Source organism: Melozone crissalis, unplaced genomic scaffold (genome assembly GCF_028551555.1).
Source record: "Melozone crissalis strain CALT ecotype California unplaced genomic scaffold, PUWL_Pcris_2 ptg000005l_1, whole genome shotgun sequence".
Taxonomy (NCBI): domain Eukaryota; kingdom Metazoa; phylum Chordata; class Aves; order Passeriformes; family Passerellidae; genus Melozone; species Melozone crissalis.
Window position 1 is genome coordinate 17,819,198 of NW_026535783.1, and position 144,179 is coordinate 17,963,376.

Below are 144,179 nucleotides of genomic sequence, written 5' to 3' on the forward strand. Positions count from 1 at the left end.
AAGTCAGTATCATTCTACCCTGATGGTTTTAAAAAAGGTAAAAAGGAAGCAGTTTACAATTTTCACAAAACTTTTTCCCCAGGTCATCATGAAACTTTCAGCTCCTTTGAGGAATCAAATATAATACATTGCACCTGAAGAGAGCCCCCAAAAATGAGATCATGGCATAAGGTAGAAACCCAGGGAAATGTTAAACATCACAAGTAAATAAAAATGGGAGGGTTTGCCATTCATTCTTCCTTCCCTTTCTGTATCTGTCTTATCTCTGAGTAGTGGGGCTGCTCCATCAGGAGTTGGTTTTATTTTATGATCAGGTACATAATACTTGCTTCTTAGATACAAATAGAATAAGTTTGAACTAAACATAACAACTCTTCACTCTTTTATTCATGTAGAGAACATGAAATCTCAGGAAATTATAATTACTGAAACAAACTGTTCTGCAGTGGTGGCTGTAATCAGGATCATACTTTGTGGGTACCATGTAGGGATTACAGTGGCTTCCTCTAGAATGCCTCTGTGCACCATCCTGTTGGCATTAATGCTGGGCTGTGGAATCAGAGACAAAATGAATTCTAGCAATGAGTGATAAATCAATTCCTTACTGCCTTTCCTTTCATTCTATGTATGATTAAAAAAAATGTTGTCTTTTTAGAGAAAGCTCTTTCTGTATCCTTTTAATCATTTTCATACAATACACTTGATTGCAAAGGACAAATATTCTGGAGAGTCCTCATTTTAAACTCTTGATTTCTGATGTTGCAAACAAATTATTTTCCTGGAAAATCATACTAAAACTTAAAAAATCACACCTTTTGAGGGTGGTTTTCCTAGATACAAAGGAAGCAATTAAATCTCACCGCATTTCTCTTACTTTCTCTTTGAGGCCTGCCAATTCCAACCACATGCAAGACCTAACTATGCCTTAGTAAACGTGGTGGAGCTACCAGATGTTCTTGCAAGTCGCTGGGCGTGATGGGGAAAGGTTTTTCTCAGCTTGCCCGTGGCAGGGAAGGAGGATGCAGGGGAGACCCAGAAAAACTCAGCTGCTCCCAGTAACGCGTCCCCTGAGTTGCTCAGCCTAATTTTATTTTTGCAGAGGACAAGCACGCTGCCTCGGACGGCAGAAACGTTCCAGCGCAGCCTTTAACTCGGGGACAGTGCTTGGAAATCCTGTTTGCATCCTGCGCTGTGCCCGGTGCCCAAGGAGGGCGGCGGGCCGGGAGTCCCGTGGCTCTGGAGGGTCGGGAGAGCCCCGAGCCGCCCGCATGGCCTGTCCGCGGGCCGAGGGCCCCCTCTGCTGCCTTCCTGAGGGAAGCAGTGAGCTTCCCCCTCTGCTGCCTTCCTGCGGGAAACAGCGAGCTTCCCCCTCTGCCGCCTTCCTGAGGGAAACAGCGAGCTTCCCCCTCTGCGGCCTTCCTGAGGGAAGCAGTGAGCTTCCCGAGAAAGGAGCGCTCCCGCACACGGCCGGCGGCGCTGCCTCAGGACAGCGGCTGGGGACTCGCCTCTCGCCTGCTGGGGATGCCCGAAGGAAGGTTTGGCCTCTCTCCCGCGCGGCTGAGTGGGAATAAATAGGTGATATGGGCACCTCACAGGATATTTCCACCTCCTGTGCCCGCAGCTGGCCGTGCCTCAGTCTGATGCTCTGTCATATGAGGTGGCTGGGTATTTTTCCTCCCCCTTTGTAGCTGCTGCTACAAAGGCCTGAATGTGAAAACACATATGGCACTCTTCATGTGTAGGCAATCCCTTTTCTCACCTATGAAAAAGCAGGCAGTTTTGCAGTCCTTATTTATGGTGTTAGCAGTAAGTCAATATACCATACAATCAATACACAATCAATTTTCATAACTGGAGGCAGACAGAAGGGCAGCACTCAGCAGTCATCCTCCCAGTGCTGAAGTGACGAATGACTGTGTGGCAGTTCTGCTCATAAAACACTCCTGGTGGATCACATAAAAGATCAAGTCATCTACTTAATGCATGAGAAGGGACACTGATCTTACCACACTAAACCAGTTCTGGGCCAGTCTACCTTCAGTGTTCTGATGGCAGCTGTATTTACTCAAGGAGTCACACAGCTTCTCATTGAACCTCCTTGCTTTGTTACTGTCCTTTTGATAAGTTTATCTGCTTTCAGTCTCTGCATGGGCATCTCATTGCTCATGACTGCAGTTAGGAAACCCACAGAAAGCGTTCAGATAAGGTCTTACCAAATATATCTGGAAATGCACCCACTTCTCACTTTTACTCTTTGATTGGCAGCTGCAGACAGTCATTGCTGTAGGAATCTCAGAGACAGACAGGAATTAAAAGTTCATCATACCACACAGCAAAAGAGCAAAAGCAGAGAGGATCCAAACTCAGGTAAAGGAAAACCATCACATTTCAGAATACCCTCACCTCTCTGTCTCCTAGGGGCCACTCCAGATATTCTCTGGGTTTTGCCAAGTGTGCTTTTTAAGCCTGATGCATTCATAAAAGTGCAGCAAGCATAACTGGAGAGACAGCCCCATCTGACTAAAAGTATGACAAACAAGCTTGTGAAGTCTTGTGGTCATTGCATAAGCAGAAACAGAGCTGAGAATATGTTGTGAGAGAAATTGTTACTATTCTCATGTCTTTTTTAGGTACCAATGAAAGAGAAAAGATGTTTTAGATTGGGTCAGCTGTAATAAATACATGGGTTGTCAGGTACGGGTGCAAAAAAACAGCCTTAAAAAAATTGTGGTCCTCCAAACTGATTCCCCTATAACTAGTGGACATGCACCAATTCTTCTGGCTAGGAGAAGAAATCAAACCTCAAGGAGAACACTGCCTTTTCCTCTATGGCTAAAAAGGCTGTTTTCCTGCCTGAGAAAGAGGAGGGTTTTTTTCCAAAACAGGTTTCCTTTTCAGTCATAGACAATAAAAACATTCTCCTTCTACTGAGATCCTTTGTGGTTTTCATTTTGTAATAGGTTTGGTTCCATGCTTAAAAATGCTCTGATAAAGGTGATTAATTTGGGTGTCACTTGTCTCTGAATTGGACTGAAAGCAGAAAAGCAAGTTCATCTCCAGCAGAGGCCAGTGCACATTTCAAAATAAAGCATCTTGCCAAAGTGTGTTTCAGAGACCTGTACAGGCATGTTTCTTGAAGTGCTCTCAGCCCTCGCTTGCACCAAGCACAGTACTAACATGTGGCACTACCCCTCAGTGCCCTGTTCATCATTTCATAGTTCTCTCTGCCAACTCCTCTCTTTTTCTGCAGTTCTGCTTCACAGTTTCTTTTCTGACACCAAGTTTTGTATTTGTCAGTGCATAAATAGCACCAGGATTGTAAAAATATTCTGCTTGGCAGCGAGGCTTGGCAGTTCCAATCAATTAGGGCTGGAAGTCATGATGGGATGGAGAAGGCAGCCCAGGCCCAGCATGTATAAATGTTCTCATGGCCCAAAAATTCTCTTGGCAACCCCAGCCCCAAGCGATTCAGTCCGCTTAAATTACTGTGTTTTCCAGTGTGCCTGTGCTGGTCGACTTTGTTTGCCTCATGTTTCTCGGGTTAGTGATACCTCAAGGATTGTTTCTGTGGTGCTGACAAAGCATCTACTTACCTTGGGGCCTGAGGGTAAGAGAGGTGGTTGGCAGATCTCGTGGTGAGCATTCCCTGTGGCTCTGTAAGGGCGTCCTGAGGCATAAGATAGCAGTGGAGCTGCAGAAGTGCACGGCTTTCTGCACTGCTTTCTGTGGCTATGGTCAGTCTTCACAAAAATGGAGAAGGTGGCACTTCCAGCTCAGCTCCACTTGCAATCTGTTCAGCTTCTGCAGTGCAGCCCAGACAAGCCATGGAGAAAAGCCCCATAGGATTTACAATAGAAGAAAGTAACAGTGGTAGTGGTCCAGCCAGCAACTTACTCTTACACAATTGCTAGCACGTATTTTAGTGGCATGTAGTGCAGCACACGGTAAACTACAATAGTCATTCCTCAGATCTGTGCTGGTATCTATCTATCTATCTATCTATCTATCAATCAAGATAACTGAACTATATCTTTACTTACATGCCTTCTACAGATTCAGCCACAGGGATAAACAGTGTTTCCAGCAGCTATGTGTCTGTCCACAGCTGAGTGCATGCAACACAGGGCTCTGATAGCTCATCTCAGCTGTCAGGCAGAGCAACAGGGAGAAGCCAGGACCAAAACCAACTATGTTACCACTGCAGCTATGGATTCCTTTGATTCACTTGGCAGCTGATGCACCTTGCCAAATATAGGTTCAGTTTCTCCCATGGGTACTGCCTTATCTGATACCAGCTCTTGCTGGTGAAGCAGAGTTTAGTAGTGATTAAGTCAAGAACAGAAGAACTCAAATTCATCAGTTGGCTCAACAAAGAGTTAGGTTTGAATTTAACATGGTCTATGACCAATAAGAAAATGAAAGCATTGGCTGTCAAATTTCTGCCTGTGCTGCAGCCAGTGGGTACCTGTGTGCAGCACTGACTGTATGCTGTATACACAGATCTGTGTGTGTTCCACACTCACTATAATAGCTGCTTCTTTCTATTACATCCTAAAATGTAAGTTTTGGAAGACCATTCTGCTGGAAAAGGTGCTCTGGTTTCAGCAGCAATCTTTGCTGAAATGGTGGTTCAGACACTGCTCTTGTGGGCAGACTAGTCTCAAGTGATGGGATCGGCCAGATGTGACTGCATCCTGATCTTCAGCTCCCTTTCTCAATCTGGTAATTTCAGGCAGGCCTTCTCTGCTCTCAGTACAGTTCCTAGAGTTTCCCCCTCCAACAAGACCAAAATTATAACCATGGTATCCAGGCAACAGATTCAGATAATCTCTCAGATTAACTGCAATGGGAGTTCATCGTCTTGGCTGCTGGCTGCTAACTGCAGGCTACCTTGTGGCCATCTCTTGTGAAAATTCATATCAGACTTGTTCAGTGAAGTATTTTCCCAGTTTAGCTTCTTGCCCTCAGAAAACATGCTTGAAATTATCTCTTTTTTTTTCTTTTTTTTTTTTTAAACTCTGGTACTCTTTGTGTTAAACCTTTTGGCCTACTCTTAACTTCTTTTCTCCTGTAAAGGAAGTCTACTTTGTGTCCTTGTACTGTGAGTGTTCAAGTTCTCTCTTAGGCCCTGTTTAAGCTTTGTTAAACCCTGTATTGCTTACTTACCCAACAAATACACAGGCTTCATTTACCTTTTACAGTAACCAAAACTGAAATTATTGATTACCTGTTTCCTTCAGGACACGGTGTTAAACTGCTTCAGTTCCAAACTAGAGAAACTGCACACAGCAGAAAATCCCCCAGAAAATGTAAAAAGGTCAGTGGTGCATTTGATGACATGAGTTCTTATGAAGCCACATAATTCATCATTTGTTACTGCAGAAACTTGTTCCTAGGGGGATTAACATTTGCCAATAAATATACCATATGCTGGATTCTGCATGGAGATTTTTTAAGCTACTTTACCAAGTCATTATGGATCTCCCATGACAACTATGACTAAAATGGGCCAAACCCACCAGGGTTCCCTAGACCAATGAAGCATGTAGGTTAAAGGATGAAGTCATGTCTCATTCGTGTACCAATTCTTCAGTGAGACGTTTACAATTAAATAGTTTGGTTGTGACTTGTCTTTTGGGCAGAACTATTACTCCTCTGTGAGGTTGTGGACTTAACCCTTCCTTCTCCCCAGAAGAAGAACGGAGAAAGAACACAGACAAAAGTAAAGTACAGTTTGAATAGCTATTAGTGTCTGGTGAGGTTTAGATTCCAACAAGAATTGTGGATATGGAAGAGAGGCTGTAAGTAATCTCCTATTACAATTAAATTGTAATTTATTTTCTAAGTCAAAGGACCAAATGAAAGAAATACAACTAGTGTTTAGAAGTTGGTCTCTCATAGGAAGCTCTTATATGTTCCACTTTCATGCTGTCATGGTCCTTCCTTTGCAAAGTTGCCTGAAACTGCAGAGAGAGAAAATGGGCTTTCCAGCAACTGCGGCAGGAAGCTCTGCGAGACAGACACAGGCATGAGCTCACTCACGCTCTGTGGCTGCTTGTACCAACCAGCTGAGAAAAATCCTTTTGCAGATGGTGAAAAAGCATCATATTGCTTCTTTGGATCTCAGCTATCTTCCTGACTCCTGTGCCAGAATAGTTAATATTTCCGCTGCCTCCCGTCAGCCTCTCCCGTGTTACGCTGTGCCAGTAAATGAAACAATGGCCCTTTAAAACACACAACCTGCCTTTGTGAGTGTGCAGACTCAAGTGCTCACACCAAATGTGTTTGCTTTTGATGTAAAAACACTGTATATACACACCCAACACTGCATGTGCTGAACTAAAACCTAAATCACGTCACCGGAGACAAATTCTTTGAAGAATTAAGTATGACTGGGGGCAGGTCCACAGCATGTGAGAAACTCTGAAGACCTCTGGAGATGAAAGACATTACTTAATTTTAAACACTGGGAAAAATTCCCAGTATAGCTGGAAATTAATGACAATATTCCCAAGGAACTTCATTAGAAGGAATATTTGGCTCATGTGACATAGTACAGATGGTTAAATTTTATCATGATGGATACTGTGTAAATGACTAAATAAAGGAGGAAAACACATGATGAAATAAAAACAATAGCAGTATATATTTTCTAAAGTGTCCTTAAAATGGGTGCTCAAAATAGATGTAATTCTAGACTTTGATTTTGTAAAAAAGTCTTTCCCCCATTTTAAGTTTCTGTTTGCAAGAACAGAGAGATTTCCTAAAGCAAACCATGCACTAGCAGAGTAAATTCCAGTCAGGTAATATTCATGTGAATGCATGTCCTACCTGTAGAAGTATATATGGCTTCTTTTCTCTGGCCACTGTACCAGTGCAAGCTTGACATATCTGAGAGGAAGCAGAACGAGAGAACAGTATGTGTCTGTCTATCTATTTCAGCTTATTTTTAAATGTAAAAAACTTTCAGTAAAGCCAAATGCCAGAAATTAACAACCAGGTAATCCCGTTGGCCTGTCTGATCAAGAAATGGCATTATTTCAGTGCTACAAAGGAAATGGTTCATAGAACTGGCAAGTGGGACACTTTTTCCACAGTAAATTTAAGACAGTTGCAATAGCCAAAATTAGCCAAGGCCACAGCCATACATGAAGGCACTATTTTGAACAGAAAAAAATGAGCTATCTGATTTTAAAAAAATTATTTTTGCTTCGCTGTGTTTTGGAAGCTTCAGTGTCTTTCCTTCTTCTCCCCTATTCTTCAAATAACTTTTCATACCACTGTGTTTGAACAGATAAAAGCTGTTTGTACTTGGTAACATAAAATGAGCGCTGTGTAAGCAATCCATTCCTGCAGCAATCATGGGTGGTGCACAGAAGAAATGATAGATTTTCTATGTGTGTTTTGAAAGACAGAATACTTGAGAGCCCACATTATCCTGACCGTTTCAGAATGGTTTTGCTCCAACACATGTCAGGGAAATGACACTGAATGGGCTTTCAGGGAAAAACTGTCTGACAGCCCAACTCCTTGCAAATCATTAAGTTGCCAGTTTTTTCTTTCCTATCAATAAAGTAAGATAGAAAGCAGAACGAAGTAATTTAGCCACATAGGCAGTTAGCAAATGCAAGTTCTTGAGAGCAGAGGATGTTGATTAGCTATGGGACCTGTGAGAAGCCATCTCATCCAGGTAATTATGAGGCCTCTGAGACCTGCTGGTCTATTGCCTGGAGCAGTACTATGATTTTTGGCTGCTAGATTTTTTCCAACACTCATTGCTACAGCCACTGTAGACTTCTAAATCATTATTTTGGCTGATGAAACAGTAAAGGCTTGAGTTCATCATCCACAGGATGATATCACTGTTCTGCAGGTGTCAAGCAGAGATCATCTCTGCTGTCTTCTCAGCCTTGTTGTAACACAGGTTAATTACAAGAAATGTGGCCATAAAAGAGAATGTACTTCTAAGTATTCTCGCCACCAAAACTTACAACACATTAAGAAGTTTGAAATAATTAAATATCATTGTAGACATGTCCTTTTTAACAACCACAGGTTCCCTCTGGGGTGAAAATGGGGTCTCAAACACTCCTTTTGTTCTCTTTCAACAAGGTAGCACCCCAAAATGCACATATGCACATGCTTCTGTGCTGATTTCGTTAAACCATTTGTGTTTACATATGTATTTCATTAATTTAGAATAAAACAAAATGATTACTAGTAAGTCTGCCTATATTCAGAAATATTTTGTCCTGAGGTATTACAAAGTTACTCATCTGTCACATGCATGTCTGTCCAAAAGAACACAGAGCACAGAATGACGTCTCATTGTTATTCCTATCTGTCACTGTTTTGGAAACTTGCATAATCTCATGCTACCTTTACCTTGAGCACTGCCTGCCACTTTCAGCACTATCTGGAAATGTTACACGCTCTGTCTCCCTCTGGTGATCAGCGAGGCCACAGGGCAGCCAGCATCCCCGTGATGTGTTTCTGTGGTCTGCACACAGAACACTGTCCATTTGCCACCCAAAATCCTAACTATTGCATGCAGATAATATCTGCATTCTTACTCACATACCTTCTATTTTAACAGCTTTGTTCCTGCATTTTGCCGACAGTTTGCTGAAAAGTGTTCCTGTAGTGCTTTAGTGCCTGAAGCTAGAGAAAATGTTAGATTTATGCTTTAAAGCCTGGAGCGTGCTGCACTCAGTGTTGCATAAAAAAAGCATCTGGAATACAGAAAACAATACTCTGAGGATAGTTACTAATTGGATAATCATACTAATGACACATGATTTTGCAGTTACTGAGTTTCAAATAGAATTCCAATGCAAATGGTTTGAACTTGTCTCCTGAAAAGTTTGTATCTAAAATCTTTCCAAGCCATGTTGAATCAAGTTCTAAATATATCATTAGGAGAACTGTGGCTCCTAAAGAGACTTTTATGTGAAATATTTCTTAAGGATCTCCCTTTGCCTGGCAAAACATACTTTCAGTTCTTCGAAGTTACTGTTGTTCTTAATAGGCAATGTTTGACTGACATATGTTCTGCTCCATAAATCTAGATGAAGATCATAAAATACCAGAGAAAACCTGTTAGTTTAACAGTAGCTGCCAAGTTATATTTTATGTTATACCTGTGTGACATCTTAAATTCTTCTGATGTGTATCTATATATTTACATATAAATAATATACATGTAAAAGAGTGTATATCTATTCACATACTTGGACGACAAGGGCAGAAATGAAAAATCAATCTCTGTAGAAATGGATTTCTCCTGTTTCTGGAATTCTGTACTGTCCTTACTGGCAGAACAGATTCATTCTTTTCCCCTACCTGACTTTATAGTGCTAAAGATGTTGGCTTCCATCTGCTTCAAAAGGTGAAGTTACAGAAGTGTGAGGGGCCTCTTGACTGCCAAGCACTTACCTGAGAGACAGCAACGTAAATCTCCATGTGGCTCAGCTACTTTGGTTTTAGTCAAGTCCAAACTCTCTTTTCCTTAGTCTCTGCTGGATATGGTCCAGTCTTTGTCTTAAAGGCTGTTCAGGCCAGATAACAGACATGTTAAGCACACAGAATCTGGTCTAAAATGTTCACATGGAAGTGCAAGTCTCTCTTGTCTTTCAGGAGAAAGGCTGAAATAGGCATTGAAATAGCTCCCTGTAGATGCCTACTGTTTGTAATGTGGCAAATTTCTGTGCCCAACAAAACCAGAAATTCCAAAAGAGCGAGTTCACTATTTTTCCAGTAGAGGATTTTCACAAACACAACCTCAAATTAAATTGAAACATTCATATTCATTTCATGTCCAGGTGAATATTTTGTCTTTTTTTTATGCGGCCTAATGAAATACATGCCTATTGTTAGTTTTAAAAGTGTAACAAAAAGCAAACTAGGAGACAGTCTGGGGCTTTTAATTGCTATGGCATAGAAAGCATTTTCTCCCTGTTTCAGCATATGCTTACCTTGCTTATATGAAGGCAGAAAAGGCTTTCAAGGTAAATATTTGCAATGGATTTGTAGTAATCTTTGTTGTTAACTTCTTTTAATGCTTTGAAGTACTCCTTTTAATGCTTTAAAGCACTTACCTTCAGTATCAAAAGATTTGTGAAGACATATTGCTATTCTACTCAAAACTGGCAAAAATTATCCTCAATGCTGACACTGGATGTCACTGGATGGCAGTTTTCTACAAGAGTTGGAGTTGCTCAGAATATGTTTTCTACTCTGTACTGTAGAGGAAAAACAGCTTCAGAAAGGCCACTTAGGAGAGTATGCCCAGGAACATATCAGACAAACACATTCAAGACACCGAGGTATCCAAGTGACTTTTAGGTGAGACCAGTCAGCACTTTTGCCACAGTGCTGTTTGTACTATTTTAAAAGCAATGCATGTAAATTTATTTATTGCAAATGCATTCCCAGTGCAGAAACCAGAAATTATAGGCTATAGATTTTGAGGATGTCTCTTTCTTCTGTTAAGATTTTAGGAAATCCAAGGACAATTGTGATCTGTAACATCATCTGTAAGGGGTACACAAAGGATTTTCTCATCATTGAGTGTCTCAGAGAGTAGTTCACACAATGCAGCTGCCTCAGACATGGTTTTGGGATTTAAATCTTCATGGTAAGAGGAAGTTTATTGTCTCCTCTAAGTCTACTGTCAGATGTCATGCTCCAGGAAATAAAAGAATTGGCTGATTTATTTACTTTTTTACTTGGTAAATAAAGGACCTGGAACAACATAGATCTAATCAGCATCCTACTGTGTATTGCCAAGTGAGGTCTTCTTGAGCAACATTAGTGAATTATCCCCTGACACCAGCAGGAAACAGTGAGCACTGCTGCATGAGGTACCCAAGAGAGCTAGTAGCACCTGTGGCAAGTTCAACAAGTGACATACTGCAAATAATTCCCTCTGAAAAACAGGAAAAAAACCTGTGAACAGCCTGTTTTACACATGCACTTTTATGATGCAGCTTTCTTCTGCATAGGCCTTGCTCCCATTGCTAGGGAAGCAGGCAGTTCATGTACAGTGTAACATGTCGACAATGAGACTCCTGTAAAAAACCCTTTGCTTGTAGCTCCTGGTGCCTGGTGAAAAGTGGGCATTGCACTGAACTAAAGGATTTCATCTTAAAAGACCAGAAGAATATTTAAGAAGCTGTTACATTTGGGTAGACATTTTCAAGAAAGCTTAAAGTTAAGTGTTAAGTCACTTATTTAAATCCTTAGCAAACCTGTAGGTGAATCTTACCTGACCAGTGCTCTCAGTAAATAAATGCCATATCATGGAACACAGGCAGAATTATTGGTTATTTTGACAGTGCTATAAAAGTCACAAGGTTTGGAGACCTCACAGTTTTCCCTTTAAGTTGATTCTTAAAGTGGAAAATTGCAGTAGGATGACAGACCCATTAAAGGAGGCCTGCCTAAAAGGGCTCTCAGGAGGTCATCCAGGTCCAGCTGCCTGCCTCATGGCATTTCTGATGGTTGTTGCTGGCATGTATTTCAGACAGTTGCTTCTCCCACCTGTTCTTAAAATTCTCTGATTACGACTCTCTCCCATCTTCCCCCTGGCTATTGTTTCCAGTGCTATCATTACTAGTGGAAAATTTTACTAACACATGACATCCATATCATTTGCTACAGTTCTATATTTACTGCTGCTTGTTCTGCCCCTAGTAGACAATGTGCAGACCAACAAGGAGGAGCATTATTTCCATCCTCCTTTTTAGCTGTGTACTGGAAGACAGTGGTCTTAACATTTTCATGCATATGCAAACACATAGGTATATGGCCAGTCCACAGCTTTTTGAACTGCAAAGCCCCTGAAATTTGTCCCTAAGCTTCAGTTTTTCCATACCCTATCTAAATGTAAGGCTATGCTCATATTTGCAGAGGAAAGAGGGCAAACTCCTTTTGGGCCTTTTCCCTTCACTTCCAGACCCACATGATTTTATTTTCTTGGAGCAGTATTGCCTTCTGAAAACAGAGATAAAAAGCTAGCTCTGTGTTCTAACAGCATCAGGATTTCTTATCAGTTTCCCAAATATACCCTGAATAATTATTTTCCTTCTTCCTGTACACTGCTTGCCAGTAAGCACACTGGCAAAACACCTAACTGTTAGAGTGGGAAAGGAAGTGACTCTGCAGCTGTCAAAAAATGTTCTCCAGGAAACAGATGGCTAGAGCTATTATTTACAGCTGACCATATATGTTAGACAACAGCCATCCACACTACAAAATCTGGAGTATCTGGAAAAGTGGTGATGCATTACTAAATGAGGTGCAAAGAGGATGGGTGGTTGGTGCTGTGTATGCAGCACCACCCTTCTTTATTGGAAGATGTTGTGTGGCATATTAAGGACCTACCTGCTTTCTCCTGTCTAAAGTCTCTGATACTTGGATCAAAGTTACATATTGAATAGCCATTATAATAAAGAAAAGATGGGTACAAAGAGCGAACAGTATGTCTGGTGTATGCAAGGTGATAGGGCAGTGATATTCTACAGAGGCAGAGGATGGACTGAGGGTAATCCCCTGCATGGGCTTTTACACTTGAGCATGGAGTGCTTACCATAATTCTATGTCTGAAAGATATTTTGGTTGCAGAGCATGTGCTGTACTTTTCCTGCACAACTGTTTGCTTAATTGCAACCTCAAAATGCAGAGAAAAAAAATGTTATACAAAAGCTAACTACATAACAGCTCATACTTGGGAACAGCTGTACAGTGGGAAAGACATTTCAGAACTTAGAATAGGAAATGAAATATATTTTGAGAAATTATTCCTACTATGTCATTGAAAAACCGTTTCACGACAGACAATTAAGCCTTTTAGTTTGATGCTACAAATGCAGGGACTACTTTTAAAACAAATCTTTCTGTTGATTTTTTATTAAGTAGGTTTTTAAAAGGCTAAGAAATATTTCAAGCCTATGAGGAGGTGAATTTTAGTTTACATGCAAAGTTGTCTCACCTTTGAGATCCCTTCACTAATCCATTAATTCATACCTGGCATATGATGTGCTGACATTTTTACTTTAGTTTTGATTGTGTTGCATGATCATATTCTGATGTTTTTTGTGATGGTAGATGATGAAACATGCAAAAAATCAGCTCTCAGCATATTTCTGAGACAGTTACCATCTTGTTATAATAAGTGGATGTTGGAGTGGTTTTTTACTGTTACGCTGTCAGTCATATTTTGTCATGCCATTGATCTTATGCCAGCTTGATGTTACAAAAAGGTTTCTGAGTGACAGTTACAGTGAAGCGAACATTAAATCCGACCTGTCTAACTAGTCTCTTCCATCCATTTCATACAACTATCCTGACTATAGTTTATTTATTAATACCTTATTAAACCAATGTATTTGACCTCTCACTTGGACACTGAAAGGCAGACAAATGGAGTACTACGAAAATGCTCCTTTACTAATGCAGAACAAAGCACAGCCTACCATTCTGCTGATGAAATTAAAGCACCATTCTTGCAGTTTTGATGCTGCATGTGCATCCATATGCTGCTTGTCTCAAAGAACAAAAGAAATCAGTCCAAACCAGAACCAAGGAAATCAGTCAACCATGAAAAAATCACAAGGCTCTTAGCAAATTATTTTCATTTTTCAAAAAAGGAGTCAGAGATTACCTGAAATTGGGAATTCACTACAGCTCTCTGGCACTCTGTTTATCACCTTTGGTACAGAACTGCAGGATAAACACCAGGAGGCTTATGTTGACATCTTCTGGGTGAAAAGTTATACTTTGTGGTGTCCACAGGTACAGTTTTACTAGGACACACACTGGTTTATTAGCAGATCACTGACTTCTTGGATCAAAAACTTCTGAGTGGGTGGAGGAGGATCTTTTATGTAAGAGTTGTAATCATAAGGGGTTTATGTTCCTGCTAAAAGCTTTGGATAGGTGATATTTTCTGAAGATGTTTGATGGAAATTCCCTGATCATCTCTTCTGCCTCTAGGAAATGCTTATGCTTTGCTGACAGAAGCCTGACTTAGACTCATGCCAGAAGGGATATGCTTCGAGGATTATAAACTAAACAGGAGAAGTAACAGCACCTGGATTTTATAGCTACTAAGGATACAAATACACAAAGCACACAGGCATCAGCCAGCTGAAGATCACAGAATCAGCATTTCTCTATAAGGCATGACATCAGATGTACCATGTGCAGGCTTTGGGGCCCTGGGTAGGAAAGAGACTACAAATAAGGAACAATAAAATCAGCAGTTTATACAACACAAGTTCACCTTAAGCCTTCCAGACACTACTTTTCATGCTTACATCAAGCTGGTCTCTCTTCTGCACCAGCTTCCCCCAAAATATCTTTCTGTTGCAATGTGCTCAGGAGCCATGGATATCTTTAACCACACATCCCAAACAGCTCCTGGCATCATATTATCTCTTCTAGTAATCTGCATCGCCCTAGCATACTTGCATTATACAGCAGATTCTCCACATGCTGTATAAGAAAACACTTTGTAAATTGCTACATTGCAGAGAGCAGATAACTTTTAAATCCTCAAGACTCTAGAGTAAGCAGTTTCTTATTTCCAGGATTTGACAATATTTACATCTTGATCTGCTTCAAATCCTTTCACTGAAATTCAGTTTTATCCCCTGCTTCAGCTAGGAACAACAGACTGTGGCAGACTTTACACATCCCCAGTCAGTCAAGATCATTCAGCAGGACTGCTGTTTCTGCCATTCACATGAACACGGTCAACTCTCTTCACATTCTCAAAAATTCAGATTGCCAGTTTGTTTTAAGCCCCTCTACCAGACACAGAATTTCTCTTTTTTAACTCTCTTTCACCACTCTGGCAATTGCAGCACATATGTCTCTTCTCATTCTGCTTTCAGATTTTTCATATGCACACAGATGACAGGAGGCCCAGTTAGAGGTATTGCTGTTCCTGACTCACAGATATTTTTGGAAGTTTGGTTGTTTCTTTAAACAGGTCAGCTAGCGTGCGAGGTTTATCACTTTAGCTAAAAAATCAGAGTGCTGCCAAGTGGCAGATAAGAACTGTGGAAAGAATTTCTGAGTTTCATTTCTGCAAGTACAGGCTTTTAGGCTTTTATTTTTTAATATTGTGTGGGTTTTGGGGTGGGTTTTTTGTGTGTATGTGTGTAGTGTGGTTTTTTTGTTTGTTTTGGTTATTTTGGGGGGGTTGTTTGTTTGTTTGGGGTTTGTTTGTTTGTTTCCCCGATGTCTCAGCTGGCCCTGTATTTTTCCAGTAGTATTCTGTGCTTACCCAGGGTGCCTGGGGCATTCAAGCATCCTGGCCCTTGCAAGCTGTGTGGCATCGCCCTGAAGACTGACACAAAAAAAGACATTTATCACACCTAATTACAGGCATCCAAATAGTAAGTAACTATTCCTATAGCTTTACTATCTCAGCTCCCCTGTAGTAAGTAGGAAGGGATTACCTAATTCTCCGGGCAAATACAACATATCTAATAGGCAGAATGAATCATAATCAGGAAGTTTTTCTCTCCTCACTGACCATAAATGAAGCCTAAAGAAAAGGCAAGAGAAACTGCACAGAAATCAACTGCATTTTACTTAATCAAAATCCTCATGTGCCCACATTTTTTTTAGTTACTAGTTCTGCATTTGCAGGAATTTAATTATCATAATTTTTTTAAAGATCATAATTTTTATGTCCCTGCCCACTACTGGGAGATTGGAGCTCAATGATCTATAGAAGTCCTGTCCAGCCCAAACCACTTCATGATTCTATGACTGTCTTTGTGACAAAGAAGAGGTTTCCTTGGCAAACTTTCTTTGACTTCCCTGTGTTATATTAGAACAGTCAGCAAAACAAATCCTCATGACTTTGAATCTTTCTCAGAAAACTGTAGCAGTCTTCAAATGGAAATAAATCAACATATCAAAACAAAATAAAGCAAATGTATGCACACATATTTGCTATAAATAAATGTGACAAGATTGCCTAGTAGTCTGCTTTTGGATGTTGTGCTGTAGGATGCATTTGAAGAATGTACTCACAGTTTACCAGAAACAAAGTGAATTAATTCATTTTCTCTGAAAAGTTAAAAGAACATTCAATAAAGGGATCATGACAGCTTTAAGAGAATGTGGATTAGAGTTTCAGCAGATTATGCAGTAACAGCTCAGCAAAGCTGAGCACACTGCCAGTGCTTGGCAAGTAGCAGTAATTGGTAACTTAAAACTGCATTTACACCGTTTTTTAAAAAATTTCTACATGTTTTAAAGCTGATAAAGGACTACTAAATATTAAAGCAACTTTTGACACAACTAATTGACTGAAATCCAGAAACTGGATGTTGTCTAATTATCAAATGAACATCAAAAAAAACAAAAAAACCTTACAGCTCAAAAGAGGAAATGAATTACAGGAATATCTGCACTCAGAGTATCCTATTAACACCGTCTTTATTTCCTTTTTACAAAAAATAGAAATAACAACAGACAAAACATACTAAAAAAACAATCAATGCTTTTGCCTTGATCTCACTGAGGAGCTGCTCAGGCAGAGTCCTGGATGAAACTTTGACAGTATATGCTGTTGACAAAGGGAAATAAAGATATATGAACAATATATCCATGCAAGACACAAAGTACAAAACGTGTTCCGTGGCCTAACAAACATTTTGGAGGTTGCAAGTGTCATAACAATTTTCAAATTGTTACTTCTGCTCACCCATGCCTTTACACAGCACAGCTTACAAACAAGTTACATATACACATTTATCATAAAAAAGATTTGTATATGGTATAACTGATACAAATTAAGGCATCCTAACAGCTGCTGTTTTGCTGGTGAGGGCTATGTCTCATATAAGTGTTTCAAAAGGCTATATTTCAGGTATTTCAAACAAAGTGAGACATCATGGCATGTTTTAGAGGAAGAATTCCTGCAGCTCTGGGTCTTCAATACTCTTTTGACTGTCAGATTTCTGGATTTTCCAGTTGATGTCATCATGCCTGGAGAAAAAAACAGAGAAAATTACTCAGTGGTAACATTAAAAATATAAAGGGGTTGGCAATGTGTTTATTTACCCTGTTTTGTTTCACTTGTATGTATTCAAACCTGAATTAATCTTTCTCTCTGGGCTCATTTTCTAGACACATGCTAAACAAAATACTTCTTAATATTGTGGATTTTTTCTGAGTTATAACTTCATTCTGAAATCAAACCTGAAAACCAATGGGATGATGAGAAGCTTTTTAAGTCACAGCACTAATTAGTGTGCTGTTGTCATGTTCTGGTAATAATGCAAAGAATATAAAAAAAAATTCCTTGTACTTTAGAGGAAAGTATCACAGTGATGGAAAGATCTACTACAATCAACATTAGACATATCCTATTGGTTTGTGACTCTGCCTGTAATAGAATTATCACTGTTAATAATCATCAGAGAGAAATGAACCTCTCTATCTATTGTGTATGAGATTTGAATGAAGCTTGCCAATTAGAGTAGAAAAGCACAACATATCTGTAGCACTCATTTTCTTCACTTCCTTTCATATGCTCTTGCTCTGAATTCCCACCATGTTCACCTTCTCTTCAATTAACCCTTCTAACTGATTGTTCACTAAGCATCTAACCCACAGCAATTTTCAAACCTGCTAAGAGCCTCACTTTTAGTTATTAGTACTGAAGAGCAAAACTCCTACAATACAACCATAACTAGCTGGTTTGCTGCTGCAAAGGACAGACACTAGAGTGAGACCAAGAGTGTGCATGAAGGAGTTTGCCCTTTAACTCATAAGCCTGACTCTTGTAAGCTAGAATAGCTTTATTTCAATCTACAACCATCACAAAGAATCAAATATTCCCAATAAACTTACACTTAGGATGGTTAGTTAACCTGGTGGTTACTTCAGGGTTTAAGAAGCTGACCTCATGGTTTTGGGTCTCAATGAGAAATGCATGAGGGATCATTCTATTTTAAATCCCTCTTTATTCATCTAAATTACAGCTGTCACATACCCAAGGCAAGATCAAAAGGCACAGAATTGAGCCAGACCAGCCAGATTTTGCAGAACTGAGTCTGAGGAGATAAAAGAGGAGCTTAACTCTTTGCCATACCTACATGTTGGCATTTCAGGTGCATTGCTGTTATCATAGCATTACCTGTGTATTTTTACTGAAGGATGCTTTATAAGGCTGAGACCAACCTGCTGCACTGGCCCAGGCTTGCAGGGTTGAAAGCCCTGTGGGTGAGTTCCCCATGCAGAGGCTCACTAGGCCCACCAAAGAGCCCTTTGGCAACTCCACAGTTGCAGTGTGATCTCAAAGAAAATTTCTGGCCAATGCAGATGCCTCTAGGCAACAATACTGAACAGATATGCTTTTTACAACTGGAAAAAATATATCACTAATATTGCTAGCTAGTAACCAAATTTCTAATTAAATTTCTAACAGATTCTAGTGCCCACATCGCCACTAATACATCCCCTCATGCAACAAGCAGTGACACGTGATCACAACAGTTCACCAGAGAACAAATGTAAATCTTCTGTGACAAAGTTACTTTCACATTCATGTTACACTCTACTAGTATAGTTACTAGCTACTGGTTAGTAATTAGGTAATGGTTACTATTTTGTGGGACATAGAGATAAGCATTCTTTTTCTGGAGAATATATTTGAAGTTGTAATTTATCCATATTAGGCCTAGGAGTGGGATATGTGTTAGCTTAGACCCACTTGCTGTTTTAGAAGCATGCCCATTTTACTATTGGACAGACATGATGATGGATTCTGCTGAGTGCTCCCAAGTAGGAAGCGATTTTTGCTGTTCATAGCTGTACCTATGTACAGGTTTTATGTTGATACGGTGAATTACTGCTTATTTTAATGTAATGCAGATCTCAGATGACTCAAAGTGTGGGAAGGAACTGTTCATTCGCATACAGGTAAGATGGAAAAAGACTACAAATATTTGCTTGGAGTTGTAATATGCAAAAATAATCCTTCCAAAAGAGGAAAAAATATCCCAAACCATCTTGCACATCCAAAATTTTCTTCAAGGCTTTAAAAAAAATAGAGTGTATCATATTTAAATAGGCCACTAAAAAATTTAGCAGAGTCTTCTACTATTAAGCTGTGACCAACTTGAAAAAGTAAACTACAAACCCTTAATGTACTTATGTACTTTGAGGTATTTTGAATGAAAACAAAAATTAAAAAAAAGCAAATGAAAAGAACAGAAGCTGAAGAAAAAGTGCTGGAAACTAGCTGGCAGGAATGCAATCTCACTGAAAGCAGATTTTGTATAATGACGTCAGATTTCAGAAAATGCTAATGAGATTCCCTATTATAACGATGTAGTGTCACAATGGGCTTGGGACAGTGCTTAGAAATACAACTTCCCAATGTAAAAATCTGTAAAGTTTTTAACCACCAAAGACTGTCCTGTTTTCCAAAAAAGTTCTTTAATTTTTTCAAAATAGTTCTGAAATGCTAATTATGTAGTGTCCCCAGACTATGCAGGGAAAATTCAAACAGTGTCGAGGAGGTTGTAATGCATACAACAGTGATGTTCTTTTAAGATTTATATGTCACAACTACTGGGCATCATGTAGCTGACAAATGACAGGCACCCATTTTGCTATTCAAAAATCACAACACATGCTCCAGGTCATTACAAAGGCTAACTTAGAAGTTCTGAGAACCTTCGGTCTGTGTCCTGATTTCTGAAAAGCAAAATACAACTCCCATTATTTTGTGATGTTTGGCAATCTCATGCACAGACTTGGGCACACAGTTTGCCCACCTCCTGATTTGTGGGCACTGTAACACCTCCTCAAGCTGTGCCAGTCGTGCACTCTGCTCCTTGCTTCCCACTCTCTGGTTCGCCAAGTGTCTGTGGTAATGGGGGCTTTAGGACATGGTGCCTGCACCAGCAGTGCCTGGAGGGATGGCCAAGAGCTCGTGCCCAGCCATCGCCCTCCCAGCAAGGGACTCCACAGCCCTGCAGTGGCAGCCAGACATTCCCTGTCCCTCATTTCTGGGAAAATGCCACACTGCCATTCTCACAAGAGCAGCACGCAAGGCAAGGGACAAATGACAACTGCCTACACCTAGGAGATGGCTCTAACATAAGAATGAGATTAATCATTTTGTATTCCTCTACAGGCAGTTGGATGTTTTGACTGGAAGCTTCCCATTGATGCTCCCTCAGACTGCTGCTATCCAGTTTTCTGCACAAAAGTTTCCTTCTTTGTTTTCAGGAGAGAATGAAACCTCTTGGAAATCTTACAGTTTCTGGTTTCACATATGCTGTGCCAATGGCTTCTGAACAAGACTCACATTTCATTACAGAAACGGAGTTTTTAAGAATGGGAAGGTCCTGGCAATAGAAAACTAGTGAATGCACTCCCCTTCCTTCATATATTAGATATTTAGAAAACACTAACTTGAAAGTTAGGAAACTTAGGGTCTTGAACAGCAGAATAACTAATTTCAAACTAACTTACATCTCAGTTTAACAGAAAAAGAAAAAAGGAATTTGTGAGTGTTAAGAGTTAAATGCAAATGGCAGGTCATTTTTAGAGAGCATTTGCTTATAAAATAAACATTTTATCAACTGTTGTTTTTTCCAACATATCTTTATGTAATTGAGGGACTGGTTTCCATCTGCCTGAATAATCTTGAGGGAACAGGACTAAATTAAGGAGTTTGAATACAGTCAGACTTAATCTGATAATAAAAAGAGTTAAAAAACAGATATAACTTCAAGGTCGAAGGGAAAGTAAGGAAAATGTGTGAAAACAGAAGAGCACTTATTGTTACAGTAAAGCATTCTGCTTCATGTTCTCTGTATTCTCTTTAGAGATGAACTGTGGTCTTTTTGCTCTTCTCATGAGAGGAAATTTAATTTCCATTCTCATCTGGTACTTGACTTTTATTCAACAGAGGCAGAACGCTCAGCCAAAGTCTGCTATATACCCTAGTGGATTTATGACCATGAATACTTTCTGTACTTGCTTGGAACTGAAATCCTGTAGCCAGTTCAATGGTGACATCAGCAGAAATCCATCATAAATTTTTGCTTTTCTAGGAATTTAGATGTTCATCTACTTCCCCTCTTGTGAATCAATCAGTTTGAGTGCTTCAGTTACAATGTTAAAAAACACATATAATTTGAGAAAAGAAGGCAACAGAGCAAAAGCACATACCAAGCATAGTTACACAGCTCTTCATTCAACGTGCTAGAAGAAAGACTGGTGTAGCTGAAGTAAGGATCCTAAAGAAGTACAACATCATAACAATTAAGAGCATGCACAGAGCTTCCCACATGCATAACATGGAAATCAACTAAAACATGCAGTCAGAGAGCCACAGTAACATTTAAACAGATTTCTTTTTGCACCTGAATTTGTTACCTCTTTGAGATTTGTGCTGTGGTTCTTTGGATTGTATGAAAATTTATTCTTTCCACAGTTCTGATGCTGGCAGCGGTAAAATGCAAACATGGTCTCTTCACAGAACAAGCATTTTATACTGCAAGCATCAATACTGTTACAATTACCTCATACAATCCTTCAAATTTCTTAGGGAACTACAAAAAATGCTCATGGACCTCCAACCTATCAGAACATCTTTGAAAACAGATAGTCTTTTCTCCTGTCACTATGAAATCTGAATCATCCATTAAAAAAAAAGGCATTATGTTGTAAAACTACTTTGTTAAACTGGCTGTTCAACGAGATGGTGCATGTCTTTAAAGACTCAAATCAGTAGTTCATATTGTGATTCTAAGTAGACTAAGAAATGCAGTCCCACTTTTATTTAGCCCTTTAGGTCTCCTTTGAATTTTTCATTGTTTCATTTAATTTTATTTCAGTTTGCAACAGCAATAGCTATTAATGGTCTAATAGCACCCACCAATATGGACTATTCACTATTTCCCAGTTCTCTCTTTCCATTCTTTCTTTTGCCTCCTCTTTGCCTAAGATTTTCCTGTATTTTTCTCCCATTAACTTGTCATACTTTTTACAGTATATAATTCACTACTGCTGCCCCTCCTCCTATTAGCCTGCTTCATGTTTTTTTTATTTTGAAATTATTGTTTCGCCTCATGTCTTTCCATCTACTGCTTCCCTCCCTGCCTGTCTTTCACAGCAGATTAAGTCATCTACAATTTCCTCTCACTCATCTCTATTGTATGTCCAGATGCCCGCACTTCACTCCACAAACATACTGCATCCACAGTATTTCCTACATCTGTCTCTTCCATTCAGTACAAAATCACAGAATCACAGAAGTAACTAGGTTGGAAAAGACCTTTGAGATCATCGAGTTTAACCTATGACCTAAAACCTGGAAAGATGCATTTGCTCCAAGTATTTTCTCCTATCTTTTAAACAAGAGGACCAGTCTTTAAAGTGCACACATCCCTCTTTCCCTTAGGTTCCCAGAAAAGGCACTCTGTTCACTGTAGAGAGGGAAAGATCTGAACACAGCATGTTTTCTGACAGGCCAACCATAAGCTCTGACACAAGAAGACTGTGTATGAGAAGAAGGTGGCCAAGGAAGACTTGCTGCCGAGAGCTTCAACACTTAGGGTTGGCTGTAGCTCCCACAGAAGCATGAAGGACCATTTCTGCAATATTTCCTGTTCTTTTTCTTATTTGGTTGGCCTCACCAGTCTTTACTGGACAGGACTAGTCCTTCAGTTATTTACTCCTAAGAAAATGCTTGGTTTCAAGATTGGCTCATTGGTTCAAGACTATTCTCATTCTATGTTTTGTCACTCACTGCAGCACCAAACATCATTTCCACGTGAATCACATCTCTGTGGAAAACTTTCAACACAGAATATGGGAATCATGTGCCCTAAGAGCACAGACTCTATACATAAGCAATATCTGCCACTCCTTGGAAAATTCTTCCAAAACTGAAGTGGATGGGCTTTCTGTAAGTCAAATACAATAAAATATTTGTGTATGTTGTTTTGCAATACAAAGGCAGAAGGAAGAAGCTGTCACACTTACGCATTACTTAATGAGACAAGAAAAAAAAGGCCCCTCCTTCTTTCAGTGTACTCACTGGCTTGTTTCTTCCTTTTGAGACAACTGCTGGATTTCCCTTGCTTTCTGTTGTCTTCCTTCCTAGTGAGGTAAAAGGCAGCGTTGAGGAGGTTTTGATGAGGTTTGCTGTTTGACAGTTGTTGTTGTTATTTTGGTTGCCACTCAGTGTCTCCATTATGGACCGAAAGGCTCCAAAAGGCCTTTTCAGCTGGTCCCCTGCATGCTCCCCAGAGCTGGCTGGCGCCCGCACGATTCCTTTGCTCCGGTCTTTATCCTTTTCCTCATTCAGTTCTGATTCTGCTAGCTCCACTTGCACCACAGGCTCCTCAAAAGTTACTCGAAGTTTCAAATTTTGAGAGGTCCTGCGCTTTGAGGATGGGGACTTGAGAGCACTCTTTGGGCTGGTGGCAACCTTCTGGGCAGTAGCACTGTCAGTGCTGGATGGAGAGCTGTCTGCACAGAACTGGTTCTGAGGGATGGTACCAGACTGATATGGGGCTTCATTATCCACATCGCTGCTCTCTGAAGTAGGGGAAGGACTGTGGCCATCCACAGACTTAGAGACCCTGATGCCAAAAGGGAAGCGCCGTCCTGCTGTGGAAGTGTGCTTCTTCAGCATCATGTTCAAACTCTCTGCGCTCTCAACACTCTCCACTATAGGCTGAGGCCTTGGTTTGTCAGTTCTTTTCACAGGGGTGTTCTTGTGGTCCTCAGAATTAGCTGAATCTGTATCAGACTCGCTGAGAGACCGCTGCATCAGCTGCCTCAGTCGGGCTAACTTCAACTCCCTTTTCTCTGGCAAAATCTTCTTTACGTTCTTGGAGGATGCATGAGCATCCTGAAATTCCAAAGTCAGCTTTTCCTGCATACAGACATTTTCAGAGATTTCCTTCCCCAGCAACTGGCGCAAGATTTTATCGGAGTCCTCATCTTTTATCTTAGCTCGAGCACGAGTAGATGTGCTCGTTCCCAAGCTGCCAAGAATCTGAATCCCATCTTGGGTGTTCAATTTATTTTTTGGGGGAGACAATTCATCTGCTTCAGATGGTTTCCACTGGGGTTTGCCAGAAGCAGGAGATGACGGCAAGCTTAAAGAAAAAAAGAGGAAATGTCACAGCAAAATTAAGGCATATCTAAAATGTGAAAGTGGCATTTCCAATATATGTGTCTGTCTCAGTTTATTGTTACTTATCCTTTTCATTGCTACTCATATGGAATTCATTACTGTGATGCCACAGCAAAGATTCCATAGAGAAGGATGTAATACTATTTTTACTCCTATGTAGAGTTTGAGTACCTTCATTTTCTCTCACGAAAAAACCCCAAAACCCAAACCTCCTTAAAATCAAAACTTAGAATGGCTATTCAAACATCAAATATGACTTTATGAGGAAAACTCTAGAGAAATGACTCCTATTTGTGAGAGTTGACATGCAAAAAAATCTCCACAAGGCCAAATGTCTACTATTCAAGTCACATCATAATACAAAACTAGCTTATTTTAGGTCCTGTTCAAGTACCACCTCTCTGCATAGCATTGATTTCATAAATCTAAACTGCATCTGGTATTAATAATAAAAACCATACAAGACCTCGTAAAAAATCAGTGCAATTTGCACTGAAAACCTTTTCAGATATTAAATATTGGAAAGCGAGAGAAAGGTGACATGAATGTATTTCATACTAATAGAATAATAAATTAAATTTAGAACTCCAACTCTTTTACAGAAAGAAACAGCAATTTCAACAATGCCTGATTTGTGAAGAATGTAAATTGCAGAGACCTTTTCTTTTCCCGTGACATATGCTAGAGTTCATAACACTTCACATTCCTACTTTAAACCACTTTTCCTCTAAGCAAGGACAAGGTGACAAAATTTAGGTTCTTGTGAGGTTGGTAAGCACCTCCTGCTCTGATGAGTCCGTAGTTCTCACAGTGTAAAAAACTCACATGCCTATACTAAACACCAAATTTTCAATTAATTTTATGCCTTTTTTTTTCTTGAGGCAAACCTAAACACTCTGAAGAACATGCATTTATCTACAGTGCACATTCCTAATAAAAGGGATATATTCTATTAGATCTGCTACTGCCTCCTTGGATGATGAGTTCCAACTAGAAGGAAAAGTAGTAACCAAGTATGAAATAAAATAAATAGAGTGTAATTTTCAGACTCGGTGACTTAACCAAAAGGAAGTAGAAGCCTATCCTTTTACAGGAATAATGAATGATGAGGGGTTTGCTTTCACCTGATCTTATCTGGTACTGAAAGTGAAACAGTCCTGGTGCACAGCAGAACTCATATGAGAGACCACTTGGAAAGATCAGGCAGCAAAAATCACAGAAACCAAATGAGCTGGAAAACAGCTTTGGGTCCCATTGTCCCTGTTGAGCTGGCACACAGGGAAGACAAAGATTCCTAAAAAAAGGCAACCCCCCCTTGTTCCAGTGTAGTTTTCTACTTCAGCAGGAGTTCAGAGCTTACAGCCCTTTCCTAGCTGAAGTTTCTTTACACAAATGCGTCTCCAACCCTAAAGTCTTCGTTATCTACAACTGCAATTGTTTGCACTTTGCCTGAAATAGTGACACATGAAATTCAGGGCCATGGAGCACTTGTACAGGAAAATGCTCAGAATTCTGTGAGAATTGAAAAAAAGCAGTCACTGACTCTACAAGTTCATACTTGATGACCACAGCTCTGATTGTCAATGGCTGCAGAAGTTTTTATGCCAGCTTTACATTTTCACATACATGCAGCCCCCTAACAACTCTGAAATAGGGAAAGCACTGTATATGGCTTTCAGAGAGGAAAATAGATTAAAAAATAAGGATAAACCAAGTTCTATTTGCATGTGAGTTACTTTATTTCTTTCAAAATCATCTTCAGATTGCTGTGAGAGTGAGGTCATGCTTGCTTCATCTGCTTCCATGCAGATCTCTCACTGTCAGAGAGACCCAGTCCTTGGTCTCCCTCTTCAATGTCTGAAACTTGTGTTTCTTTCTGTGACTTCTGACAGGATACGTAAACAATAGCTTCCAGAGATTTGACTTTTTATACAATCTAGAGCAGGTCAAATATCTAATGAGTATAAGGAACCATATTAATAAGAAAGCAGGGTTTTTTGGTAACTTTTTATAAGTTACTGCTAAAAGTAATGTATGAACAAAACATCAACCCTTACATCTTTCCTAGAGCTTCTAGGATCTTCTGCTGTTCATCTAATTCAAAACATACTACATTCCACTGTAAAATTAGCTTTCTCTCTATTGAAAAGCAAGGACTATTTAGTTTATACTCAGGAATTTCCAATATTTATCAGCATTACTTACTGTCAAACTCTAGCTCAGCTTCAAGTCCACGAGGTAGCCCCACATTTTCTTTACAGAACACATCTACTATTTAGCCAGATCACAGCTTCTCCTGATAACTGGTATATTATGAAAATGTGCAAATCCAGGCTGCAGTACAGTTCTAGTCACCTTACCTTGGGGATGTGGGCAGTGACTTGCCCTCTGACCGCTGGGCTTCTAAAAGCTGCTGGAGCTGGTTCTGTAATGTCACACGTTCCACAGTCTGCCTGCGAGAAAATGTAAGACTGTTTACCTCAAATTGTAAAACTGACTAACTTACATAAGTAAAATACAGGAAAAATTATATTACCCTTTGAATTAAAGAAAGAAGTCCCCTTCACCTGTACTTTATATAATAAATAGAGAAGTTGTAAATAAGAACATAGAGAGTTTGTGCTTCTGTCTGAATTTCTGCTGACATTTTGTGATCACTGTAAAAGAATAACTGAGAAAAACTTATTTGTCAGATCCAATTATTATACTCCATATAAGGACAAGTGTATGATTACAAGCACCAGTGAATTTAAACTGACTCACAGAGACAAAAATATGGTAAACTTAGGGCATTTGTTTCTTACTTGTTCATGGAAAAGAACAGAAAGCACACAGATTAAGCAGTCACTTTGTACGTTCAGTGGATGGCCTTCATCATCTGAGCAACAGCTCAGGAAACTGCTCTCTCCCTTTCTATTTGCAAATGAGCTCAGAGAAAAGTTTCTGCCCACTGGAAAGGATTGGTCCAAACTACAGCTGCAGGATGGAGTTGGCTGTTTGATGTTCGTACCACATCTGCTTGTTGTGCAACCTTTTAAAGGTCCTGCCTGGGCCCTGCATCCACCTTATCCCTGCACTATACCTACCCAAGTGTATCACTTTCAGTGTGGTGTTCTGATCTCCACTGTTTTTCAGATAACTTTAGAGACAGCACTTAAAAAACTGCAATAGTACCTAAAAATTGTTAATGAGAGTGATATCCACACAAACTCCATTTTCCATTTGTCACCTGTAATCACATCTGTTTGTCCTGCAACATACCTATTTTCCTTGGGTGGTCTCAGTTGAGCATTATAACCTACAAACCCTCAAGTGCAAGAATGGCAGATTAATTTGCACAAAAAGATCATCTTTTTCCTGCTTCCATACAATTCAGACATTCCATTCTTACATCAGAATACTCCTTTTTGTTGACCACCACAGGTAACATCTGTTTAGTGATCTGTAATTTACAATGCATCTAAACACTGCACAGAGAGAATTATTTGAAAACTTATAGAAAATTAGAGACTGGGAGGTTTTTATTCCCTGGTCCTGACCAAATAACCATGGGAAAATTACTTTTTATCATGTTCCCCCAGGCTCTGCTTCTGTTGCTATGTTTTTAGTACTTTCATTCTTGTTGGATTTGCAGAATTAAGGCAGTTCTCTACCAATCAGCTGGAGACTTTCCTAGCTCACATGCCATCAGCAAAAGATTTAGCTGCGTTCCAAATGCAGTCCTTATAACTGGCCATGTCAAGGCCAGAAAGAATCCAGATCACTTTTTAGAGGTTGTACTTACAGGGCTGGCAGAAAAAAAATTTGTTTTACTTTTAATATATCAAAGTGAATTTGAAAAGTGAAATAGAAATAAAGGTGTGATCTTGACATACTGCCTTGTATTTTACAACACAGCCATGCTTTATGTAGATCCTTTGTTCCTTTAATTTTCCATCTTTCTTCCTCTGGCCTACACACTTCCTTAGACTATTTTAAAATTACTTCTACCATCTGTCAACATTAGCTTATATTGCAGATCACCAGATACTCTCCTATAAGAGCCAGTGAAATTCTTTTTAGGTTGTGATGCAATTCATCTGTTTTCTTTTCCTTTTATCATTCCTTCAATTTCTTTCTCTAAATAATGCAGCTAACAGTTATTTATGTTTTTAGTTTCAGTGGAGATCACCTCTTGAGGTAACGCTCATTTCCCTTTAACACATTATTGTGCTAAAAGAGTTGAAGTTTACTCCATTTTCACAGTCTAACTAGTTAAAACATAAGTCACAGACAACCACACTTCTGGCCAGCACTATCCCTAAAGATAAATAACATGCACATATATATTCCAAGATAACAATGGAAACAAGATCACAACTTTTTGGAATAGCAATAGTGCAGAGCCAGACTGATTTAGGAGACAAGATCACTGTAGCTTCAGAGGTAAGAGGATATACTCATTTTATTATAAGTGATGGCCACATTCTGGGGATCTTAGCTTAGCCAATGCTCCCAGTGAGTACTATGTAAGGACTCTTCAGTGTCAAATTAGACATCTCGGGACCCCAGATAGGTCCTTATGGAATCAGAGAGCTCAGTAACTGCAGAAGGAATAGGCTGAGGCACTGGGCTCTGCAAGAGTATTTCTCATAGCATGTTTTTCATTTCTTTTTATTTCTCAGTTTTTAGTTTTGTTTTTTTTTTTCAAATAACACAAGAATGACTATGCTACAAAGAGAACACAAAATGGCTTAACTAAGTGAAAAAGAGATGAACATTTCGAAGTTTATATTGGGTTTCTTACTGTATGTCTATATACGATGATCTGCCCCAGAAAAAAACCCACGCAATGAAAAACCACACCAACCCGCACACACTTTACCATACTACTATGGAAATTTTTTATTCAGTTATTTTTACAGCTGCTCCTAAGATGTTCCAGAAATAATGGATTTTTTTATACAACACAGAAAAGTGCCTACAATAGAGAATATTAAATTATCTTCTCAACTTCATCTTTTGACTCATGATTTGTTTTGATCTTTGGCTTGACAGCATATTAGAAGAATCTGTGGGTGTCTCACTCATTAATTGACTTGCCCATCCAGGTCCATAAATGTAGGACAGTACCATCTGGAAATGCAGGTCCATTTTCAGGCAGCATTGCAAAAGAAGTCCATAGAAGCACTTACTTTATGTCATTAATTCTGACATGGTCTTCAGACCAGGAAAGCCCAAATAATATAAGATATACTGCAAGTAGGAATTTTCTACATTGCAACTGTGGATTTTTTTTGGCAGGTGAAATCAGTGAGAGAATAACTAATATTTTAAGACCTGTGAAGACATCAGAAAGTAAAATGAAAGCAAATTACTTTGTAGAGCCTCTATAGAAAACTTTTGTGACTGTCCTAAGTATTGTGTTTAGCTCAGAAAGTCATACTGGATTGAAAAAAAATCTGTAATTAGCAAGAGATTTAAAGAAAAGCTTGCATTTTGAAGCCAGCAACACCAGGTCTTTGTGGGCCACTTTCCTTTCTACCTATGGAAAGAATTGCCTGGTTATTTCCCTTTTAGGGGAAACACTCAGCTAATCCTCTTGTGAAGATTTGATGGAACATTTGTAATTTCCACTTATTTCCTTCTTCCAAAAATATAAAGGCTTTTGCCCCTGAATGGAGAATTAGACTCAGCTCAGAATATTTTTCTATATTCCTCTGAATTTGTCATCTGAGCTGCTTTGGTTCAAAAAGCTGAAAGATGTGAAAACTGGAAAAAAATGACGTTACTATTTTGATTTTATGTCTTCTGTTAATAAATGGCTCCAAACAGTATGATGGTTGGGAATAACTTCTCCCTAGAACTCCTCTTTGTTGTCTGATGATTGTAAGAACTCATAACAAGAGAATGGAAACTGATACATCTTTCTTTGGGTTAAAACCTTTGAAGATTTAGGTCTTGATAAGTACTTGTCTAAGAGAGTTTCTGCACTGTTTTTCTTGTAGCAGAATATCAAGAAGATATATCAAAAAGGATATCAAGAACCTTTCATAGGTTGGGGAAATAGTATTACCAGATGAGGCTCCTTTATTTCATCAATAAAGCACTCAAAACCAAGAAGTTTGCATGATCAGCTCATGCTTATGGAAGCAGAGGGAAGGCTGGGAAACAGATAAGAGCCCTCAGTGTTTTGACCCTTCAGGTAATCCATAATGATACAGTCATACCTCTGCTGTCTCTAGAGCAGTGTTTTCATTAACCCTGGGAGAAGTGCTGGTGAAAATCCAGGAAAGCCAGCCCACCTGCCCAGGTTGCAGTTATTCCTACGTAACAGCACATTTCATAGAATGAGATAGCAAACTTGACTCCCATCTGTTGACATCTAATGTCTCCAGGATATTCTTAACTTCTTTCAGGATCTTCAGAGGTGTTGCAGACAGTGAATTATCCTGCTATGAGTAAGACCCCCTTGACAAGGTGCTCCATGGATGCACTTTGTCCTATCCTTGAATTTTTCAGAAGGATGACAACGGCAAAACAGCGCAAGTGTCTTCCATCATCCCTTCTGGCTCCTGAGCATGAGCCACTGAACATGGTCCACTGCATTAATCAAAACCTCCTGTGGCCTAAGGCTGCAGCCCAAATAGTCATGCAGAAGCTGCTCCTTCAAGCAGAAAATAGATTATTTCACTGCCTCAGTAAACTGCAACAGGGTTCCACAAGAGACATATCTCTGTAGAAGAGGGAGAAAAGGCTGCTGCTGCACTTTCTGAAACTAATCTGCAGCCTGAAAAATAGGCTGCTTAAGGGAAGGAGATTTAACTCCAGCTGAAACAAGCAAAGAAACTCCTCAGGACCCAGATAAGAATAATTTCAATTACTTCCTAGGGATGCAGTCTGTAAGACAACAGGGATACTTGGTAAAGTATTAATGTTTTTGTCATGAAAGTCACAACTAGAGTATTTCTGCAGGAGTAAGCAGCCTGTTGACTCACATAACAACTCCTTTCTTTCCAAACGAGAGGCAAAACTTTTATCCAGTACTGGGTGAGAACAGACATGGGTATTCTGTGGCTGCCACCTCTACTTCCTGGTATGTGTGTGTTTGTGTGGTTTTTTTTTCCTACTGAATTATGGAGAAAATATATTTCACCATATTACTCATGACAGGAGTCAGCTGCTAATTCTGTCTTCTAGAGAAATGCCTTATGTTTATTTTTTGCCTTTATGTCAGATGATAGTATTTTTCAGCAAATGGACCAAGTGCAACCAGGTACACTGACATATCCTGGGGACATTGTCAGGCTACAAAATGATGGAAATGGTAAATATTATAATGATCCTCAGTTCAGTGTTTGCATTTTTGAAGTATAAATGTAATAGCATGAAAATATTGCAAAGGGAAAATGTAAACATAAAGACAAAGTTCACTTCCCTGTTACTGTCATGGACAAAAGAGATTCAACATGGGGGATTTAACTTAATTCATGGTTTATTAGCATAAATATTTCACTACTGGTTCAGGTATTGGGAAACAAAGAAGAAAGACATTTAAAACATCTATCCTCCCCTTTTCCAAGCTCAACTTCTCTCCTAGATTCACCTGCACACCTAGCTCCTCTTCACCAATCCCAGGCTTCACTCCAGACTCTTGTCACTCTTGCCCTCTTGCTGCAGGTTACCCCCCGTCCTTTCAGTAATCCAACATGCAGCACAGGTCAGGGTTCATGTGCAGCACTTTCTCTCTGTTACTCCTTTCCTCCCATCCTTTCCTGTTGTATAGTGTAGGTCTCTGACAGGTTGCATTCCAATCAGGATATCGCTGGCTCTGGGCTCATCCGTGGGCTGCAGCCCTTTCAATGTACCTTTCTTTCAAGAACAGGTACATCCTTTCAGGGGATGGACCTGTTCTAGCACAGGTACTCCAGGGACCACCTGGGGGTATGCCTTCTCCACTTTGGTGCACATCCAGCTCTTCTGGCCTTGCCGTTCCCTCTGATTGTCACTCTTTTGTTTCCTTCATCTCTCTGGCATTTTCTGCTCCTTTTTAGGTATGTTTATGACCAGTGGGGCTTAGCTGTGTCCTGCAGTGTTTCAGACACTTCTCTCTACCAAAGGGAAAACTCTCACTCATTCTCACCGAGGCCACTCTGCAGCTCCCCTGCTAGCAGAGTATTGTAATTCATACCCAATGCAATTAGCTACACATTTATCACCACAGAATTATATGATCTCCTTGAAACATGGGGTTATTAGAAGTCATTTTCATGGACTGTGACAGCTGACATCTTGATCACATATCTGTGCTGGAACAATGTCACATCAGTGCTGATGGTTTCTAAGAGTCTTATGAGGGTACTGACATGTTAAGCCACAGTAACTGTATCCACAATTAAATCAAGCAACTAAAATTGTTTGTGTTTCAAAATAATAGGCTCTTTACAGAATATTTAATAAAAACCATACCAAAATATTAAAACCAGTTCATATGAAGAAATACAGAACAGAACATATTTCCTGAGTAGCTATTGTAAGTTTTGGTGACTTTCCAAGACCAAAAAAAATTCCTTGCATTTATTGTCTCTACTATTCCTCCCAACATCAACACCCAGCACTGTAACCTGTAGATAAAAGCATTCTGTATGAGCAGAAACAATGATCTGTAATGATGTGATTGCCAGATATGCAAAGGGAAAAGGGACTGGATTTCTTCATACATACCCTTTTTAGCTTCCACTCTTTTCATGTATGTCCACAGCAAACTCCCACAAAAAGAACAACTGAAAAACTAAGGTGCTAAAGGTGAAGGGACAAATACTCGAGAGCAGGAAAGAGTGGAGAAATAAGGTAGAAATCCACCTTTAAAATGTCACATATAAGAAGAAGAAAATAGACACTGCTAATAAACTGAAGGCGAATTAGAGTATTGTTTTGAGATAAGCCCCCTTGCTAACAATGAAACACTTACTCCTTCAGCTGCTTAGTCAGCTTGACAACCTGAGAGGCCAGTGACATACACGTCTCCACAACAACTAAGTAGCGGGAACACATGGTGTGCCCATGCCGCTCAGCACTTTGAGAGGGTTTCTCTCCCACATGGTTTTGCATGGTGACATTTGCTCCATATTCAACCAATGTCTGTAAAAACATAAAAGGGAACAATGACATCTGTAAGTGTAAATCTCTGCTGTGACTTCTGATCAGCACAAGAATGGCTGGACAAAAAGCACTCCTGAATAAAATGTTGGAAAAACATTAGTCTAAGCCAGTAATTTTTAAAATTCAGTCACTGACAAATCTGTTTGCAGCTTGAATTCAAACCACATACCAATAAAATCTACCACTCAGGTGCAACAGTAACATAGAAGAGTGAGAGCTGCAGTTCCAAAGAGCTATAAAGAGACTATATTTTATATGTTCTTCCTTCCTCTCCCCTTGAAGTTCTACCAAATGAATTTTTTTTTCTGTTCATTCATTTTCATGTGCATTCATTTCATCATTAATGTACTTGTAGCATTCATACAGGTGAGTACCAGGGACTACCAAGTAAAAACAGAGGACTTTTGTTTGGCCACCTATTGATTCTCTCCTGCATCACAGTAACAAACTTTTGCAGATGCACCTATCTATGCATTACAGAACATTGTGATAACTTTACACATGGCAGACCTAGAAAAGAAGACACAGGACACCTGTTCTAGATGGCACCTGGGTCCAGTGCAGCAGCAGAATGAACACATTGCTAGCCAGTTTAGATTGGGTAGTGATGAACTGTAATAGCTTACATAGCTTACCAGGTCTTTTCTTAGGATCTCCACACTGCAAGGTATTGTAACACACCCTGAAAATCTCATTTTAGTAATGTCTTTGCTACAGTATTTGCTGACTCCTTTTGTTGTTTAATTGTCCATTTTCTACCACAGCAGAATCCCTATGTTTAAAACACTCCTTAGGGAAGTCTCAGTGTCCTGACTCCTTAACTTAGTAAGTAATGCTTAGATATGAAAGACAGGGCAGATACTTTAGGTCAGATAGGCACAAATTTCTTATTGCACATAAAGAACTGTACAATGACTATATCAATCCAGTTGGAATTTTTTTTGGGGGGGGGTTAGGTCACTGTGGCTTTTTAATGCTGAGAGAATCTCATTGCTTTGTACTTGCTTGGTTAGTCACTATTTTCTTTTGAAGACGTACTGAAATATGAGTCAGCTTTTAATCTGAAAAGAAAAATAAGGTCTTACACTCTGATGAACAGTAACTCTACTGTTACTCATGGCAACAGTAGAGAACCTTAGCTTACTGCTGGAGAACTATCCAGGTTGTAAGCATGACATTTGAGTTATTCTGAGACTAGAATAAAGAGCATTCTATGTGCAAAAAAGGTCTGTCTGGCTGACTTCAAGACATTCAGTAACTGAAGCAAGATTTGAGACCAAGTCTTCCCTCTTTATGATCTGTTTGTGATAATCAGAATTAGGAACTATTTGCATTGATGGAGTAGGTAAAATAGGACCTAAATATTCTCAGCAATGCTTTGATACGCATTGATACCACCCTCTAGAAAACCTGTGATCCCGTATAGCCAGAAACTACAACATCATTAACTTTATGCATACACATGCAGAAGAGGAATTGCATGGCTGAGCTCTTGGTTCACTTATCCAAGCAGAGCTGGTAAACCACTGAGGGCTGGAGTGACTTGGCTGACCACAAACAGCAGACACAGAGACCTTGGCATCTGCTGGGAGAGAAGTGGAATGGGTGGTCTGCCTGATCTGCTAAAACCATACAGAAAGAAAAGTCACAAACTCTTGCACTGCATCTCATACCAATAGGCTGGGCTTAATTTGTCAAGAAAGAAAACAAAGGAGAGTTATGACCTTGCAGAAAGTAATCATATAGTTTGAAACATAATAGGAGCATCATATGCTCATAAACACAGTGAGTAAGCGGGCCAGAGAATCACTGACAGCCTGCGATTCTTCATTTTTTATGCTGCTGCCTATAATTTCTCTGCTTTCTTTATCACTTCTTTCTTCTTACCAGATTACTCACAGTACATTATTTTAAATTAGAATGCAAGCTTACTGGGCACAGAGCTTATTTTGTTTCACAGCCCAAAATATCAACTACACTTAAGACTGTGAGGTGTTAGTGAAGTGATATTACTGACATTGCGTATTTTTATCACCACTAGATATTTTCATAACTTATTTCTCATGGCCTCACTTCAACAAAAAGCACTTGTTGAATTGCATATTTACCTAAAATAAAATAATCTTCAAAATTCTAAGCCATTTATTAAGGTTTGTTCTTAACAGGGAAAGCACGGCTAGTCTCTTCTTTGTTTAGTTTTATCCATGAAAACAGCCTGCAGATGTCACCACTCTGTTCAAAGTAATCCATACCCATTTCTCCTTCAAATGTACTGCACATCTTGATGAGGCACTGTTGAGATAGCTACCTTAAACACACACTCCATAGGAACCCTAACACACCCTCAACCACAACAGTGCCCCTCACCAACAAATCATAAACATTTCTTCTATCCATTTTTTCCAACTGATCATAGCAATTGGCTACAATACAATAGTAAACCCACCAGATTCAGCATGCATGTGATGGTTTGTTTATTTTATTCTCATATGAGGTTTTACAGGATTCCTCAAGTCTTTAAGAAAAGACATGTTCCCTCAGCAAGAAAATGCAGAGATGGTCATGTCCTCCAAATCTATTTGACTGTCTTCTTTTCAAGTCTATTCACTCAGCTCAACCTGTTTTTCTTTTTTTATTATGTGATACTCTCAAACTGGCTTTTACAGAAGTATGTCTTCTGGGTGACCAAATATATAAATAGACTCTACTACTACTACTACTACTGCTACTACTACCACTACTACTACTACTACTAATAATAATAATAATAATAACAACAACAACAACAACAACAATAATAATAATAGCAGCAGCAGCTCTGCAGCTGTAGATCCAACATAACAGTGTGCACAAATATACTTAGCTCTCTGGAGAGGTTAGCTAATGAAAATTAACTCTCCTATTTCTTTTAGAGTTGGAGTAATACAAATGTTCTGTATTTGCAGTGGCCTGAAGAGTGGATTGGTTCATGTGTGGTTGCAGGAATAACATGTTTACTGATACATATCTGAGTCCTTGGAGAATTACTGCTCCTTCTTAGACATGTTTTCCTCCCTAACTTGACTTAATAACTTTAATTTTTATTTCTTGTCTTTTTGCCAAGAGATAATTTATTTTTTTATCTGTTCTTCTGCAATGACTTGTTTATTTATCAAATATCTCTCTGCAATTTCCTGGAATAATTTTATTATTATTTCTTCTCCAAAAAGCTTTTGCTTAAAGTGCCGACAACACAAACACTGAAATGTACCCCTGTGACTAATGGTTCTAGCAAATTTGATGGACAGAGGATACATCTGCAATTAACACAACGTTAGTTGCTTCACCTTCAATAATTTACCAGAAGTGCTGATCAACCCGGGAGGTCGCAGTGACTGGAAGCTGCCAAACTTGGCACCCATGTATAAAAAGGGCTTGAAGAAGGAAGGATTCGTGGAAGAACAGGCCTGTCAGCCTGATCTCAGTGCCAGGCAGGTTCATAGAGCAGATCATCTTGACCATCCTCATGCAACTAGTACAGGACAACCAGGGGATCTCACCTACAGCATGGGTTTACGAAAGGCAGGTTCTGCTTGACCAACCTGACCTCATTCTATGACAAAGTGATCTGCCTAACGGATGAGGAAAAGGTTGTGGATGTGTTTACCTGGATTTTAACAAAGCCTTTGATATGGTTTCCCACAGTATTCTCCTGGAGACTGTGGCTGCCTATGGTGTTCACTGAGAGAAAAACTGGCTGGATAGCAGAGCTCTGAGAGCAGTGGTGAGTGTATTTACCTCCACATTGCGGCTGGTCAGTGGTGGTGTTCCCCAGGGCTCAGGGTTGGGGCCAGTCCTGTTTAATGTAATCAACAACATGGACAAGGGGATCAAGTGCATCATCAGTAAATTCACAGACATATCAAGCTGGGCAGGAGTGTTGATCTGCTGGAGGGCAGGAAAGCTCTGCAGAGGGATCTGCACAGACTGGATCGAAGGGCTGAGGCCAACTGGATGAGATTCAACTGCACTTGAAGGCGCAGGGCATCCTGGTGTGTCCATAGTGTGGCCAACAGGACCAGGGCAGAGACCATACCCCTGTACTGGCACTGGTGAAGCCACACCTCAAGCCCTGTGACAAGTTCTGGGCCCCTCACAACAAAAAGGACATTGAGGTGCTGGAGCAAATCCAGGGAAGGGCAGCAGAGCTGGGAAAGGGTGTGGGACAAAAGCCCTGTGAGGCTGAGTGAGCTGGGGTTGTTTAGCCTGGAGAAAAGGACACTGAGGAGGGACACTGCTCTCTACAATCACCTGATGAGAGATTGTAGACATGTAGGAATTGGCCTCTTCTCGCAGGTAAAAGTTAACAGGATGAGAGGAAGTAGCAACAAGTTGTGCCAGGAGAAGTTTGGAACAGTTACTAGGAAAAAAAATTTCACAGAAAGGGCTGTTAAGCACTGGAACAGACTGACTATTGAAGAGGTGGAGTCATTGTCCCTGGAAGTGGACAAAAAAAATGGTGTGGATGTGGCATTTGAAGACATGCTCTAATGGTGAACATGATGGTGGTGCTAGTTTGGTCAGACTTGATGATCTTTGCAGTCTTTTCCAGCCTTAGTGGTCCAATGGTTCAATGACTCTGTGACCAGCCATCCAGTTCAACTCCATGACTTTTTTGGTATATCTGCACCGAACACAGGTATTGGATGGAGGTATCCAAACTGGTTTATTCTGGCTCCTGTAAGTACTGTAGATGTGTAAGCCTTCTCAGCTGGACAAATTACCATTTTTAGCACCTCTATAAACAGAACTATATTGTTTTCAGTGGCCAACATGATTTACTGAAACTTAGTTAGAAGTCAGCATCACTCTTCATTATATAGCACAGATTCATTCCAGGATGATAAGTCTGAGAAGGATGGTTTATTCAAATGTAAATTGTTCAACAAACCTATATTTCATACTTCCCCTGAGCTGGATAGCTACAAAGATCCTTTTTCAATGGAAAAAGAAACAGAAGGAAAATATCAGAGTAATGAGAAAAGTATGCATATCTGCACTTGCTGCCCTGTTTTGTAACACAAAAACATACACACTAGCCGCTTATATGTAAACAATATAATCATGCTTTCATCTTGCAATACAAGTTAGTTTAGGCTTACAACAGCATACTCGAGAATTGAATCAAAACCCAGATATTTTCAGTATTTCTCCTACTTTTTCTTACATATTTCTTCTTCATATTACTTTTCCCTAATATTTCTCATACTTCAGTATGACTCCTACTGGTTTAAAGTTCTTCCTCTGGATATATTTTAATGTATCAATAATTTTTCCCACTGAGATTTCTAATTTTTTTTTGTCATTCAAGCTTAAAGTTTAGAGGTTTCTGCTATAGTTATCACTCTACCTGTATGCATCCCAGATAGCCATGTTGAGCAGCTATGTGAACAGCAGTATTTCCATCCTGGTCAACTTCATCCAGCGAAATCCCTTGCTCTTGCATAAACTGAAGAAGCCACAGAAGGATTTTCTCCTAAGGGCAAAGAAATGTCACAAAAGATAAGCAATAATGAAAAGGAATACTGGTGCTGTCACCTATTACTAACACTATCCAATAATTCCTTGTTTTCAGTCTTAACTTTGTAGGCTTAGTGCATCATGGAACTCTGGTTTGTCTTTTTAGGGGTTTTGGGTTTCTTTTTTCCCCTCCAAGGAAAAAAGCTGAAATACTTTATTTTATAAAAAGAAATAATAGGAAAAATACGAGTACTGTAACACATTCTGAGAAATTGTACATGAAGATTGTGTGAGCCTCTGGGTTGGTGATGAAACCTGAAGAAGAATAACCCATATATAAAGCTAAAAATCAGGTTGAGAAATTTGGTCAAAAGCCTCTCTGGAAAATCAAAATAGGATTATGCTCAGATGACAGAGCTCAGCAGTTAGATTCTTCAAATCTACAATCATTCCCCATCTCTGTGTGGTTGTGCTAAAGACAAAGCAACACAACTAAAAGCAGAAAATAGAGCTACCCTAAGAACTCAATACATTGACTCATGGGCCATTTGTATGCCCTGCATGTTGGGAAGGAGGGGGAGACTTGGACTGCAAAAACTTGTCACTGAAGGTCTGGAAGCCAAAACTGAAGCAGAAACTTTTTTTTCAACATCAACTTTTTTTGTGTGTGTATGTAGGTGCAGTGTACACTTATTTGGGTATTCTTTTCTAACAATGGAGAGTTACATATGTGCACTAAGCTTTTTGACTTCTTATTTTCCCCAGGGAGTTTATTTGAAAAAAAAATTCTTCTCTCTAGGAACTTCCAATTCCAACTTCCAACTTCCACTCCAGATTAAATTTCATTTTGTCATAATGAATATGATACATATTGAAAATCTAGAATAAATCTATAGATTGTATAGAAAAGTGGGGTCCACGAAAGCTAACTACAGCTACTTTCTCAGTTTTTCTGTCTGAAAAGGTGAAAAGACTAAATTACTTCGTAGCATAAAACTTTTTTATTTAAATGTGTATTTTTTAATACCTTGTGTTGATACCTATCATGTTATACCAGCTCAGAGCTTCAGTTCAAGGGGGCTTTGTGGATTCTAGTGTTGCTGAGGCAAAAGCTGATCCACAGACTTTACCTGCAGCACCTCAGTAGCTTCAGTGACACATAAATACATAATCACTCAAAATTAGAAATATGGAAAACTCAAGTAGACCTAAATAAAAAAGTACTGAAAGCACATATAGGACTGTGACCAGTAATTAGTAGAAAAGAGAAAGAATAAAAACTAAGAAAGAAAAGTCTAAAAAGGTTGAATATAAACCTGTATTTTTTGTGTAAAAGTACTACAGAAATTTTAATCTCAATGAAAAGAAGAGGACCCTTCTAGAGCTACTCCAGGATGATTCTGCCCATTCAACGTGCCTGGGTCTCTGCTTACTGCTTCAGAGGGCTACTCTGTATGATGCTTATCTTCTTCATATCTTCAATTTAGCAGCAGTTTTGTTCTTACTACAGGGTGAAGGCATAGGTATTTTGACTTCTCCTTGGCTGAATGCCCAACACAGCTGACAGCCAGCATGGAGAGATGACTACAGATCACATATCCCTTTAAAAATACTTTTGAGCATTTCTCAATATGCCAGTGGTGTTGGCCAGCAAGTAAGAAGGATTATAGTACTCCTATGAATTGCTCCTATGTTTTGATAATTAAAAGAAAAATATTTTAGCAAAACTTATCTGCAGAATTGGAAGACAACTATAGCTTTGAAATCGTATATTTCTTTGGAACATATTAGGGACCAGAATGTTAAGCATGTTCTGTAATTTTATGATCACAATCAGCATGGAGCAAATGATGCTTTCTAGTCATTTATCTTATCAATGAGGAAATCAAGTGGCTGGGTGGCCCTATTCAATCATCTGTACTTAGGACTACCTGTGCACTAAGTGATCACAGGCACAACATCATAGTTCTGCTCAAACAGTTTGTGTTTCAACAAATTTATCCTTGATCAAAAAAACCAAGAAAACAAGTATTTTTTTCACTTAAAACTAAGGAAAACAAAACCATCATATATCAAAATAAGCCACATTTCAGTTTATTAACACTCATAATACATATTTAAAGGAAAAATGTTTTCAGGAATGGATTTATAGTCTTCAATTTATTCAGAACCAAGGGAAAGATAGAAAGAAAATTCATCAGATGAAGGCAATGAAAAATAATCACATTTTTTGTGAAGTAATAGGAACTGATAAATACTGATAAATTATTCAGTATATCTGTTACTTTTAAGACCTACAATGCTTATGCTCTAGCAGTTATTAACACCTCCCTGGCATATTCTAGACCTATAATAATTCAAATCTCTCTACAAGGAGATTTCAGGAAAACTTGGGACAGGTTGCTGACTTTGGTTCCATCAGATGCACAACTAACATGGACCACTTAAATGATTACATGGCCTACAAAGGGAAGGGTTAGCATGCTGAAGAGTACTGACTCTACAGCTAATCCTAGACCCATTACTTGATATTAATTAAATAAGCTGGTCTTCCCAGTATCCCTTCACAGCAGAGGAGGAGGAGTGTGTGAAAACAACACATTGCCTTTGTAATAATGACATTAGACAGGAAGGCAAATATCCTGAGGTGTAAAACACAGGTGTTTTGTTAGCTATCTGCATATCTGAATGTCACACACTCCTTCCCACTGTCCTCTCCAGAACTGTATCACCATCAAGCCATGCACAGGATCCCCTCTAGATCACCGGTATGCTTCAGGCTGGTTGCCCAAAGTCTCCCTAGATTCTCCAGAGTTCAGAAACCACAAATCCTTGACATTCCCCACCCTCTGCACACACCTGTGCAGTCCATATTACCACAACATCCCTGACGGAACGACATGCCAGCCCCATGAAGCTCTAAGTCAGGACCAGGACGATGTGCGTCCAGGACTGCACCACCGCCTTCCTGTGACTGCTGAACCGGGTCAGACATAGCTAGCAGCCCTGTACTCATGACTCATGCCCAGTGTGAAAAGGCTCGGCCAGCCATCATGGTTTCTCATGCTTAAAGAAACCCTTGCTAGGAGCTATGCTCACCAGGCTACAGGTTGACTTTGAGCTTTTGTTCTCTTCAATCAGATTAACTTATGCGGTCCCCTCTCCCACTGGAAAAATAAAATGTTGTTGACATGTCCTTGGAGGCAGGCCATGACTGTAGTTTGATGACCTTTAACATAGGAACTTTGCTATGAACTCCCTTCTGCTGCCCATTCTAAATTATAATTCTTGAAGAAAAACATGGCGTGCATGTCTAATGCCTGGAGAAACAATGGATGGACTGACTCTCTTAGTAAGGATTCAATAACAGGTCTTCCTTGTAAAAATATTACTCTTGTAATTCTGCCAAGACCAGTGTTTACACAGATTATCTCTCGTGTAAGTAATGGTAAAATAAATTAAAGCTTCCAGGACAGCGCCAAGTAAGCATTTAAATTTCTCAAAGGTTTTTTTTTTCTTAACACAGTTGGGTAAGATAGTCTGGCACCCCTTCAGCCTCAATATTCCCTCACGTTTGAAGGTTGTTTATGGATTATAAAAAAAAAGATAAGCACCATTACATATGAACTTTGCTTGGCATTCAGTTAACTAAGAAAATTTGGCAGCAATTTATATATCACCTTTTCAAATTTCATGGGTGGCTGACTGTGGCTGGTGTTTCTTAAGTGCTAGAGCTTCCGTTCTGCTTTGAAAAGAATCTAGATAAAGTGTGCCAGATCTGTTTCTGGCAGTAGATAGCATAGTTCACTGAAAAAACTCCAAAACTTCATTGGCTTTAGTTTATATAAATATCTTTAGAGATGAGGACAAAATCAGATTAATCAAGTGAAGATATGAATTTAAGTTCACATGCAACTTTCTCTTCCAAACTTTTTCTTCCTAGTAGAAAGCACTCTTTTCTCTATTCCAGTTCTGATCTGGCTCACATATTCTCTAGCCTCAGTGTTGAGTTTACAGCAAGCTTGCTAGCACCAGCAATCCATATATCCAGCAGGGTCCTGTCTCACACCAGTAACATCTGTATAGTAGGAAAGTGCGGAAAAAAGGAGATCTTTGCACAGCATGAAAACAAGGGCACTTCTGTGCCTATGGAAACAGCAGGAAAAAAAGTAGACTCCCAGCTCCATAGCTGCCCAAACCTGCCTCCTCTCCTTCCCTACCCTTACAGTAAATTCATGCTTGAACGGAAGCAGTTAGCAGCAGAAATATGCCACAATAATTCTACGGCATTTAATGAGACAACCACACACAGCAAAGGCTGATTTTCTTAGTGGTTATATTTTGTTTGCTGTCTCTTAAGAAGAGTAAAAAGCATTAGCGCAAAATCAGAAAGGTTTGGTGTCTGTGCCAATGTCTGGGGAGTTGGAACTGGACGATCTTTAAGGACCCAACCCAAAGCAGACTGTGATTCTGTGATTCCATGATTTATCTTAAATGTCTGTCAAAGAAACTGTGCGATAAAACGATCCATCTGCCAAAGAAGGTAGAGAAGAATAACGGATCACTATTTCTTTCAAAGTAGATCCTGGAGAAGGTCCCTTGAAGATGGGTTATTGCAAGATCTACTTAGGAGAAAACAGACATAGTGGGAAGAGAATGTAGTGTAAGTAAGTGGCATATATGTTCCTTTGGATATTAGCAAAGCAGTAGAATGCTGTCCTTCTGTGCTGTCTCATTGTAATATTAATAGACAAGTTAGATGTGAAACAGGATTGATTTACAATTAGCTCAGCTGGTTAGAGCATGGTACTAATAACAGCAAGCTTATGGGATCAAGCCCTATATGGGCCATTTATTTAAGAGCTGGACTAGATGACCCTTGTGGGTACCTTCTGAATCAGAATATTCTGTGAATATACAGTGTAGTAATGTGTTTGTTAATTTTATTGTATAGCTCCCCCATTTTGTATTGTTCCCCCCTATGTTTGCAAATGGTTCTGCCCTCCCCAATTTTCCCGCCATTGGTACAAATTGTCAGTTAAGTTATATAATTCCTCCTCCCCCTTTATTCCCTTATTTGTAGACTTTCTCTCCTCCCTGGGCCCAGTCAATCACCCCCCACTCCTCCCAACTTTCCAGAATCTCCTCCTCTCTGGGGGTTGTGGTTGGCTGTGGTCCCGGGGCCCCTCCTTTACTTTGTATTTATTGGTTTCCCCTCTATGTCTGTTATGTTAAGTTCATCCCTCCACCCTTCCTGATTGGTTCAATGTAAACCCCTCCTTTGTACGCCCACCCCCTTTATAACCTCGTTTCACCCCCAGTTCTGGGCCACTCCTTGGGGTTTTTCCTTCGAATCCTTCCCTGGGGCCTCTTGGATGTCATCTTGGATCGTTCATTAAACCAGACTTAACCCCCCCGAGAGTCCAGCTCCTTCTTTCCAGTTGCATTGGCGGTGAGACCGGTCCGTAGTGCGAGCACAGCCCGAGGCCCTCAGACGCCAAGGGGTGCTCGCACTGAATTGCAGCAGGGTGTCTCTGCTAGTCGGACACTGACCATCCCAGGCCAGATACACCCTCGCCGCACTACAGATATTCTGTGAATCTACAAGATCTACTACCTACTTTTGTATGTAGTTTTCAACTAAAGTGGCTAAAGCTAGACAGATGATGTTCAAGTTTCACCATACTTCACTACCAATACAATGAATTCTTAAATTCCAAATTTTGTTGCTCTTCTGATGTATCCTATGAGTCCTCTATACAACAGCTAATTTCTGTAGACATTCTTAGGATTTACTGGTTGACCTAATATGCACCAGCTAGTCTTCTTCTTGCCATTATTCAAACCTTATAAAACAAAACAAAAGAACAAAAAACAAAGCCCAAACAACAATCAAACAAACAAACAAACAAACAACTTTACAGGGGAAAATGCTGAAAAAATTATGCAGGTTAAGTTAGGAAATATTTTGCTATACTTCAACTAATTCAGAACACCTTAATTAAAAGCCACAAAATGACATACATACTTTAATTCAAATTCTTGTACAAGCATCTAAGTAATCTATTTGAAAAGGAAAAAGAAAGTCATACCTGGCCATAGCAACCTGCATAATGAATAAGGCTTGGGTGGTCTTTCGAGCAACTGAGTTCTGCAATAGCTTCTGTTTCGCTCACCATCCACCGAACACACTCCAGCTGACCATTCTAAATAAGCAAAAAAAAAAAAAAGTCTAGATTCCATTCTAAAGTCTAGCTGTTTCCATTCTAAACACATCTACTAGAGAGCAAAAAGTTTATCAGAATTATTAGAACATTCCAGTTTGTTTAAGAATTTAAAGAATAAGCCAATAACACCTTTTGTCTTTTTCTGCAGAAAGGCAGGCTTATTTAACAATTGGTTCCTTTACTTCCAATAATACTTGAACACTCTTTGTCATTCACAGAAAAGAGTATGAATGTGTTGGAGTTCTTCCTGCAAGTGAGGGTGCCCCAGCACAAGTATTTTTAATGATGCCTTACATAACTGGACATGTCCTGGGTCATTGCAAAGTTCTATAAGAGCCTTTAAGTCATCTGGCTTAACTAAACCTTGTGGTTCTTTATACTTACTTCCAGAGTGGTCTTCAAAACTGGTACAATGATATTAATTTTTCTTGCTCTTCCTTTATACCATAATCTGGTATAAAGGAAGAGCAAGAACTCTTTAACTTGAGTTCTTGCTCTTCCTTTATACCAGATTATGGTATAATAATAATTATTATTATTTATAATTATAATTATAAATAATTATATAATTATATAATTATTTATAATTATAATTATAAATAATAATAATCATTTATAATTATTATTATTTATAATTATAAATAATAATAATTATAAATTATTATTTATAATTTATAAATAATAATTTATAATTATTATAAATTATATAATAATAATTTAATTATTATTAAATTATTGTATAATTTAATATACAATTAAATTATGTAACTCCCATAATCTGTAACTCCCATAATCTTTTACTATGTGGGGTGTGCACCTCTTTTCCACAAAAGCAATAAGTACCAGAACTTACTGGCTTGCACACATATTATATACCTACCTTGAATAAACAAGAAAGAAAAATTGCAAAAATTTTCTGAGACTTTAAACTGGCAGACCATAAATATACAGTTTGATACAGGCCAAGATTTCAGAGCATTTCATGAGTACAACTAGGATCAGTTTAATTTTCTAATCATATACTTGGCCCAGAAAAATAAAAAAAAACCAACCCTGACACCTGCACTAAGGCCCTAGGTCATTGAAATGATGCTTTAAATATGCAAAACTACAGGTTGGAATCCACCAGTCTTCTCAGCTTCCAAACTTTTCCCAGGAAGCAAGTAACAATAAACCCCCTCAAAGAAACAGAAACTCTTGTATTATGTTTCACCCCTTCCCTTCTTTGTCCCTAAGGCATTTAGAGGATAAAAGGAATGACATTTAACCATTCACTCTCACTAAAGAACCAGAACCATTATGGTTAAATCATCAACTGCTTTGGACAACTGGGAATTTTCACCTCAAGGTGCTTTTATTCTTTGTAAACTTGCTCTCACACTTGTCTTACAAGATTATACCAGTACTTGTAAAAAAACAAGAAACTGTTATGCTCCCTAAAGAAACAAGTGAATCCAAGTTAAGTGAAAGCTGCTTGAAATATAACAAATAGCCTCTAGATTCAGTAGACTGATTTAAAAATTAATGCACATGCACTGGTAACAATGTAAAAGCTGTCACTATTATACAGTAGATATTACATCTTATGTAGTAATCCATTTTACTTTGCTTATATAGTACCAGCCAACAGGGGTTTTTTCCCCTCACTTATAAAGCCTGAAAAATAACATCCTGCTGCATGCATTTCTTACTGCCATCACAGGAGGAAACTAAACGACCTTTATGTCACTTACAGTAGAGAAAGGGCCTGTTACCTTTATTGCTAGCCCAGCTGGAGTTAGCTGCTCAATGTTTCGTTCGTTCAAACAGTCTTCACCCATCAAAGAAGTGAGATGCTGCAGGCATTCTGCATGTCCCTTTGATGCTGCTACATGCAACAGATTGTTGTCACATTCATCATGGATCTTATCCAGATTATCTGCTGCTAAATGAGGCTGTTAAAAAAAGCCCTATGTTAGTTACAACTAAGGATAAAAAGATACATTTATCCTCACAGCCCCAGACACAAGCCAAACACAAGGAGGTTTCCCAAAAGGCATGTTCTTTTACAAGTAAAAATCCTGAGCTTTTCACTTCACTGTACAGAACCTGGGTACTATTACCATAAGGACAGAAGTGGGATGTTTAGTGGCTTGATTAATTGTGAAGTTTCTCTCCTTTTCATGTAAATGTCATGCAACAGTGCAAGACCTTAACTGCCTTCAATTCTTTGCACTAGTCTAGTCAATAAGGTAACTGCAAAAATACCCATATATTAATAATTTCTGTTTATTTTGAGTTTTCTCTCCTTTTAAAATTTTTTGGCATTATATTGATACACAATTGAAGAGAAAATATTCATGACTTCTGAAAGACATTCCTGATTAATTTTGCTCATCACAAAAGAGACAGCTTATGCTAAGCACCATTTAAAACATAGTTCAAGCACATGACAAAAGACTTTTGTGTGATAGCTTTTTTCCATGAAAAAAACTGTCGAGATATTTACTCAAAGTTCAACACCACTATGATGTAATACACTATTTCTGCCCAATTCTAATTTAAAGACAAAATAATTGGATTGAGAAACTCCAAAAGAAAAACAGATGATTGAAGACAGAGTCAAGAAGTAGCAATAACAAAGTTCCTAGAGTTATGCAGTCTTGCCAGAGTGTTGTTCCATGAGTGTATTCAACCACTTTGGAAAAAATATATTTTTTCTTACCTATAATGTCCTCTTTTTTCCCCCCAGTTTCTATTTTGGGACAAATTTACCTTGCTTTTATATCTTAATGAGTAATCTAATATTCTCTTCTGCCTCTGTCTAGTTTTGAATATTTTCCTTTGTCCTTGTTTCTATGTTAATGGCATGCCTTTGTGCTTGAGTTAGACTGCTAAACAGAGAAGCTAAACAAAAATCTAACAAAAACAGTTTTTATACACACACTGTGCCTTCACCAGCTGTTCCATGTGGAGATCACATGCTCTGCATCATTGTGCTAAGTTGCAGCCAGTTACTTTGGAAACCATCATTGACAGTGCCTGATCACAGTGCTAGAATTTACTAAAAAAACCTTCATATGGGTCAGAGGCCAACAAGGCTTTACAGAAAGCTCCTCCCTGAGAATGCTGCTGCAACAAGACAGCATAAACACTCCTGAATAATAATCAGAATACAACAGAAGCCTCTCTGTTCCCATCATCAACTTCTACATAACAATACTGGCAAACCAGCAGTAATTGAGCAAAGTGACCCACAAATGTGAAAGGCAAAACTCAGTTAGGATTTAAATTTGATATTTAAATGATCCTATTAGTTAAAATATCTGCCTTCTTATATATAATTTCAGTGTACTGCATAAAACAGCAATCTTGGCCATGCATACATAAACCTTGTATCTTGGTTTTGCTACATATTTTATTCAAATATTAATACTTTCAATTTGGAACCCCATAAGCTTAATTTCTAAGGAGTAACGAGTCTGCAAGATAAAAAGGGCAGTGATTCAAAATGTGAACATCAGCTTAGCTAGCCTAATAAACCACATCATAGATCACTTTTATTCTATGTTTGTTACGAAAAAGATGATACTTACCAGTAAAGATATTTGGCCTTCCTTTACAATGTTTAAGATGCTCTTAATTTTTTTCACCTCTTCACTCCTCTCTTCTGGGCCCCCTGCACTGCCCCAGTTCATACTCAGCTCCTCTAGCTGCTTGCTTTCTGCCACTGCTGTCTGCAGGTGGAAAGTCCTCCGGTGGCAGTTCGGCATGGTCTTCTCAGCTTTGTGACCAAGAGGATCAGCAAGTGTCCTGCTGAAGAAGCCCTTGCCTTGGGCTTCAGATTCATGGGCTGAGCCACATTTAACTAAAGGCTGGGAAAGCTCTAATTCTTCTGCTGAATGCTTGTGCTGATCAAGGACAATGGGCTGTGTTTTTCTCAGCTGAGTGCCTTTCACAGGAGACAGCACACAGAACTGCGGCCCGCCAGCAGGCGAGCTCTCTGTGCTCCCTGCAGGACAAGTCTTGACACTTAGACCGTTCACAGTTGAACACACACTTAAAAGTTTTTTCTCAGGAGCTACCTTTGTAAAAGGAACGGGTTGCTGACTCGATTTAATATAAGGCACATCCAAAATTTCATCCATATCCAGGTCATAGTGCTCCAGCTCCCCAAGCAGAACAGGAGGCTCGGTGCCTTTGCTTTTAAGGCTCTCTCCTTCTCCTGGACTCTGGTCATCATTTGGAGGTGCAGACTGAGAATCACTGTCTTTCTGGTATTCTCCCTTCTGGTTCTTCTGGTCATCACTTTCATTGTTCTCAGAGCTTTCTGGCTGGTGCTTTAGTGGAGAAACCCTCTTCACTGGTCTGAATTTATTGCACGCATCTGCAATTCCTGTTGGTTTCTGTGCATTTCCAAGAAGAGGTGAGACCCCACAGTTCCAGCTGCTGCTGGAAACTAGAGAAATAAAGGAATTTGATTTACCAGTGAATACTACCTGATATGTGACATGATAGCATGCTTTTAAAGACACACCTGGCCAAATACTAGAAACAAGAATTATATGATAACATGCCAGATTCACATCTAAACAGATTTAATGGCAACTCTATCAAAACTGAAGAATTTTACATTCCTAAAAAAAACTTTTCTCAAGGATATATAATGTAATAATTACAAATAATTAGTTCTAATCAAGTTCTAACCAAGAAAATAAGTTGTCCATGAGCTAACGATGTGCTGGTACCCAAGAAGGCCAATGGCATTCTGAGGTGCATCAGGAAAAGTATTGCCAGCAATGATCTAGAAGTGTTTCTCACCCTTTACTTGGCCCTGATGAGGCCACATCTGGAGTGCTGTGTCCAGTTCTGGGCTCCTCAGTACAAGAGAGACATGGAGCTCCTGGAGTGGGTCCAGGCTGTCCCTGTTAGTAAGGGACAGGACCATCTCCCTTACCAGGAAAGGCTGAGGGAGCTGGGCCTGTTCAGCCTTGAGAAGAGACAACTGGAGCAGGACCTCATCAATGTCTATGAGTATCTGAAGGGAGGGCTTCACGAGGAGGGACCAGGCTCTGCTCAGCAGTGCCCAGCAAGAGCAGGAGAGGCAATGGGCAGACACTGAGGCACAGAAGTGCCACCCAAACTTGAGGAAGAGCTCCTTTACTGTGCAGGTGACTGAGCACTGGAACTGGTTACCCAGAGAGGTTCTGCAATCTCCTTCACTGTAGATATTCAAGAACTACCTGGACACAATCCTGTGCCACATGCCCTGGGATGGCTGTGCTTGAGCAGGAGACTGGACCCCATGACCTGCTGTGGTCCCTTCCAACCTGACCCATTCTGTGAGCAATAGCCTAGTGGCATTTACAGGGGTCTGGTCCAACTATGTTAGTTTGTACTCTGCTCTGCACTGAGAGGCATCATAAGAGTAGGATGATTTTCTGAAGGGCAACAAAAGAGTCAGCAAAGCTTTTTAGTGGTTTTGTTTTAGCACCAATAACAACAACTCAATATTCAAGGCCTGTTTCCTCTGGAAGATGTACTTTTCTTACAAGAACTAGAAAATCATGAACATCAACTGAGAGCAGGGACTGTTCAGCTTGGGGCAGGAGAGGGTCAGAAGGAATCTCATCATTAAGAAGAGGTAACAAGGCTCTTTTCCAAGACAGGACAGGAGGCAGCCAGCACCAAGTGAAATATAAGAAATTCTATCTGAGCACAAGAAAACACTTTTTAAATTGTGTGGCTGGTCAAACACTGGCATAGTTGCCCAGAGATTTTTGAAATCTCCATCATTAGAGATAGAGTTCAACTGGACACAGACCTGGCTTAACCTGCTCTAGCCAACCTAAACAATTCTGTGATTCTCTGATCTAAAAATTAAGCCTACTTATTGAGATGTGATGTTCATTCTGAACTTCTCCTCTCTATGTTGACTTCTCTGTCAAACTTTCCATCCCTTATATCTATAACCTGTGTACACTCACACCCACATCCACATCCATATCCATAGCTCTAGACCTTCCAGGCAATTATTTCAGCACACTGCAGGATAGTTTGAGCAGTGAATCTGACTTGCAAGAAGGGAGGGAGCTCAAGTCAACTGAACTCTTAATTCTACTGAACATGAACTCAATCCTACTGAATTTGTACTCTTTCAGAAATACTCCCATCTGGTAATATTGGTGATCTTCATAGTAAGTGGAATTCTGGCAAATAGTTTTCTATCTCTTGGTATTTTCATGTAAGGGACAGCACAAAAACCACAAAAGCATTTAGGCAGTTACTCCTTTCAAGGTACACTAAGAGTTAATGCAGTCTGAAAGTCAAGAATACTGTTTAAACAAAGCAGATTTATAACATGTGCTAACTGCATATCAGTGGGATCTAATTTGTGGTCAAAACACACAATTTGCCATGAACACCTTCCTAAGGAAATAGATATATACTTTTTCAGTGCAACATTAATATCTGAAGCAAAAGATTAGTATGGCTTAGTTGTTATAGATGTCTGAAAATTACATTAATACTTTTGGAAGTGCTTAAGAAAACATTTCTGAAGAAGAAATAAAAATAATAATAATCAAAAGGCATGTAACTTAGTGGGCCAATACAAAGAACGCACTGTACTGACTTATTTATGTATTGTATAAGATTCTAGGTTCAAAGGCCTACACTTTTATGTTGGTTTTATTTACATGAGAAATTTTTTCCAAGTGATACTGGGAAATGGATACCATATGTTTCCCAGCTGTTTTGTTCTGACAGGAACTATTAAGCACTCAGTATGGAAATGAATTCTGTCTGAGTTTTATGAAAACACTGCTTTCAACACAGGGGTCTAGACAGAGGAAAAGGCATCAGCATTTTGTTTGTCGTCACTTTATTTAAGTTTACATTTATTTTGTTGCTTCACTTTCTCCACTTTTTACTTTAATAACATGCATTTACATAGACCACTGGTGACAAAACTGTAAAATCAGGCACTGAGAAGAAGCAGTGATGTTTGTTACAAATCTGCCTCAGATAATTGTGAATTCATGTACTTCTCCATTCTTTCATTAAAGTTAGAGCACAGTAAGGTACTTCCATTTTTCATTGCATTTTTTATCAACATCTCCTTACAAACACTGCTCTGCCAAGGAAAAAGAACTAAACTGGAATACCAAAACCAGTTAGCAATATTTTTACTGACTTAAAATCATCCTCTTCACTTAACTGAGATGATGAATTTCCACTGTTTTTAATAAAGGATTAGAACATAGCATTTAACCATATAGCTGAAGGGACAAAAGCAAGTCAGACTAGCAGACACAGTATTTCTTTGTGCCATTTACTCCTTGGGAGCTGCATCAGTCCTTAGGCAGTTAGAGCATGATTTCCCTCTCCATGACACTGCAGCCATAGCCTGGAGTGGACTGGGACAAGGCTTCAATCTCTTTCTTTCTGCTTTCAGATGCTTGTTCCCTGAAGAAGCAAAAGCAAGTGTTGCCTATAGCTCCCAAAGCATCAGCACAGCAGGAGTAATGCTGAGTGGTCTTAAACAGCTGCTCCAGAGGAAAAGCCTCTTGCTCATCTCTCCATACTTATGAACTCAGACTGGGGCCATTAAAAGTCTGGGTCAAATAAATACTGTTTGATTGTTTTATAAACAACTGTAAAAGATAGCCTGAGTTTAAGGCAGGGGGCTAGAATGTGGAGCAGCTAGTTTGATTCCAGAATCTGACAAATAATTCTGGTACACTCCTAAAGAGTGATGAAAATCTTTTTCCCCCAACTATGTGTCAAAATTATTTCCCAAACTTTTACTCATTAATATAAGAGACTTGGATAATTCTACTATTGTATTACTGAGGCAAAAAGAGTGAGCAATACAGAAACTGCAGACTTCTTTCGTGTTGGTAAAGAAGTGTTAGCTGCCTGATAGACCTGAGGTGTCAAAGTATTTCTTTGCCACAAAAAAAACCAACTTTATCTGGCAAAAACCTGCAAGGGCCAAATTTGCAGATGTAGTTCCTCACCATACATTGTGCTCTATTTTTCTTTTTTTATTGAGGAAGGCAAAATACAAATGAGTCCAGAGGCTTGTTAATAAGTTTTCTTATATATTTATTTACTTACATATGTTCTAGAACTACTGGGGGCAAATAAGCAGAAAAGGGGGCAACTAAGAAGCAACTCATATTTCAATTTAATCCCCACTGCATTCTATTTTCAGGAATCAAAATTGATCCTTATATCATGTTTCCAGTAGGACGCATCTGTTTACTTCAGAGTATTTTTCAATCACCTCTGTATCTAGAGCATGGTGAGAGGCGGAGTATCTGGTATACAAGCATCTATAGAACAACAGGGTAACTGAGTTTTCTCCAATCATCAAGATAACCTCCTTTACAGATGAAATTTTACACTTGTGACAGGCAGTTTCTGTGATACTTACAGTCTAATGGCAAACACCAAAATGCCTCTAAATTGTCCTGAGTATAACGAAAAGATCAGTATCATATTTTACTTTAAGAAAGCTTGTGAATAGCATTGACAACTGCTCATACTTTTTAAAATGCAGTATTTCAACTTAATTCTCATGCAGTATTAGGAGGGGACCTGCAGCAAATCTACACAAAGTTTCATATTTGGAGATTTACTGTCATCTGAAAGAAATGCCTGAGCTTCTTCCTTCTGATATGCCTTCAGCAGAGACTTGAATCAAATAAGACCACATTAAGATAAAGCATTGTGATTCTGACTTTGTATACAGGTGCTGAGGTGTTGATTACACTAGGGAAACTTTCCAAAAACTCATTTTTGTAATCACCAATGTGGGCTCCAAGTGATAGAGGAATGGGTGTCTCTTACAAATCAGTGGATAATCAGAGCCAGATCCAAGGATCTATTTACTCCTTTATTAATATCACAAAATTCATATTTAACTGAATTCATTTTGACTGAAGGTGGCACTGTTTTACAGTTTTAATATATTAATAACCTGTACCAGGAATACACACTGGAGTTCTTTAACATAAACTCTTATAGCATGAGAACCTCAATTAAAGAACAACACTGCGCAGAAAAAAATGGAGAGTGTTTGCTCCCATTTAAGTGGAATTTCAAGTCACTCTAAAGAAAAAAGGAAGAGTATACAGGGTAAATAAATAGTGCTTTTAAATAACAGTGCATCTTTTCCAGGTAATTCAAACAATTTGTATCTCTGTGAATGAATATTTTTTCTTATCTTGGCTTGAGGAAGAATAACACAAAAGCTGTCATTCTCGAATAGATAATAAAGGAAAAGCAAAGAAAACTTTGAAATTAATAAATTTGCTTTACTCTTGTATAGAGTGATCTATGGACATAAAAGGAAGACAGCAAACAAAGTTCTAATGAAAAATCAGAAGAGGTCATTCTGGCATACAATGTGTGAAAAAAGAAGAGGGAGGACACAAAAATTTGGTAAGAAAAGAACTTATATGTAGCTAGCACAATTGTTTTTTACCAAGAAAATTCTTCAGTATTCTACCAAGGAATGATCCAATCAGTATTTTATTGTTTCAGACATATTTACCTGGGAGATATTTGGAGAGTATAGTCTCAAATATAGAATATAGAATACAAGTCTGTGAAATTGATGGTTTTTAACACTGCTTCCAAATCAAATTTTACTTATTTTCTCATACAACTAAAAACTACCAAGAACTTGAGACAGAAATTTTCTGCTCATTGATTTGTTTTTCTCAATTAGAACACTAATATTTTTAATAATTTTTCAAATGGCAGTTTCTTTGGGAATGATTCAAGCAGTGCAGAAGGATAACTGCTGGGCATTAAAAGTGAATTTGTTTTTACCAATCAGTGAATAAAGATCTAGAGTAGTATATTGCCTTCATTTGAAAAGGCCATTTAATGACAGCTGAAAGCCATCACAGATGACAGAATATGACATGACATATAACAATGACATGGTTCAGTGAAGCTTGTTTAACACTGTTGTCTTGAACCATTTGTTCAAGTTCCTTAGAAAATTTGCCCAGAAAGAATACAACCAATTTCATGCTTAGTAACAAAAGCATAAAGGACTGATTTCTGTTTCAGTTCATCAGTCTATATTAAACAATGCTGGAAATCAACGGGCACTCTGGCTAACACTTCATTTCAGGAAAAATGTGCTAGCTTGGTCCATTTCTAAACCACACCCTTTAATTTTTATCTTTGAAGATAAAAAAATTAGAGAATCACAGAATATTCTGAGATGGAAGGGATCCACAAGGATCACTGAGTCCAGTTCTTAAGTGAATGGCCTGTACAGGGTTTAAACCCACAGTCTTGGAGTTAATTAGCACCTTGCTCTAAACAGCTGAGATAATGTCCACCTTAGTGGTTATTATGCTACCTAAAAGATCATTATCTTGATGCACAATTGTAGAAAAAACAATTACCCTTAATCACTTTATTGTGGATAAACCATGATTTTCCCTGCAAGTTTTTGCCAACACTGTTATCCCTTTCCTTGTAATCTGGGGGTACTGACACATATATTGGGTCCAAGGATCCCTTGGAACTTTCCTGAGTCAGAATTCCCTAAATCCAAGAAGGACTCTGAGAAGTCTTAAGGGACTTGGATGCAGGACTTGAAGGAATACTAAGGAAGTTGGCAGATGATACAAAATTAGGAGTAGCTGGTTACTCTCTCTGAAGACAGAGAGGCTCTGCAGAGACACCTCGACAGGTCAGAGGCCTGAGCCATCACCAACTGTACGAAGCTTAAGAAAGGAAAGTGATGCATTCTGCTCCTCAGATGGGGAAACCCTGGATGAATGGACAGACTGGATGAGAATGTGAATGAGAGGCTGGAGAGCAGAGCCATGGAAACAGACCTGGGGGTGTTGGTCAATGGCAAGCTCAACATGGGCCAGCAGTGCCCTGGCAGCCAGGAGGGCCCCGTGTCCTGGGGTGCATCAGACACAGCTTGGCCAGCTGTGCCTGATGCAAGGGACAATTCCCCAAGGGAGGGGATTGTCCTGCTCTGCTCTGCTCTGCTCTGCTCTGCTCTGGGGCAGCCTCACCAGGGGCAGTTCTGGGTGCCACAACACAGAAAAGACATTGAGCTGTTAGAGAGGGTCCAAAGGAGGGTAACAAGCATGGTGAAGGGCCTTGGGGTGAAGCCGTGTGAGGAGTGGCTGAGGTCACTTGGTCTGCTCAGCCTGGAGGAGGCTGAGGGGAGACCTCATTCCAGTTCTGCAGTTCCCCCATGAGGGGAAGCAGGGGCAGGCACTGATCTTCTTCTCTGTGGTGACAGTGACAGGATTCAGGAGAATGGCATGAAACTCTGTAGGGGAGGTTTAGGTTTGAAATCAGGAAAAGTTCTTCACCCAGAGGGTGGCTGGGCACTGGAACAGCTCCCCAGGGAAGTGGTCACAGCACTAACCCGACAGAGCTCAAGAACTGTCTGGGCAATGCTCTCAGGCACATGGGGTGACTCTGGGGGTGTACAGGCCCCTGTCCTGTACAGGGCCAGGAGCTGGACTTCGATGATCCTTGTGGGCACCCTCCAACTCAGAATATTCTGTGATTCTTTGATTCTGAGACAGGATGGAGACTCTGCTGCTTCATGGGTGTCATGCACATCTTGTAAAAGAGTGAGGCAGGAACAGGGCCTTCCCAACAATACCCTTCACCTGCCAGTGCTTTCCAATAAAGGGAGGCAATGGTGGCATTTCAAGGAGGAAAAACTACACATTGGGAAAACTTTCTAATACCTCCCTTTCCAAAAGAACAAGTAATCTGAGCAAAAGTTACAGGCCATCAGAAATAATAAAAAAACCCAAAATGCCTGCTGAAGGAATTATGTGAAATACTAGAGAAGACGCAATGACTTCTAAACATAGTACTTGCCTAGGATTAAAAGTGCTTGGAGTAATTTGAAAAAAATGTAACCAAATACTTTCATATGTTACTAACTTATTATTCAGTGTTTACATGAAAGAGGGAAAGAAAATCGGAATGACAGGGCTATTTACCAAACTTATCTGCAAACAATGAATAGTAACACTTCCATATTATTAGCCATATAGTTAAGAAATGTAATTCCATAATAAGAAATGGGTCTGGTTTATATCTGTTCCAACAATCCTGGTGGTGAAAATTTGTTGCCTATCTATATATGTATATATACATATATATAATTATTTTTTCAAGTATAAATTCGAATCTTACTTTCTCCACAATTTTTTCTTAACTGTATTAGTGAACTAAATATTTTCCTAAGAGAAAGATGACAGACAATTGTTTTTTAGATTCTGACATGTGTTATCTATGGTTAACATTTGCTTAACTTTTAGTTCTTCTGAAAAAAGAATTATTGGACAGCTACTTTCATAGTCCTCTCTGTTTTAAAGGAGAAATGCAACCTCTAAGTAAGCAGGAGTCAGTAAGAGGTAAAAAGCTAGATCAGCACTTTGTAAAACCTCTGAGTTTTTCTATTTGTAACTACTTGAATTAACAGTGGAATGCAGATATAAATTACTATGAATGCTTCATGCTAAAGTATGAAAGATTTATTATATAATCCATTTTCATTAAAAATAGCACACATCATCAATACTTTGGCATCATTATTTTAATGATCTACAGTACAGGGAAGGCAAAAGACTGTGTCAAATGCAACTGTGAAAAGTTATCAAATGGAGCCTTATATAATGTTGACTAATCCAGCTATGTTGATATTTCAAGACACTTGAGATACTCAAATCTGTACAGACATGTAAAGTGATACACTCCTGTTCAGCACTGTATTATTACTCAGTAAATAAACAGAGTAAAAATAAAAATATTTCATTACTGTCTCCAATTCACCAAAATAAGTGTTGACTAGCAAGAAAACCCAGCTTTTAGTCCTGTTTCCACTTTGCCAATACTACTATCAGTGCAAAAGACCTCTTTTTTACTCTATACTTTTAACCAATCTGTAATTAACAGAGCTACTACTGTAGCCCCCCAGAGCTACTACTGTCTTCCAGCAATGTATTTGCTTCTGTCAACCTCTTTTTAAGGGAATAGATGGTGATTTAATTAAAATCATTATCAAAAAATGTCCATCTGCAGAGGCAACCACGGAACAAGAGAGATACACAGGATGCTGTCAGCATCCCACAATCTAAAGGAAGAGCTCCTAACCAATATTTCATCCTTATTATTGGATTACATTTCACTTTATGACTACTACCTTAATTTTAAATGGAGAAAGAAGAATGGGAGGAGGAATATGAGACAGAATGGTAGGAGCATGTGGGGAGCAATGAGGGATTAAATGCTCTGGAGTATGGCAGGGAAGAAGGATGAGCAGAAGGGGGAAGAAGTGGATGAAAACAAGGAAGGGGGAGAGAAAGAGGCAGGAGGAATGAGAGAAGAGTGGGAGAAGAATAGTGTGGAGCAACGGTGTGACAATAGGAAAACAGGGAGAGTGGAGTAAGAATGGGTAAGAAAGGAGAAGAAGTGGGAAGGAATTGGAAGAAAGGGGGAAGGTGTCAGGATGAGCAAGGGATGAGCAAGGGGGGAAGTACCAGCAAGAAGGAAGAAAGAAGACAGAAGAAAAGGAACCGGGATGAGACAGGGGTAGGGGAAGGATACAAGGGTGTAAAGGGGTAGGATGGGAAGGAAGAGGGGAATATGCAAAGCAGGATGGAGAGGATGAGGGGGTGAGACTGGGGTAGAAGGAGATAGGGTAATTTGAGGGGGGTGCATCAGGAGTCTTCACCCATTACACTTCTGCCCTGCTCTTGCTTGCAACAAGTAATAGTGTGTGTGCAACCACTGCTGTGCCCTGTGTAGGCAAGTAAGCATTGTGAAAAGTAATATGCAAGTAAGTATTGTAAGGAGAGGTTTGCTTCTCTTTATTGCCAAGGACAGTGGCATGTGGTGACCTGGCCTCTAATAAGTCTGTTAGAAGAAGTAGCAATCAGAAAGTTTTCACTTAAGTTAAACACAGTAGAAATTTTAAAAAGTCTGAAAGAAAATATAGAAATAAAAGTTGCTGAAATATAGCATGGTTCTTAAGTCCTTGTATCATCCCATCATCCCATCAATTCCAGATCTCCTGCTTCTGTTACAAAAGTACTTGATGAAACAACATTAACAAAAGTTCAATTAAAAGATCAAAAAAGCACAATAAACTTTTCATAGCTCAACAAAAATACTTCTCTTACCAATTCATTTCTCCTCCATCAGGAAGAGAAAAATAAAAGCGGATTAATCTGATTTACAGAGTGAAAAACAACGCTGAATGCACTTTTTGTCAGGGGGCAGGGGGAAGGTCTCCAGCTGGTTCTCATCTATATGCCATGATTCTTCATTTAGTTTACACTATTAAACTAAAAAACTCTGCTTTAATCTTAACTATTACAGTATGCCTTAGAGTAGATTCTATCATGTAGCATCCTTGATACAGTTTCAGACTCTGGCAAAACATCATCCCTCAGACTGGTCGTGGCCATATGGGTAGTAAATGTATCCAACATTTTTTCATTGGCGCCTACATTATTACGTCTTGTCACCAATGGTTTCTCGGGTTTTCAAGTAAATTGTTGCACATACTGTGGTTTGGAGCTGCTGAGATGAAGCCCTACATTTATCTGTATACAGCCAAATCCTTTTTTGGATCTTTCTTTCCTTCTAATGAACTAACATCTGTTGAAAAAAAAGAAAGTCATGTTTCCAGAACACTGTACATAAATGAGAAAAAACAAAACAACAGGACACTGCCAAGAAGTTATTGTTGCCAAACCGTACAGGATTAAAACAAAGCCTAGAATAGTATGGGTGGACAAAAATGGGCATCATACCTGCTCTGTCTTCATTTTGTGAATCACACCTTCTACATAATTCTGGGATGGTCTTGAGAGAAGTTACAGAATACTGTAAAAAAGGAGAACAAAATGTACAGAGGTAATAATTAAAAAAAGACAAAAAGTAAGATTTCCAAGAGATTCAAATGTCATGGACACTAACTAAACCTACAAACCAAGGCTGCTTCTGGCAGTCTGATGGTCTTGGATTGCATGAGAAAGGCAAAAGGCACCTGCTTTTGTTTCCCACCCGGAGACATACAAAACAGACTTTCAAAGCCAGAGCAAAGCATCTCCTCACCTCAGATTTCTCCTTCCTGCAGGTCACCACTACTCAAGGCACAAACACAGTGTGAGATACATCGGAGATCAGACCACATGCAGGCTTCAAGGGTCTCACTTTGCCCACCTGTGCACCTTTATGGTTTTGCAGTGCAACAATTACCATGCTCAAAAATTACAATTCAAGCTGTCACAAACTGATATGTAAAAGGGATGTAGAATATCTGCACTGCAGAGATTTTATTCCAGAGAGGGGGGTGTGTACCCAAATATATCAGACAACAGCTCATTTCTCTAACCTGGGCTTTATTAAAGCAAACTTGTACTATTATTTTGATATAAATAAAATATTTATAAAATAAAACACATCTAATATGAATCAACATGTTATTCTCCACATTAACCATTCAAAAATGGAAAATAAAAAACCCAGAGGTGCATAGGTATTTTACTAAACAGAATTTTTTAGTTTATATCCTTGTGGAATACCTTTAGAAAGACATAGAATCCAGAGTTATAACACCATACATTCTGATATGTAGTTGCTTTATAGCAAGTCTTTCTTAATCAAATGCTTAAATGTTACAGGAATCTCCATTTAAACAAATGAAAATCATTATGTTTGTGAAAGAAATATCAATTACTTTGCTTATACTAAAAAAGACCCTACAAAACAGTATTTTGGAAACTTAAATAGAAAAAAAAGCATTTAGGATTAGCACAACTGAAATTTTTCTAAGAATACATAAACACCATATGTTTTCAAAGAAACAGACATTTTAGTTGGTGTGCTGTTGACCAATGAAGCAAAACAGCTATATATGAAACCATATAAACTTTCCACACAAAAAAAAGAAATAGTGATACATTGTCTTGGGTTTTGCTGACAGTTAGTCATTTGGTGTTTGACATGTTTCTAAAGCACAGCTGGCAATCTCATTGAAATAATCTAAATTCAAGCTCATGTGACCAATTGCAGAGTAATGTACTTCTCTGGTGCAAGTTTAAAACTGTTACTCAAATGATTGTAGTTACTTCATTAAGCCTAGAAAACCTTCCCTTGCCGACCTAATTCAGGGATGTATTGAGAAACCTGAACCACAAGAAGAAACCCTCGTAAGTATTCCCAGGATCAACACTGAACTTATTAATTGAAATGTGTAGCACCACTCCAGAACTACCCAGTGATTCCAAGCCCCACTAAACAAGGGGCTGTCTATAAGGCTCTGACTGTTTCAGGATATGACAGCCTAAAGCAAAAAAGAGCAGAGCTGAGACAGTGAGAAGGATGCTACTAAAGACAAATTAATACATTGACAAACACCATGTGCTGTCCTTCACTTCAGCCATTGTTTAATAAAGCCTGAGCTGTTAAGCTCTACATCTTGCTATTTCAGCACAAAGACTTAGAATGCTGAATGTTGAACTGGTCTAGTAAGATTCTCAAAAAATCCAAGGAGCATGTCTCCAAGGAATATGGTAGCTTCGTAAGACCAGCTGTTGCAGTTTAAACTATTACACAGTTTGTAATTCAATTAGAAAGAGGCCTTTTGTATTCTATTGCTGTGTATTTTGTCAGACAACTTCAAAAACAGAAAGCCGTCTTTCTTTTTGTCTTTTTCCTGCTCTTTCTTGGAAAACCAGATTTTTTTTTCCATTTCAGCATTGCTCCAAAATGTATTCAGTTAGTAATCCCACCACCAAAAATCTATTGCATGTTTATAAATTTGTTATTCATTTTTATAATATTGGTTTGATTTCATTAACAGATTTCCTCCCACTTACCTCTGTTCTCAAAGATACTTCTGCAAATTTACATTTCTGCCTTCTATATTTTGTGGAGAACCAGCTTTTAGTCCACGAAAAAAATAAAATTACTTTTTCAAGAGAACCTTTCCCAACCATAAAAACAATTGATTTCTCACATATCTAAGTTCCAGTTCTAATAATCAGTAATGTCTTCTAGCTTTTCTTCAACTGCAAATTTCAAGGTTAAACAGGACATCAAAAGAAGTTGAGACTGCAACCCTTCCTTGGAACAGAATTTAAGACTTATTCAACTGCATTTAAAATTAATTACTTTCAACTCTTCATTTAATAATTTCAATATTTTTTGCATGCAAAATTAAACACCACTTCTCACGTTTCACCACTGGAGGAGCCACTTCAGCCAGAGCTGAGGGCCATGCCCAAGAGCATAACTGACAATGTAAGAGTTGAGCACATCCTGTTACTTCCTCAGCCAATGTTTACTGTGATCTTTGGTATTTAATTAAAGTCTGCTGTGGTTGATGGTGACATTCAGTAACAAACTAAGAGCTTGTTCCTAAGATAACATATGTTATGGAATTTTTGATCACTGTTTGAGGTCTGAGTTCCTTTTCAGCATTTAAGGCCTGCCGAAATAGTGAATTCTAATAAGCCTCTAAAGAACTTTGTAGGATGGAAGAGCAGTATCAACAGCAAATGAGACAAGAAGCAATAGCAAGCATTCCATGCAAATGCAAGATAGTCCCAGATATTTTTCAATAGACACTGGTAATTCAAGAAAAAATGGGACTTCCCTAATAATACAATACATTTGTTCATTATGTAACACTGCACTACAGAATCTGAATTAATGACAAGATTAACCTTTCAAATTTCACATGGCTTTCAAATTTTAATGCAATGAATTTTAAACAAAACACATAAGAAAAAAAATATCTTTAATAGGGCTGTTCTGCTCTGTGCCACTTGTCCACCACTAGCACATGCACTTATCTTCCAGAAGTATCAGAAAGAAGAAATAACTGATCATGAGTAGTAGCAGAGAAATATTACAGAAAATAGTAAAAACCCCAAGTAAATTAAGAATCAAAAGTTACTTTTCCACATTCTGCTGTATCCTAAATGGAGTTAAAGTGCAAAGCTGTACGCATAGTGTGACTGTCAGACCACATTGTCACAACCATGACACCCCCAAGGCATGAAGGACCATGTCCAACTGTTTGCAGTATCAGAACTCAAATAATTTACTGCCACCAATTACTCTGTCCTGATCCTAAATGCAGAGTTCTGTTTTCATTTTGGTACTGAAAAGAGACACCTTCCTCCATTACAGCAGCTTTTCTCAAGTGTGTCCAATAGTCTCATTTCAGTTTATTTGTGATAGTGGAAAAAAAAAAGTTACATTGATATTAAAAACCTATTAAATTAGTGACTTTACAATGCATTTTCTAAACCATTTAACTGTGCAATGTCATTGTATTTCTGAGATATTTATTTGGGAATAGCAAGATATATTGAGAAAAAGTAAAGGAACAATATTTGGCCTGATGTTGCAGTAAGATTTTTCTCAATAGTAGTGCCAATTTAAGCAGCTTCCAAACAAAAAACAGAGAAGGAAAGAGATTAGACTGGCATGGCGCATGTGGGAAATATCACCTCCTCAAACTAAGTGTCTTTCTTACAGCTGTGATGAACATCTTTGGAGCACTGGTTAGGTTATTTGTGCTACGTGTTGTGCATTTTATAGAGACACTTAATATGTTATTCTTCCCTTTAGCTTAAAAGGGGACCTGTGTAGACACTGCTAACACAGTCAGGGGTACAAAATGTCTGTCTGAAACTAACACTTCCACCCAGTGGACATCTGCATTTTGCTTCATTCTGAAATGGGAGACAGGAAGAAAAGAGACATGTAAGAGAGAGTTCCAGCTGGATGGTAAATGAATCAATGCTGCAGCTAATGATTGTGCCTGCACAGCGATGCAGGACCCTGCACACTGAGCCCAGCAGGACTGGTGGCTGTGTGTGAGCCTGAGGGGTGATCCAGCTCTTCCTGTGTCCAAGCAAGGGTGCAGCAGGCTCAGGAGGGGCCCTCTGTTGAGTAAATGGGAGGCTAGCACCTTGGGCATACTCCTGACCACACATAGGAAGATGCACATCTGCATCTTCCCTGCCAGGCAAGGAGATTCACAAGAAGTTTTTTAAGCTGTCCCAAAATTTCTGATGATTCAACAGCTGCTCACTTAGATCTGAACTCAATTACTGCACTTTCATTTCACAAACCTTTAAAACAGGAGCAGTCTCACACTGGCACCACTGAGCCTGACTTACATTCATACAGAGTTAAGAAAATTATTAGAGCAATTATCTATACACTCAATCTCTAATTGTTTACAAGTATCTTAGCATGAGAAACTCTGGTTATGATGAGGTTATCTTGTACTAATTCTGTAAACCACAAAATAAAATTGTTTCAATTTCCTCAATTTGCCAGTGCAATATAAATCCTGCATTCCAACCAAAGGGTTAAGAAACCTTCAGGTAACCATACCAAGCATAAAACTTCATAGCAGGAATAAATTTATTTTCAAAATCACGAGAAATAGCAAAAAGGTGAAAGTATAAAACATAAATTTGACAATGTATCTACAATTTAATGCAAGGTAAAGGTCTTTTATTTCCCCTTTCCTTTCTGTAGGCAGTTATTAATGAAGAAATAAATGAAAATATTCAGCTGGCTTGCTTAATGTTATTGCACACAGATTATTACTTTTGTTTAACATAAACAAGAGCCCCAGAAACCTATTCTGCTGTCTTAATTACAGTCAAATATACTATACCATTTAGATCAGGAATGGAATAGTTTATAAAATGAGCACCACATTTACATTCCAGGACCCTGATGGATTTGGTAGATGTAGCTGCTGAGCCATGCCAAATAATATTTTAACAGTCATAGCAGTCAGTCTCCAATGACTGGATAAAAGTGATACCACATTCTCCTTTAAAAAGGATGAAAAGAAGACCCCCAGGAACTACTAGTAGATCAGCCATGCCTCAGTGCCCAGTAAAAGCATGGAACAGATCCTCCTGAAACTTATGCTGAAACATATGGATGGCAGAGAGGTGATTAGAGACAGCCAGCGTGGCTTCACAAAGGGAAAATTGTGCCTGACCAAGATAGTGGCCTCCTACAATGGAGTGAGAGAGCTAGAGAGAGAGCCTCAGCTACTGCAATGCCTTTGGCACACAGTATCCAAGCACAACTTCCTCGCCTCTAATTTGGAGAGACATGGGTTTGACGGATAGATGGACAAGGAATTGGCCATGTCCAACGAGTTACAATCAGCAGCTCAGTCTCCAAGTGAAACTCAGCAATGAGTGGTGTCCCTCAAGGATGCATACTGCAACCAGAAGCATTTAATATCTTTGTCAAGGACATAGATGATGGGATCAGGCGCAAGTTTCCACATGACACCAAGCTGAGTTGTTAATTTGCTGGAGGGATGGAATGCCATCCAGAGGGACCTTGGGACAGGTTGTGGTGTGGGCCCATGTGAACACCATAAGGTTCAACAACGTCAAGATACTGTGTCTATGTGTCAGAGCTATGCCCAGTATCCATACAGACTTCGATATTGAGAGCAGCCCTGCAGGGAAGGACTTGGCATACTGGAGGATAAACAATTTGACATAAACTGGAAATGCTCACTTGCAGACCAGAAAATTGGTCATATCCTGGGCTGCACAAAAAGTCTGGCCAGCAGAGCAAGGGAGACAATCCTCCCACAGACTTCATTCTTGGGAGAATCCACGTGAAGTACTGTCTCCACTGGGACAAAAATGACATGGACATGTTCAGTGTGTCCAGAAAAAGATCATGAAAATAGCCAGTGGCCTGGGCCACCCTCTTCTGTGAAGTAAGGCTGAGAGAGAGTTTGGATTCTTCATCCTGGAGAACGGGTGGCTGCAGGGAGACTTTCTTACGGCCTTCCAATACATACAGGAGGCTTATAAGAAAAATGCAGATTGTTTTCCAGGGCCTGTAGTGACAGAACAAGGGGCAAATGAGAATACATCAATTTAGGTTGAATACAACAGGGACATTTTTTACAATGAAGGCAGTGAGACACTGCAACAGGCTGCCCAGAGAAGTTGTGGATGCCCACAACACATGATTGTATGTGGTTTATGCGGCAAACTAAGACCAGAGGCTGCCTCCATGTAGGAGGGGCTGCTGGCAAAGGCTGAGCCCATCAGAAATGTTGGTAGCACCTCTGGGATAACAGACTTAAGAAAGGGTAAAAACTACGGCATAAAAGCAGCTGGGAGAGAGGAACAATAAAATGTGAGATACCAAGGTCAGTGAAGAAGTAGGGGAAGGCAGAGCTCCAGATGTTGTGGCAGACATTCCCCTGTAGTCACCATAGCGGAGCACCTATCACAGACATCCAGCCTTCAGCCCACAGAGGACCTCACACTGCAGTGTATGGAGTGCCCTGAAGGAACCTGCAGCTTGCAGAAACACAGTGCTGGAACAGGGTCCTAACAGGCAGGAGCTAACACTTGTAGAGAGGAGACCACATTGGAGCAGGTTTTCTAGCAGGAACTGTGACCCTTTGTGAGACCCATGCTGGAGCAGTCTGCTCCTGAAGGATTCTGTCTCATGGAAAGGATGCATGCTGGTGCAGTCCACAAAGAATGCTGATCCTTGGGAAGAATTCACACTGGAGAAGTTCACAGAGGACTGCCTTCCGTGGGTGGGACCCCACGCTGGTGCAAGCATGAAGAGGATGAGGAGGGAACAGCAGAGACATTCTGTGATAACCTGTCTTAAGTTACAATGGAAGATGCACCCAAAAGTATGTATTCTATCACCATCTTCACAAGCTGTTAAAACCAGGTAGGGCAGTGCTCCTTATCTACTTCATGACTCATCCCTGATAACTCCCGGTGATATCTTCTGCCAATGGGCCATTGAGTCTCACTGCAAGACTGATAAAATTACATCCTCCATTGTGAGATGCTCCGCCCAGCAGGAGAATCCAAGGATTCCTACCTGGATATGATCGGAAGTTTGGAACATAACAGGCAGCTTTATCCACTGAATTCCCAGAGGACAAGACCTCCACAACCACCACTGGATTTCTGCAGGAAGATCAAGCCCTTCTACAGGATCACTGCTTCACAGAACTACATCTATCACTTCAAGAGGACTGCAGCCACCATTTAATCAGATGCTACCAACACCCTGATGCACAGGGTGTCAGGTCGCATTCAGACTCTGTTAGTGTCAGTGTTTTTGTAATATTGCATTTACTTTAATTTTCCTATTAAATTGTATTTCTGACTCGGGATGTCCCACTGGTTTGCCTTCAAAGTACCTGAATGCAAACGCTATCGTCCCCCATCCCCCTGTGCTTATCCAGGTGGCAAAGCAAAGCACTCAGGAGTGAAGTTGAGACTGCGGAGAGGGAGGAGAGGGGAAAAGGTGCTTTTAGATTTCTCCTTGTTTCTCATCATCCTGTGCTTTTTGATTGGCAATAAATCAATATCCCCAAGAAGAGTCTTTTTTCCAATTACGCTAATTGGTGAGTGGTGTTCCTCTCCCTAAACCACAAGTTTCTTGATGGAGTAGGATTGACAGAGTGGCTTGATGATCATCAGGTGCCAATGACCAATCAATGCCAACCCATCACAACGAGCCTTGGAACAACCTGATCTAGTGGAAGGTATCCCTACCTATGACAGGGATATTGGAACTCAATGACCTTCCAATCCCTCTTCCAACCAAAACCATTCTAGGATTCCAATTGGAGAAATGTAGTTTCTTTTTCTCACGTACAAATGTAGCATAAAAACAAACCTACAAACCAACAAAAAACCCCAAAAAAACAAACAAAAAACCAACCAACCAAAACCAAACAAAACAAACTAAAATAAAGTAAGAACCCAAACACACTTCCCCCACCCCCTTTCCCTTACTTACTCATATATTTGCCTTTTAAATCAAATTCCTGTCTTTCTGTCTATCTTTTTTTTTGTTTATTACATTTTGGTCAATTTTGCTGAAATGGATGACAAGGGTCTGGACTACAAACAGTGGCTTTCTAAATGAGGTACATTTGTAAGTGCATCATTTTAACAGCCTTCTCGCTGCCACTATTATTAGTCACTTTTCTGCACTGGATTAGAACCACAGGGCTAACATGAATAATATAATTTGCTAACACAGATCCTATGCAGATGCTCTTACCAGAGCAGGCTAATGATAAAGGTGAAGGTCAGGTATTTCTAAACTGTGTATGATGAGATATGAACAGAGCACTAGAGTAACCATGAATTGTCTTGTTGATCTGGGTTCTGGCAACAAATCCTTTGTCCTCTTACTTGTTAAAGCAGGGAGTAAAACTGCTACCTCAATCACTTGTGACGATTTTTTATTTAATGTTCAGCATCCCCTGAAAGAACAGCCTATGAAAGCAGCCAGCCTGAGCTGTTCAGCAGTGAGTAACCTAACCCACCAGTATGCAGCAACAGCCACAATGGGAGGGACATGGAAAGGTTACATCTATTATGTTTTACAGTTTTACTAAACTGAGTATAGAAACAGATACCAGGACATAATCTGGCACATAACAGTAATATAAAGAAAGTTGCCCATAATAAGGTATTCACTCAAGATTGGCTTATTGTCTTGTAATATTTTGGGCATTTGCCATATTCTGCTCTAATAAAAATTCAACAGTACAATAGGTAGAAAAAAAATTCTCTTCAAAAGGAATTTGTTAGTGAATAAAGCATCTGGAATGTTTTAAAATGAATCAGGAGTCCCAAATGCTAACGGGAAAACCAGGACCTTTTGAAAAAAAACTAGAAAACTATGAAACATGGGAGGAGATGGTGGCATACTTTAATCTGAAAATTGAATTAATAAAATCTCTTACAGGAGATTTAATTTATGTATTCAAGTATATTTTTTATCAAACATTGAACATATTAACAACTCCATTGCAAAAAAGCAGAAACACTGGCAGTAGGAGTAGTGTTATGAGCAATAGAGAAATATACAGTACAAGTGCCTCCTATAAAAACACTAAAAATGTAGGAAGTATTTTTATTTGTAATTAGGCTGATTTATTTGTGACACTAACGATCACTGCTGCCTATGAATCCCTAGAAGTCTTTCTATCTCTTTTTGTGCACTACCACATCACACCTATTGATAAAATCAAGCTGTCCTGGGAAATGGCTCCGCGTGGAAAAGGCAAAGGTGAGAGAAACAGGTTTTCTACAACTGAAATACATTTAATTTAAAAAAGTAAACTTAAAATGTTGGTGTCTAAGGCTAGCACTACAGCACATATAGCTCATTCAGGACAAAACAGGAGAGAAGCAACCCAGAAATGAAACTAATTTATTAATTTTGTCTACTATTAATTTTTACTGCCTGAAGGAGAGGAATCAAGTTTTCATTCCAAGTTTTTTAGAGAGATTTCCTCTACAAAACATCTGATTTTTATTCTAGAATCAACCCGTCTAAACATTCCCTTAAATGAAGTAAAAAGAAGTGTGGCTTATGACAAGAGTATTGCTTTTTATATCAGGACTGAGATATCTAAGATTGTCTCAATTTGAACAAATAAAATAAGACGTGTACTTACCGATATATCATCACTAAAATCTATTTCATCCAAATCAAGGTATTCAGGAGCTTCCATTATTCTCTTATGGACATCTTGGGTGAGTCAGCACATTAGTAAAGACCTAATTAAGAAAAGAGAAATGTGTTGTCTTTAGAGAGCCAAAATCACACAGAAGAGTTTTCATATAGTTGCTACAATACTGAAACATTTAACTTGAATAGTAAAGTACTAATAAAATACTAATTCAATCTTAGAAGATAAATACAATTTGCCACCTCTACTCTGCATACAGCAAAGCAGACATTCAAATTTTCTGGGAGAACAGCTAAGTGCTACTTGAAGTAGAAGTAAAAATTACTTGGTTCAGCATCACTCAGTCCCTCCAGAAGTTCAATACAGGTATAAATACCTAAGCTGTTGAACACCCTCATGGCCTTGCAACCATAGCTGTGTTAATGATGTGCCTTCTCATGAGAATAAGACATTTACTCACAGCAACTCCTGTTACTGTAGTTTTCCTCTTCCCAAGATGGCAGAAAAAACCTGAGATTCCTGCTGTGCACAGACAGCAAAGTCCTATCACACCTTATCTCTGCTTACAAGCAGACTAACACACAATGCAGCCAGCGCTTTACAGATTAATGGTTTACCACCCTTCAGGCTCTGAGTGCACATCAACAAATTCAATACCAGAATTATATCACGTGCACTAATTATCAGGGGCATTAACTATTTTCTTACAGCAAGAGGAAAAGAAGAGCAAATTCTCTTGCAAAGCAAGAAATTTGTCTGGAAAAGTCAATATTAGATCTGAATAAATTGAAGCTTCAACAGTCAGAAGACCAAAGACAATAAACCCCTCATTGTCAATCCTAACAACAATGAAGGTGTGTGTTATCACTACAGACAAGTGCTACAGAAGTAAAAATAGTAAAGGAAGGTATTTTAAAGAAGCTGTAAAACAAAAGCACAATGCATTTTTCGATAATGTGAGTCATCACATAAGGGTTAAGTATTATTATAGGAGAAAATTAAATCCCCCAGTACTTGTACATAGCAAAGGAAACACCCTAAGGAAAAAAAAAAGACACAAACCCAATTTATTCCTATGACAACTACCAAGAAATATGCTTATGAATAATGAAATCAGCTGTGTAGGCCTAAATAAAATCACTGTGTGAAACTTCCACATGCATTTAAAAATATGAATATGGGGTCTGAAAAAAAAAGCTTTTCTGTAAGTGTCAGACAAAACCTCAGTAATTTATCTCCCTAATAACACACTATCCAAGCACAAAGCTGACCTTAATACACCTGTTCTTGAGAAGCTATTAGAAAGAGAACCAGTAGGCAAAACTTCAGTAATACCCTAAAACAGACAGAAAAGCAAATTTTTGTTTCTCACTGAAGCTCTATTAGCATCATTTTCTCATTAAGTGAATGTTCCAGTTTTGGCTGGGGTGGAGTTAATTTTCTTCACAGCAGATAATATGGGGCTGGGATTGGGACTTGTGCTGGAAACAGAGTTGATAATTCAGGGATGCTTTCATTACTGATGAGCAGGGCTTACACAGAGCTAAAGACATTTCTGCTCCTTATCCCTCCCCACCTGTGAGCAGGCTGAGGATGCTAAAGGAGTTGGGACAGCCAGGACAGATGATCCCAACAAACTCAATGAGATATTCCACAGCAGATGACATCATGATCTGCATAGAAAGCTGGAGGAAAGGAAAAGGAGGGTGTTTGGAGTGATTGAGTTTGTGTCTTCCAGGTCAGCAATATGCATGATAGCGCCCTGCTCTCCTGGAGATGGCTGGCCTGCTCATGTAAAATGGCAAATGAATTCCTTTTGTTGCTCTGCTTGCATGCACACCTTTTGCCCTTCCCTACTAAAATGTCTTGATCTCAACCCAAAGTTTTTCTCACTTCTACTCTCCAAGCAACTGTGTGGTGACACTGTGGAGGACAGCAGCATGTAAGAACAGCCTCAACTACCTACAATTTTCTCTCACTGTGACTTGAGCGAAGCAGTGGGAAAAGGCTACAAAAAGGTAAAACCGAAGTGTATCTATTGTGAAGCTGATCAGAAGCTTTTTATTTTGCACATTCCCAAATGCTAAGTTTATGCTCAGAGGGACCCAGTAAAATCAGGCAAAAGCCTGACAATGAAAGGAAATAGCTATTGTAAAAAGGCACGACACATTCAAGTCTACAAATTTCTGCATTTCAGATTTTCCTTTACAGAAACACAAAGTGTCAGCATATTTTTTAAAGATTTATGAATTTCGTAGACATTTCAGCTAAATTGTGCACTGGTAATGTATTGCAGTGATTGGCAAGGCAAGGCTTTGGTAGTGGGAGAGTTACAGGGTTGGCTTCTGAGAGAAGATGCTAGAAGTTCCTGCTGTGTCTGACAGAGCTGGTTCCAGACAGAGCACTCCAAGACAGTTCCACTGCTGAACAGACCTGAGCCTGACAGTGGGGGCACCTCTGGGACAACAGTTTTAGGAGAGAGAAAAAGTCACTGTGCAACAGCAGCCAGGTGAGGGGAGGAAGAATATGAGAGCAACGGCCCTGCAGACACCAAGGTCAATGAAGGAGTGGGACAAGGTGGTGCAGGTACCAGAGCTGGAATTCCCCTGTAGCCTGTGATGAAGGCCATGGCAGGGCAGCGGTGTGCCTGCAGCTCACAGAGAAGCCTGTGGAAGTCCCCAAGTCAGAGCAGCTGGAAGCCCAAAGGAGGCTGTGATGCCACAGAAAGTCCATGCTGGAGCAGGGTCTTTATCACTGTGACTACTGACACCAGCTCAAATCAAATTATTATTAGTTTTTGAAGCAAGACAAAGGCTGACTGTCTATGCCAAATGTATTTGACAAATATTAGCTCTATATGCCAGCTACCAGAGGGTGGCTGGGCACTGGAACAGGCTTCCCAGGGAAGTGGTCACAGCACCAAGCCTGACAGAGTTCAAGGTTTATTTGGACGATGTGCTCAGACACACGGTATGATTCCTGGGGCTTTCTGTGTAGAAAGCTGGCTTCTATGATCCTTTTTTGGTCCCCTTCCAACTCAGAATATTCGTATGATTCTGTATGTACTGTCCTACACAAGTGAAAGGACTGCGTTACAACCTAAGCTGATAAATGTATGAAGAAGGAATGAGCATTAAAATATAAGTTTGAGGGTTGAAAACATATATGGGCCATATAACATAGAAACAGTCTGAAATCAAACCAAAGCTGCAATGAGTTTCTGTTTTTCACTGGAATTAAAAGGATTAAAATCTGCCCACCCACTATATTTAAAAGTCAACAGAAGAGATAAATAAAGCTACTTTAAACATGTCATGTAAGGAAGAATCAAGAAGTGATCCAGAGCTTTTATTTTCTATTAAGACTGAAGTAATTCAGTTAAAATGAAATTACAATTTTTAAAATAAAATTTTGAAATAGTTTTTTAAAAGTAAAATTAAGTAGTCACTTTAAAAATTATTAATTAAAAACTCCAGTTAAAAAAAAAACTCCACAGCTTTAGTAATATAACTATTATTCCTGGTTACCACATATCTCGAGATTTAGAGCAGAAAGGTCTCAACCTTTCAAACTTATTTTTTCATTCCAAATTGGAAGAAGCCATTGAAGCAAAGAAATTAGCTGTATCCATGCACAGCTGACAAAAGGACTTCCTTCCACCTAGTGATGTACAGAACCCATGAAGTCAGTCCACAGTCCTGCATCAATACTTCCCCAAAATGTTATCTTCTGTCTTCAAAACTTAAAGACTATGAAACATGCAAAGGCTGAAGAGGAAGTTAATAACCAAAACAAAGACATTTTCTCTATGGAAAGCTTTCTGAAAATAGTATTCAGTTATATGAAAAGAAAGGGCTTTAAGGGATTAATTAATTCACTTTGCTACAAGATTTTCATTTTTTTCTTAACAAAGTAAAATTGAACAGCATCTCAATTCAATTATTATGACTAAATAAGATTTCTCATGACTATACTTGGAGTTTTGCACAAAAGGTGTACTTTTTGGACACAATTTAACACAGTAAAACTCCACCATGCATAATCTAAACCATATGGTAAGGATGGTACTCAGAACTGTGACTATTCTGAGAGCTTTGTGATGGCTGAATCCAGCACAACACAAGAAGGAGAAAGAATCTGAGTAAGATTCACAGAAGGATCATAAGCACAACTGGTCAAATTCAAGGTACAAATAATTGCAACCAAAATTACAGCTGCTAGCAGTGGCTGACATGAGATGAATAAATAATGTGCTTCCAGTACCAACATCAAAGCAGTACAGATGACTGTCTCTAGCTTGTCAGCAGAAATGTCTGACATTTAACCTATAAATGTTCCTAGCTGTATTTTGGAAGCTAGTAATTTAATATTCCACAAAATTTTAACCCCAAAAAGGGCATTTCCTTTCTGGCAATTTGACTTGCAGAGTGACATATGCACACACATGTATGTTTTATACAGGTTAATGAAATTCGGTTGGCTCTCAGAATTCACAGTTAAAAGAAGAAAACCACATAAACATCACCCATATGTACTTGGGGAAAAAAGCACCTTGTTACAATTTTGTGATCCAGTTCACCAGGAGAAATCAAGCTAAAAACTGCTACAAAGAAATGGGGAAATACTAGGATTATCAGTACAATAACACATTGCATATGTTGCATTGCAACAGATAGTACTAGTATTTGGAACCAAACTCATCCTTCTCCTTTTCAAACACTGTTTTTATAGAACAGATTTCCTCTGCTGTTTTTCTTCCCAGCTAAAACTAGACACCTGAGCACAAATCCTGTTGCTAACATTCAGTACAATCAGATGAATTAGGAAAAAAGGGACAAAAAGAGCAATTTCTAGAATAATACTAATATTATTAGTAGCAATTAAGTATTAGATGCAGCGAACGAATCCATCAACTCCTACAAACACTAAAAACCCACTCTGGGTTGATGGCACATATTGCCAAGATGTAATGTTTACAGTTGTTCACAGATTTAGTTTCTAAGGTAGATCAAGCCTTGGATTTTTTTCTCCATGGAGTCTCAAACAAACAGTCACAGCAATCCCTAGGGCCTGGTGTGCCTTTTGAGGATGAAGCAGACTCAATGCAGGAATGGCAGGAATGCTTTAAGAGTCAGATCAGCCCCATCACATAACCCACGCTAGTGCTCCTAGGCAAGAACAAGGCCCTACAGGTGAGCATCTGCTGTCAGGCAATTAACTGAGTGAAGGAGGAGACTGACACAGGAGGCGGGATATGTGCAAACATCAGGTTCAGGCTCTTGTTATGACTGCTCAATGCAAAACTGTGGAACAAAACAGCACAACTGATTTGCAGAGATGCCTTTGCCACAAGTCTACAGTGAATTCAGCAGCTTTGAGAGCAAACTGATCCTTTCAGACAAAAACAGTCTCAGTGCAGCATGTGAAAGGCTAAATCCAAGAGGGAGCGCAGGGAAAATGTCCTTTACTGAGCCAAAATAAAACAGGTAATTGAAAATACATAATTTTAATTATTTATGGATACATAAAAACCAAGAACAAATAACAATAAAAGATCTGCTGTAAATGAAATCTTTATTTCAGTTGTAAGTCATAGAAATCCTGCTAAATGCCACATGGGATTTTATTTTCCACAAGTCAGAACTACTTCACCAAAATATTTGGGGATTTACTTAAACTTTCAATCAAATATAAAGTGTATCAGATGTAAAATACTTCTAAGTTTCCTTTAGCACAGTTAATATTAAAGACTTAGGCTTTAAATGCCAGAATGCCACGACAGTTACTTTTTAATTACGGGATAAGGTTACATTTTTCAATTATAGGTCTAAGATAACAAAATAACATATGGTCGTTTCCTAAGCATCAGGAGCTATAGTAGCTGGAGATGAACAAAATCTGGGGGCTGAAATGAAAGACACTACATCTTTAATTTAAGCACACAGTATGTGTTTCAACTAATGCTTGAAATATGGTAAGCATCTGACTTTTGTTCCCTACCGTTAAGAAATACCAAGATCATAACCCCAAATTTTTTCACTTTCAAACAAACAAAACAGTGTAACATTACATTGTGTTACATCTATTCAGCATGCAATGAAAAGCCCAGCACACAATTAAAATCTACTCTTGAGGAAGGGACATCAGCACTAGGAAATGTCTAAAACTGAATTCAGTTCCTCCATCCTCATATTCTACTGTAACACGCAAGTTCTAACAAAAAATTAATTAGGCCTTCCACCTCTATTTAATACACAATGTGCAGAAAGCAGAAGAGTAAGGCCATGAGCACTGCCACAGCTGGGGGATGTGAGAACTGGACTGCTGAATGAAGGCAAGAAAGCTTAGCTGCTCTGGGCTACACTATCACTTCCCTAGCTATCCCATCATTTCTTATGCTCCCTGGTACCTGGCTGTGTGTCGTCTCCTATTAAAGATTACATGTTCTTTGAGACAGGGATCGCCTGGCCACTCTACATTTGTCTGGCTTGTCGCACAGCTGGTGTCCTTGTCCATTAACAGAGCTTTGTGGTGCAAGAGTAATCCAGCTAAATATAAACATTATGCAAATACACTGGAGTGGGCCCTGAAAGAGGGCACATTTGAAGCTTTGTAGACAACATGCAATATTTTATTCACTAAATACAGACAGTGCCTTTGCAGTTGATAAATGCCAAAGTCATCAAACACATGAAAACATCAAATACACAGGAAGCATACAGTTTCATTAGAATAGAAAAGAATAGTTTAGTTGGAAGGGAACTACCATGATCATTCAGGTATGAGTAATTGTTTAAATTTAACACCGTACATACATGCACTCTTAGAAGACCCCAGCTTCCAACTCATATTTCTATTATCTCCATCATCTCTAAAGGGGAAATTACATGGATATAATTTTTAAGCAATGATTTTAGAAATATAATGAGTGGCAATGAAGCTGAAATGGAGACTGATTTCCTTTGCAAGCATACTACTTTAACGTCATGCATTCAAATAAAATGGAAACATGATACATGGTTAGACTACGTTGGTATTTTAAAGTCATATAAGGGTTTGTGATAATATAATGTACTCTGAATTTCATTTGCAACCATTTCTGTTACCCCCTAGATTTCCTGAAGTATTTTTTCTGATTATACAAGGTAACATTTTTTCTACAACTTGTCATTGGAATTACGTATCAAGTCAGATCTTAAACATAAAAATATAAAGGAAAGGCTCAATACAAGTGGTAGGAGATCTTAAAGAGTTAAATTAAATTTAAATTTTAAATAACAATTTACTGGAAAAAAAAAAGAAGTAACAGTGAAGCTGAAAAATTATGTGATTTATTTCAGTGAAGGAATGTATTCTGCAACTAAGATTACCTATTCCCTTATCACATTTATTCAGGAATAGTCCTGAGTTTAAAAGTTCACAACACAAATTCCTAATAGTATGATACCTCTAAGGCAAGTAAAAATAAAAGCACTGCTTTTAATCACCACTCAAGTACTATCAGTGCACAAGCTACACAGACAGAGCAGGAAGACAGAAGTCAGCAAATTTTCCAAGACCAAAAGATGCCATTTGCAAAATTTTACTTCAGAAAAATTCTGTATTTCAGACATACAGAAACAATCCACCTACAGCCCTGAACAGTCCCAAACACTAAGCCCAGTTCTGTTCCTAATGAGGCCAGCAGAGGCTTCATTAGGAACAGAACTGTTACAACAGAGGACTGGTTTGAGATAAGAACAAATGTATTTACTCCTGGCCAGATGTAGCTGAACTTCTCCTGGACATATACACCCAGACCTTGAGAACACGTGTTCTTCCATATTGGTTGCATATAAAGGGCAGGACTGTCCCACCCTGCTCTGCACTGGGGCAACCTCACCTTGAGGCCTGTGCGCACTTTTGGACACCACAATATAAGAAGGATCTAAAGCTATTGGAAAGCATTCAAAGGAGAGGTATGAAGATGGTCAAGGGCCTTGAGAGGAAGCCATAGGAGGTGCAGCTGAGGTCACTTGGTCTGTTCAGGCTGGAGAAGAGGAGACTGAGGGAAGACCTCATTCCAGTTCTGCAGTTTCCCTGTGAGGGGAAGCAGGGGAAGGCACTGATCTCTTCTCTGAGGTGACCAGTGACAGGACTCGAGAGAATGGCATGAAACTCCTCCAGGGGAGGCTTAGGTTCACTATCAGGAAAAGGTTTTTCAACCAGAGGGTGGTTAGGAACTGAACAGGCTCCCCAGAGAAATGGTCACACCACCAAGCCTGACACAGCTCAAGAAATGTTTGGACAGTGTCACAGACATCTTTTATGAAAAATCCTTTCCTTAGGATTTTTCCTCCTGAGAAGCTGAGAGACCTCAGGAACAAAACGTAAACAATGATTATCTGCTGTTGTGGGATGCAACAGGGGCATCTGTGATTGGTCTCATGAAGTTGTTTCTAATTAATGGACAATCACAGTGAGCTGGCTCAGACAGATTCCGAGCCACAAGCCTTTGTTATCATTCTTTCTTTTTCTATTCTTAGCTAGCCTTCTGATGAAATCCTTTCTTCTATTATTTTAGTATAATTTTAATATAATATATATCATAAAATAAAAAATCAAGCCTTCTGAAACATGGAGTCAAATCCTCGTCTCTTCCCTCATCCTAAGACCCTGTGAACACGGTCACAGGACAGTGCTCTCAGATACAGGTTACAATTTTTGGAGCAGTCCTGTGCAAGGCCTGGAGCTGGATTTTGATGATTCTCATGCTTATGTACTTGGGATTTTCTACACTTCTATGATTCTATTATTCAATCCCACGGAGCCTGAAGAGAGATGCACAGTTTGCACAATTTCTGCAGCCCAGAAAGACAAACATGTCCAAACCAAAAGCAGAGTGACCACCAGGTCAAGGCAGGAGATTCTGCCCCTCTACTCTGCTCTCATGAGATTTCAGCTCAAATAGTGTGACCAGCTCTAGGATCCTCAGGACAGGAAAGGACCCGTTGGAGAGGGTCTACAGGAGGGCCACGAAAATAACTAGAGGGAGGGGAAAACTTTCTTACAAGAAAAAGCTGAGAGAGTCAGGGGTGTTCAATCTGAAGAAGAGAAGGTCCAATGAGACCTTACTGCAGCTTTTCAATACTTCAGAGGGGGCTTACAAGAAAGATGGTACACATTTTTAGTAGGGACTATAGATATAGAACAAAACGTAATAGATGGTTAAACTAGAATAGGGAACAATTTTTTTGCAATGTGGGTGGTGAAACACTGTAACAAGATGACAACTTGTCATCTGCCAACTACTCCTGCCAACATTCAAGGTCAGGTTGGACTGGGCTCTCAACAAATACAGACCTGGTTGAAAATATCGATCTGGTAGCAAATATAGCTCTGGTTGAAGATGTCCCTGCTTATTGCAAGGGATTTAGACTAGATGACCTTTCAAAATCCCTATGATTCTATGATTTTGAAGAAGTCATGTGGAAGTAGGTAATAATATATGGATCACCTACTCTTCTACTTCCGTGAAATGAATGGAAAATTCATCACAACTCCAGGCATTTTAACATCAAACATATTTAACTTCTACAAAGACTGACATCTGTAAGATGTGCGTCAGCATACACAGAGTGAAGATAAAGCATGCTTATTAAGATAGAGTTCCTCATGCTTTTGGGTGCTTTTTTAGCACACTGAATAATACTTCAGATAACTTCCTGCAAGTATTACCCTAAGGATGACATCTGAGCTGCAGTAACATACAAGCAAGCTTTGCCATTGATATCTGTGTGTCTAAGACACTACCCACCTTAGCATAAGGAGTGTCTATCTGGCTGCTGGAAGCATCTCCTGGCTTTTTTAATTCTGGTCCATTTAGTTGTCTCATCGACACCCACTACATTATTATTAAAAGAGAGTGATTCTACCCCTTCATTTCCAAAATAACGCAGCAACATAGCAAGAAGAAACTAATAGTCAGGCTACTGAGTGATCTGACAAATGGAAGAGTTGTTTTTACTGTAACCCAACTAGAAAGGCATCTGCTCATTGCAAACCACCTCAGATTTCTTATTAAAAAAAATTCTTCCTACTCAATAGTTTTATATTCCTTCAATATTCAAGCATAAAGAAATGGGGACTCCAAGCATTCAGCCAGAAATATGCACTTGAGCATTTTGGAGTGAGGCTTAGAAAAACAAAGTTGTTTGTTTCACTTAGCCTTGAAAGAGAAACCTTAGGAGTTGAAAATTAATAGCTTTTATTTCCAAATTGCCACAGCATATGATTCAAGCACTGTAAAAAAGCTAACATACTGTCTGCTTAACTTTGATGACAGGATCAAAACAAATAAGAGGTCAACTGATCTGCTCAAGAATATTTAATTGGCTGTAGTTGATTAATTTATGGTTTTATTCCCTTTGAAGTACTACATAGTTCTTTGTTCTTAATATGAAATATCCCACAGTCATGCAAAATTAATATGCTTATCTCATTGCAATCTTGCTTACATGGCAACTGTTTCAGCTATTTCAGACCAGCTAACTCCTTCTATATGCTTTAGGATTTACTGACATGCAGATCAAATCCAGATCAAACCCTTTGTAAATAATGTATGCACATATATGTGTAAAAGCAGGGAAAGACAGGGCAAAAACCTCAGTAGAAGACAGAGCAAAAATAAATGCTACTCCATTATCATAACTGGGTTCTACAATACCACTGTTGGTAGTGATCTCCAGTGGGACAGTGACCACACTGGACACCCTGTGTTTGGAATGGAACACACAGCTGCTGCCTCGGATGCAGTCCCAGACAAACTGTAAGAAAAGCAGGTGGTGGGATTTACTTCAATTTCTAATGTCTTAACTTTTGCACTGGAAGTGGAATCAGGTCTGGCCTTGCCACTTTCCAGTTGTCAGCTGATGCCAGTAGGAAAAGCATTGCTTTATTCAGGTACCACACAGAGAGGCACAGCTCCTGCCGAGTGTGCTGCAGTACCACCCTCTCCTCTTCACCACGACACGCTTTATATTTGCACACAGGGAGCACAGAGTAACTTTAACTATTAATGCTATTTCTTTTTTAGTAATTTTCCATATTAAAAAAGAGGCTCTGCCTGTGAGGGGAGATTAAATGAAACAATGCACTATTCATTCCTAGCTATTTTTTTGTTAATGGCCATTAAACTAGTCAAACATGGAAAATAGCCTACTTATTTCTACTGCTGCTTTCATGACACCTAAGATGTGGAGCACTACTTCCTGCCAGCCACTGACCCTACATGGGCTTGAGGGCTGCTCCCTTCATTTGTTTAAAAATGGTCTTTAAATGGTAATGAACTTCTGCTTCTTCCTTTATACTGCCCTGTGAATATGTATTTATTGTCATGCTATCTTCAGTTACTATTTGTTTTCAAATTGGATTTGTTCAGTCTTCCCATTAAACATTTTTGTGACAGCATGACTCTAAAATAACAAAGTGTTTCTGCTTAGCACAGAAAATAACAATTCTCAAATCTTTATTACAAGAAAAATAATAATGTCCATTTGAAATTAACTACTTGTAAATTTAAAAATCTGTCACCCAGAGGCATAAGAAATAGTTGCAAATAAAGCAATCTACTTAAAGTGTGAAATTCTTATCATTCATGTATGAAATGGCCACTTCCCACAAAAAAGACCAGCATCATCTCCATGAAATATAATTTACTTCTCAAATGAAATGTTCTTGTAATGTCAAAAAGGACACTTGGGGTAAACACTGCATTTCCAAGAAAAAAACGGTAACAGCAAAACCTCAAAAGTTATTTCCCATCAACAAAAATAAATTTTTATAAAAGAAAAAATTAATTTTCTCAAAGAAAAAAATTTAAAAATTAGCAAAGACATTTTTAATAGCTTTATATATCCTCAAAAATAGTCAGCAGATAGATCAACATTATCACCCAAAACAGCAGCATGAAAAAGGCTGAAAGAGTTTGCCTGAGTTCATTTAGTTCAAGCCCCTCTGCTCACACAAGGTCAGGTTTAAATCGGGCTTCAACCAATCTGGTTTCTGAATATCTCTAAGAATGGACACTCCAAAATTTCCCTGGGCAACCTGATCCACTGTGTGACCAGCCTCACAGTGAAAAAGCATTTCCTTATGTTTAGATATAATTTCATGTGCTTCACTTGGTGCCAATGGCCTCTTGTTCTGTCAGTGTGCTCTGCAGAAGTCTTCATGGAGAAGAGCCTCACCCTTCTTCACTCTATCTCAGCCTGGAAGACAGAAGGCTTAGGGATTACCTTATTGTGGCCTTCTAGTTCCTGAAGGCAGCCTACAAGAATGATGGAGAGGAACTATTATTAAGTTAGTGACAGGAGAAGAGCAATGATTTCAAACTGAAAGAGGGTACATTTAGATTAGATATTAGGAAGAAATTCTTTAATGTGAGGGTGGTGAAGCACTAGGACAGGTTGAGAAAAGAAGTAGTGGTTGCCCCATCCCTGGAATGCTCAAGGCCTAGTTGTATGGGAAGACTCTCAGGTAGTGAAAGCTGTCCCTCCCCATCACCGGGGGTAGAAAACCATCAAGGTGGAAGAGACCTTTAAGATCGTTAAGTACGACCATCAACCTAGCATCACTACAGTAATTCCTAAACCACTAAACCACATGATCCAGTGCCTAATCCAGATCCTCCCAAACACCTCCAGAGATGACGACTGCACCACATCCCCAGGCAACTTATCCCAATGCCTGACCCTGCTAAGAAGGAAAGAAATTTCCAATATCTAAGCTAAACCTCCTTTGTCTCAGTTTAAGGCCATTTCCTCTGGTCCTGTCACTGGAGGCATGGGAACGGACCAGGCCCACCTCACCACAACCTCCAGAGAGTTGTAGAGACCCATGAGGTTTCCCTCTCTCCTCAAGACTAAACAAACCCATCTCTCTCAGGAGTTCCTCATAAGACATATTTTCCTTTCACCTTCCAAGATCCTCACTGCCCGTCACTGGATGTGCTCCAGCACCTCCATGTCCTTTTTAGAGTGAGGGGCCCAGAACTGAACTTCAGGTGCGGCCTCATCACTGCTGAGCACAGGAGATAAGTCTGGCTGATCAAACAGCACCCAAGGTCCCCTTCTGCTGAGCAGCTTTCAAGACTCTTCTGCCCAAGTCTGTGGTTCTGCAGGGGATTATTGCAACCCCAATGCAGAATCTGGCATTGGGGTTGCAGCTGAACATCCTGCAACCCCACTGATCAAGCCTGTTCAGGTCTCCCTGCAGAGCTTTCCTAGCCTCCAGCAGATCAAAACACCCACACAACTTGGTGCCATCTGCAAATTCACTGAGAATACCCTCAATCCTCACATTCAGATCATCAATAAAGATGTTAAACAGGACTGGCCCTAAAACTGAGCCCTGGGGAACACTGCTAGGGACAAAGTGACAACTGGATTTGCTCCATTCACCACAGCTCTCAGGGCCCAGCCATCCAGCCTGTTTTTTAGTCATTGAAGAATACACCCATCCAAGCCAGCTTTTCTAGGAGGATATTGTGGGAGATGGAGAATGCTTTACTGAAGTCCAGATAGATGACATCCACAGCTTTCCCTTCAACTTTGTCACAGAAGGTGAATGAGGTTGGCCAAGCAAGAGCTTCATTTCTTAACTCCATGCTGGGCTTGATTGCCTGCTTGTCCTGCATGTGCCATGCAAGAGCATTCAGGAGGAACTCTTCCATGACCTCACCCAGGACCAAGGATGGGATGTGAAGCAGGATGCTCTGCCCTGGAATGTGGTTCAGCCCTTTTTGCAAGGCTCTCAGTAGTGCATTGAGAGGGGGAATCATGTGCTGCTTTTGGTATTGAATTATGTTAAAACCAGTCTGGTTCACTAAACTCAAATTAACATCCTGATTACTGAGGTAGCTGGAGACATGTGACTGGTAATCAATCGCTTGATACTATAAAAGTCCAGTCCACTAACCTGTGGTTAGGTTCTTCTAACATATTCCTTCTTGCAGTATGTATGAAGTTTCCTCCTCTAAAGTGGGAATGCCCCTTCAAAGATACTCCTTGAGGCTTAAAGAGATCTGCCCACAAGCCTTGGTATGGTGAGTTACATCAATCTCTACTTAATAATTGTTTCTTTTTGCTACTTTTAATATAATTCCTTTGATATAGTGCAGTATCCTATCTTATACTATATGCTACTAGAAGTTTTAGATTTTATACTGCATACTAAGTGATTCTGATTAAGATATTTTGTCTGATTATTTGTCATCATAAATAATACATTTTATACATATACATCTGATGTGCCACCTTTAATTCTGTGAGACAAAATTATTTAAACTGTTGACAAAAGACTGGGGCTAAGGCTGGATTCAGCTGCACTCAGGCCCCTCTTATGAGGAGTTTAGAAACCTAGAAGGTCCTTTCTGCACCTCATGTCTCAATGGGACAGCTTCTCTAATAAACTTCATCTGAAGCTCTTGCTCCCACCCATGACAGGCTGACAGGGCTATAGTTCTCTGGATTATCTTGCAAGTGGGCACTATATTTGCTAATTTCCAGTCAGCTGGAACTTCTCCACTAAAACAGGACTGCTGTTACATGACTGAGAGTGATTTGGCAAGTTCTTTTCCCAGTTCCCTCATTATTCTAGGGTGTATCCCACCACGGCCCATATTCCTTAAGGTCCCTCCCAACCCATACCTTTCTACAATGCTATGATCAACAAGTGCTTTCCAACTCTTCTTTCCAGGGCTGTACCCATGTAATTATTTCAAGCAGGTCTCTGAGGTTATGTAGGGAACAGTATTGGTGGCTTTTATACCAACAGTGACTAAATGTTTCCTCTAAACATTTATTTTCTATTATTTTGCTAGTTTGTAAATGTGTGTGAAACTCAGTAATAGAAAATTTATACTTCAAACACAGGATATCATAACATGAGTAATGTAAGATACCCAACACTGAGAACTAAATCCAAGGCAGAAATGAGGACTAATTTTGCATTTTTTCAGCTTGGCAGGGTTTCAACGCTTTTTCATTCTCATGTCCTTTTTATATACTGAAGTATTTAGCAGAGATAAGACCAAAAAAGAGATAATGCTGTTTAAAGGCTTTTTAGCATATGCAGAAACAGAAATACCTATCAAAAGAATTGTTTGCATAATCATGACATAAACAAGCTGCAATTAGACTGTACTTATAATTTCATTATGCTACTCATTATGACCAAGATATCCTGTTTGTTCTGCCTGTTCAAACAGAAAAATATGCAACCCTTCATGAAAGCAACTCTTTAATAGTGTTTCAAAAGGAAGCTGTAGCTGGTAAACACATGTTCTTATGGGAAATTGCCATAATCCTGACTATATCCCAGCAGGCTCTGAAAATATTTCTCACAAAGTCTCTTACATAAAATCTACAACATATGTAGAGCAGACTGTGCTTCACATCCTTTTAAGGAACTTGCAAGATTAATGAAGAGGGCATTGCTCTTGCTTTTCCTTCCAAATGTCTACCTCTTGCAACAGGTATTCAGTAATATTTATTTTCTCTCCTATTTTCATGGTTTCTGCACTACCATGAATCTGTAAAAGAGGCTGTGAAAGTTTACAACTAGACCTCCTATTGACAGTGTCTTACTGTCGGCTTCTTATGCAGCCTATCCAACACACCAACTATTGATAAATGCATTTCATTACGTTTGTACCACTAAGCTCCAACCATTCTTCCAGGGCAATTATCAGAGAAATCAATACAGTTGCTATTTTTTTATGTGGTTGCTAAGAGGTTTTGAAAATCAATACAGTAGTTATTTTTTATATGGTTGCTAAGAGGTTTTGAAATTGAGCTCACTTTTTTCTTTTTCTTTTTTTTTATTACTATTGACTGATATGTCAAGAAGAACACAAACAGACCAATACAGCTCCCTTACTAATTGTCATTCAGCTAAATATCTATAAGCCATTAGGGACATATAAAAGTCACAAATTTCTGGATGAGGAACACTAACATTGATGAAAATTTTAATAAACTTCACCATTTGAAAAATGTAGATCACTCTTCACAATCTAAAAAAAACCAGAACTGTTTTTTCAACTACTTTTTCTTCACTACTTCTTAACTGAGTTTTTGCCCTCTTGCATCAAACAAGACAATTCAGTTAGAGAAAATGAGACCACATTATAGACATGGAAAAATTCTCAGTGAAACCAGAGAAAAATTCAAGAAGTATTTGGGGCTTTTTATTTTAAATATAGTTTCTTTGATATTCCAAATCAGAAACCTAGCAATTAGTCTTTCTGAAAAGCTCTGTGATCCAGTATCACCTACTGTAATTATCTATTTTTATCAAAACCAGAATCAGTAGCAATGAGAAGTCTGCCAGGACTACGGTGTTTGTTGTCTCATCTTCTTTTTCAACAGCTGTTTTCTCAGGAATTGTTTACCAGACAGATGAACAGTCATGCCTCATTGTCTTCTTCTCACTGGAACAAAACTGACCTTCACAATTTGTGCAACTTGAAATTATGCGTTCAAAAGACAGCACGGATAAGAAAGGGGGTGGTACGCTTCTGATCTGTGTAATTTACTGAATCTATAAAAAGTGGATTTAAAACCCCTCTATTCTGATTTACCAGAATTATGCTCACACTTAAGCTGCATTTGTAGAAATAGCTGCAGAAAATGCAGGAGAGAAAGAAAAAAGTCAGACCTTTAATGAACATACAGAAACTTACAACCAATGTCCTCCACATTGAAATATCACAGATGGTAAGATTAATTTTTAAACTACTGTGCTTTCCTTTACCACATGCAAAAATACTGCACTAGTATTTTTAACTTTCTGGATGTTAGTTGGCCACAATGACTTGCTACTACAGTTGGAAACCAGACCACAAATGTTCTACCGCTAAAGCTTAAATCTATCTCTTGGTTTTGACTCCACACTATAAATTACTAAAATAAACAGGAAAACTTTTCATTTGCACTTCTGCTACTTTCCATCCAGGACTCTACTCTCCATAAACTATTCAGACTCCTCTCCCTCTCCCTCTCCCCTCCCCTGTGTTACATGTTACTCTTTAAAGCCCAAGGTTTTAAGGGCTCTGCATAGAGTACTCTAGCTGCTTCTGTGGGTGTCACTCTTAATCAATGACACATGGAAAGGAAATGAAGGAGCCAAAAAGCAGCCTTGTTGTCTGGAAAAACCTCAGAATACATGGACACGGGTGACAACGGTAGGAAAAATCAGAGTTGGATAACAGGAAATGTTTGCAGCTTACTGAAACAGTTTAATTAGAGCCTCATTTTAAAGCATATGAAGCTGAATGAACAAAATTTAGCTGCAAATTAATGGAAAAATGGGGCAATGACCTCAAAATTACAAATGTATCCAAACCCCTGAAGACATTATAAAGATGAGCCTATCACAACTGTTAAAAGAAATTTTATTTACTTTTTACACAGTCAATGCAAATTAAAACATATTTTGCTTTCTTTTATATGTCCTACTTAACTTCACTAAACCTGTAGTCATTTGCAAACCTACCAAAACATGTATTCAGCTATAAAGAGTGAATTAGGATGTTTAATGGCTAAAGATGATCAGACAGGCCCCTGCAGTAAACCAGTAGGGAGTAACAGAGACACACTTATTTACTGACTGATTTAAAATTAAGCTTTTTCCTCTGTGGTAGCCTCATTTTTGATACACATCAACTACACTTCTGTCCACAGCAACAAGAAAAGCATGCCAAAACCAGGTAATTCTGATCTCTGTTTATATTAACTAATACCCCATTCTGGTTTCTAACTGCTGGCTTTCACAAGTGAAACAAACATATAGCTTAGGATGACCTCTGGGAAGGTCTGCAATTTAAAATAGATAAGCTGTACACCCAAACTGCTTATCATACATAGTGAAGAACTGATCTTTCACCACTGAACTATCATCCTCTTATCCAGACCCTCTCAAGTCCTTCACCTCCACTGTGATGGCCTGAACTACACTCACAAACTCTTTCTAGTCATGACTCTTGGACCCACCAAGAACAGCTGTTACGTTTAGCACAATCTATTGACAGGGATTTGAAAGAACGTATGGTGAAATACCACACTCTCTTGTTTTTTCACTCAAAAATTATGCCAACCAACATTTCTACTCCTAGTTCTAGGAGGATGTAAAAAAATAAAAACTGGGAATAGAAGAAACCCCCCCCCCCATCCCAAATTGACAATATTCGTCAAACAGCAGCTTAGCATGACAAGTATTTAGTTGTCTTCAACTAAGAAGTAAGCAGAAACACTGATTGGCTAGACTTGGTTCAAAAATCTACGCAAACAACTAAGAATCAATGTTAGAATGTTTAGTTTTCCAGTAAACAATATTGTCATAGGAAAACTTATGCTCGTGGATTACTATACTACACTATTTAAAACTACAAATAAAATTTGTAGTTTTATTAACATAACTTTCAGCATCTATAAAACAAATCATTAGTCTTGGCATGTGACCAAGGTACAAGTGTAGTCGCTTCACTGGGAATAAATGCAGTTGGCTAGGCAGTGTTGTAAGACTCTTATTCCATTTTTTCCCAACAGAGGAGTACTTTTACTGCCTCTTTTTCATGCACATATACACTGAAACAAGCAACTAGTTAGGATCACTCCCAGTTTTGGGAAGGGAAAACAGCTTTAACACCACTTAGAGCAAAACAGTGCCAGTTGCAACTGTTTAATAGATTATTCCTTTTAAAAAGCTCCACTCCTTTCCATTCACTTGTTGCAAGGTAAAGGGGCATTACATCTGGTGAGAAAGAGGAACAAGGATTTCCTGCTTTGCACATCCTACTACACAGAAGAAAGCGTTGCCAATCCCAGAAATTGAATTTTGGAATACTGACAAAATTATGAACCTTATGTGGTCCAGGATGTTCATATGGTGTTTCAATTACACAGATGATTCACTGATATTTATCATAGCCATACAGTCTGAAAAGGAACTTTGGATAGGTAGGTCAGTTAAGCAGTTAGCTGCTACTGATGAATATGATCTTATGCTGCTTGTTATCTAGCAAATCTGTCTTTGAAAAAGTATAGTCTTGCTATTCAAAAGTCAGTTGTTACTCTCACAAATGCTCTTAGGAGATAAGAGATGATGCCTTACAATTCCAGCAGAACTATGCTGGGCAAAGAAAAGAGTATATTGTCTGCAGCTGTCAGAGTCCAATCCATCTGAAATCCTGAATCCAACTGTTTCCAGCCCTCAGAGCCAAGTTCTCAAAGTTCTGACCATTAATGAAGAATTTCACCCTCTTGGGCTGTTCAAACACTCACAGATCCAGCACTGTCACAAATGCAGACCAGCAAAACTGAGTTTTGTAGCAGTGTCGTTCTTTGATGATCTGCAGAAATGCATGCAGAGCCATAAAGTGCTGGAGAGTCACACAAAGAACTACTAAGCAGCTTATGAAAGAGTTTCCACAAGAGATCAGGCACATCTGTAGACCTCCAAGCGATAAAGACACTAATCTCTCCCTTAACTGATAGATCCAAAGAGCCTATCACCAAAATACTTAGGAAGCTACATGCTTCCCTGCAAGATCACAGCACTTTCCTTTTGCCTTTGAGTTAGTTAATGCTTGTACAAATTCTTTAAAGCCCTAGCAGGACCTTTTAAGCAAGAAATGCTTAATCCTTTAATGCTGAGGAGAGTGGCTCTTTCCTTAAGGAAAGCCAGGTATAAGTAAGATCTCAGAATCAGCTGGGAGTCTCACTGGGACAGAAAATACACTGCTGCATACTTCTGTACATATAGAAACCAAGACTGAATATAACAAGCAATTCTACAGAATATCCCACTCTACCTAATCTACTACAGAACTTAAAATTCAGATTTATACTGAAGAAGAAGGCAGGAATTGCTCTTAATGTAAAAGATTCATCACCCACCTGAAATTCAGAGTTGCTGCAACAGCCAGTCTCCAAAAATGAACTTAAGTGAACCTTACATATACGTACTTTTAAACTCAGATATTTGAAAAGCTCCCTTTGAGCCTAGAAAGAGCAAACACTGATTACCCTTCCACTTTCACCAGTGAATGATGTAGAAGTTCTATAAGCAGCTGTGCTGACTCCTAACCATCACCACTTCCACCAACCTCGACAGGGAACCCTGAAGTATGCCAAAGGGTTTGAGGGATGCAAAACAATTATTACTAACTCTTTTTTTAATGTACACTAGATTTAGTTTACAAAGCAAGAAAGAGAATTACTTCATTTGCTCTGCAGAATTACAATGATGTAAATACCACCATTGGAGATTTTTTTACTTTCTTAATTTTATGAAAGCCATCTCTCTTAAAGCACTTTATGTATTACTTTGCCATTCTGCAAGCCCATGTCTTGAAAACTGTAACTATAAATATTTTTAAAATATTTTGCAAGGGCTGCAATTTTTCAAGGATCTGATTGGTTTAAACCACTCCATTTATGGGAAAAGAATATTTATTTATGTTGGTCCTGGTGAAACTTGTATTTTCCATGTTGCAGTTGGAGATCTAAAATACACTTAGGGAACATTTTATTATCCTACACCTGTAATTGAAATATTGGTTTTGCTTTCTTCCCCATCACAACCATGAGCCTTAACATATTTTAAAATATCAATAAAATAAGAAAAAAAAGGCTTTTTTTCCTTCTAAATTTGAACTCCAAACTTTTTCAGGAGCCAATATTACAGCAATGAATTGATAGTGCAATATTTTCTTATGGAGGTTCCATAAGAAAGATTGAATTTATGATTTATCACACTGTACTACCCCATAATCAACACCACCTCTGAAACTGCAAGATCTCAGCAACATGTAAAAACCAATTCTGTCAGGGTCTATGAAAGGGCTTTTTCCTTTGCTTTTGGATGGTGAAAACCATAAAGGATATCATATCAATGAGCGGACTAAACCAAAACAAAAGCAATTGAAACAAAGGGAAAAAATTACATATCCTATCAAGCCAGGAATAACGTTAAATTAGACCAAAAGCAGAATCTGGAGCAACCAGTAATAAAACAGAACATACACAACACTGGGAAACCTGCCATTTATATATTTTGTAGCACTGAATGTACAAAGGCTCAAGTATAAATTGTGCAGCTAGTAACTAGTTCATTGTACTTCCTCTGAGCTTTAAAAATATTTTCTTAAGCAGAACTAGCCAAAGAGTCTTGAAATACATTTGTTTTGAGTACTGGTAATTCAATGCTAACACCAAACCCAGGTTAAAATAATACATTCACATATAGATCTGGAGATTATGTATGACATAATTTTCCATAGAAAGTTATGATTGAGCATAATTTAACAAATTTGTTCTTCAGTCATTTTAAAAGTGAAATCTGACCAGAAAAGCTTTCTTTACAAACTAATCTTAAAAGACATTCATCTTTTTTCTCTACTTCCTGCAAAATTTCAGGAAAAAAACCCCACTACTATTCCAAAGTGTGACTCCCTGGAGAAAATGTACATACAATGTTTGCAATTACTGGGAAAAGTCCACTGCAAATTGAATTTATTACTTTACTAGTGGAAATTCAGCAGCTGAACTAACAAAATCAGGTTGAGTGTTGATTCTTTTTAATAACTGCCTCTTATATCACTAAATTCTATGGCAGAAATAAATTTTATTTCATGTTACCTCTCTGTTCTGCCAATGCCAATGCAGGAAGTTCATAAATGTGAATCCTCAGGAGGCTTACACGCATCACTGAGAACAGTAAAATGAATGGTTACACATCTGCAGTCTGAACTTTGAGATGAATACAAGCAAATAGTGAATGCGCATTTTTCAAATGATTGCGCCCATTATTTTCCACTGACTCATGACTGTTGGCAGAAATGAATAATACATTTTAATATGCAGAGGTTCAACAATCACAAGTACAGAGAGTATGTATGTGTATATATCCATCTCTGCATACATAATACTAAAGCTATAGGTTTTCATCTGTTTTTTATACTTAAACATCAAATAATTTACAATGCAGAACTGTAAAATATATATAGAACACTGCATCAATCATGTGAAAGTACAAGTGCTGTTCAGCATTTCTGTAAATCCTTCATTAAACCTAGATTTGAGACTGAACCAAAGACTTAAATGGATCAAGTCATGGTCACTTGGAACAGTGAGAGCCATAAAATGCTGTGTTACTTCATGTCAAGATTATTTGCAGCTCTCTTCATTATTTCAAAGAATATTACTGACAAATACAGTGCATTCCACAATAAAGCCAGTGCTTATGCCCTTAAACTCAGGAGGCAGCTGCTAAACAAGGACTGGGAAATCAGCTGACCTGTGTCCTGAGGTAATTTACACAACCAGTACACTGCTAACATGCACACAGAAAACACAGACCTGTAACTAACTTTCAGTAACATCGTCAAATAAGAAGGAATTAACTCTGTGAATACTGATAATGTCTTTCTCTGCATCTCTACAATCCCTATCAGGCTTTGTAACACACCATATGCCACTTCTCAAGACATCAACCACAACATGTCCTGCATGGAAATACACAGAAAAAATGAAAATTCAACCAGTATATCCTAAATGGTGGCTGAAAGTGTAAAGCACATGCATCACCTAGAACCACTCAAAGCAACACAATACTTTACTGACATTTACTACAATACTGTAACTGCTTTTTACATGTTAAAGTAAATAAACAGCATAGAAGAAAATGTGTGTGTACACTGCCCTCATACTTACTTGAGCAAGACTTTGGATATGTGCATTTGAGGAGAATTCAGCAGAACATTCAAGAAATTAATGGGTCAATATAGTTCCAAATCAACTTGAGAAGAAACTGATACATAAAAATATCCATGATATTTTGATTTAACAACTTTTTACTCCAGGTACAATTTGAAAAGTACTGTGCTGTCAAAGCACTCACAACTTCTAGTATTTTGGCAAAGGCAATGAATATTGAACATCTGCAGGGCTGTTGTGAGTTCATGAACTACGGAAATAAAAAATATGCCTTCTTTTGGTAGCCTAGTTCTTATGTAAAAATCCAAAAATAATACACCCTAGTAACCACATCCACAAGGAACCAGATACTTGGCCCCAAAGTAAGACAGAGCAATGTAGGACTTATGGCAACTACCACTGCTAATGTAGGCTCCAGCACTTATGTTAGGATGAAATCAAGCATAGCAGAGCTCAGCCTTTCCAAATCATGCCTTGGTTTAGGGAGAGGTGGAGGATTCTGTGTCAACATCTTTAATAAAGCAGATGTGACTCACTGCACTCTTGTTTTAAACCATAAACTGAGGTTTCTCTTTCTCTGAATTAGTGGCAGCAGCACTGGGGGCAGTAGCACTGGGACAGCAATCCTTCATAAGTTTTTGCTCAGTACAATAATTTGAAGTAAATTATATTATTTGATACTTAAGTTTTGTTACAAGAATCCTGACTTTAGTTTCTCTCCTTCGTACTTTGCATCCTTATTCACCTTATCTTCTTTAGGTACTGATCATAGAAAAATATGGAACCAATTTAATCAGTACATCATCCTCATAAATCTTCCTATGCTGCATTTTCTTTTTGCTGAAGAACATATTTAATTTATAAGTGTTGTTTCAATAAAACCAAGCAATTGACAATATCTTTGTTTAACATACTTTTAATGTTGAAAGTATCTGTTAGGTCATGTTAGGGTTTGAAGTTATTTTAATCATTATTATTTTTACACAAATGAGTAAAAGGAATTTTTCAAACACTTCCTTGCATCTTTCTTTGTTCCACTTAAATTACTCAACCTAAATTCAATAATAGTCCAGTCGAATTTCAACACCTTGTAGCCCCATAGCGGCCTGCTAAATTATTTCTAGAAATATCTTGGAAAAGAATTAATGCCAAACACTACTCTTAAGTTTGCAACATTCAAATGCTGTACTTGAAGTCAGAAATTTAGAACTTGCCTTATTTACATTTCCCTGCCAAAATCCTGCATTCAGTCCCATGATGATTTTTTGCTTCATGTGAGCTTTAATTATAAAGTCAAGAGAAAACTCCTACATAAGTAGATTCTCTGCTTCCAGGGTCAGAATATGCCAAGTGTATCCATCATTTGTGTGAAGCCTCTGCACTGTCCTGCTCTCTTGTGGGAGGCCTGTTTTCTCTGCAACCACTTTCCTGTGGTTCCAGTCTTCCAACTACACCCTTTTTTATTCTCTTCTTTTTTATTTTTGGGCTGTCAATTCCACTGCCCTATCCTTTATGCCCTGAAACTGACTAGAACAGACCTATGCTCTAGCAAATTCTGATACTCCAAATTCCAAAGCTGAATTTTCCATTGACATGAGGTGAATTCCATTAGCAGTCAGGGCTGAGGGGCAGCAGCGGGTAACCAGCAATACACTTCAGTTTGGGATGTGAGCCAGCCTTATGCAGGGCATGCCACACATTGCATATATCTGTGCACATGGTGCCCACGGACCAAAAGAAACAAACCTCATACTCAAACAAACAAACTTTGAACTCAAAAAACTCAGAACTCACACTCCTTGTCACTCAGACCAACCCATTCTCATTTGACAGTACGTGATGAAAAAAAAAAATTTGACAAATACTATATGCATGTATTACAGATTTTACTTTTACTATATTTACTTTTAAAGCAAAAAGCATTGAAAATAATTTTTAAAAATATTATCATTTCTACTGCAAACATCAACTTTCCTCTGACTTAGAAGTGACACTTGACCACTAACATCTATGCAAATATTTTCATTTTGATAAAATTAAAATTAAGACAGTAGAGAAACTGTACATTTTTTCATACTTTATTCCATAGACATAGACTATGATGTTGTTTGCAAAACTTCTTAAAAATTAAACAGTGCAAATGACTGTAAATTTAAGCACTGTCAAAAATGAACCTTTTATTTCCATTATAGTTTGGTGGAAACTGGAATATTCAGTGAAAAACAACAAAATTATTCCTGAGAGACATCTATGCCCCTGAAACCAGAATGCTGTCTTCTGAAACTGTCATTATTTTCTCATTTGAGATACAGACTGCAACTCTGCAGCTATATAATGCTATTCTACGTAGAATACTGCTATCCAATATTATTTGTTTAAAATGTTATGGGCAGCAGATACAACCAGCACTACTGTTCAGCTGTGCAGCTATTAAGTGCTGTAATAAACAGCGGGATGAGGTGGCAGAAATGCCAATTAGAAGTAGTAATATTATTTTAAGCTGAAATTTTGTACTATCTTCAGAGATTTCTAAAACCCTTCATAAAAAAAAAAGAAAAGAAAAGAAAAGAAAAGAAACTTTGTTAAAGAAATGAACCTCACTACATCAAAACCCACAATGTTACAAAATTTAGGCATGAGGACATTTCTTGCTTGTACTGATTTTGATGCAGGAACTAACTGAAGGGTCCCACTTCAATGCTTTGCAAAAGGTGATCAGTCTTACACAGAGAACACCCAAACTACTTGGAAATATCAGGTGTGCATTTTCATTTCCTGTGTTCCCCCATCCAGCATTTAACTAGTCTAAATTTATTTAAAATTTTAGATGGCCATAGCCCTATAGCAAGCAGAAGATATCCTTGTAGCTTTTTTTATGGATACTCATCAGTAATGCCCAAGTGTTTCACAAACACTCCACAATTCATTCACAGTCTTACAGTATTACAGGACAGAAAGCATTATTACCCCCATCCAGAGGCTGGAAACAAAGGGGCTTACAGGAAGCCACAAAAAACACAGCAGAAGGGCCGGAAAGATGCATGGGAGCACACAGGTGTTCCTGTGTAATGGTCCACATCCCCAGACTGTACTGATCCCTGCCAAAAGTGGTAGGTGGCTCTCACTGCAGTTCACTTACTCCATATACCCGACACCAAAAGGCTCAATAAACAGAACCTAGATAAGAAAGCACACATCTTTCCTGGCTACAGTTATGCCATGTTTTGGGCTCTGCTTAGCTGCGTGCAAAGCCACCATCACTGAGCCAGATACACAGGCTATTCCCTGTAGCCTTGTGTGTATTAATTATAACAATGTTTCTTCTTTTCACAGTGCTTCACAGAACCACAAAACAGATGAGGATGGAAAGGAGTTCTGAAGATCATCCAGTCCAATCCCTTGCCCATGCCTCAGCTAGAGCCTGCTGCCCAGGACTGCATCCATGTGGCTGTCGAGTATCTCCAAGGATGGAGAGAGACTCCACCACCTCTGAGAAGCATGTGCCAGCTCTTGGCCACCGTGACAAACTGTTTTCTCAGCAAGGCTGAGGATGACGACAGGCTGACTGTGCAGCTGGCACTCCTGAAGGGTGGAGTGTCATCCAAAGGGACCTGGACGGGCTCAAGATGAGGGCACATGGGCTCGAGATGAGGTCCAGTGAGGTACTGCACCTGGATTGGGGCAATTCCCAGTATCAATCCAGGTTGGAGAATGAAGGGATTGAAAGCAGCCCCAAGGAGAAGGACTTGAGGGTGCTGGGGGGTGAGGGGCTGGACATGACCCAACCATGGGCACTCACAGCCCAGAGAGCCAAACGTGTCCTGGGCTGCAGCCACAGCAGGGTGGGCAGCAGGGGAGGGAGGGGATTCTGCCCCTCTGCTCTGCTCTGGGGAGAGCCCATTGCAGCATCCAGCTCTGGGGTCCCACCACAGGAAGGACATGGAGCTTCTGTATCAAGCCCAGAAGGGGGCCATGAAGATGATAAAAGGCATAGAACATGTCTCCTGAGATAACTGGAATTGTTCAGCTTGGAGAAGGCTCTGAGGAAACCTCATTGAAGAAGGCCTACAGCAAAGTTGGAGAGGCATTTTATACCATGATTTGTGGAAATAAAATCAGAGGAAATAGTTTCAAACTAAAAACCAGCCAATTTAGTTTGGGTATTAGGAGCAAATCCTAATTTGTGGGACTGGTGAGGCACTGGAATGGGATGCCCAGAGAAGTGGTGCATGTCCCATTCTCTGTCCCACACTCTGAACTTCACAGTTTGAAGGTGCTGGAGCTATTTAACATAAAGAATTATTCTTTTCATAACAAAAATATTAGGTACTGTTTGATTGCCATATGACAAAAAGATGTTGCTACTGTCAATTTGCAGTTCTCCACTATATTTTCCTCTCATACGTGAAAAGAATTAGATAATTTATTCAAGACCACATGAGGCAGAAACCAGGCTTAGCTTGCATTCTTGTGCAGCATCCAGTGAACAAAGGCTGTTCTTCTTCCTCAGAAAGGTGTCAAGGACAGGAGTAAGAAATACTTCTTTTAAAGAATTGTTTGATGAAAGATAAAAATATTTTATTTATTTCAGTTTAACCATTTGTCTAGAAACAAAATATTTTCTTGGCAGACAAGTAAGCTGTAGCATTCTACCAGGCTGAAAAGCTCACTTTCACCTTACTCCTCTACAGCATATCTCATGTCACAGTAACAAACGAGAGTCTACTTTGTATTCCTCTTTGTCTGACAGTACTGATTTTATGTGAAATATTTTTTTGGCATGAAAAGAAAAATTGCACTAACTAATCCTTTTGTGTTCTAATTTTTAAACCATGTTTTCTCCCTTATCTTTGTTAAATAGCACGGAAAATGCACAGTGCAAGAATTAGACATTTGACAGATGTTTTCAGACTATATCCTTAGATACAGATCAGGTTTTTGGGGTTTTTTTTTGGTTGGTTGGTTGGTTGATTGGTTTTTAATGCAGAAAGAAAATCAATTTCTGCATAAAAAAATTACTAAACTATGTGCGACTATATCTGTTGTCAAACTTTACTCACACAATATAGTACCTTCATAAGAAGGTTCACTGACTTCATTTTCAAGCAGATGGAGTAACTTAACAATTAATCTGACAAACCAAAAATAACCCTCACTACATAAACTAAAAAAAAAATCCCCAGCCAACAATAAAATCCCCACAAACCAAAACAAGAAATTCCTATCAATGCAAGGATCTTCCTTGAAATGTTGAAAAAACATATACAGTCCTTCTCTTAAAAATAATTCCAAATCCTTTTAACAGAGTTGGATTGTGTTTGATATATTATAGTGACCTTACTGTTATTACTGAAATTTCTTATCATTTATGTAATTCCACTTCTTTTCCCCTCCATAATTGTGCTTAGATTCAATGTTTGGATACAGAACATTTTAAAATGCTCACTTTCTAACATAGCTCCTTTAACCTGGTCTCTCATCTGGATTTTAACACTTGCAAAAATGAACGGCCTGGATGGCCTGGTTCTTTAAGGCTGAACTTAACAATCAAATTTGTAATAGGGACTATAAAATTAATTTTTGGAGTGGAAATTTGCCAGAAGTCTCTCTGACACTCTTCTGCCCTTTCTATAATTCCTTACAGAGGGGAATTAAATAGTGAGACAGTCAGTTAAACTCCACAGAAAAGCAGACTATCTCAGTACAAAGAATAAGGGACACACACCCAGATGCAGAGCACCCCCCAGCGATGCTGCAGGAGGCATGAAGTGGGCATGCAGTCCTGAGTTTATGTCAGCACATGTAGGCATATCCACAAGAGTGCAAATCTAGACGACAGTTAAAAACATCAGAGGAGACAGATGAAAGCAGACTTCAGCACAGTTTAATAATCTGTCCAGAAGGCTTGGAAAGCCCTCTCTTAAGTCTAGGCTGGCATGTCTTCACATCACATGCAGATCAAAGCAATTACAGAGCTGTCTGCATGTCCCGCAATCACACTACTCGATTGCAGTGTAGACACATCCAGAAATAGTGCTACTGTAGATATGTTCATCTAAAAACTGCATTTGCAAAAAGAAAAGCCTGGAAGCATACTGTAAAGCATATGGACCTGATGAGGAACATATGCTGGAGAGAGTGTCCATTTTGCTAAATTCCATTAGCTGGAATAGTGGAGAACTTCCCTTAATACTCCTTACCATGTGCTGGCTGGCCTCTCCTGTGGGGATTTACAGAGTCAGGCTAGATTAACCTGAACCTTCAAGGACAGCAATTCATCCACCTTTGCCGTCTACAGAAGAGACACCATACACTCTACAGGCAGCTGGGAGAAGCCTTGTGACATGTAAACAGCACTCACTCCTCTCCATTCCAAAGCAGCGCCAGCGCTGGATTCTGAACCCTTAACTCAAGCAGGCACATTAGCTATCTACGGATTCAAAGACAGTAATTTCAGAAGAACATCAAGACACCAATGCCTTTATCTATTAGTGCTGCCAACAAGGGCAGAATTTACTGTGATGCAGAAACCCAGAGTTGATAAAATCTTTCAAATTCAGGCCTCCTCTCCTCCAACAGCGGTTCACTGCACAGCAGCAGTACTACTACTACTCCACTGGCTACAAAAAACAAACCATGACATCCTCTCAAGGATGGCTTACTATCTTTTGTCCAGCAAGTGACCAAAGGGATCCACGCGTATTCTTAAACTGACTACACAGTGAATGATTCACTCTGAGGAGATTTTGTGTGCATTTTGCTAAATCACAACCAGAAGTTGAGAAGGAATGCAGTTTTTCAGCATATTTTGCTGCCTTACCGGGAGAGTGTAAAGACACACAAGAGCTAATGTTGACTCAGACAATTAAAGACCTAGGAGGAACTGGATCACAGCAGCAGGGATTACATACAGGCCAATTTACCATGGGAAGAAGCAAGCTAGTAAAATACATAAAGTTTTGGGTGCAGGGATAAACATTCTGCTGCCTGTCTCTTTGTGGAAACCCTGAGCACATGCATAGTTGTGCTCCAATTAGTTGTCTGGACCTGAGCATCCCAGCACTCAAACACAGCAAAACCTCCAGTCACCAGGCAGCGCCATTCCAGCAGATTCCACTAAACTGGGAGAAGCTACTGACTCCATTGAAGAGATGCCCTGCAGACACCTTGACAAATTATAAGGCTGGGCAATCACCATCCATATGAAGCACAACAAGGGCAAGAGCCACATTCGGCACCTGGGACAGGGCACTCCTGTCTCTAAGGACAGACTGAGAGGCTGGAGAAGGAACGAAAGGTCCCATGGAAGAGGATCTGGTGGTTTGGATCAAGAGCAAGTTGACCATGAGTCAACAGCATGCTCTGGCAGTCAAAAGGCCCAACCATATCCTGGGGTGCATCAAGCACATGGAAGAATTCCTCTGCCTTATAAATGTGAATTTATAAGAACTGATCTCAGTTCCTGTCAACAAAAGAGCAACACCCCACATCCTGGGGTGCATCAGGCACAGCATCACCAGACTGGCAAGGGAAGGGATTGTCCCTCTCTGCTCCGCTCTGGGGCGGCCTCACCTCCAGTGCTGGGGGCAATTTTGGGTGTCACAACACAAAAAAGACATTGAGCCGTTAGAGAGTGTCCAAAGGAGGGTAACAAGGATGATGAAGGACCTTGGGGTGAAGCCGTGTGAGGAGTGGCTGAGGTCACTTGGTGTGTTCAGGCTGGAGAAGGGGACACTGAGGTGCGACCTCACTGCAGGTGCAGCTTCCTTGTGGGGGGAAGAGGAGGGGCAGGCACTGATCTCTGCTCTGTGGTGACAGTGACAGATCCAAGGAAATGGCTTGAAGTTGTGTTAGGGGAAGTTTAGACTGGATATAAGGAAAAAGTTCTTCATGCAGAGGGTGAAGGTTCTTCACCCAGGGAAGTGGTCACAGCACCAAGCCTGTCAGAGTTTCAATGTTAATGAGAAGCAAGTAATTAATGATGTAAGTGTAACTCACTTTCCTGGTGATTCCATTCTGTAACTCAAGGTAAATTTTTGGCCATGTCCTAGCAACAACCAAAAATATTGTGCTTTATCCAGACCTCAGCATATGAGTTTGCAAAATGGTAATATCATAGACATTAACATAATTAGGACACATAACTGAAGACTCCATGTAACAAGAGGAGAAATGAGTACACTTATACTTAGCACAGCAGAATGTAGGTCAGGGAAAATGACACAGCTTATTTACCTTACTAGCACTCTTCTGCTTCTGTGGGCAGTATATTTCTGAGATATATTTTGCTTCATTTTGTTTGGCCCTTTTTTTGTTTGCTTTTAAAAGCATCCTGGAGACAGCTTTTACAAATATTCAAATAAGTGTCTCAACAGGCTGACAACTTCAATATTTAAAATCTTGAGCCCTTTCAAAAGCAGCTCATGGGATCTTCATAAATTTACTACTGTGACTCAACTGGAACTGACAGCATAGCATACAAAAGGCAGAATATTTACATCTGAATTTTAGTTAAAGAGAACATGAGGAATGTACATGCACATATAAGCAGTTAAAGGTATTTATTCATTATAAATACCTTTATAATAAAGGTATTAATTAAAGGTAATATAAATAAAGGTATTAATTTATTATAAATTATTTTATTAATTATTAATTATAATTAATTTATTATAAATTTCCTAATTCTATGAGAAAAAGAGGCCAGTCAGTATGGCAAGATCCTGCAAAAGAACTACATGGATGACTAACCTGCAGAGAGCCACAGCTCCAAATCACAATCTCATGCGTGCCCCTGTCATGCACATCACAGATTCACAGAATGGCAGGGGTTGGAAGAGAACTCTGGAGATCATTGAATCCAATCCCCTGATAAAGCAGGCTTACCCACAGCAGGCTGCACAGGATCATGTCCAGGCTGGTCCAAGAAGGAGACTTCCCAACCTCTCTGGGCAGCCTGTTCCAAGAAAGCTATGCAGCACAGCCTGATTTTTACTCACAGATGTAAACAAGTTGGTTAAAATAGGGGGGGTTGAAGGGAAGTGCTAAGTTCCTGATTAGAATTTCCTTTTAAAAGCAAAGCTCCAGATTGATTCAGTAACAATAAAACAGAAGGGAGAAGAAGGGGGAGGATTTATATGTAAAAAGAGGTAGTACACTGTATTGAGTTTAAAAGATAAGTTAGACAATGCTTTTTTTATCTGGTATAAACAAAAATAATGCCAGCAGTCTGACTGCAAACAAGAACTGAGGAGGAAATTGAACCAAAAAGGAAATGATTACAGCAAACCTCACAAACCTAATGCTATGTTTTAACCAGAAAAAATACACTTTCAAGCGCTGCTTCGTAATTCTTTATGAAGTGCAAATCAGCCATATTCATATTCAAAATAAGCTTTTGTAAATATTCCTAACACACAAGAAAACATACCTAATGAAGGACTGCCCCAATTGCCAAATTGTGGCGGCTGAATGGTACTTTTCTTTGATAACTCTGAAGACCTTCAGACCTCTGAATCACTTGGTGCTTTATTGCAGAAGATGAAATCACAGTTCCACCTTAGACAGGTAAATAGCAGATAATATTTCTACCACAAAAATTAATTAATTATTTCCCCCCTCAATTTAGAACTCTCTTAGGGACTTAAATCAATAAAGTATCGGATGCATATGTTCTATCTTCTTGCTTCCAATGGTTCCACTGTGCAAATAAATCTGTTGTAGAACCACATTTGCATTTAAAGAGAAATTCCCTTGTGTTTACTATGCACCTGCTTCATGTAAGCCTATCTTTTCTACCTCCTTCGAGAAACAACAGATGTGCCAGAAAAACAGCAAGCTCAGACACAACGCTACTCCAAATCCTCTTGCCAATTACCATTTCCTTCAGTTTAGTTTAGTTATGGTCCTATTCAGACAAGAGCTGAAAAGAATTACTATTTACCCTTCCAAAATCCAATGTTTCTCAACTTTTTCTAACATATTTTTCATTTTGACAGTGATCATATAGATTTCAACTGTAAACAACACTGCATTTGCTAAGTAACACAGAGTAAAGCACTGGCAAATAGATTACTTACAGACTACCACAAAAATATAAACTTTTCTTTATTTCACTTACTATTAATTTTAATTATCATGGCTGCACAAGGAAGGATGAGAATATTCTCCTCGTGACATCTACCTGAAAAGAGACGCAGTTTTATTCTAAAATTGAAATAAAAATTGTTCCCTGCCTCCTTAGTCATGATTCATGGACTGCCTCTGGAGCTTCAGACACACAATCAGAGACAGACAAGGGTGCAGATAAAGCTCTGCCACACACCTCATCTAGTCAGCTGAAGCGTTTAAACACCAGATGAGGGAGATAACTTGCTGCATCCCACAAAGGCTGCTGAACTACTGTCTTTGTGCTCATGAGGTGCAGCATCACCACTTCAAGACACCATACCATGTCACAAGGACCATCATCCCTGCACCACTGCCAACAGTACTTTTGTGCTGCTGTCTGTGATAGATGAGCCACCCCACGGGGCTGCCTCTGGCTGTCTGCTCCCCCTTTCTTGCTGGTACATCCGGCACATGGAGGCAGCACTACCTGTGTGTCTCCATTTCAGAGGAGAGAAGCTGCAGCAACTGCAGAGGGGCTGTCATGCTTTCCCTTTCCTGCTTCTAATCAGACAAATGTCCAAGGACAGAGCTGCCGAGGAATTAGGTACAGGTCTGAGACATCCTGGAAGAGCACTGTGAGAAAGAGAGCTGTGCCAATGCAGGTGGTATTCCACCTCAGGTGTGTGTGGCATGAACACTTCTTGCACCTATGGAGTCCACATGGGAACAGATTTCAGCTGCCAGGAGAAATGGACAATTGGGAAGCAGAGGAACACTTCACAGTTTTTTAAGCTCTGTTGATGCCCAGTCAAGAAACAGTTACAAAATACCTAATATTTGGGATCGTGGTTTTGCGATTACGAAAAAAGTGACTTATCACCGATTCACAGTACTCCGTGAAGGGACTGAATCTTCAAGGGTACCTTCAGTCACCTTGTCCAAGCAGTCTAATTTTACATGCAGCTCTTTGTAAACTTGGAAGATAGCCCCAAAGAACTCATGACAAACTTACTTTCCATGTTGCTGTCATTACAGAAAGATACTAAGACAAGCAGCTTCTAGCTAATGTAACTTACTATCTTCTACAGAACTTCCTTACCCGAAAGACTTTCCAGCTCCTTGTTCCAAAATGACACTTAAAAGCATTTTGAGTAGCCTGCACTGGACTGCTTGCTCAAAAAAGGAGGAGATTTTTTTTTAAACAGTCTCCTTGAATTTGGAGGTAACTCTACACTGGGCCAATACTCTGATGTGGTTTTCTTTAACTCACTTTTTCTAGAAGCTGCAAGTCACACATGTGCTTTCTGCAGCCCACTGAATCAATGACACAGACCAGAAATCACAAACACCTGAAAAGTAAGTGAACTCCCAGTTTAAGACAGTGTAAGTGACTGTATTAAGCAAAATGGCCAGTCTGCACAAGTCAAGCTTTATACCACATACCCCTTACAAAGGGAACCTTTTCATTACAGGCCTTTTCACAAATTGCCTTTTGTGATGAGGCAAGTGTCTCTTTGACTACTGAGCAGGTCAAATTCTAATTGTTTCATTCAGATGAAAAGTGCTTCTCATTGTGTTTGAACTACCTCTTCAGCAATTCTCCAAGCCTGCTCCTGGAACCAGCTTTTCAGCTTACCTGCCAAATCTTCAAAATATGGCTCCGGTATTCCACACGGCATATTTGCAGGTTTAGCAGTCTGAAGACTGAAGTGGTTTACCAAGTTCACCAATCATGAGCTCACACATGAGCGAGTTGCAGAGGACTTTAGGGTGAAGAATCTCATGTTTATGGGTGGTAGTAAGGCAACAGGTCATGCTTTTTATGGCTTGCTGGAAGCACATGCAGTGCACATAACTCCTAAATTCAGTAAGGGCAGGACACCATTAAAAGTCTGCTACAGCATGTTAAAAAAGGCTAAATGCATGCACACCATTCAATATCATTTTTGGCTGCAGAATCAGTGCTATTTGCACAAAATATAAAATTATTTTGATTTCCCAGTGGTATGATTGTATATCTTCCTTCAGCCATTTAAATACTAGAAAAGGGTTCAACAGTCTAGTGATTTGTTTCAGAATTATTTTTTTAAAACATTTTTTTCAGCTACCTTTTGCTGGTGGAGTGCTGAGGTATAAAATGAGGCTAAGATGCTAAGACTTTCCATGGAAAACACAAGCACTAGCAGTTTTTTGCTGGGTTTTGGGGTGAGGGGACTTTTCAAGGACCAGTTGTGACTGATTAATATCTCTGTAAGAGATGTGGCTTTAAGCCAACCATCTTCTTTATATATCCAGTACCATCGGAACCTGATCCTCGAGCTCTTCTTTATATAAATTACATCTGCTCACATAAAGCACTCATTGATGCGGGTAGGAAAAAGGCTTGATCCCCGCTGCTGCACAAACACGATTTTGGACTGACCCAAGTAGAAGCCTTGGAGCATGTTTCTACCAGACAACTTTGCATTTGTTTCCCCACAGTTACAAACATGCAACTCCTACTTGATTTTCTTCCAGATTTCGGCTTGCCCGGCGGGACAGGAGGGCGCTGACGGCGGGGTGCCCGCCCGGACGCCCGGCTCCGAGCAGAGCAGCGGCGGATCCGCGGCGGGGGCGAGTGTCACTGCGCGACCAGGGCTCCGCGGCGGCACTTGGCGCGGCTGACATCACGTACGTGCTCAGCCCCAGCGAAACCCCCCTCAGGCGCTCAGCCCTGATTTCATGCGGAAAGCACTTCCCCGGGGCGGGCTGGCGGGGGCCGGGGCCGGGCTCGCCCCCCGCTCCCGCCCGCCGCCCGCGTCTCCCGCCGCCCGGCAGCCCCGCTCCGCGCCCCCGGGGACGCCTCGGCGGGGGAAGCGGGAGAAGCCTCCAGCGCCACCCGCGGGACACCCCGGGCTCGGCTCCGCGCCCGCTCTCCCACCGCTCCGGGGGCAGCGCTGTCGGCGGCAACAAAGCCCCCATCCGCTCCTCTCCGCTCAGCTCTGCTCACCTCACCCCTGCGCTCCGCTCGGCCGCGGCCGTTCCACGGCGGCCAGGGTGATGGAGACGGGGGAAGGACCCAGGTGCCGCCTCTCGGCTGCCGCCCCCCGCCAGTCCCCGCCGGTGCAGGCAGCGCTCCGGCAGCGGCCCGGCTCCCGCCGCCCCGCCCTCCGCCCCTGCCCTGCCACCGGGCAGCGGCCGGCAGGAGCGGGAGGAGGAGAGGGAGAGGGAGAGGGACGGAGGGAGCGAGGGGAGGGGGCGGCTCCGCCCGGCCCTGCTGCGTCACAATGCGGGGGGCGCTGCCACGTGACCGGCGGCGCGGGGCGGGGGCGCGGAGGCTGCGCGGGACCCCGCGCTGAGGGGCTGAGGCGGCTGAGGCGGCGGGCCCGGCTTGGCCCGGCCCGGCCCGGCCCAGCCCACGGCCGCCGAGGTGCCCCCGGAGCTGCCCCTCCGCCACCGCCGCCCCGCGGGTACCGCGGGCGTCGGGAGCGATTGCCCGCGGCGTCTGAAAACGCTGCTCCAGCGTGACCAGTGCGAAGTGCGTGGTACGCCGCTGCGCTAAAAAAATGGAAATGCAGAGCTCGAGCGTGAAAATGCCGAGTTCAATCCGCCTGCATCTATTTAAAATAAAACTCCGTGGGGTTGGGTGGATTTTTTTTTTTTTTTAAATCTGCTACAAAACCTGGAAAGCCTCGCTGCTTCACTCTTGTACACAGGTTCACGAGGTGAGAAGCGGTGGCGTCTTTGCACGCCTTCCATTCGGGCTGGTCCCTCCTGCCTTGGCAAGAAACCAGCGTTTTCTGAGACAGGGCTGCTAAAGGTGCCTCTGACCCCGCCGCTGCAGGTGCTTGGTGACCCGGGCAGAAACCTGCCGGCTGTCCCCCAGGCACTGCAGGCGTGGTGGGTGCACAAGCAGGTTAGCCCGGGTAGCACCCTGCCACCCAGGCACGGTGGCAGCACGAGGAGAGCAGAAAAGTGAACCCTTGGCTGGGTTTTCCTCTTTGTGATTTAGTCTGGTTTGTTTCCCTCTTACTTTTCATAGGCACGTTTTCCATCCTGTGTCTTAAAGTGTATCCCTTTATATACATTTCCACCTTCCACTGCTTTTGTGTGCTTTTACCTTTCAAACACAGAGCATCTTAAATTTCATTTGCTCAGATGAGCGAGGAGTGCAAAAGCCCGAGAGATGCATATAGGAAATTTAAGTGAATTTATGCTCGTTTGGCATTGTGGAAAACTACTGCCACGGAGCACGCTCAGCACTACCACAAGCATGCCCACATCAGTCAGCACGTAGCACTGCTCTGGACGACTGTCTCTGGAAATAGGGAAAATGCTCTAGTCTCCAGCTAAGTACGTCTCTGTTCTTCCTGTAGGGATTTCTAGTGAAAGTGCCCAGACTCCCCTCCTCCCCTCCTTTTAGTTCTGCTTAGTCCTGAGACAAAGTCATCAGACTAACAACCTTGAGAAGCTTGTCATCTGAACCCAGCAACATGGACATGAAAGGAAATACAGTCCTCCATGATACATTACTTGAGCTGCAGCACTATGCATTTTCAGCTTATTTAACGTACTTGCCCAGAAGTGGAAAGCTGTTATATTTCTTTCTTTTTAAACTACATTTTTAAGATGTGTAGAAAACAAATTGAATATGAATTAGAGTGATGGATTTTAGTGTTTATGTGCAAAGACAACTATGTGGTGCAATAGTATCTTAACCACCTGGGCATATTGAACATGGAGAAAGGAGCACTTTGGACAGGTCTTCTGCTTTTATGTAATTCACTTTTAGGAAAAGGATATTTGGATACTGCATATTTCACACTTGTACGTATATGGAGATTAGTAACCATTTGGGATACTTGTAATGCACTTGATTAGGTGGTTTTATCCAGGAATGCTGGTCAGCTGTGTGTAATTAAATGGTTTGGAAGGACTGCAGGTCAGCTCCAGAATACAATGTCATATAGGAGTATGACCTGCCTGACAAACAGTGTTGATGAAAAAACAAAACCAAAAAAAATCTTATTTAAATTTAGAGTCTATAAACACCATTCATATGCAAATACAATTTGTAAGATAAAAGCTTGCCAAGTGTCTTTGTATGTGTTATATATTAGTGTCTCAATTAGTACTGATAATCCTGTTTGTGTATGTACTTCTGAAATCATTGCTGAAAATAGTGTTTAAATAAGAAGTGCTGATTAGACTATATGACTGTAAAAACCCCTTACATTATGATACACAGCTTCAGTTCTTGTAAGAACTTCAGGATGGATTTTTACTGCCAGCTATATGGCCCCATCATTATTTTTTGTCTAAAATAAAATCACAGAATGTTACCTCTCTTTTTGCTGTGTGTGCAGATACAAACATTTGCTGAAATAGTAAAAAGCTTGTCATTGATAATCCTGTTCCAAATGTAGTAAAGTGATTAAATAATATGTTACCTGTTGTTTTTCTAGGATGTCTCTGCAGGATCATTTAGTGGCTTGTTGAACCTCAGTATTGCTGCATGGTGAAGCCAAGGCCAGTATTTGTGTCAGCTGCAGAGAATGGCTGGATGCACGTGAGAACAGACTGATCTGTGACCCACACCAAGGGCCCATGGCAGTTAGCAGCAATCACAGTATCCGTCACTGATCGCGTACATTGACTTTAATAAGCACAAGGAAAAACCTTCCATTCCTGCTGAAATTCTTCTAATAGATGAGTTTGAGATTTAAAAGTTGGTTCTTGGTGACACTGCTCATGAAGACACAACCACATTATACTTAAGGTACAAAGCCCATGGAGACATTTCCTGCAGGAGATTTAATATTCCTGTGCAGGACCAATGGTAGTGTCTCTGTATTTGTTCCTGGATATGTGCAGCAGTCTTGTGAAGCAAAAGGTAGGCAGGAACAGAAAGGAGGCAGCAGAAGCCTAGAAGAGATGAGCCCAGCAACATACAGTATATTGCGATTTTTTCCTGATCATTGAGGCTGGTAAAGGCTAATCAGTGTTGTACAGGTAACTCTAACAGTGGGTAACCTTAGGGACTTTATGTAATGAATGCATACAGGCAGCCTGTGAACTTCCACATGGTGACCTAGGACTGCTGATGTAGAGTATCTCAACCAAGGAACATCACCAACAGTATCATATTAGCAAAACCTAGCAATTGCAGTGTAAGAGTATCTCCTGAAATAACAAAGAACAAGGTTTAGTTCAGTCAAATTATGAACCATGATGACTCACAGTCATTCAAGGCAGTCATCAGGGCACTTAGATGTTCTCTTAAAAAAAAAAAATTAAAAATATTAAAAACACATTTAGCTTTGAGAATCAGTAAGAGCATTTTTGGAGCATGACAAAATTTATCTACTGATTTCAAAGGAGTGAGTCCAAACCAGGTGAATTGCTCCTGGCTTCACCTTTCAGATTCTGAGTGGATGTAAACAGGACACAGATCAAGTCAACCTTGCATCTAACTCTCTAAAAGCATCATTCTTAATTTTTCCCACCTTCAGCATACTCTGCCATAAATATATAAAATATTTTGCTCAATTTGGAAAAAAAATTTTAATTCTTAGAAGCATATAGGAATATAGCAAATAATGGTATAGGCACAATTCTCTTAGGCTGAGAAAATAATGAAAATATTTCACTGACTGCTAGAAGTAATGACTTACTGTTTCACCTTGATTATGACAAACACATACACACATATGCTGATGAGTAAGTTGACCATCTGAGATTCATGGAACTGCTACATCTGAAGGAAAATTGAGACTACATAGCTAAGACTGCAATAAAATAATTGTTTTTCTGCTGTGTTTTTGCATTGTTTTCAGTGCTTGTAATGCCTGAACCTGATCTGTTAGCCCACAGTGGGCCAATCTCACATCAGCAGAATTCAGAAAGCAAGAGTTTGCCTTGAAAAGAATGCAGATCGGTTCCTCATCCATAAGAAGAGAGAGGCTTACAAAACCAGAAATAATTAGTTTAAAGCCATCTTTCAGTGCATATAGCTTTATTTCTGGGATTGGGCAGAAAGTATTTTCTGTAATCTTAAGAGGCCATTTAGTTGGCAGCATCGTGGGCGGAGAGGAGACTCAAGCCTGGGCTTTATTAAATGCTTATTTATTTGATCTATTCTGCTGGATAAATCACACTGAGAATTTCACAATGTGACATCCAAGGTCCTGCTCACACATTTGGCACAGCTGTGCAGAAAAACTGAACATAGTATGTATGGTTGGAAAGCTAGTACATGGCATTACTGCATCAAAAGGTCAGGGACAATTACCATAATCAGCTACTATGATTTCTGGCATAAAGCCCCACAATTCCTGGTTGAACTAGAAAATGTTTTTCAGAAAGTGATCTAATCTTGATTACTATACTCCTAAAAATGTTGTTGTAATAGATCATTAGCTTCACTGTTAAATTATGTATGTTTTGTTCATCTTCTCATTCAGCTTGTTTGAGTTTTGAGATTCTGACTTTGCCCAATATAAATAGGAAGCTGTCCGTTCTTATAGGTTTTCTTACCATAACATCTGTGTATTTGCAGTATGTTTTCAAGCCCCCTTCCAAAAATTTTTTGGACAGATTAAAAAGAATTTCTTAAAACTTCCCTGATATTTTGACAGTAATACAAGCCCACAGCTTTGAATTTCTGAATATTTGACATCACAGATTTTCATTCTGAAAATTAATTTTGGAAAATTGGAAAGCTTCTAAGTGTGAACCTCACAACAAGTTAGAGATAATAATAAATCTTTCTCTTTTTTTTTTTTTTTTCATTATTCCTCTGCTTTATGTACCAAGACCACCTTTGGATATGGTCGCCACAAGGCAAGACAGAATTTGTAGCAAGGGATTACATGTCTGCTCCTTAACTGCCCTGGTGTAGCTCCTTCTCCCTCCCATGCTGAAGTCAGATCACTTGCCAGGGGAATGCTCCTGTTTAAGGGGTGGGTGAATTTGCACTCGTCAGAGGATGAGAGCATGCACAGAAGCAGATCCCACAAAGCAGCTGAACCCGACCGGTTTTTGCATTATCTTACAGCATTAGAGCTTTGTGGGATTACTTGGCTACTGTTTTATACTGGGAATACGTAGGGTTGGCTGTCCAGAATTACACTCCAGTTTTCTCCCTTCCACACACATTCTGTGATGCGACCTCATTAGGCAAGAAAAACAAGGAAAAAGAGTTGTTCTTTTTAATGTGATTAGAATATAAAGATGTTGTATGGTGCCAATCCAGAGATAAGATAAAAAGTCAAAAGCCTTGGAGTTTAGGTTCAATGTCAATTTACACATATCCTTTTCAATTCATTAGGGGTATGAATGAGTCATTAGAGGAAATCCTGACTGGGGAACACATTAACTTGGATTAAGACCAAATATTATGTTTCACTTGAGCCTCAAGCAAAATCTGTACCACCATAAACTTATTGTAAGAGCCAGAAGTGAATTCCGGTCACAGCAACCCTGTGAATTAATAAAAAACTTTATAGCTTTAACCAGTACACCACTACTGATTTGACTGTTTTGAAGATGCCCCAATTAATAACATTATTTTGAGAAAGTTTAAATCTGTGCTTACTGTCGGTCCCTTGGCAGAAAATTCTGTTTTCTGAGTTAGATCAAAGCAAGACATTTCAAACAGTCTTTAAGTAATTGCTAAAATAATGATTAAAAAACACTCTAGAGAAAACAGTCTGTAAACCAGCTGACTGTAATAAAGGCCTAAAAGGAAGGTAAATTATAAACTTAGGGCAGAAAAGCTTCAACTTTGGGGGTTGACCAGAGTATTGGGGCCTGTTACTTCTCTGCTGAATTGAAGAGTTCTACAATAACTCTCTGTGGAGGGAACTTGGGGACCCAGAGGAAAACAAAGTGTTTCTAAGCAGTTAAGAGAGGTGGCTGCTTCCTGCTCTCTTGTCTTACTGAATCTGAGGCAGCACGTCCCGATATGCAGTTGCACACAGACGCACACATCTATGTGCATGTCTACCTACATGAAAAGAACATGACACAGTGACCGCTAAAACTAGCCCTGAAATTATTCCTTGGAAAGTAAACATCAGTTCTTTGTCCTTCTGAGCTTACTTAGAAGAGAGGGTTCATTTGCTGGGTTAGCTTAACAAATGAGAATACACAGTGGTCTGCTTTGGATCTTAAAAAAGTAAAGGTGCAAACAGTGGCCACACTACTGCCATTATGGACCACTCTCATTGTGATGCCTTCTTAACCTCTCAGAAGACTTTTTTCATTATCAAAGGCACTATTTTGGGTAAAAATAGTAACAGAGTTTCAACATATGGAGAGAGATGACAGCAAAAAAATGTGGCATTTACACAGATGGTTGAGTGCAGGCATCTTGTGTGTGAGCATCAATACAAGGATACAGCTACCTTTAGTAAAGGTATTGCTTTGTCCTGGAAGAAGACCATGTCACCTACAGCATCTGATCCTTGCTGTAATCAGATGTTGAGAGTTTCCACCTTCTCAGTTGCTGACAAGATGCTTAAGAACATTAATGTTCGCATAAGGAGTAAAAATTTCCATTCACATGACTTCTTATTTGGCAAATCTGTGTTTACTAGAGCTTACTAAAACCACCTGTCTGCCTGAGCTTCCATCTGTAAGATTGGAAATAGTTCTGTGAACAAAGAAAAACATGGGAGAATTCTGCTTTCCTTTACCATAATTAACATTTAGAATTAAAGATTTTTACATATTACTATATATTCCTACTGGAAAAGGGGAGGTGTCTTGTTAATCTTCAAGCTGACTTAACCTGAGTGCTTTAAGGTTTAGAAATCAGGTTTCAGGCTGATTTCTGTACAATCACAGAATCATAGAATGGACTGGTTTGAAGGGACCTCAAAGATCCTCTAATTTCTTCCATGGACAGGAACATCTCCCACCAGACCATGTTGCTCAGGACCATCCAGCCCAGTCTTGAGCATTTCCAGGGACAGGACATCCACAACTGCTTTGAGCAACCTGTTCCAGTGCCTCATCACCCTCACAGCAAAGAGTTTCTTCTTCATACCTAAAACAAACCTGCTCTCTTCCAGTCTGAAACCATTATCCCTTCTCCTGTCAATACATGTTCTTGGAAAACATTCCTCTCCATTAGGCTCTCTTCAGGTATGGGAAGGCTCAGCAATTCAGTCACCCTGAAGCCTTCTCCCCTTCAGGCTGAACAAACACAATTCTCTCAGCCTTCCCATGTGGGAAAGGTGCTGCATCCCTCTGATCAACCTGGTGGCCCTGCACTGGACTCACTCCAACAGGATGATGTGCTGGGGACCCCAGAGCTGGATGCAGCAAGCCAGGGAGTCTCACCAGGGCAGAGTGGAGCAGAGGGCGGGACCACAGGAAAACCTGCTTGTCTTACCTTGTAAAGAGGCAGTTACAAACAAGCTTATTTCAGACAGGATTTTCCTTTGGCTCTTCTGTGTTCTGTCCCACTGTTGTTTTCTTCTACTGTTGTAATTACCTATCTCTTTGCCATCTTTGATATCTAACCTATTTCAAGTATTGGGAATTAAAGAGGAAACTATTTATGTTCGTTTTTCTGTACTACTCTGCTGTTGCTACTAAGTATTATTTGTCTGCAATAAATAATTAATAAAAGAATCACAATTATAAAAGCATATTGGACTATGGTACTCTTCATAAATACCCTTGACAAGAAGATAAAGACTGTGGGTAAAATAGACCAAAACCTAATTAAGAAACAACATATTGTTCTTCATGAAGAAGAGGGCATATTTTCAAAGTACAAGCAGAATTGAAGTCTAAACTAAATCCCTCCAAACTCAGGATACTCTCTAAACCTGGAATACAAGTTCTCCCCACATGGAGAGAATGTCTCAACACAGAATCAACTTTTCCCTCTCCCAACACTCACACATGCAATTATGAACCAGCAATACCGCAATTTGGTAATTATCATTTGAAGGCATCATTTAGTTGCTCTATACCAAATAGGGTTTTTGCCAAAGAAAACTTTTTTAGTTATTCAAGTAGCATTGTATTAAGCATTCAAAAGACTTTGAAAACTCAAAACAGCAGTCATGCCCCATGGGATTCACAGTTCTTATTGTCAATCCATCCTCTGTCCCGTGATCACTGCTGTGATTTACAAAAATAAAACCAGAAAAAAAGTCTAAAAACAATATGGGCCAAATAAAAGCTGTTCTAAATTGTCATAACTTTTCTAAGCAAAGAAGAATTATGTTGATTTACACCCGTGAAGATTCCAACTCTGATCTTTTATTTTCTTCCTTCCAATATGTCATAAGGAGGATAGTAGTAGCCAATGATAACACATCTTGCATGGTATTCCTATTCTCTTTGTATTTGTCCTACTAGTATTGTGTACTACACTAGTGTTATTTTTCTCTTTCTCCAGCTGTTTCTGTTTCTCCTCCTCTTTCTTTTGTGTCTTTTCCCTTGATATATTATTGTTATTTGAAATGGCAAAGAAACAGGTTCCAATTTTTTTTTTCTCCAGAAGAAAACAGACTTATTTGAATCTCTGTTGGCAGCATGTTCCCCGCTCATGGGCCACCATGCAAGTACCAGCCTCTGCATTTTGTGACAACTCCATTGTTCTAGATAATGGTTGTTATTGTGGTGTGCCTGCATAATGAGAAAAAAATCCAGAATACTTAGCCTCTTGAGAGCTTGGGAAATGAAGATGTAAAATTATATCATCTCTTTCTTCTACACTCTTAGCAATATGAAAGGATTACCAAGGAGTTTGAAATTTATAATCTGCTAGAACAGCATTCCCTAATTTCCAAGGAAGTCTTATATTAGCATCTAGGTGGATCCTCACAAACAATTTGTCCTCCCAGTCCAAGAATTGGAAGCTGGCATGATTGGTTGGCACTGCGATATGCCAACCTGACAGATGTTTCCTCCAGAGCTACAATCAGCTGGCATAGTTTAGAAATGCCTTTTGGTCACTTGAAATGGTGTGGGAGCTGGCCTTGGATCAATATGAGGACCAAGCTATTCAGCCCTCCTTCCCCCACACAGCTTTGTGTGATTGACAAGACCAAATTGAACATCTCAGACAATCTGCACCAAAAATTAGAGTTTAACCCAGAATCCTACTCAGTCAGATGCTCTCTCTATCACTATCACTAGTGTCTATCACACTATCAGAATTTGTATAGCAATAGGCTATCGCATCCCTCAGTCCTTGGGAGATTATCCCGGGCCAGGTATGGTACATTGCAGTTATGAATGAAGCCTGAAGGCTCACAGGGTCATGGATCACCCTCCATTAGCCAAAACAGGCTGTCTTCTGGCCAGGCAAAAATCCCAAGGTGTTCTTTTTTTTGCCAGCTGCTGCTTTTGGGTGTCTGTCTTAAATGGTGAAGCATGAAAAGACAAAGTTTAGAGCTGGTGCTAAGGGTGTGAAGTTCGTTCTTTTACTTAAGGATGATATCAGCAAAAATAAAATGTAAGTGGAAGTTTGAGCACTGAAGATCATGGAGGTAACTGCGGCTTAGCTAAAAAGGATTTGTGAGCTTCAAGGATTGCGCGAGGGCGTACGCGGCCCTAAGTCTGGCTAGCTTGAAGGGGTGAGACGGCCGACGCCCCTATGCATAGGAAGCCAACCCCCCTTGGCGTCGTGGCCTCAGGCTGGGCTGGATCGCGGACTTGGATTACTTGCGCTGGACGAGACGAAATGAGGGAGCGACCACTTGCTGAGGGTTAAAGTCGGTTTATTGAAGGAGGTGCCAACAGGTGGAAAAACCCAGCGGCAAATGGCCCCGATCAGGGGGAGAGACAGGGAAGGGGTGGAGAAGGGGGGGAAGCCCAGCTAACCAATGGGAGAACATGTGGGGAGGTACATAACATAACTGACATTAAAACATATCCAATAAACATGAAGCAAAGGAGGGGCCCTGGGACACCAGCCAACCACAACACCCAGAGAGAAGAAGGTTCTCGAAAGCTGGGAGGAGTGGGGGGTGATTGACTGGGCCCAGGGAGGAGGAAAAACTTACTTATAAGCTAGGATAGGGGAGGGGAAGTTACATAACTTAAGTGATAGACAGCTGTGGGGGTAGGGGTAACCATAGCAACATAACTGTAAAAAGCTCTGTGGCGGGAAAACTGGAGGGGGAACAACCATTTTACAAAGAACAGGGGGGGACAGTACATAAAATAGGGGAGCAGAAACAAGAAATTTAAAAACACACTACAACAAAGGATAAAATAGGCAAGAGCAATTGTGATCTGACACCGAACTGTGCCAAAACCCCGCATCTACATTTGAAGCCACACAATTTAAGAAAAGCTGTAGAATTTGCACTCTCAGCACCTGTCAAGATTACAGGCTGACTTCATAATTTTTTTCCAAGCACAAGTTAAAACAAGAAATTGAAGGATTTCTGAAAGCAGGAAAAGGAAGGCACAATGAGAAATATACAAAACATTTAAGAAAAGATTTTACTGGGTCCATTGTGACTGGGTGAGAATTTGATAATGGCATGTAAGAGGGTTAGGAACACAGTCAGCAGATTCAGAGAGAAAATAGGTCAGAGCAGTGTTAACTGCAACAGAAATTCTTTTAAGGAATTGCAGGCCATATGGAGTAATTATAAAATATTCACAGAATTATAGAGTATCATGAGTTGAAAGGAATCCATAAGGATAGTCAAGTCCAGCTGTAGGCCTGCACAGGATACCCCCAAAACCACACCATGTGCCTAAGAGCATTGTCCAAACCCTCTTAAACTCTGTTGGGTTAGTGCTGTGACCACTTCTCTCAGGAGCCTGTTCCAGTGCCCAGCCACCCTCTGGGTGAAAAACTTTTCCTGATATCAAACCTAAACCTCCCCTACAGAGTTTCATGCCATTCTCCTGAATCCTGTCACTGTCACCACAGAGAAGAAGATCAGTGCCTGCCCCTGCTTCCCCTCATGGGGGAACTGCAGAACTGGAATGAGGTCTCCCCTCAGCCTCCTCCAGGCTGAGCAGACCAAGTGACCTCAGCCACTCCTCACACGGCTTCACCCCAAAACCCCTCACCTTCCTCATGGCCTCCTTTGGACCCTCTCTAACAGCTCAATATCTTTTCTGTGTTGTGGCACCCAGACCTGTCCCCCAGCACTTGAGGTGAAGCTGCCCCTCACCTCGGGTAGAAGAATTCTTCCACACGTTTTTTTACACAAAAATCCAAAACTGCTGTCAGTGTCAGATTGCGCTCAATTGTCTGCTGTGACATTGCATAGAAATAGCAGATGTTCCTGCATTGATGGACGATTTTTCAATGCCTTATTGACTTAAAGGAAATGGTAAAATAGTTCATGCAGTTGAGTATGAAATAATCCTGACCCAGCAGTGAGATTCCTATCTCTGGCATTGTTCTTCTCCATGCCAAACATTGTCTCAGCCAGCTGCTATTTTAGATTTAGTATCCTTGACTTGACATATCCCTTCTGTATGCATTATTTTCTTCTTTTTTTTCTAGTTTATGTCATTCTCCTGTATGGAATAAGTAACTTTTAAAAAACCACCTTGTTGGAGAATTTTGTTCAGACATGACTTATAGAGTTTTGTTCAGACATGCCATAATCACATACAGCTGGTTAAAAAGTAAAAGGCAGCTGTAAGCAGCAAGTTCTCAGGCTTGTTTTTTAACAACAAGTAAATGCCTTATCCTTAAATAGTGATGGGAAAGCAGGGTGACAAACATGGAGGCCTTGAGAACAGTCAATAACAGGATGAGAAAAACAAGTTTTGGTCTCAATAAGAAAGCACAGGTATTGAAAACAAGAGGAGGGATTGGTATGTAATCTGTAGCCAATAATGAGCTCGGATTTTGCAATATGTATGAACTGAATTAACACAATTATAAAAGTGTGCATGCTGGATCAATAAATCGGAGTTCGATGCTGATCAATTAGGATGGGTCGACTCCCTTCGCTTCCTCACCACCTCAATAAGACTATTATCAGGAAAAAGATAATGAGCAGAATAACCTCATCGGACCCAACTAGTTGCTGTTGAAATGAAACAACAATTTATTTGCCACACCTGATTTCCCTGATAATTTTCCTAATAGACATGATCTATTTATCACTCATATTGTATCTCCTTCTCCTACTTTAACTCCTTTCATTGTGATGTATAATTTATGGAATCCTGCTTTTCCATACTTTCAGTCCGTATTTATCCTGCATTTCCCATCATGGTCAGAATCACAAACACTCTGGCAAGAAATGACAACGTAGACAAGCCACTTAGAGTTGAGTTTCTACTTCATTCTGACTGCAGAATGGCTGAGACTAAATGTGCTAGGGAAGCATAGTGTGTTTGGTGGGCATTCTGCAGAAGAATTAATTTAGCGTCAACCAGCTTCAATTATTCCATCAACCTCTCCATCAATGAGAGCCAAGACAAATTCATTATATGCTTAGATATTCACATTCATTAGAAAGCACTGTATATCAGAGTTAGAGTCAAACTAGATTTCCAAAATAAGGAGTCAGAAATACAGAAAGCATTACATATATTGTGAACATCATGATACACTGAAAAACTCTCCCACTAGCTAAGTGGATGAAGGTTTGTAGTCAAAGTTATGGTTGGCGACAGAGGCCTCACTATTTTTTAGGGAAAAATGTTGTACAGAAATAAGAGATATCCTCTTTGAGTTCTCTTCATCTGCCATCTGCCAGTTGGAGAGTTTTACTTTGCCCTGTTGGAATATTTTTTTGTGCTTTAAGATAATGGAATAATGATTTCTTTTCTTTTCTGGTATTTTTTTTATTTTTTGATGAGTGAAACATACAGTAACAGCTCCAACTTCTACAATGGAAAGTAGCAATTCAATGTCTCAAATAATTCTCACTAGTAATACTATGTTGCTAGTTCTTGTTTTGTTTTGTTGTTTTGACATAGCTCTTCAGAGTAAACGGCACACTGTCAGTAAATCCATGATTAAGAGGAGTGACTTAACTAAGTTAAAAGAATCCTTTTTAGCAGGCTTCTCTCTCTCATACAATATATTTTAAGAAGACATACAGAATTCAAAGTAATTTGTTGAAGTGTTGAAGGATGCAACACAGTATGTAATTCTGGCTCTAGTGAAAAGAAAAAAACCCAAAATTTCCACTGGCTTCACTGGGGTCAGGATTTTGAAAGATGTCATGTTTCCATATTGCAAAAGTCAACTCATTTGGCCCTTAACCTGTGCTTGCTTTTTGCATATCCTGTGAAACAGACCCATAAAGTTCTGCTCTTTTTGAGGGATTCAGTGTGTGCAAAACCTGCTAAAAAAAAAAAGTGGTTTATTTGATAAAGTTCTATGCTTCTGAAATTAAGCTTTTGCCACTGTTTACAATAAGATACATTCAGGTTTGTAGTAATGGGGTTAGAGTTCAGGTTACTGTGGTAGTATCAGGTCTCTCAATTCTGCTATCCAGATAGTCTTAAAAACAGTGCTTTATTTCAGAGTGGAATAAGCGTAGGCTTGTTTATTTTCCTTTAAATTGATGGAGGAAATTATGTGGAAGACATAAAAATGCAAACAGCTGATGACAAAAAAATGCAGATAGTTGATGGGAATACACACTTATTTATTCCATCAATGTGTCATTAATAAAATCCAAAAAATAAGTTCATCGCCACTGGGTTTTTTTGTTTGTTTTTTGTGGTGGCTTTGGTTTTGGTTTTGTGGTTGGTTTGGTTTTGGTTTTATTTTTTTCATGTTTGTGACATTAGGGCATATTTTCAATCTACATACAGCAGTATACAATCCCACGCAACTACAGGTATAAATACCTGTGGGTGGGCCATGTTTAGCCAAGGCAAATTATTTAAAACACATATCCTTATGAAATTTAAGAGGGCATAAAGGAATAGGTGGGTGCAGTTCAATGAGATGAGTGTTGGAGAAATGCTGACTGATTTTTAGCTACAGAAGTATTAGGGACCCATGCCATGGTAATACTATAAGCTGTGCAAAGAGAGGATTAAGCTGGATAAACCTTTCTCCTTATGCATGAAAGAACACCTTTATAAGTCAGTTTTTTTCTTGGTTATAATCCTTAAAGTCTAATTCATGAAAAGTTTATCACGGAAGATTTTCAGTCAAGGAGATTAACAGTCTAAAAAGTAGGGCAGGAGTTAGACCTATCAGCTCATGTTTGAACATGCAAGTACATTCATTTGCTTTAAAAAGGAATTTTTGTGGTAAATAAAGGACAATACATCAGACCAATCTTCTCTTTACTGCAATGATTTTTGCTTTTACATTAGAAGAACAAATGCAAGCACCTGTACTCTATGATGAGCTGAAAATTTGGAGACCCTAATGGTTGGGTGCATTGCACATGTTGTTACTGGGGGTGACTACAAACAGCAAAAGGAAGATACTTACTTGCTCTTCCAGGCTCCCTCCTGAAACATTGATAGCCTCAGTGCATTCAGGGATTGCAAGCACTGAATTTTCATACTTTCTGGTCAGCTGTAACAATCACAGCAAACTGGTCTACCTCAGGAAAACAAAAACACCATGAAAATACCATGGAAAATTCACCTGTCCTTTGCATTCACCTTTTCTGAAATTATAAATATCCAACAACATTATCCAAAAAGTCACTCATATCTTTCACTATATTCTTGGTGAAATTTGATTCAAAGTGAGAAATCCATGGAGAAAGCAGTAACAAGTAGATTATTTTATGCTAGAGAAGATGGACTCTGTGCACAGGATGGTGAAGAAGACTGAAGGGGTAACTAGCCAAAGTAAGCAGGACACAGGCAAAATGGGGAGCAAAATGAAGGAAAAGATACCAAATTAAAAATGCATTAGAGAAGAACTTGAATCAAATTTGGACAGTATGGAGATAAAAATATCCACATTGCTGTTTCTGTGCTACCCTCTGGCATGGGGAATAAGTCTTGACTGAGGCATGGGGATTTATTTTCTTTTTCTGCCACCGTTCTGCTTAATGCCTGTAACTGGAATGAGTAAAGCTCTTCCATATATCAGAACCAAAATATTTTGTCTTCTAGGAGTCTTTGACAACAAGTTTTCTTTTTAAGTTAAATCTCTTGTGTTACTTCCCCATTTACAATGGCAAATTTAATGTGATTTTTTTCCTGTAAAGGTTGTCATGCTACCTCCTTTATATCCATGAAGAAAAGATTATGAAGTTTGTCTTCTGCTGCTGCTGGATACTCTCCATTATTTATTTATAACAAATAACCATCAAATTGAACTCTTTTTTGTTGCTGTTAGTTTCCCATTAAAAAACCATACATGGGAAAAATCTGTGGTGGAATAAGTTGGAATTTCTTAAATATATCAAAAGAACTGCAAAATGAGAGGTCATTTTCTGAGTGTGACTCTGAGAGCGTGCCTGTGTGAGAGGCTGCTGTTGGCTGGCTGAAGGTGCAATGCCTTAGCATTGCAGTGGGCCTGGTGTAGCAAAACTCAGCAAAACTTCAGCAAAACTCTCAGCAGGTCCTACTGAATTACAGCATTTGACTGCCACTACTGAGGTCACTTCCAGGTGGGAACAGGCAGTGGAACTTGCACCTGTGAAGGAAGACACTCTTCCAGCAAGCTTTAGGGACATCTACCATTAGAAGATTCTTCTTTAGCATACAGCATCACAACACTTACTTTACAGCAAACAATATTTAAAACATATCATGCAGTTTGACTACTGTGTTTCCTGTCATAATATTCATTAAAGATATTTTTTCATGTTAAAAGCAAAATTATTTTGAAGGAGTCAGGGTTTCAGCTAATATAATTTCATTAATTATGAGGACCATGAAGAAGGAAGTGGCAGAAAAGCATAAGAGCAAGCAACTGATCCAGCTATTGCTGACTTTTTCCAAAATGTTGATCCTGAAATAATTTCATTATTTAGGAGTGATGTTAAGAATTCTTATTTAACACTTAAACCTGAAATTCGCAAATTATTCTTTCTTGACACAGGGCTGCACTGTTAGCTTAGTTTTCTTCTATTGCTGTAATACCTAATTTCAGGTATTCCAGTTCAGAATATGTCATTGCTGAAGTAAGTAGGTCAACGCACAAGATGAATATAACAGTGTATTTCATTTCCTAATGTCCAGTATAGTACCAAAAATCTGATTGCTTTTAAAAAGTTGAAGAGCTGACTTAGGACAATAGCCACAAAATCAGTTGCTAGTTCATCTATGTAAGACAGAATTCACAGTTTCACTCTTTAAGCCATATTTTTAGGGCTGGTCCTCTGGTCATAGGTGATGGGTGCATTTCAGTCTTACATGAGTGACACAACAAGTATATCAAGAGAACTGTAAAGACAAAGGCCTCCATTTTCTGCTGACTAGTCTCTGCCAAAGTCTTTTCACTTGGCACAGAGAAAGCAATGAGTGCCTGGACTTTGATGCTTGCAAAGGTGGCAAAGCTTTCTACAATAGGGTTTATACAGCCAGGTGCTGTCCATAAGCCATTCCCAATTGCTGTAAAGTCTCCTTTTTGACCTCCTCTGCTTTATCTGCAGAGACCATGGTTATAAAGTGGACAGCGCCTGTCACTTAGAGTATCATATAAGAAACAACTGGCCATCTTCAGCTTGGGTTACTCAAAGCCATGGATGCTTTTTGGTGCCATGGATTCTGAAGGAAAGAAAACATTCAGACCCAGACTACATGCAGAAGTTACATGCTTTGCTCTTTACTCTTTTTTTAGAGTTCCTGGAGAAAGGGGACATGGGGGGGAAACCATGACCTCCTGCTTTGCCTGCTTTTGTAGAACCTAAATTCAATCTATAAGAAGGAATGAAACAGTCAGCTTTTCAGAAGGTTACCAAATAAATTACTAGTGCCATGTCTATTTGTAATTATAGGTCAGTTCTTAATACTGCTGTAAACCACACATTCCAGGGCTTTGCAGGCACTTAAGAGCATATTTTAATCTCTCTGGATAAAAGAAGCAACCATTGGCAACAATAAAAGAAATGTAGACTAAGTCCCTTGGTTCTTACTACAAAATTATATTTTTCACTACTTTAAACAACTCCCCCAGCACACAAGCTGCATGGCCTCACATACCACCCATGCTAAGCTATTTCTTGTGACAGTTTCAGCTACATTACGGAAAAACTTCATGTCATACTGTATCAGAGCCCCACACTGAGAGTGCTCTCATGATATAATGTCTGGGGAGTATGATAAAAATATCAGAGGCAATCTCATAAAAGGCACTCACTGCTAATGGCTCCACAGATGTGTCAGATCCAAATGTATCAGATTCAAAGAAACTGCAGGCAAGTGTCAATGGCAGAGGGTTTGCTTCCTACGGATTTAATTGATCCTTTTGGATTTTGGAAGGTGTGCAATAAGGACAATAAGAGTTGTCTTTTTCGACTGTATGTGCAGTGTTCAAAATTAAGGAAAAACTACATCAATTACCCTTTGTATCAGATGGCATGGGAAGCACGCAACAACAGCAACAAATTCCTGCTGGTACACCGAGACATTCCTTTGCCCTGAGATACCTTACATGCGCTCGAGCGTCCGAAGCCCTAATGTCCGGCTAGCTGAGGGGAGTGAGTTGGGCCGACGCCCCTGCGCATCGGAAGGCCAGCCCCCCTTGGCGTCTTGGCCTCGGGCTGGGCTGGATTGCGGTGTCGGAGTTCTCGCGCCGAATGGGACAGAGAAAGAGGTGACCACTTGCTGGGGTTCAACGTTGGTTTATTGAAGTCATCCAACAGCAGGTGTACAAGCCCAGAGTGAAGGGCGAGGAACCAGCAGCAAATGGCCCAGAATAGGGAGGGAGACACAGTTTTAAAGGGAGGGGGAGGAGATGGGAAGGGAGCCCAGCTAACCAATAAGAAAATCAGGGGGGAGGTATATAACATAACTGACATAGATACATATCCAATAGTCATAAGGTAAAGGAGGGGCCCTAGGACACCAGCCAACCACAACCCCAGAAGAGAAGAACTTTCTCGAAGTCTGGGAGGAGTGGGGGGTGATTGACCGGGCCCAGGGAGGAGGAAAAATTGACTTATAAGGTAAGGTAAAGGCGGGGAAGTTACATAAAACAAAGGATTGGCAGCTGAGGGGGAAGGGGGTAACCATGGCAACTTAACGGTAAAAGGCTCTGTGGCGGGAAACTGTGATGGGAAGAACCATTTAACATGAAACAAAGGGGGAGCATATATAAAATAAGGGAGAAAACTGGGAAAACTTGAAAACACATCACAACATCTCCCCGTTTCTTAACAAATAAAAATGAAAGTAAACGTGAATGTCCGTAAAACTTAAAGTTCAGGAGTCCGCGGCTGGTCTTGTTCTTCTTCGCCTGCTTCGATCTGGGATTCATTAGTCACAAGGTGTTCGGGAGGCTGACTAATGGACTCCTCTTCTTCTACGGTCTTTTCTGCCTCCGGGGAGAGGCTTTCCAGCTCGAAGGGTGCCTCAGTCGTGGTGGTGGCATGATTGACTGCTGGCGAAGCGGCTTTTGCTATTAGTCTTTGGACCAGCTCACGGATCAAAGCAAACGCGACTGAAACGAAAGCTTAACACAACCTTGACACATGATTGTAACCAAGGCCATGGGGGAGATGTAACTAAAACGAAAGAAATAAGTGAAAGCATCATACAATCATAAAAATGGTTCTTCTCTGAACAGCTAACTTAAATAGAAGGTGTGAGGGGTTATATCAGGAACGGGGGGAGAATAGGAGGTGACATAACATAAAAGATCCAAAGGTGGAGGAGATGAAGGAGGGGAGGGCTCCTCGGACACTGGGGGGAGATCAGGAGAGAAAGATGGGGAAGGATAACGCGACTTCCTCCGCCGCCGCCAACACGCCTGCCTGACCTGTGGCACCGCCTCCTGCTTCGTCCTCTGCTTCGGGACGAAGGGCCTGACCCATTTTGATGGCACCCACTTGGGACCCGAGGGAGTGGACACGCAAGCGTATCCCCTCCCCCAGGTCACCAGGTCGAAGGGACCCTCCGTCTGCCAGGTCTCCGGATCTTTTACAAGAACCGGAGGCCTGGCCTTCGGCTGCAGCTGCTGGTGACTGCCGAAATGCCGGACCACTGGAGGATTCTGGCAATCAAAAGAGCAGTTTAAAAAGTTGAGTGTATACAACGCTCTTGCCAGTCGGACGTGGGGGGTCTCCACCTTCATCGCCGGTTGTTGACGTGATAAGATCTTCTTAAGGCTCTGGTGGGCCCTTTCCACCATGGCCTGGCCTGTCGGGGAATAGGGGATGCCGGTCTTATGGACTATTCCCCATTGCTGCAGGAAGCTCCGCAGTTCCTTGGATACATACGCAGGGCCGTTGTCTGTTTTTAGGGCCCTAGGGATGCCCAAGACAGCGAAAGCCTGAAGCAGATGCTTCTGGACATCCACTGCCTTTTCTCCTGTGTGGGCAGAAGCATAGATAGCCCCGGAGAAAGTGTCCACTGAGACATGGACGCAACACAGTCGACCAAAAGATGGGACATGTGTTACGTCCATCTGCCACACCTCGCAGCTCGCCAGACCTCGGGGGTTGACCCCCGAGGCCACAGTGGGCATCTGGTCTATCTGGCATTGGGGACATGTGGCCACAATCGCCTTAGCCTGGTCCTGCGTAAGATTGAACTGCCGAACCAGGCCCGGCTCATTCTGGTGGAAAAGCTGGTGGCTGATCTTAGCCTGGCCGAACACATCTGGGAGAGGGCTCTGCGTCACGGCAGCCGCGGCCAGGGAATCGGCTCGATGGTTGCCTTCCGCTATGAACCCCGGCAGATCAGTATGCGACCTCACATGCATAACAAAAAAAGGATGCTCGCTGTGGGAGACCAATTCAACGAGCCTATTCAATAACTCAAACAGTTTTTTGTTGGAAACCTCTTGGAGAACTGCAAATTCTGCCCGGGACACTACACCTGCAACATACGCAGAATCTGTGACCAGATTAAAGGGTCCAGGGAATCTCTGGAATGCCCTGACGACTGCGTCCAACTCAGCAACTTGTGGAGAACCCTCCACAACCGCAACATCGGTCTCCCACTGCTGAGTCTGAGGATCCTTCCAAGTCATTACTGACTTGTGGGATGCTCCAGACGCGTCTGTAAAAACTGTCATGGCATCCAGTGGCTCCCTGCTTTGAACCCATTTCAAAGATAATTTGAACTCTGAATTGAACAGTTTGTGGGCCGGCCGATCTACTGCGATGCGCCCAGTGTAGCTGTCAAGTGCAAACTGAAGGTATTCATTAGTTTGCAGCAGTTCTTCAAGAGTTTTCAATTTAAGTTGGCCCGATTCCAATTTAATTGGGATGTGTATGCATGAAAAGTCGCACCCTGCCAACTCCCTGATCCTTGATCTTGCTTTGAGGATCAGTTCGGCTACCAGCTCTTGTGGCCTTGTCATCCTTTTGGACCTATGGTGGCTGAGGAACACCCACTCTATTATTAAGAGAGGGTCCCCCAGCCCTTGGTCCTTTGCGCTATTGTCCCATTGATGGATAATGCCATGGAGGTGTGGCAACCTCCCCAGTATTATGAACTTAAAGGGCAGGCCCGGCTGATATCGATGAGCCTGCCTGGCCGAAATGGCCCTTTGGATTTTCTCCAAAGCTACCTGTGCCTCTGGGGTGAGAACCCTAGGGGAACTAAGCCCCTCTCCCCCTTTCAACAAATTGAAAAGGGGGGCCAGGTCTTCGGTGGAAATGCCTAGCCAGGGTCTCACCCAATTTAAAGACCCACACAGTTGATGGACATCTGCCAGGGTCTGGACCTTTGTCCTAATGGCCAATTTTTGCGGAACAATGGTCCGCTTGGTGATTTCAAGGCCCAGGTACTTCCAAGGTGGCATCCTCTGAATTTTTTCTGCTTGGAGCTCGAACCCTGCAGCAACCAATGCATCGGTTGTCAGACCAAGCGCATGGGCAAGTAGGTCATCGTCGGGCGCACACACGAGGATGTCGTCCATATAGTGATGAATCACGACGGCATCCCCGAGGGCTGTACGAATCGGGGACAGCAGCGAAGCGACGTACCATTGGCAGATCACAGGGCTGTTCTTCATGCCCTGCGGTAATACCCACCCATGATAGCGCTTGGCTGGGGACTCACGGTTGATGGACGGTACCGTGAATGCAAAACGCGGAGCATCGTCAGGGTGAAGAGGAATTTGGAAAAAACAGTCTTTGATGTCTATTACCGCCAAATTCCAATTTTGGGGGAGCATTGCTGGGGAGGGCATCTCTGGCTGGAGAGGTCCCATGTCTACTATTTTTTCATTAATTTGGCGGAGGTCGGTCAGGAGCCGCCACTTATCTTTGTTGGGCTTCTTGATGACAAAAACTGGAGAATTCCAGGGAGACATTGTCTCCACAATGTTGCCCTTAAGTAGCTGCTCCTGAACGAGCTCATTGAGTGCCTTCAATTTTTGTTTGTTTAGTGGCCACTGCAAGACCTGTACTGGTTCATCCGTCAGCCAATCCAGCTTCCAGGTCCGGCACTCCTCAGTGGTCACTGCCCGAAAAACCTGGGGAGCTCTGGGAAGGTCAATTTTGGCTCCCCACTGGGCTAGAAGGTCTCTCCCCCAGAGAGGCTCTGTATAATCTAAAACAAACGGGCGTACTGAAGCCAATTGCCCGTCGGGTCCCATAATTTGTACAATGCTCTTTGATTGTTTTGCCAATTGGAGCCCTCCAACACCCGAGATCGTCCCAGCCGCGTTCTGCAAGCCCCAATGTGACGGCCACTCCCAGGAGGGAATGATCGTCACATCTGCCCCTGTGTCCAGAAGACCCCTTACGATTTTACGGTCCCCGCCCAACGAGAGTTGACATGTCAGGCGGGGCTTCTCCCTCCCCACAACTTGTGCCCAGGCCACGGTCAGAGATGTTCCATCTTCTGCCGGTCCGCTGCGATGATCTTTTTCTGGGACCGGAATGGCCTGGGCGATGATCTGGCCTTTGGGGAGGAAGAGTGGGGGTCGGACACAGTACAGCCCTACCGCGAAACGGTCCCGGTCTGTAGTGAGCAGTCCCGGGACGATGTAAAGGTCTCGCGGCGTGTGCTTTGTGTCTCCGACGATGGTCCACCTGCAACGTCCCAACTTCCTCCAGCGACCGGGATGTTGAAGGTCGACAGACACCAGCTGTAAATTACTGTTAGGGACATGTAAATTCCTAGTGAGCTGCAGCCTGTATGGGGAAGCAGAGGACATGGTGTTAATTGCAGGTGTGGGCTGGATACCACAGGTTTGAGTCGAATCCGGTATAAGGTATGTCAAATCAGGCAGTGCGTACGGCGGCTCTCTCCTTTCTCCCCCCTCCCCGCCAGATGTTGTATGTCTCACCGTACTTTTGTCAGCGCGCAGGGAGGGGCTGCGCTCTAGATTTAGTTTTTTTGCTTTTTCTCCTCCCTCTCCCGCTGCTTTCGATACTTGAGATAGTCTAACCTCATCGGGCACTGGGGCATCCAGTGCCCGGTCTTGCCACATAAATGGCAGGGGTGGGTAGCCGCGGATCTTCTGCTGGACCCAGGTGTTGGGGGTCCAGCAACGGGGGCAGCTTCCAGCTCGATGAAGTCCGGTTCGGGGCATTCTGCAATAGCTACAGATGATCTTTTGGGCTTTGATGGTAAAGCAACTTTGCCCACTACAGCCTCAATCATGGCCTCCACCGTGGGCTGGGGACTACGAGGAAGTGCCTTGATCGCTCTTCGGCACTCCAAGTTGGCATGGCTATAAGCCATCCTCACCAACATGTTTTCTCTATCGTCGTCCCCGGTCGCTAGCGCCTCCACATGCCGGTAGAGGCGCTCGATGAAGGCCATGTAGGGCTCTTGCGCCCCTTGCCGAACTTCATCATCCTCCCATTGGGAGGTCACCACCTGCAGCTTGTAGAAGGCTCGCTCCGCTGCCTTCGCGGTCTCCACAAGCTGCGGTGGGAAGAGAGCCTTGGCCTGCACTGCCCCCTCTGCCCAATGTCCCTCACCCAGCAGATGTTCCATCGACAGCACTTGCCCGTCCGCGTCGTGAGATGTCAAAGGACTCCCCCAAAGGTTTGGGAGAGCCTCCGAGATCTCCCTCCTCCACTCTGCCACCCAGACCCGGAACTCCATGGGTCTAGTGAGGCTAGAGAAGAGGGCCCTCAGGTCCGCTGGCACCAGATCTCCCCGCGCAAGGACATTACGGAGCATACCCCGGAAGTATTCAGACTCCCGAGAGTAGTCCTTCTGTGCCTTGCACAGTTCTTTGATCTGGGCCTGTGCAAGTGGCACCCATTGGGCCTGAGAGCTCCCTTCCCCGCTAAGGTGGTAGGTTACCGGAGCGGCTTCTAATAAAGGTGCCTGCTCCGGCTTCCGGTCATCCACCCCCACCCCCCCGGAACACAGAGCGTGGGAACCGGAAGGAGGGGCGTGGGAACCGGAACTGGAGGAGGTTGAGGCGGGGCCGGGCGGTGGGGCGGGGCGAGGGAGTGGGCGCGGCACACCACCCCTCTCCGCCTCCTTGGTGACGTTCGGAGGTGGAGCAGAACCTGACAGCCAAGCAGGGGAGGAGCTAACAGGGGGTGGAACTGGGGGAGGAACTTGGGGAGGAGCCGGAGGAGGGGCAGAGGGTGGAAGTGAGGGAGGAGCAGAGGGTGGAGAAATGGGTGGAGCAAAAGGAGGGTACGAAGGAGGGTATGTAGGAGGGGCAACCGAAAAGGGGGGTTGGACCAGGGGGAAAGAAGGGGTTGGGGTCGGGAAGGAAAGGATTGGAGGAAGAAGAGGGAGCCCCGGCGGGAACGGCCGCATGGCCGCCGCCATTTTGAGCTCCAAGGGAGCCATTTTGAGGAGCTTCAACCAACTGAATAACTTGTGGGTCAACAACTGGGAGCTTGGGTACTGGGTTAGAGGGTGGGGGAAGAGAAGGAGCCTGGCCAGGGCTCCTCGAAGGGGCAGGCCGAGCAGGTCGAGGGGGAGCAGGGGCAGGATGGACTCCCTGCTTCTGGTCGGCCCTTGGGTTCCCCCTCGAGGGCTCCTGCCTTCGGGAAGTGGGTAGGGGTTGAGGAACGAGGGCAACAGAACGAGGGGAACGCGGGGATAAACTAGAACTGGTGGAACTTTTCTTTGGTTCCCCAGACGCGCGGAGTACAGCATGTACTCTGCGCGCCCAATATGCCACGGTGGCCAACTTATCCTCTCCAGAGTTTATGGCCTCATCTAATTTAGCTATAACCGCTGCCCAATATCGTGGCTTTCTTACAAGTTCCGGAGAGGTCTCGGGGAACTTAGAAAAGATCCACTTTACCAAACACTTCAACGCCTGGTTGGGGGCCTTCTGACCACCCCCAATCAGCAAACCTTTAACAACATAATAGACCTCTTTTTGGGATTTCCCCAAGCCAGCACCCATGGCACCTTTCTAGTGCAGAAGACTACGACTAGAAAGGGGGGAAATCCTCTGGTGGTTTGACCACCTGCCCAATTAAAAACGAGAACTAAAACAACAACTCGTCTGCCACCGGTCCCTGCACCCCCCCACCGCCCCAAGTCGAGCCGGCCGGAGGGTAAAAGGAGGTTAGGGAATGGGTCCGGGCCCCACGTCTGGGGAAGCCGGCACCCGCAGGAAAGGGAAAACAAAAAAGGCGAAGGGATGAGGAAACACCTCAAGGAACACGGGGAAGGGGTAGGTCCCCAAGGCAGGGCATGTACCCCTAGGGAAGGTAAAAAGGCAAGGGGGAAGCCCGGAGAGTCCCCAAGGCAGGGCCCGGACTTACCAACCCGGTGGCAGCGAAAAAGAAGGCTGGGTGGTGGTCTCTGTCCCTGGAGTCCTCCTCTACAGGTGCTGAGGGTCGGGACTCCAATCCCCGGGGAGTGCTACCCCTAAAACGGGGTCTGCTACTACCCGAAGTAGCGTGGCGACCAACTGGAGAGCTTCAACTCCAACACCGTGGGGTCCGGTTGGTGGTCAGCCGTCCAAGCATCCACTTTCGGGCCCCACGTTGGGCGCCACCTGCGCTCGAGCGTCCGAAGCCCTAATGTCCGGCTAGCTGAGGGGAGTGAGTTGGGCCGACGCCCCTGCGCATCGGAAGGCCAGCCCCCCTTGGCGTCTTGGCCTCGGGCTGGGCTGGATTGCGGTGTCGGAGTTCTCGCGCCGAATGGGACAGAGAAAGAGGTGACCACTTGCTGGGGTTCAACGTTGGTTTATTGAAGTCATCCAACAGCAGGTGTACAAGCCCAGAGTGAAGGGCGAGGAACCAGCAGCAAATGGCCCAGAATAGGGAGGGAGACACAGTTTTAAAGGGAGGGGGAGGAGATGGGAAGGGAGCCCAGCTAACCAATAAGAAAATCAGGGGGGAGGTATATAACATAACTGACATAGATACATATCCAATAGTCATAAGGTAAAGGAGGGGCCCTAGGACACCAGCCAACCACAACCCCAGAAGAGAAGAACTTTCTCGAAGTCTGGGAGGAGTGGGGGGTGATTGACCGGGCCCAGGGAGGAGGAAAAATTGACTTATAAGGTAAGGTAAAGGCGGGGAAGTTACATAAAACAAAGGATTGGCAGCTGAGGGGGAAGGGGGTAACCATGGCAACTTAACGGTAAAAGGCTCTGTGGCGGGAAACTGTGATGGGAAGAACCATTTAACATGAAACAAAGGGGGAGCATATATAAAATAAGGGAGAAAACTGGGAAAACTTGAAAACACATCACAACACTTACATCCCAAAACGAGGTACAGGAGGCCACAAGGATTACTTGTTCTGGGTTCTCTGGCTCTGTCAGATGCTGTTGTTACTGGCAGGGAGGGAAGGGTGGGAGCTGCTCCTTGGGCCCACCAGCTCAATCAGGGCTCAGGATGCAGAGTGAAAATTTTCCAGGATAGAAATCCATTTTAATTTAGGTGAAATGTACATTTTTTGAGTTGAGTCTGTGGTTAGAAATCGTAATTATTTAGCCAGACTGCAAGGCCTAAGCTCAGTGAAGTTACTTCAGCAAAGGACAGAGATAAGGGGGAGGAGACAGAAGATGATAGGGAGAGACAGGGACTGCTGTTAGGGCAAGTCAGCCTGACCTTGAAGTTCTTTCTGATAAAAAGGAACTAATGGTGAAAGTCACACGAAATCCATAAAAATGAATATGTATGAACGTATTGTGAAACTGTATGCATATGTATTTGAGAGGCGGATAAAAGGAGATCTGAAGTTCTCAGACCTACGCATGCCTTTTGAGGAGAGTTTTCTCCGCATGTGTCCGGCGCCGTAAATAAACATACCGAGCTTTACAACTTTTATAAAGTTGTGAGGTTTCTTCTTTTCTCCGCAAAACAGCACCGCGCAGCTCCTTCTGACGCGCTGGCTCCTGCCTTGCCCAGAAGCTCTGTGCTGTGCTCTGTGTCTGTCACCAAGGCTTTCAGCTGTCCCAGGAATCGTGGTGTGATTCAGCCTCCCAGATGGGCCTGGCTGGCAGGCAGGCCTTAATCAAGACCCTAAATATTTTCCTTTGTGTTGAGAGAAAGAAGCGCTAAGCTGATGTTCTGGCTCTTATGTCAGACCGAATGAAGCACTGGCCTCAGGAAATGAAAGACAGGTCAGACCTTAATATTTTAAACATCCACTTTATCTTGTCAGTGTATATTTCATAATAAAAATTAAAAAGAAAAAACAGACATTGTCAACTGTGTCTGAGTTCATGCAAAATCAGAAGGCAAAAAAAAAGCCAAGTATTTTTCTACCCTTTGTTCACTCCCCATTTCCAATGTTTGCTGCCCTGCTGATGAACATCCAGCATCCTGCTGATGTTAATGACTAGTAGGCCAAATTTTGAAGATTTCATCAGTGGTTACAGTGTCGCAATCTAAATGGTGTGGCATTAAGTGAGCAGTACTGTCCTTTTCCATCAAATATGATAGAGTTCATCCTGAAATGATTTACAAGCTCAGCTTGACACTATTCAGGCTGCAAAGAGATTTGAATTTCAGGCCACTTCAGGAAGGTTTAAACAAACAAGAAAGTTCCTCTACTTCTAAGAGAGATTATTCATGTTGCATGAAATGCTTTTTTTTTTTTTTGTGGAGGAGGATGCAGGTGCTCTTTGCATCGATGAATGCCTCTGACACTCTCTTGGGAGAAAAAACTTGTGTCTTCCAAGAACTATTTTGTTCATTATACAAAGTGGAGGACTTTAAAGCAAAACAGTTCACAAGCCCATTTCCAGACTTCCCAGGTATTGGATTGCATGGTGGCTGGAATACACTAAAGGGGCTGTTAACATCCCCAAAGGCAGGCAATGTGACTGAATCTGGAATTGGCAAGTCTTGGTGTATTTTCTCATAACTGAATTGCCATGAAAAAGGGTTGCTGTCAGCCTGCCCAGCCTGTCATATCTTTTCCTGTTTCATTATTTTTTAAAAGTGCTCCAAAATGAAAGTACATTGTTTCTGACAAGTGTGAGTTTTGGCATGCCCTGATTTGGTTTTAAGCATGAAACAGGCTCTGAAATATTAAATGCCCAGTATGAAGGTGTTTTTGTTTGCTTGTTTTACTGCAAGAAAACTCAATATATATTTGTCCTCTTTTTAGTTTTATTTATTTTAGGTGTATACAGGCTGTGATGATCAAGTCTTGACTATTATTTTGAACTAGAATTTTTTAATAAACTATACCAGCTTTAGAGGTATTTTGTGTCCATACTTTTATACACAGAAGCTGCAGGACAGGTTTTACTGTCTTTTGCAGTAAACCAGATTCTGTTCACAGAAAATGGCATTGCTTCTCCAGGAGAAACCAGCAGCTGGGGTAAAGGTAGCTCCCTATGTTTTGTAGCTTAATGGAGGTCATAGCAATAATGTAAATTCTCATCTAGCAGTATTGGAACTGCTTTCAAAGTCGAGGTGAAAAAACCCTTAATTTATTTCTGTGAATTATTTTTGATATCATTCTTATTGAAGGTTTTCAACACGCAGACATTAGTGGCAATTACAAAACCTTTTATTCGTACACTGTAAATTAAGTGTTCAAAATGTGACACTTTAGTGTAGGTGAACAATACCACATATAGAGAAAAAGGATGTTGTGACTTCTGCTGTGGAGATATTTGCTGGTGTGGGAACACATGCAGAAGACTGCAGAACTGAGGTCTCAGTGGGCACAAATTCAAACCAGAGGGAACATTTGGTCAGGAGGACTGAAGAGTGAAATCGGGTACTCTCCACATGATGTTTGTATTTTTTGTTTTTGTTGATGCTGCTTTCTAGAAAAATGATGTTGTTTAGTTTGCCTACTTCACCGAGGGAAGGGCCTAGTGCCATTATCCTTTGGAACAAGTATGCTTTGGAGAAACATTCCAAGACAGTGTAAACACTGTATAAGCGTAAAAAGAAGACAAGAAGAAACATCTCTTCTTTTCCAAACCTTTAATGAAAGCAGTTCCTATATGCACTGGCAAATTAGGAATATAAAAAAAAACCCAATAAAAAGGATAAAATCAGAGCTCCATTTTAAAGGCTGGCATGAGTTATGTGGAGCACTTGCGCATTAGGAAAATGATGAGATAATCTTTCACCACCTCTTTTCTTGTTTTGCCTTTTAAGAATGTTCTTTTTGAAGCATCTTATTGTGCCCCAAAACAATTTTTATACAGACCATTATTTTACATTTACTACACACATCAGTGACTCCTTTTTTTGTGTTTTCCTACAAAGCACTTAAGGGATTATAACTGTGCAGCATCACCAGTTGTTTTATTCCTCTGCCATGAAGGAGAGAAAACTGATGTACATTAAATACATTAGGCAATAAAGAGAAGAAATGAAGAATGATCAAAGGCACTGAAAAACCTCTTGCATAAAAGGCCAGAGAATAATTAATGGAACTCATCATTTTCTAATAAAGAAAAAAGCATGAAATTTGATTTGATTTGATGTGAAAAGTATAGGTTAATTTATGCTGCTAAAATTTGAAATCATGGCTCAAAGGAATGAATTATTAACTTGTTATTATCATCCACTTAGATTTAAAAAAATTACAGCAACTTATACATCAATCTAAATAAATTGTCTTTTAGAGGTCACATAACTACAGCAATTTTTAAAAAGGTTGAAAAGATATGGTAAAAAAATTGGATCTACAGGAAAAAGCAGAATTTTCAAAACCACCCAGATTATGGCTATTGTTTTGAAAATCTAGAGTTGCTTCACTTAAGCATTCATTACTAACACATCATAACTTTTTTTGTGTGTGTAATGAGCCAAAACTGTTTTGCAACTCTGTGCCACAGAATAAAATAATGGCTACTTCTCTGATAAAAAGACAGAAAATTCTACCATTCAGAGGATAATCAATTAATATACTTCAACTCATTTAAAGAACTATGTCAGATAAATGTCCCAGAATCTTTTGCCTGCACCAAAATCAATTGCAATTTTTGGCTTAGGCCTCAGGGTCAGGATTTTAGCTTTAGGACCTTCTTGCTACAAAGACTTTACCCAAATTTACACAAAGGCACAGCAGACACAAAGATAAAATCCGAGGCCCTAAAGAAAGGAAAAGGTCATTTCAGTGGCACAAGAAAGCAGTCAGTCTTTAGTTTGTTATGCTTTGTGACTAACAACAGCGGCACTGTAAACTGAACTTCTGCAATCCCTTCATCGAAGTGCATGCCTGAGACAGAGAAACAGCATCCCTGGGAAAGCTGAGTAGCAGCATCCCACTTGGAAACTGAAGCACTCCATGGCTGTGCATGGCATGCTGGGGATAGAGCTGAGATCAGACCCTCTGCAGTGCTCCAGACAGCAGCAAACAGTCTTCTGCTCCTTTTCACAAGATTTTGTCCTCGTTTCTAAAGCAGAGTATCCTCTTCCAGCAACGGCATTTGGCTCGTGTTCCAACAGAGCAAAACTAAAATGGAGCTGGTATTGTAAAAATGAAACCACCAGGGAATGATAATCTTTTGGCTACGGATGCCTTTCAACTTGCCAGGTTCGCCCAGCCCGTTTTTTGATAAAATCCATCCCTGTGGTGTTTCCTGGTACTCTAAATCAACTTTTAAACAATGACACCTTTGCATTGCACCCAGAATTGTGAACTAATTTCACACTTTGTGAAAATGCAGTAAATTAGCTATAGAACAAACAGCCTTGGACATGCTGAAACAAAAAAGCCTTCCATACGTATTTCATCTCCTTAGATCACTTCTGAAGTAGTCTTTGGTTCTTCCTGTTCTTTGCCTAATTTTTTTCCACAGACACACAGAGGCACACTACTATTGTATATTGGCTTGTTTGTAGAGATATAACTATAAATTCTGGAAGTTGGCTGTTTTTCTCTTTAAATATTTAGTAACTAATAAAAATAAATATTTTTTAAAAATTTGTACAACTAAAAATTTTAAATATTTTTCAGGCCTGCGATAGAGAACAGAAAATAATACTTGCATGAATTTCAAAGTACTTAGTGTTAATTTTTCCATATACTTGTCAGGCATCCATTACATAAGTGATGCACAGTACTTGCACTTTTTTATTATTGTTCCTAGAACAATTTATAGATACAGAGATTGGAATTCAGAGCTTGTGATATAAACAAAGATAAAAGACAATTGTTTGGCAAAAGCTAACCCATCATTCAGATTCTTAATATCCGGTCTCCCTCTCACTTGATCCTTTGCAAAATATTTAACTGGTTATCACTTGTAAAACCCTGACATTGCCCCTTACATTTGTAGCTGTGATTTTCTTCAGGAATTCTTCTGATGAGTTGAGTTAGAAGTATTCCTCTCCACATTAGATGATAGATTTTGTTTTCAAATGTATTTTGTACTGATTAAGTCACGTATAGTTAATTCTTCTGGAGGAAAAGGATGCATTTTATGAAATCACTTTCAGATTTAATAGCCCTTTCTTTTGTCTCCACTCCTCAGCCTGACCTAAAGGCTCTGTTCCCATGCTGGGCCATCACAAGAACACATGGAGAGTCACTGCTGGAGATTGTTCCTGGCAGAGCCTGGTGAGGAAAGAAACCCAGCTGGAACTGAGGTGCTGGTGGATGCAGCAGATCAAGGAGGGTGTTAGTTCTTCAGACACGTGGTGAGCAAGGGAAACATCCCCTCCCTATGGGAGACCCTGGCACCGAGACAGAGGCTGGCCATTCTTGCTGTTGAAAACTGGGATGGATCTCAGAAGTGGAGTTGGTTACCACATCCACCTCCAGGAGCTGCAGCTGCTCCTCCTGGCATCCTGAGATACTGCAGAGGAAGGGAATACCGAGGGATTGTTGGGAATCACTGCTAACATACCATCTAGCAGTTACTTCTTCAATGTAGATAATCATCCAGGGACTAGCATGGTCTTCTCCAAACCAGGTTCAGGGGCTCTCTTTGTACATGCTCAGCATTTTAAGAAATCTGAGTCTATATTATTGGAAGCAGCATCTGTGGGGACCTTCACTGGCCCTGCCCTGTTCTAATACACCACAGGAACCCCATCTTCCACTCCTCTCATCAGTAAGGAAATGGGGCAGAAACTAGGAAGGCTGTCTTTTAAATGTAGCTTTTACCACCCTTTAAAACAATACTCAGCTTGGGATTTCCTGTAGGTATGTAGGTGTATTGTGTTACCAGGATAAAAATCTGTACTCTCTGTACAATGCAAGCCTTTTCTCTTTGTCATTGCTGCAGAAAATGTGTTGTGTTTCTAGTAGCAACTGAGACCTTGTAGAAGCAAATATTTAGTGCATGGAAGAAACAGCTGAAATTGGGTCATCTTTGATTCTACCCAGTTGCTAAAAGAGGAGGTACTTCTTTAAATGCAATTTTGTACTGGCTTGCATCAAGCTGCAGTATGTCACATCAGATGTTTGCAGTAGTTTACGTACTGAAAAAGGATGAGGTGAATTCAAGGTCAGGAGGATTCTGTAAATGCTATTCCTGCTGTTCTCTGTAATCCTACATGCACATGTGGGGACTAGTCCAATTTCTTTTTACACTTGTGCGTACTCACACTGGGCCCTACCTAGGTGGGTGCCGAGCACCTGCAGGCATTGGCAGATGCCTAACACCTTCCCCCAGTCCATTACTTTTCCAAAGTAATTAGATTAAACCTTATAACCATACCTTCCAGCCCTGCCACAGCTCTTACAATGATCCAGTCTAGATTTGACTTCTGTGGCTCATTGCTGATTTTGACCATTAATTTCTTCCTTGTTACAAAACACTTCATAAAGGCTGGGAAGTCTGCAGATCTCGTAAGTTAGATACTCAGGGAGAAAAAACACATGACATAACAATGCACCACCTGCACCGGAAAGACAGCCTGGTGGTTATAATTAATCAATATCCCAAAGGTGACCGTGGTCTTCTGCCTTTGACAAAATACATGGCTTCAGCCAAAGTCTGATCTCAATTACATGCACAGAAATCAAAAACAATTTCACTGCATTCTCTGATATAAACAAGACCAAAGTTCAGGCTTCAGTTTCTTTCCTTTTTCTTTTTCCTCTCCAAAATACAATTCCACCAAGTTTCTGATCCACAGAAATTTTGAGTCTTTTGTATATGCAGGCATACACAATGAAATTCAACCCACCAGATTTGGCAACATGTAAAGTATATCTGCTGAAACTTAAAGCAGGATAATATAGACATGGTCCGATATATAGACAATAAATTAAATAGGAGAGAGGGAAAAAAAAAGAGATGAAACAGAAGTGCTTTAAGAAAATAAAATGCTAGAATCCAAAAGGCTAGCCTTTTCACCTTCATGACTAGTACGTCTTATTTTTGACACCCAGGCTTTTAAACAAATGTAGCTGGGGCAGCAGGAGACTTGAGCCTTCTTGACACTCCACCGATGAGCACGATGTGTACTTCCCCTTGGTAGGAAAAGTAACCTAAGGACCATTATAATCCTTCAATATATTTCAAAACTTGGGAATCCAAATCTCTTAGAGATGTTCATGCAGTCCTTTGTGGCGAGTCACTGTGACTCTCCCACGTGTGCCAGGTCTGCAGCAGGCTGTGGACACCTGGCAGGGCTGTCAGGGAGACCAGCAGGCAACGGAAATCACTTCTGTCACCATGTGCATTACTCGGTGAGGGGGGTGACACCGTGGTGGCAATTCTGGGCATGGGAAGCTGCCACTAAGCCAATGAGCTCCTCTGTGCAGCCTGTGGGTGGTACACAGCAGGGAGCAGTGATGTGGGAAAGGGCTGGAAGCTGCTGACAGTTCCCACGTTCCACCCAGCAACTCCCAAATGTGCTTCTTCTCCCAGCCACCTCCCACGTCTCTTTCCCCAGGTCGAAGCACGTCAGGCAGGACGGCTCCTCCCGGGCACGAGGCACCATGCAATGTTCAATACCTGGGGAGAGGGGGTGCCAGTGCCCAACGCTCGACAGGCGGCCTTGCCTCTGAGTTGTTTTCATCAAGCCCAGATGGTGATGGTGTGCCACAGTCCTGGTGCTTTTTTTCCACATGGGTCTGTGTCTGAAGGCTGTGCCCCAAGGCTAGGGAGTCACAGACCACAAGCAGCACTGTGACACAGCGCTGAGACTCGCTCGTCAGACTGTGGTCTCTCCTCGTGGGAGTCCGTCAGACAGTCTGACTTTGAGAGGAAATGGTCTTCATCTCTCTCACTGACAGCGCTTCAGCTCCTGTCACAGCCAGCAGAAGCAACCTGCTGAGGTCCCTGGTGGTGCCTCTGGGAAAGAACTTAAAAATCATGAGTCTTCTCGATGTACAGCCACCTCAGAAGGCAGAGAGTGATCTCCTCTGAGCCCCTAGTGTGTATGACTAGGACTGTGACTGGGCCTGAGAGAGCATATTTTGTAGGGTTTATGCCCTTATTTTTTCCTCTTAAAAATTTACTTATTTTATTACTTTTGAAAACAAAAGAGCAAAATAGAAAACAAAACCAAAAACATAATTAGAGCTAAAAGTGCAAACAATATACCAGAAAGCTAAGTTCCTAAATATTAAGAAAATATTGTGCAGCTTGTCAGGTGTGTGTGTTTATAGCATCCTCTGAATTGCTCTCATACAGCATAAGGATCCTGGCACATGGTGCTGTGAGAAGTTACTGAAGGATTCCTCCTTGAGCAGGGCCTCTGCGAGTCAGGAGGAATGCCAGGAGTGAACTGCCCTTCACACATTGCTGGTCTGTAGTGTGTGCATCTTTCACTCCAGATGTGTAATAGAAGTGTGAGTAGCAGGTATTAGATAAATATTAATGAGGAATAAAAGACCTGGGATTGAGCAGGTTGCTCAACAGATTTCTCAAGCAACAGCACTACTATGAGCAGAAGCAACCAGTTCTGCTCTCCATAATCCCTGCCTGGGAATGCATTTGCAAAGACCTGTTTCTCATCAGCATTACAGATAATGCCGAAGATTTTAGATAGTCATATTGGTCTATCTGCATCTGACTTCTTCTAGAACTGGTTTGCAACATTTTGTATTAATTTTAGCTTCTACATTGTCTGCTACAGTTCAGAAGATCAGGCTTCCAGCAAGCTTCAAGTTCCTAGCAAACCATTGCGTCAGGTTAGAGTGAACCATTTCTTTGAGGTTAGAGTGGGCAGAGGAAAACAGGGCTGAGCTGTAATGTTGCACTCCAGCAATCAGTTTCATCAGCTGCAGAGTGGTGGCAATGAGCCTTGCCTGGCAAAGGCTCTAAGCCTGAACTGACGGCTGGTTTTAAGGTACTTAGAGAGGCCTGAAGAGAAGGTGCAGGGCTAGTGCAAAGTATTACTCTTCTTAGAGGCTGTCAGATGCCTTAGCAGTCTGTGTGGAGTTCCTAGTGGCTCTCCAGCACTCTTGGTTCTTAGCTTCACCCTGGGGAACTCTCCAGTTCTATCACTCCCCAAAAGCCTGGAAGAGAACTGGATGTCCACTAAAACTCATTTTCTCAATATACTTCTCTATGCTTATACAGATAATCAGCACTCTTCAAGAGAGTAGTTCATGGTTATAAACATCTTTCAATGTATCATTTGTGCCCTTCACATGCCTTTTCACATAAAGTCTGTGTTTGAGTCTTTTTAGAAGTAAAACATTCTAGTCCAATCTCAAGTAATTTCACTCCTCTTTAAACAGTACATTCATGCACAAGAAGAGCTGGAAATCAGTGTTGGCCACCAGGAGACATGATCTTGAAGTCATGCTGCAGAAGGAGGTCATGGTTTTGAAGGAAGCTAATTAATTGCAGACCAAACCTTTTGAAACCTTAACCATATGAGAAAATGTACTTCATGTTGACTCATATGTAAAACCTGCTTACAACAGCACTTTAGGAGAAATTTCTGGTCAGAGCTCATTCTTTCAACATACAGAAATAAAATATCTGAGGTGTGTTTCTAGATGTAATCTGGTCACAGCTACAAGACACTGTTCAATCTGAGACGAATGCAACAGTACTTGGTAAATTCCAAAGACACAAGAAGGATCCAGAAATGGAAAGAATGCCAGACTCTGACTCGAGGAATTTGCATTATTTTAGTGAATAGAATCGCCTTCAGTGTTGAAGCTTGTTTTCCATGCAAGTCAGACCTATGAAAGACTAAATCATAATGCTATTGGATTACAAGAGTTCAACGATTTCAAATTAGCAGAAGTGCTTATATTGCCACCTGCTGGGCTTCGTTGCTTCACAAGCACACAAACAAGCCCACTGTTTCTCAAGTGTCTCTTGCAGATGCGAGGTTGCCAATAATTTAAAGTTGAATGAACAAAGAGAGTCACAGAAAAAAGAAAAATTTAAAAAAACCTATCAGTGTTAATGTGCTTGCAGTTCCAACAGACTACTTCTCACTAACACCCAAACCCCTTGTCAGAAAACTAACTATACAAGCTGGTTTTTGTTAAAATACAAGTAAATCCATTTCAAGGTCCATGTTTGGTCACTCCTACCACATGTGAAAGTGCCTGTTTACAAGACAGGACAAAAATATATTTGAGATACTGAATAGGGGGGATGTTTTGCTACAATATGGCATCTACTGCAAAGACAGGGCAACAGTAAGTATTTGAACCCTTTTAAACAGAATAATTTACATCTCTTCTATGCTGTTTTAGTCACTTCTGTTGTTGCACAGATACTGTAGAGGGCCATGTCTGCCACTGTGAGCCTGTATCAGTTCCCAGCTGCAGTCAGCTGTCTCAGCGCAGCCATCCTGTTTTATGTCCTGTTTTATGCAATGCAGTTCATCGACAAAATGACGCAGCACCCCTGGTGCAGATGTGATGGCCCAAGCTGGTGACAAGTTTGCAGCAAGCAAAGTGCTTCCTGAACACCTTTTTTCTCTGTAGATTCAGAAAAGTCATGAGAATGGGAACTAGTAGAAAATTGCTGCATATGCGACTTTGAAATTAAAGTGTCATACATTCTGTGGAAAATCGTATTCTTTCTTCCACAAAAACAAATCTTAGGAAACAACGGAAATTGAATCTAAGAACACAGAATATTTGAGGGATTTTTTAATCTAAAAATTTTTTGATTAAATCAAAAATGAGGTGGGAAAAATACTTTTAAAAATTCAAAATCAAAGTTAAAGTTGCAGTTTGGCCCTTTACTTTTACTCCTAAACAGGTTTTGGTCCCTTGACCACTATGCTATTGAACAGGGACAAATAACTTCCTAAAACAAGCAAAAGACCCAACCCTAAAAATGCTTGATTTTCACCTGCATATCAGCTTTATTCTTTCCATTTCCAGGTCAGAGGATTTATGGCTGTTTAATAAAAGTTTTTCTTGGAAAACATGAAATTGAAAAACATGCTTCACATGTATGTTTGGCATTCATCAAAGGATTCTAACCCTCTATTTCTCTTAGACTTTAGGTGAGGCACTCTGAGAAATACATCATGAGTGGAAAGAGCTGGGGTTTTTCTTAGGCAGTTCAGCCACGTGCAGCTCAGAGCAAGGGACACCACACATGCTGCAAAATCTTTCTGCAAATAGAATGTGTTAGCCTGTTTGGATCATCATGGATAGAATGTTTTCAAGGTCAGAACCTGGTGAGTTGAACTTAGCTGGATGTTTAAATGCAGTGCTGCAGACTGTAGCATGGCAGTGTGGTTGGACAGCTTCAGCTGCAGCTTGCCCTCTCAGAAAGGCAAAAACCTCCTCACTGACCAAAGCAGAACAGATCAGAAACATCTGTATTACCACAATGTGGAAAAGCACTGGGTATGTACTGTAACTCTGCTCTCAACAGCTGGTATCCTTTTCCTGCTCTTTATTCATGACAAACATCTTGCTTGCATTGGAGACTGCCACTCCCGATACCAGCTAAGCTCGGTTTTCATAACCATTTTCACTTATGAGAGGAGTGATACTTTGACATACCTTCATGTTGATTTTATCCATAAAAAATATCTCCACGTGGTTCTGCAAGGGCTGGTTCATTTTACTAGGATGATACTGCAGCTTTTGGATGACAAAAGAATAGCTACTTCATGAGGCCGTTTGAAACTAATTACCAGTATCAGAGTAATTTTACTGTATAGAATTTTACTACATGATTTTATATAAATGAACGAAAACACATGATGAAAATAAATTTGAAAAGTGAATGCAAAAGTCCACCCATAAATGAGCCAATTAAGTCGCAAGCAAAACAACCATCTACAAAGAGGTGTTGTAAACAGGTTTTCGGCATGAAAAGCATGCAGACTCAAACTGTGGATAATAGACACAGATGGAGGTTATAAACTGGATTAAGGACACTCTCAAGAAACAGGAAAAAAAAAAACAGAAAAAGGGCTGTGTTTTATTGAACTTTGACTTCAAATGACTGAGTTTATCTTTCCATTTATTTCAGGCTGGATTGCTGGAACTCTAAGGGTCAGAGTTGTCCTCCCTGATCTTTTCTGGAGTGCTATGAAACTCCTGGGCTTGCCTAGAACACACTGACATTTAGTGTGCCCCCTGGACTAGAAGTTAGTATGTAGTCACTGAATAAGGACCCTGGGACTTGGTTCCAACTCCCCTTCTCCATAGACAAGTTTTCCCTTAGAACTGCAGACTACTAATATTTGAGAGGATCACATTCAGGGAAAAAAAGCAAACTATAGATCTAATAAGACTCCAGAAATTTTTGCTTAGTTCTAATAAAAAACCCTCCATACACTCATAGCGCCTACATATAATTGCTGGAACTCTACTGGATAGAAGCTCTCTTCAGTCTTAGAAACACTATGCTGCCTGACATTGTACTTGTCCTGTACTCATCATCAAGCCCACAGACCTTCTTCAGATCCTTCCTAACACGTGACAAACATTTGTACAAACCAACAGCTCATTCCAGCTTCCAAATACTACAGTTCTACTAGTTAAACAGAGCTAGCTCTCTTGAGATATGCAGGCACCTAACTCCTTTGACCACAGATGCTCAGAAGGAGAAAGACCTCTTACCTCCACTGAAAATAAACTGCCTGTCCAGACCACTTCGTACCATAGTCACATTTCTGACAACTCTCTATTCTCTCTGGCATTCAGGTCAGCTTCACAGACCAAACTGAATGGGAAACACTAGAGAACCTGCTGGTATTTTCCACAGACTTTTTTGAAAGAGCCAAGACAAGATGACATGGGTGACCCCCTTGGTATTTTCAGAAATCTCAATTTTGCTAAAGCTAATACTCTGGAAGTTGTACTGGGTATTTTTAGTGTGACATCAATGAGTAATCTGGTATCTAGTCTGCTATGTTACCTACATGAGATAAAGTTTGTAAAGCACTTTTGGATCC

At 40.5% G+C, this 144,179-nt stretch overlaps 1 protein-coding gene across 3 annotated transcripts; it reads right to left on the reverse strand.

The window, feature by feature from the left end:
• Window positions 1-16,441: 16,441 nt before the first annotated feature.
• SNCAIP (synuclein alpha interacting protein) lies at window positions 16,442-105,557 on the reverse strand. 3 transcript variants are annotated; one of them, XM_054283814.1, is made up of 12 exons: window positions 105,464-105,557; window positions 69,593-69,695; window positions 59,874-59,946; window positions 48,636-49,498; window positions 46,815-46,994; window positions 44,926-45,039; window positions 38,724-38,849; window positions 33,144-33,313; window positions 26,554-26,646; window positions 23,087-24,155; window positions 21,214-21,281; window positions 16,442-17,010 (listed from the first exon to the last, which is right to left on the reverse strand). In XM_054283814.1, exons 2-12 carry the CDS (start codon window positions 69,647-69,649, stop codon window positions 16,926-16,928), a joined length of 2,898 nt encoding a protein of 965 aa, XP_054139789.1. In that variant the 5' UTR covers window positions 69,650-69,695; window positions 105,464-105,557; the 3' UTR covers window positions 16,442-16,925. The 3 variants fall into 3 exon arrangements, with proteins under 3 accessions (XP_054139789.1, XP_054139796.1, XP_054139803.1); XM_054283821.1 differs by lacking the exon at window positions 105,464-105,557 and adding an exon at window positions 89,545-89,634; XM_054283828.1 differs by lacking the exon at window positions 21,214-21,281 and having other exon boundaries at window positions 16,921-17,010.
• Between the last annotated feature and the right edge of the window lie 38,622 nt (window positions 105,558-144,179).

Bases quoted from the DNA above. Each gene is read 5' to 3' on its own strand.
- SNCAIP (XM_054283814.1), bottom strand. From the start codon at position 69,649: ATGGAAGCTCCTGAATACCTTGATTTGGATGAAATAGATTTTAGTGAT. The intron at 59,947-69,592 runs GTAAGTACACGT...CCTTTTTTACAG, and splicing joins ATTTTAGTGATGATATATCG to TATTCTGTAACTTCTCTCAA. The intron at 17,011-21,213 runs GTATGTGCTTTT...TTTTTTCTCCAG, and splicing joins GAGCTGTGTAACTATGCTTG to GCATGATGACATCAACTGGA.